The following is a 144179-nucleotide window of genomic DNA, read 5'->3' on the forward strand; positions in this document are numbered from 1 at the left end:
CGTTTGTTTTTATCTCTTATTTGGTTGTATCTTTGATGACTGAGGAAATAATCACTATAGTAAGAAAGCCCAAAAATTAGAATATTAATAATTTAAACTCCAAAAACGCAAAATATAAAATTAAATATCTCCTGAACGGCAGCAAATATTAGAATTCCGCAAAAACAGGAAAATCCGGAGTTAAAAGCTGGATAGCTCTGTATTTTTTAGAATTTTATATCCCATAGCGAAATCAGAAAAAATGAATGCCCATGAATTCGGTGAGGTTGATTGGTGGATTGCATGTTAAAAGTGAGGGGAGCTTGAAGCATATAATACTTGGTGATTGGTTTGAAATGGCTGAAAATATCAAAGTTCCAGTGGTCGTGAAGGTGGATTTAATTTTCTTTATTCGGGCTTCACTTTAACTTTTTCAACTTTAACTTTTCCGATAATCTCATATTAGTCGTCTTAAACCATTTTGAACGACAGAGTCAACGTTCTCCAAGCCCTGCCGAGTCACGACACAGCATCCGCAAGAGTCACGAGTCGCCCCATAGTAGGCCATCTTCTCGTCTGTTTGAAAAATCTAAGCATCGTTCAAAATTCCGACGTCGAGACTACGCCTCGGAAGAACTGAATGAGGCGGAGCAGTTGCTTAAGAAGCTCATTTGTTTCTTAGGAAGGCATTTGGAAAAGAGAACGATCGTCAGCAGAGGACGACCAACGGGCAGATATTCATCGGTGGTGCCAGGAGCAACAAAAGTAACGCGATGGCGAGTATAAAAACGAACTGGCCACGCTGGAAAACCGGTGGCAAGCGATTAACTATCAAGGTTAGCAGGGGTACTTCAGAGGACAAGCGCTGCATTGCTTCACAAGGTCCGACCTTTTCAGGGATTTAGTTCACGACACTGGAAGAGCTGCAGCAGAGAAGCTTGCCATCCTGCGGCACAAGCGTGGGAACGGAAAGAAGACCCGGACCTACCTTTTTTACCTCAATCGGATTGGTGAAGCAGCTTCCACGGATGTCATTGATCTCTGTGTTTTAAAATTCCACTTCCAGGCCGTATCGATCAGGAATGAAGGTCGTGGCATGTGGGATACAGATGAGAATCCTTCTCACGTTCAGGCAGTGGCTTTGCCACCGTGCCAACGCCAATTATGTTTTTGGTCAGACTAGTTTTTCGTTCGTACTCTGCCTTTCTTATCTTATTTCTTGTTTTTTCTGTTTTGGCGAAGACAAAAAAATTATGCCCCCCTCCCCTGATCTTATTACATCTACCTTTTTCGTAGGATGGTGAAGTCGTTATCTGTGATTATCTGCAAGAGAGCTTCTTCAAAGGTATTTTGCAACTTTTCAAGTTGGAGGCAAGTGTCTTTCATTTCTTGCTCGATGCTAACTTTTTCACTGCATAAATTGCTAAGCTTAGTTGAATCAGCCTCCTCTGTTTGAAACATCTCGTTCTCAGTTTGGGTCCAGAAGTTTACAAACCTTCTGTTGCACACAAAACTTGGCACCTAAAAGGTACCTTGAGATTTGAGAGACTTAACTTAGTTTTAGTGCTCGACTTATGAGTTTTCAAGTCCAAGTTTCTTACTTGACTTGAAATATTTTGGTTCGGAATTCAGTTTCGGTTAAAGTCTGAAAAAATGTTCAAGTCAAGTAGGAAAAACGTCTAAGTCAAGTCCAAGTCAAGTCTAAGTCGACGTTACGAATTCGACACGAGCTGAAGAATGACGAGCTGAGAAGATGAGCTAGAAGAAAACATCGCAACTTGATGCCCACAAGGAAGCGTACTATCAGTATTTCTTTGGATCAGCACACTCATCGATGTTAGAGTTGATTATGTATATAGCAAAAGATGTAAAAAGTATACACCACAAGTGTATACACGCTGCGAGTCTTTATCACATTTTCCTATCTATTGTCAGTGCTTAGGCACTGCACACGCTTACCTTTCACCCGTTACGCCCACCAGACAGTAAGAGCTCGCACACGACACCTGACTGCTGTAAGAGACTACACGGCGCGTGCATCTTGTCTCTTACGGGAACGAATGTATAAAATATGAGGCGTGACTCAACAATGAGAATGTTTATTAATATCAGTCCAGAAAGTACAATTGATAGAAAATATATAACTAAATAGGAGAGGAAGAATAGGGAATGAGAGACAGTATCTTTACTCGGTTGTAGATGACGAGTTGCACAACACAATTAACACACACAATTGAAAGAGGGTTGTATTACTTGAACGGAATCGGAAACACCCGATCTGTCAAACTACAGAAAGGATCTGCCTTATGGAGAGAAGAATATCGCACCCTTTTATATGAGAAGAGTGGGGTTGCAATATAGTGTAAGGAAAACGATAGAAAAAGGTATCCCATAGAAAACCCACCCCTGAGTGAATTGACAGTTCTGTCAACTCACTTAATTGAGGTTTAAAGAGTATTTAAATCGGGTAAAAGGGGCTTGAAATATGCGTGTAGGACGCGTTATTTATGCATGGAGATGCAATCTAAGAAGGGTAAAGAACCGCGGCGTCGGCAGCAAGGGAAAAGGGGTTGCACCGGAAGCTGTACAGGTGTGATGCGTCATCATAGCCGTAGGCCAAATGACGCACACGCCGTTCTATTACACTGCATTTTAACTTGGGAGGGGAGAAACATTGCCACCTTAATATAAGAGATACTCAGTTTCCTTATCACCAACAATGGATGCGGTTTTCGATCTCAAGTTCCCTTTTCTAATACTGATTATCGGATACGCTGACGACCTGACTGTAAGCAGTACTAATACGGACGCAATCCAAGCAGCATTAAACGTGCAAACAGCCTGCAACCAGATTGTTGTAGACTAAACAAGAAGCGCTTAAAAGCGCTCTATTATTGCATAATCGAACCTACAGTAACTTTCTGCTGCTCAGCATGGGCTGCTGCAGCCTTCAAGAAAGCTAACTAAAAAAAAAATAAAAAACGTTGAATCCTCATGCCAGAGCTTTTCGCACAACCCCGAGAGCCGTCATACTCTTCTTCTCTGGCTTGACGCCAGCGGAACACATGTTCTCAGAAATCACAACCATGAGGTTTATGATGAAGGCAGTAGCACAACCTTTCACACCATCTTCAAGGAAACTTGTAAACAAGATAATCAAAGCGGGAAGTATCATCTGCCTGTCAAGAAACCCATTCACACCAACAGAGAAGATACAAGACAAAATCTCGTTAGGAGTATAACAAAAAAGAGATGGGATGAAGAATGGTATCCCCTGGTCCTTCTTCCCAACCATCGACGGAGCAAAACGTATACAGATGACATCATCCTACTGACGCAGCTCCTCTCCGGACACTTCTGTCTGAACAGATACCTCTACCTTTTCACACAAGCAAAATCACCCCTTTGCGATTGTGACCGATGAGTCGGTCATCCATTTCATTTTCAGATGCTCAACCTATAATGCTTTACGTCTTCCCTTCAAAAATGTTTCCCACCGTCTTATCCATCTCCACAATTTCCACAATTTTGTAGCGCATTGTAAATGTGATCTTCTCATCATCACCAGTCATCTTTCATCTATTAGCATGAACCACACGAATCACTGTCTATTCTGAGTAAAATACTATAATCCAGTGTAAATATAATTGAAACCACAAAATATATTGTAATAACATTGTAAATACAATTAAAACGAATAAAAAAATTAGTACATGATAATTCCCGTTATTTTATTACGAATACAACAAAAAAGATTTTTTTTATGAAACCATTTCGAAATCTCGTTACTTTTTTTGAATTGCTAAATTATAAATTTAACTATTTACACAAATATTGATCCAGTTATTAGTCAAGTACGCCTTAAGCTATCTGAATTACCATTAAAGAAGTATCCAATACCACAGTATCCAGATAACTATCTACCGATGACGTGCATTCAGCATCACCCAATACAATTCCAAGCACAAGTCTGCAGGTACACATGACTTATTGGTATTTTGAACTGGAAGTTGTACTGATTCTTGGGTATACTAACGGATACATGGACTCAACTGTCCCGCCTATGCTCTAAAAAACTTGGCTACGAGCGTCAGAATTACCTTCAATTCTTAATATCACATTATGTAGATCCATTTATAGACTCCGGGAAAAACTTAATAAACAAACGGGTCTATTGTGAATGTCAAGAGGCGATATGCAATCAAGATTAGGTGGCCCCTCTTCTCGGCAGGAGCCAGACAAGCCGGATGAAAAATCACGTCTCCCTGGTAAAGGGAGCGAGCAGCCAAAAACGAATTCATAATATGAATTATATAAATCATCAGAAAGAGTGATTCTCTGGCGCGTACAATTCAAATTAAAGGTTTGTTTTGTGAAGATCTTTAAATTTTGCACCCTGTAGAAGTTTAAGTTTATTTTTTTTTCCAGCTCAGATTTCGAAGTTGCAAGAACATCATCACCACTTTGACAAGCCCTTAATGGCGCATGACAAAATCCTAGTAGAATCTGAAGTTGCCTCTTGGTTGGGTGATAATGTCCTTCGCCCCTTGGCTTCGGTAGCTTCCCAGAATTTGCCATTGCCAAAATATGACCACGACAAATTGATCGAGGAAACTTCGCATTTTAACGTAATTATACTTTGCTTCAGTTTCTTCCAGCAAAAATTATGGTGTCGTTTTTTTTATTTGAAACTTATTTAGGATGGAGCGGTCGATAGTGGTCCATTTAATAGTCAGCATCGTGGATTTTCGGACTCGTCTAACGGGGGGGACTCTTTCATGGATCAAAACTGTATCAAAATGGCGGCTCAGAAAATCACGCCCGTCGATCTTTCTAGCGTCAAACGCCCATTCACCTCAGCCTTTAGTGTAAGTAACTAAAATTTAGAGTGATTGCGGGGGAACTCAAGCGATAATTGCTAACCAATTTTAAGTTATTCTAGGCAAACGTTGAAGAATCATTTAAGGGACGTACCGGTAGAGTAGGAAACCCGATTCCGGCCTTGCCTCCTGTGAAGTCCAAACAACCCCGTCCTGTTTCATCAAAAGCTGTGACTGCTACTAAAGTCCGTAAGCATCAGGCTCTTCCCACCGGCTCCACAATTTCACCAGCTCCATTAACTTTTGCTAATGCATCTTATGGTTGATCGGGTTTTGCTGATTTTGCATGGCTTGCACCTAATCGTGGTATATTTATTAGTTTTGAGTTTAGCATAGCCGGAGGCATGCAAATTACGGAAGTAGTACCTTATATATACCATTCAATTTTTACATTCAGGGATAGGACGATGTCCAGGTCCTAAGAAGTACAATATGCATTCCGGAAACTTTCGCTCTCAGCCTTTTGCAAATCCTGGTCCGATGCCTGAGAGGTTTGCTAGTTTGCATATCTTTTTATTATGAAATTCCTTTATTTCTATTGAATATTTGCACTTGACTTGTATGTAGATGGGAAAGTTATGCCACTATTGGAAAACAGATTGATGGATTACACATTGTGGCTCGCAGAGTTCCTTTAAAGAGGTTTGATGAGAGTTATAATTTATTATTGTGTCAAAAACCTAATTTTCTTTTTCATTTCGCAGGACTTATTTAACTATCATAATATTGATGCTGAAAAAAGGTTCACTCCCAAGGATCTCATGGCAAAGGTCTCGACGCTTGCTTGCGTTATTGATCTTACAGCAATGGTCTTACAGCTTCCTTAGTCGCGGCGAGATATTTTATCGTCCGAAGGGGTTACGAACCTGAGGATGCAATTGCAGGTATAGCTGCTTAGCAAGTGTTATCCCTTAATTTCATAACTTTCAATCATTTTTCCCCTGTTGTAGCATTTAACAAAACGTGTGGTTGCCTGATGGAAAGGGCAAACTATCTGGCTGATTTCAACGCAAGGATTCGAGAGGTTTGCCCCAATCCTTTCCCTCTGTTTAAAAAAAGGTGTATATTAAATGTAACATGTTGGCCTTCAGGGTGAATCATTTTAATATTAATGCTCTATCAGGGATGGTAAAGTAAAAGAAACCAATAAGAGTCAATCCACGCCATCCGTTTTTGCAGCAATTCCGCCGAACAACACTTAATGTAGTGGTAGTGGCAAAGCTTTTAAAAAAGTACGTCGGTAGTTTTTTTCTTCTTCGAGATGGATATCTTTCTTTTGGTCATTCAGAAATTGATGTAAAGTTTCTCGGTACTCGCTTAGTATTTTAGAACTTATCAGGCCGTTTTGATTCGCATCATCGCATGTAAATTTTGTTGGTGCTTTAATAGAAGGGTAAAAACCTTACAACACTGCTTTAAAAAAAGTGATTTCACTACTCAGTTGAATCGAGTTCTACCAGTTGGCGTTTAATCTGGTGGGACTGCCAGTTGTTACCAAAGAAACCCTGAAGCAACTTCGTCAAGGCCAATTTTCTGTAAATTTGCAGACTTTAGCTAAATCTCCATTCCCACTAAAACATAACATGTATATTACCATATTATATTCAAAAATATATATGAAGTTACTATTACCCTGCACTTTTCTCTTTGCTGCTCTTATCTGCCCTGTACTTCCCACTGTTATGATACACCATTTTCACAACTAAGCGAAGCCATCTACCAACAGCTCTTTTTTTTTTAGTTGACTTTAGTCTTTAGGTGCACTGGCCAAGTTCGTAAACTAGAAAATATTTCTAAAAGCAAAACAATAACCAATACCATTGATTGGATCCATGGACTACTTTAACTAAAGGACGAGACTCTTCGCCTATCTCGCCGTGTTAAAGCTAGTCGGTGTTGAAATAAAGTATACATACAAGAGTTTAACAGCTTACTTGTGCTATATTTGTGTAGAGAATGAACATACCAAAATTGACACATAGATCCAGCTAGGCTTTCCAACACTTACATGTGACAGAACGAGTAAAGGAATAAGGGCAACATGGTTGTATCAAGTCGAAGCCTCTTCTCACCACATGAGATGGAAATTGCTATTTCAACACACCCACTCAATTTTACATCACATGATTAATATCAACAATGTTGCTTTCTTCCCGGAGTCGACTGAAGAGCTGTCCATCCAGGGGCTTAGTTAAAATATCTGCTAGTTGTTGTGAAGTGTGAATGTACTGGATATGAATGACTCCTTCCTTGACCATATTGCGGATGTGGTGGTACTTGACATCTATGTGCTTAGTTCTCGCTTGATGTCCTGAATTTTTCACCAAGCTGATGGCACCTTGATTATCACACAATAAGGTAGTAGGTGACTTCTGCTCCCATCCGATGTCATCCAGTAGTTGCCGGAACCATATGACTGTTTTCGTGGCTGCACTGGCAGCAACATACTCTGCTTCAGTAGATGAAAGAGATACGCAATCCTGACGATGACTGGACCAAGACACTGGGGCGCCATTAAGGAAACAGAAAACGCCAGTGGTTGATTTCCTAGTGACGAGATCGCCAGCGTAGTCCGAATCCGAATACGTTAGCAGCATATTTCTCTCCTGTACTCCTCCATAGCAGATTCCAGAAGTGATGGTGCCTCGAAGATACGAAAGAATTCTCTTCACTGCCTCCCAATGTGCCTTTGCTGGATTGGTTGAGAACTGCGCAACTTGATTCACCGCAAAGGCAATATCAGGTCTTGTGCAAGTAGCCGCAAACATCAAAGATCCAACTGCTTCTCTAAACGGGAAGGAATCCTTTGGGTCTCTTTCTGCATTGTTGGACAATCTTGCATGCGGGTCCGCCGGTACTGTTTTGGGATAGCAGTTCTCCATTTGAAATTTCTTGAGGATCTTTTCGATGTATTTCTCTTGACTGATGTGAATTAGGTTCCTTTCTGGATTTCTTCTTATTTGGATCCCTACGAAGCACTCCACGTCACCATGAGTCATCTCAAACACATTTTCCAGGTAGCGGACGATATCTTCCAATCTTGATTGTAGAGAGCTGCACACAATACCGTCATCAACCCATATGGCCATTATGGTTAGTTCGGTTTCTGTCTTGATTGTGTAAACACACGGATCTGCCTTACTTTGTGAGAAACCATACTGCACCAAAAAATTGTTGAATTTCTCGTTCCAGGAACGCGAGGCTTGTTTTAAACCATACAATGATTTGTTCAGTCGGCACACCAGGTCTTCTTGTCCTTCGATTTCAAATCCTGTTGGTTGGAACATGTAAAGTTCTTCATGAAGGTCCCCGTTCAGAAAAGCTGTTTTCACATCCAATTGCACCATCTCAAGATTTTCAGCAGCTGTGATTGCAAGTACGGCACGCAGAGAGTCATGTCTCACTACTGGAGAATAGGTTTCTTCATAATCAATGCCAGGTCTTTGCGTGAACCCCTTTGCTACAAGCCTAGCCTTGTATCTAACTTCGGTACCAGATTTAATTGTATACACCCACTTGTTCCTGATTGCATTTCTTCCAACTGGTAACCTGCAGAGTGTCCAAGTGTTGTTCTTCATAAGCGACTGATACTCTTCATCCATGGCTAACATCCACTTCTCTGATTCAGCTGAGTTGAGAGCTTCTTCTACCGTTTCCGGTTCTTCAACATCCAGTAACGCCATTCCCGCATATTTTTCAGTTTGCGATTCTTCTATCCACCGGCTGGGTTTGTTTCGGATCCTTGCTCCAAGCGGATTTTCTTCTCTGGGAGTGATGATGGTAACTTGCTTCTTTTTCCTTGGATTCATTGCAGCTGGATCGATGGTAACAGTCGGTGCTTCTTGGGCTTCAGATGATTGATCTGGATTCAAAGGCAATTGATTTTCAGACGGCAATGTCTCAGGCGGATCCTCCGATGGACTCAATATCGAGTTCTCTGGAACCAATTCTTCTGGGTACACCAATGGCGGATTACTGAAACAGGATTCTCTTGAAATAGAACAGAATCTTTCTTCGTTAAAAAGGACATCTCTACTGATCCTCACTTTTCTAGTGGCTGGATCCCATAGTCTAAAGGCCTTCTGGGTTTCACAATACCCAACATGGATACACTGAATTGCCTTTGGATCAAATTTTGTCCGTTCATCCTTCGGCACATGAACATAGGCATCTGCTCCAAACACCCGAAGATGAGAAAAATTAGGCTTGATACCTTTCCATAACTCGTAAGGCGTTTTCCCTTCTCGACTCCTTGACACTACTCGATTTTTGATGTAGACGGCTGTGTTGGAGGCCTCCGCCCATAGCTCAATTGGAAGCCCTGCGGCATGCAGCATGCTCCTGGCTGGTTCAACTATTGTCCGGTTGGATCTCTCCGACACTCCGTTTTGTTCTGGGGTCTTCGGGGCGCTTGATTCATGCTTGATTCCATTCTCCTTCAACCATTCTTCAAATTTGTTGCTGAAATATTCACCACCGTTGTCTGAGCGAAGAGTGGCAACGTGCTGGCCAGTTTCTACCAAGATGCGTTGGACTAGTTGTCTAAAAAGTGCTTCCACCTCAGATTTTAGCTTGATAAAATAAATGAAGACATAGCCACTAAAATCGTCCTTGAAAATAACGAAGTACTTGGCTCCTTTAGGTGAAGGTCTTGACATTGGTCCACACACGTCGGAATGAATGAGTTCTCCTATCCTGTTGGCTCGTTTTCTTCCTCCAGTTGGAAAAGGCAGCCTATGATGTTTACCTAGGGCACAACCTTCACAGAATGGCCCAGCAGATGTGTCGCTACGTTTGATGACAAGTCCATCCACCAACTTCTCTGACTCCATCTTACGGATGGTTTCTGTGCTTGTGTGTCCAAGACGATGATGCCACAGGTGAAGAGGTTGAGCTTCCGGTCTGGATAGTGCATGGAATGCAGTTTGTTGACCATCTGAATTCTGTCCAACCTTCGAATGATGATTCTTGACACTTCGTATATTCAGACGATATAGATGATTAGAGAAACTTTCGCCGACCGCCACAATCTTCTCCCCTTTAGAGATGGTAACCCGGTCATTGTTGAACAAGACACGCAGGCCTGCTTTTGTTGCAGATCGAACGGAGAAAAGATTGACGCCTAAATCAGGAACGAAGAGCACATTCTTTAGAATACCTGAATGCCATTCTTCGTTGACATTGGTTTGGATTGTGATGTCTCCCATTCCTTTGGCTTGAAGAAGATTGTTACTACATCCAACTCCTTTGACTGGCCAACTTCCATTCTTAACCGCTTGATAGTTTGAAAATAGATGGAACTGATCCGACATATGAATAGTGCAGCCAGAGTCCACGTACCAGTTGTCTCTAAAATTTCCTTCAAATTGAATATCACCTGGAAGAGTTGTGAAAGCGTAGTCTCCAGGCCAATCGGGTTGTCTTTGAGGCTTGAACTGTGCAAACTGAGCTTGTAGTGGCTGGAATCCGTTAGGGACTCCTCTTTCCATGTGATCTTTCTTTGTCCAACATGTGCTTTCCCAGTGGTTCGACCCACCACAGTAGTTGCATCTTCTTTTCCTGAATCCTCGTCCACGACCGGATGAATGTTGAGCTGGTGGCTGTGATGGGATGTGGGCAGCAGCAGGTTGTGTAGACTGTTGATTTGACATTTCTTGTTTCTTGGCAAAGAATGCAGCGTTGGCACCATCTTCTTCTTGACAACCTTTATTACGAGCTTCTTCCTTAAAAAGGCGTGATCTTAAAGACTGCAACGTTTTCTTACTGTCGTCCATGTTGTCCCATACTGACACAATGTGCTTGTAGCTGGGGGGTAGGGTGACAATAATCTTAGTAACGATGTCAATTTCGTCAACACTCACCCCCATATCATTCAATTGATTGGCCATCGACTCGATCATGGTGATGTGTGCAGCAATATCATGCTCCTTGTTGAACTCGTACTGGTAGAATCTCTGTCGAAGGAAGTGCTTGTTCTCTGAAGCCACTTGTTCATATTGATCTGTCAGGCGTGTCCACATCTCCTTTGCTGATTTACATGTCATCATGGAACGAGCCTGTTGAGATTCCATTGTAAAGACTATGAAGTTTCTTGCAGTGCTGTCTCGTTGGTTCCAGGTTTTGATGGCAGCAGAGTTTTTGACGGCTTGAGTTGATGCATCAATGTCTGGAATAGGCGCAGTGGATACACCAGTGACAATTTCAATCAGATCATGCTGTTCTAGCAGGAGGGTGATCTGAAACTTCCAAAATTGAAAATTCGTGCCGTCGAATTTAGCGGCATGACTCATTTCCTTGGTTGGATTTGACGTCATGCTAAACAACAGGCAAAGATTTATACTCGAATGTAGTTTACTTTAAATAGCAGTATGCGTTCAAATAACTGGGCCCATAACCTGTTGAAATAAAGTATACATACAAGAGTTTAACAGCTTACTTGTGCTATATTTGTGTAGAGAATGAACATACCAAAATTGACACATAGATCCAGCTAGGCTTTCCAACACTTACATGTGACAGAACGAGTAAAGGAATAAGGGCAACATGGTTGTATCAAGTCGAAGCCTCTTCTCACCACATGAGATGGAAATTGCTATTTCAACAGTCGGGTGGGGTTTGTTCAGGAGATAATTAATTGAAAACATCAATAAATGCAGTTTTTTTCGCTGATTCCAACTGTGTTTATAAATCTTAGTAAAAAAACTAATTAATAAGGTATTCTAATTTTACTTTCAGGAATAGGGGTAAAAAGACAAAACACCGGTGCCATCTAGCAGCCAAGCACCCTAAGCTCTCAAGAATATATGCCACAAGGTAAAAGAGAGTTAGGCAGCTATGTGAAAGCAATAGAGATAAGAGAGTGGTGTCTCTTTCTCTTGGTATGCACGAATGAGCAGACTTCCAAAAGCTCTGGAGGTTTGGTTCCTAGATGGCACCGGTGTTTTGTCTTTTTTCAAATTTTCCGTAAAGTAATTTGCAATATCTCTATAACCGTACATTTTAGGTATAGGGACATTAGGTAACACAATACATATTTTTAAATTTTGATTCCGATTCTCCCGGAAAATTTTTTACATGGCCGACATAGGAAAGGCCGAAGAGTCCCGTCCTTTAGTTAAAGTAGTCCATGATTGATCAAGCTGTCTAGCAGAAGAAAGAGAAGGATTTGCCGCCTTTTCTGAACCCCAAAGCTTTTGCCAAATAGTAATAATTGCAGTGAGGATAAAAATTCGAAAAAGCGCAAAAAGTGGAGACGTGAAAAAAAATAAAGAAACTAGATTGCTATAGATAAATTATTCACTAAAATTGGAGTTAAACTATTTTTATGAAAAGTTAAACGATATATTATCAGTAGCCTAGTGTTTTCTCTTTTTCTTTCTGAAACATTGCCTCTTGGAGCAATCTTACATGGTGTCCCTCCAGTCAACATGTCTGTAGCTGCTCCAAACATGTCAAATCAGTCTTCTCATTGTAAAGAGGAAATTGGTAAAAAAATTTTGTGCATGCAATTTAAAAGACAAATAGACTTACAGGTTCAGAAACACACAAAATCAGTTATCTTTCCATGCGCCAGTAGAGCATGGAATTGCACATCGTGTTTGTCGATTTCCTCAGCATTAGATACTCAGCTTTTGCGGGCTAAAGCACACGCTACTCATAGAATTGTCCTATTGAAGCGACACGCTAAATGCAGCTGACTAAAAAAAAAGAAGAAGAAACACGATTAGTATTCCGATTAATCCTTTGACGTGTTCGTGCTTTTAAATTAGCCAGGTTTGACCTTCTTTCCCTCCTCAACAACACAGACACAATTAAATAATTGTACGCAAGATCCTTTCCTCTATGGTGTTCAAAAGTCTTAAACTGTGTATCAGTGTTAGCCGTTTTGACAAGTTCTGTACTCGTAATTACATTCACTCACCTTTAAACGAAAGAAAACAAAGAAATCACTCAATTCCCTGTATGAGATCAGAAGGATCAAGTTCCGTGGCTGTAGAATTGCATTAAATTAATTTCTTATATTTCCCTTCATTGAAACATTCATCCTCCTACAAAAACATTTTTCAATTAGCAAACCCAAGAGCAAACAAAATTTCATTGGAGACTACTTCCTTTTTTTAAGAAGCCTACTACCTTTTACCTGGAATGATGGTCTGTTAGGCCTCTTGCATTTTGAACACATTAGAAGAGGGGTTTTTATTTGATGCAGATGTTGGTATGGTTTTGTTTCTGTTAGCATGGTGCTGTTAGGTATGAGGAATTCCTGCTAAAAAATTTTTTTCATTCTTATCTAATTTCATCATAAACTTATTAAGTAAAAAAAATGAAAAAGTTTAGTAGAATAAACGTGACCGACTTGGCTTATGAGAAAAGATAAGTGGTAAAATTGCCTAAATTTCAAAATTTTCTACACCTTACACTGCTCTCCAGCAATGTTAGGGGATTTTGGTGCATTTTTTAGCAGCTCATCTTAACATACTTTAACCACCTTTCCCATTGATGCAAATCTTACAAGTAATTCTGACAGGTCTATTGTTAATTATTACCTAAAGGCAAAAAAACTGAACCTTTTTTTTAAAGTAGAAAGGAAAAAGTTGCTATTGTTAATTGTTGTTCACCATAACAAAACGTTAGTGCTGCCATCATGGGGGCAAAAAAAACTTTGACTATTTTTTACTTGTCATTTATTTAAAAAAAAAATCTATTTATAATCTTAACATAAATCATTTATAAGACACTTGAATTGGAGTCGATACATGGATTGAATCTAAATACTAAAAATATTTTTTACAGTAGGGGAGAGTGGGGTCACGTTGGACACGTACCAGGTGCGACAAGCTCAATAACTGACGGTGGGGATGAGGAAAAAAATACTGTGAAATGAATAATTTCATTACAACTACAGGGTATAAGTTTAAGTAAAATCCTGATAATAGTTTTTGAGTTAGAGCAAAAATAAAAAAATATCGGTCAAACTTTATATTTTTCATTTCCATATTTTTAAGTATCACTAAACAACTTTAACGGTTAAAAAAATTATAATGGTTGAATAACATACTTTATTCATTCTGTTTTCATGTTGCGTTAAAATTTGTTTGTTACGGTCAACCGTTTAAGAATTTAAATGATTTTAAAAAATGTCTTTGCTGCGGGTAATACTGGACATCTTTTTGGGGTAATAATGGACTGCAAGAGCAGTAGGCTATAAAAATATAAATTTTTTTGTAAAAAAAACAACATAATTTTGTAAAAAAAACACCATCTTTACTTTTATTTGTGATTCAATACTTGAAACTTTCTAAACCCCTCCCTTTTTTACATTTTCAGTGCTGCGTTGTCCATTCCAACCCCAAGCATTAATTACCAAAGTTTGATAACATATTATCATTATTATTATTATTCTTTTACATATTATATTACTTTAATGACCAATTTAGTTATTAAGAATTTCATTTTCAATAGTTTTTCAATAGCATTAGAGTTATAACCATGTCTTTTATCACCCCCTCTCTGTCCAGTTTTCCCTCCTGAAATTTTTTTTCCCATTTTTTTTTAAAGCTTGATTGCAGCTTAACTAATGATCCGATCTTTATGAAAAAATTAGGGGGCCTAGATATTGAAACGTTAAACAATGCTATGTTTTTGTTTTCAAAAATTATGTATAGTTCAAGAGATATTGGGAAAATAATTTTTTTTGTCCTGAGTAACCCCGCTCTCACCTCTATCGCTATCACCGCGCTCGTAGCCAAATGGTTAGAGCGTCGGAGATTGATGAGTCCTTATGTTCAGATATACTTTCATGATGGTCTAGTTCCGTACAACTTCCAATACAAAACAATAAGTCACTTGTTCCTGCAGGCATGTGTATGAGTATTGGGCGATAATGAGTTCGGCTTTATCGGTAGATAGCTATGTGTGTACCTAAGTATTATATATTCCAAGACCTGGTACCATTCACATAACTTAATGCGTACTGTACAAGACTTGTATCTGGATCATCGTTTCGTTTAAGTAGTCAACAGTTACAATTTATTGAAAAAGTAACGAGGTTTCGACGTTATTTTCTAAAATTTTTATTATTATTTTTTATTTGTAACATAGAAATAACCCTGGGAACTTATCAATTAATCTTCATCGTTCAAAACCCGAATCAAAACCTTTTTCTCCCAAAACTTGTTTCCGCCTCGATTTCATTTATTATTTTGTACTATTGCAGTTGGAAGGTTTTTTAGTCTGAAAAATGAAGTTTTCATAATTTCTTGCTGATACACTCATTTAAAAAATTCACTATTAGTATGCTTTTATATCTAAGGCATGTGCATTTGCCATCTGTGTGATATTTTATTAAACTATTTCTGTTTTTTTTTTAGTCTTTCCTGCATGATGTGTTATCTTTCATTGGGTATAAATTTTTACACTTCGGCCGCGACTACCACTTAATAAACCTTCCCACAATTACCACAGAATACAATTAAGCTACGGTACCGTTATGTTCTTATTATGGTTGAGAATGGTAAGCGACCATTTCCGTATTATTTTCCGTTAGTAACATTTAAATATGACCATGTATATGTTAAGTTTTATTTCACATATCGACTTCAACACGTTTTATTAAGTGGAACTTGTTGAGTAGTATAGGTAGTGCGATTGATTTTCCTGACTGTTGGGGCTTAGTTAAGATTGAGGTGGTTCGGGAAACGAGGACGTGGGCAATTACAACTTATTCATACTCCCGAGAATCGGGGAAATCGAAAAATTTAAGTAAAGCTTGTACAGGCAATCAAATCCCCCAACGGAAGAACTGGCAAAAATTTTCCTGTTTTTCCATGTTATCCAACGGTTTCCATTATTCTTTCTCCAATGTGCCGCAAATACCACACAACCAAATAAGAAAAAAAATACAGCCACGAAATATTATTTGTGAAAAGACTACACTGCGTGTTATTTGTCAAGTCATTAAACTTGCAGTGTGTCTCTTTTGACGCACCTCCCGTTCGCCTATTCCTGCGTGTGTACGAAAAATGTGTAGGTCATACACGAAATATATCAACCATCAACGAAACCATTGTCGGATCTTTTCTTTAATGAGTACTTTTAAGTGAAAGCAGGTTTGAAGTCTAACGGGGTTCGTAGGCTAGTTGTTTGTTTGTGTTTGAAATTGAGGAAGTATCTGCAGATAAAATTCACGACTTTAGTCTGCACCGGAATACACACGTAACGATTTGACTACAGAGATTATTCACAGAACGGATGAAGGCATAAATCAATTGTCAAACGAACAATCGTCCCAGGGAAACGCAGTAAAAAATTCGCCAGTTTCATTTCTTTTTCGTGGCTCAGTGGAATTCCGTCGACAGCTGCTTTTTTTATCTGCCCATCCGTCACGTTTGCAGTGCGGGCGAAGCTTCCAATCCAACTGTAGCGTAAAGGAGATAACGGCCGTGTTGTCTTTGTCCTCTAACATCTTAACGTACAAAAACAAACCAAACAAGGCAAATTTTATAAGGCTTTATTTGGCATCTATTCCTTACTCAATAATAGCACTTGCTGATTACTAATCGCAAAAGGGACAGAATTTTCGATAATATCATTATTTTAAAACGACTAGTGGTATGCCTTAAGATGTTAAACAATCTGTTGTAAAACTTATTCGTGTGACACTGAACTGTTTAAACAAGTACTTGTGACATTTCTTTCCTTTCGATGCACTTACACTAAAGTAATTAACGATTTTCTTGACATTTTTGCAACAAATTATTGTTAAATAGTGAAGAATGCATCATGCCTAAATGATTTATTTCATTTCAAATTGGCATTGCTGAATGTGTATTTTTGGTAAAATAATTGACCATTGTTCTTGATATCTCCCATATCAAATTTTGATTAATGATTTCATTCCCCGAGGTAAACAAGACATTAAATTCGTGATGGCAGCCATGGTATTGAAGGGAAAATTCTTAAGTTAGTCTTTCTTTAAACTTGGTCACCCTTTCCCCATTGAAAGTGAATTTAAAGTCGTCAAATATTTTTTTACTGCAATGATTTATTTAAAGATGATTCAGCGTTGCGTTTAGTTTTGCAATAATTTGGATTCTCTGCTACTCTTCCGATTGGAGATTCTGTGCTACTTAAGGTGTTTCATTTTTCATTTTTTAAGATTTAATGCCACCTTCTGGTGTGAGTTGATAAATGTAATTTAAAAAAGCGTGCCAAAAACTGAGGTAACTAGAACAACATTTTACCCTCCTTCCCTAAAAAAAACCTTTAAGAATCGTGTTTTTTACTTAAAAATTTGTATCAGGAATCTTAAATTTTATTTTGCTATTAGCCCATGGTATTATTCTTAACCCCACTGTTCTTTATCCGTCTACTAAGTTTCATTAGTTTTTTTTTTTCAAAATTAACCCTCCCATCATAAGAAAATGTGTCAGACTAAAATTGATTGTTATATTTCATCGTTCTATTATACGTGTTCTGCTACATCTGTTATTTGTTCAATACTGTTTCTTTAAGGTTTGGAAACGGTTTATATAGTCTTCGATCACCTAGAAAAAATATCGCTGTTCTTTTTCATCTTTTGACTTGTCCTTAAAGTCAGTCACTAACTTAATACCTCTTTCTGCAAAATCTTTGACGACCATTGAGATTATATGTTTTTCAACATTGTGATACCCAATAATTTTATCCCAATAAATGACTGGGGAACTTCTCTTCGCGAACTTGAAGCAAATAAAATAATAGCAAACTTCTTGAGCCAATACATAACAGCAACTTCCGAGAAGTCAACTTCATTTGATGGATCAATTCGCGGGAAAATTGGTTTTTGCGGGACGAACCGCTGTGGTTGGGGAAACGGTAACAGTGTCTTAATCATTTCTTGTCTTAATTTCACCGGAAGTTTCTTGTCAAATAAAGCAAAAACCACGGCCTCTTCGGTAAAAAGAAAGACTTATATCGTTTGCCACGAAAATGAAGAAGCTGTCGTCAAGACCACCAACAAGCCACCTGTTGTTGAAGAGGGTGATGTTGTTGTTGCTGAGGTTGATGTTGTACTTGTTGCTGAGGATGAGTCCGTTGTTGTTAAGGCCTACGATATTATTGTTGAAGCTGGCATTGTATTTGTTGCTGAGGAAGGTTTTCACTATGCTGAGGCTGATTCCGTTGTTGTCTTTTTAGATTTCGTTTGTTGTTTGCGGCAATTATACAATTGCTCGAGGTCGCGCTAGCGCCAGAAGGGCATTTGGGATTTTATGTTAATAAAATAAGACCTAACTTTGTGTCTGTTGTGTCACCCATTGTTTCCTCAGACGTTTTTCAGCTTTTGAGAACGCAGGTTAGACTTTGTAAGCACTTAAAAAATGTCTAGGTTGTGAGACTCATCTGATTCAACAATTTCGTCTAGTTCATCTTGTTCGTCGTCGGAAAATTCAAGGAGATTGGTCCGAGACTACAGGAGATCTGTCGCCAGGAACTTTAGCCAGGCCAGAGAGGGAGGCAACGACCGTAGGCGCAGCAGGATCCCCACGCCTTAGTCTCAGCTTCTACAGAATGTGGAATTTTTTTTATTTTGTTGTCTGTTTTCCCTTGAAGCTCTTGGTAAGGAATGAAAAAGCATCAAAGTAACTTTTCTGCCGGCTCATCAAGAACCAGGAATTGAAATTCCTATGAAGGTAAGTGAATGTAATGAAAGTAAGAGGTAATTAAGTAAACAAAAATTACTGATACGAATACCCAAGAATTATGCACCATGGCGTTATTGCATTTTTACTGCAACCCGGTACGATAACTGGGGTAAATGAATTTTAAATTCTGCTGATTTTCTCTGTGGGAGTTCTGTAGATATTATTTAGAAAACATCGAATTCGTGTTTAAAAGTTTAAGAAGACGCGAATCTGATTTTGGACGACTGGTCACGTTGATAGCGTTGTTAATTTCTTCTAAGGTTATAACCATTGTGGACAAGTTCTCTGTTAAATATTAGACAATAAATTAAAATAGAAACTATAATTAACAATTAAAAGAAACATTACTATGACAAGGCTTGTGTAATGTGTGTTTTGGCACGTAGGGTGTTCCATAAAAATCAATATTTTTTTCTAAAGGGGTTTCAGTATTGTTTACATTTTTATATTTAATATAATGGGCCAATTTTCAAATTTTTCAAATTTTATGAACCTTCCCCATCGACTAATCAAAGTTTTATTTTTATATATGGGATTATCGTGATGTAAAAGACATTGATGAATCGGTGGGGAAGGTAAATAACATTCAAAAAATTTTATTTTGACTGGCCAATGGCATACAAAATTGAAAAATAAGCTTGAAATTCTACAAAGAGCGTGCATCGATCGTTATATTAAGAAAACGTAACTGGGTGATTTTAAAAGAATACCAACAGCAATTTAGCACATTAAGAAATGAAAGGCAGTTGAACTGCGATCATTGCTTCTTTATTCTCGCCCAGAAATTTTATAAGGCATTTTTATCCTAGTATCATCGACTTTATGCAGCAAGTATCAAACTCTGGCCGGCAAATTCTTAAATAACTTTGTATTCTCATTTGGGAAATAATGGTGTTTATCATTTGACCTAAAATGCTCATTCATTGATACATTTGAGCAATGAGTGCGTGAATCATGGTCCCTCTGATCGATTGTCTACCTTCCTGTTTTAAAACTTCATTTGAAAGTATAAAATCCAAAAAAACCTTTGGGGCAAATTTTTAAAGGAATTTCTGAGATGGATTACACATCTAAATCCATTCATTCATATCATTCGACAAAGAAGTTTCATCGTAAATTTCAAACACTGTATCTGAAAGGGCTGTGGGCGAAAACAAGATTGGATTCTTTTTATATGCAAAAACGGCTTAGTTATTGAATTGAATGGGATTAACTAAACGCATATCACTGGTAGAATATTCCTGGATCTCAAAAGTTTTTTTAAGATATAAAGAAAGTAATTTAATAAGTTGAAATCACAATATCGATGTGATAAGAAAAAATAAGCCTATGCCACAATCAGAACGCTATTTTGGAAAAATATTGGTTTCTTTACATGAGCCCAAGTAAGAAAGGCCCTTTTCAACCTGAGCCGTCGACAAATGTTGGACAGTGGATTTTCAATATCGGACCAGCTTTGTAACAGTATCTTTTTTGCTACCTGCTATTTAAACATTGTAACAATGCAAAATTTCTAACGACTTATTACTCATTTTCGTTTCAAAGTTGGCTTGGACGCGTCCCGCGTACGCTTTCATTATTGGGATAATATCGGACTGGAACTGACCAACCAATATCAAATTTTGCTTATACGGCATAGGCACAACATTAAAAAGAGTTACAAATTCTACCCGGGCGTCGAAGATTTATTCTAGACCCATCATACATGCCTTTAAAAAAATGACGAATCTTAATCATAATTAAAGAATTAGGTTGTAAATTTAATTTCCGAAGCGATGAATAACTTGTAACATAGAATTGATTCACATTTTTCTGTGTCCATTTCCACCCCACTAGGAAGCAGGTAATGTTTATAAGCAGCAGAATATGAGTTATCAGGTAAATACAGGGTTTGTTCAACTCCCGTTTAATAGTGGATCCTTAGGAATTTCTATGAGGAAATGTGATTTGCAAGAAAGTGTGATCCACTTTTACTTCAGTCTAAATTTTTATAACAGTTAGAACTGCCTTCTTTAAGCCTTACTATTATCGTCCCATATACCTTTCCCACAGATTTCTGAAAATGCATTTAGTTGCCCGTTTTCTGGGATAAAATTTATTTTTTGAATGTTTAGTAACTAACACGTTCAATAAATAGTAGAAATTACAAAAAATGGCATTATCAGGGCAAATATTACTGATTAATTATAAATGTAACGTCTGACGAAGACGGAAAAAATACGTCTGAACAAGTAAATGCAATGTCTGACGAAGTTTGGGGGGGGGGGATATTTTGCAAACTGAAGCTGTTCATTTCGTGGAAATTATTGGATACAGAGGCCTGAATGTATACCGGGCCTGAACGTCGTACACCCGAAAATATTCATAACGAAGCGAGGGAAGAAAATTCTGACGATCAATCTATTTAGTCAAATTGTGTAGATCTAGATCTAGATGATCAAGATATTATTTAGATAACCATCTTCTCTAGACTCTTCCGGCGTCACTCAGTAACCGGGTACCAATCTCCTTTAAATACCCCGAGTAAAAGTAAATTCGAGTCTTTCTTACGCGTTTGCTTAGATTGTTTATCTGAACACACCAAGTTCCCCAAAAACCTCTATTACATATTCACTTTACTCCGTTCCTCGATTTTTTCTTACGCAATCTCCGTCCCAATATTTTAGTGATGTTGATTGGACTTCTAATGCATCTAACGTGGATAACGACAGCATTTGGGATGTAGATCCAGTAGAGGAAGCTGGCGAGGAACCAGGTAATTGAGACACGTACGACTGGGAAGATTTAACTCATTGAGATTTTAACCAGTATTAAAGAAAGGCAACGAATTTTCCGAAAAATATTGCTCATTGTGCCATTGAATTCAACGTTTCAAGAATAAGTGAAATTTTTGTTTTCGCCCCAAGACTTACAAAACACTGTTGGTTACAACCCGTGAAGTTAACACAATTTAAGTTAATTCAGGCGGTATTTTGAGTTTAAAATCTACTGGAAGTTAACAGCTTCTTTAGAGTATTTTTTAAAGATTCTTTTGAATCTTGCGAAAATGCTGTAACATTTTTGTTGGGTGTGATGGAATGTCTGCTAGCAAAAGTACCAATTGTCAATTTTGGCCAATCCTTGGTCTCCCTTAAATAGAAGGTGCCATTACATTTGAGATTGGATTTTATCATGGACAAACTAAGCCTGATCAGCCAAATTACTATCTTAACCACTTTTACACTAAAATTACTAACTTGATTGAAAATGGTTTTGGTTAAAGCAATGGCAGTCACGTCAAAATTGAGATTGTTGGATTCTGTTGGAATGCGGCCGCTCTCAGTTTCAAAAAAGGGTAAAACCTTTTGGGTCGTACTATTCACCTACGTTAAATGTGAAACTGAAGGAGAGCATTTCTTTAACGAAAGAGGGAAAGGATAGGGAGGGTAACACATCCAGAAGTAGACGCAGTGCTCAACTAATGATGGTGCTCCTACCTGCTTGTAGTGGATTTAGAGTAACGTGCTCGTGTTAACTGTATTTTAGTATCAGGGTAGACACAACTGTACAGTGATGTCAAATTGTTTATATGAATTGGAATAAAAACCATACGCGACAATAGCTACTGTATTTGAAAGTCGTTCATTTGCCATCTCTTTAGACAAATAAGAGTCTAAAGATAGGATAGGATAGATAGGAGTATTTTTGTCAATTGATAGATGGCCGTATGTGTGATGACATACAAGATGACCTTCAGAAAAGCAACGCTCACACGGCGTGCTTGAAGCTGGCTTACTCAAATATTGTTTTGCCATTGCTCATAAACTTGGTTAATCTTGGGATTTATCTTGCCAATATTTCAAGGGGTCTATGCTTTGGGTAGAGGGTGCCTCAGAAAAAATCTGTAGTTCTTCTTTAATTTATGACATTCTGGCAACTATAAACATTCGATTTGTCCGTATAGAATGATTATCTTCCTTATGGAAATCTGGGATTGAATAACGCTTCGTTATTTATTTATTTTCTTTAGCATTTCGAAATTTGTCAGAATCCTCAAAATTTTTTTTTATTGTGGTGAAATCTTTCTCCGTAATAGTACGCAAGCTTGAATCTGGTGTCCAATATTGTTGCGTTAGCATATTTATAAGTGTGGCAGAGAATATTTCTCTAGTTTTAAAAGAATTGCGTCCTTCGCCAGGTCTAGAGAATGGTTTTATGAGGCAACAAGTTCGATTCCCTCCATGCAACTGATGTATGCTGGAATGACGGTACTGATTAAACGATACTTGGACTTGTACATGAATTTAGTCAGTTCTATCTAGATCAAGGTCTATGATGTTGTCAAGTTCATACCAACCATCTGGAACTAGCATAAACCCCTACATAGCTTTTTCTTTGGCAAAGAACATTTCGACGGAAAGCCTAATCATTTTGAACCTAACGATCATGTCTTACGTTTTTAAAATGTTCAAATTCTTTTAGGGGAGCCTCTTATGGGCAGACAAAACATTTTTGTACTGAAGAAACAACTACTCCAGGGATGGAATATTATTGCTGTTTGAAGTTTCAATATTCTCCTAACAATGAAAATATAAATGAATAAATTTGACATATTAATTAACAAATAAATTATTATCTAAACTCGCCGAGGCCTTCATCTCTAAAAATAATTTGACAATATCTAAAAACTTTCACTTACTATATGAAAAAACGGCAAGTTGTTGAAAATAATATGATTTGCCAAAGTATTTTTTAAAGTTGACAAACCTCGTAAGGCTTTTGAAATTTGAATTATCAACAACATTTTTTCAATTTTTTTATATATAAAAACTAAACTGCCAAACTTGACTTTCATTTTTATCACTACTATCTGAGGACACCATCGAGAAACACAAATGATAATCGTTAAACAACTAGAACTATTAATTCCTAGTAGAGCTATCATTTGAGACATTTATTTTTTGAGTGATTAAAAACCAAAATTTCATTCCCGCAATCTTCACCAACAAAATACTCAACAGAATCCCATCCAGTAGTAAACTGGCAATGGGACATTCCACGCCAAAAAAACCAATCGATGGCACGACAAAATTTAGATCTTGATAAAAATTGGAGTGTGTTTTGAAAAAATTCTTTCAACTTCAAAATTCTGTATCACAGAATGCTTGCCGATTGCGAAAGTTTAATTTTTACCACATTAAAGAAGAACTTTTATTCTTCAAAATATAAAAAATGAATGTGATCTTTTTTCTTTATAATTGAGAATTAATTCAATCTATAAAGGTCTCTTTTTGCATTTCAAGCCGCTTCTTTAGCCCTGAAGCATTCCTCCCCCCCCCCAATCGAAGTCAGCCATTTTGGCAGGGGGTAACCGACGATGACGGGGGGAAGAATGCTTGGGGGCTAAAGAAACGACCCATCGTCGTATTGCCCCCAAGATAAAATTTCAGTTTAGGAAAGTCAATTTTTTAGCCGAGGTTGGGGCACTAAAAGAGAAATCCTTTCGAAATCGTGATCACGGTAAGCATCACGATGGATTATCCATTTTGGAAATTTAGTTATTGCTATGATTGATTCTTTTTTCATTGATCCCATGCATCTTGTCTGTTTAAGGTGCATGAAAAAAAACTTAATATCTGGGTCAATGAAAGAAAAAGCATGGAAATCAAAATGGCTTCGCATTTAATTACCGAAATATCACGCTTGCTTGTCGCAATTGAAGAACTAATGCAAATAGAATTTAGTAGGAATCCTAATAAATTCTATTTGCATTAGTGAATTGACATCAGCACTTCAGTTGATCTGCGATGCGTTCGTGGTCTTCGTTGTCGTTCAGAACAATGGAATGGTGGGTAACTTCTGTGCTTTAGACGAGACCTCTTCCCACGTTTATGTTTTCTTCGATGTGATGTGTGATGTATCCAGGAGCGTTTTTGACGATATATCTTGTCAGGCTGTCGTCGTGAAGGTAGAGCGCATTTATTTTACTTGGTTTTACTCCTGTTTTTGAGATGTTGTGACCGTATATTGTCTCAGGCCAAGAAAAATGAAGCGTGTTGTTTTTGAGAGCAAAAGTATGTGATTTTTATTTGTTAATGTTTGTGCGTTCATTGTTGCTGGTAACGATGATTAGACACGAAGCAAATAATGGATCTGATTCCACGAGTTTTGTTAAAGTTAATCATTTTCATATAAGATTTTCTGCATGGGTGGATTTTCTAGGTGGAACTTGCTTTTAAAGTCATGTGTTTTTCGTCGTCTTTGAATCTCATCTGTTGCTTTAGTGCTATTCTGCGGAAAGTGACAAAGTATTAAACACCGGTGGTTGTTGCAGAGCCGAGTTGTTTTTGTTTCTAAGGTAAAAATCTGTGATGGAGGTGTAGAGGGCTGTTCCATTTACTGGTGGGTATTGGTACATGTCTCCCACGGTGATTACTGCCAAACCACGGAATTGCATGTTCTTTTAGCCATTATTTCTCGAAGACATTTTTCTATTCGACAGAAGAATTTTTTACTGAAGTAGGAGATTTCTTCGATGATCAGCATTCAACCACAATGTCTCCAAAATGATGTTTTTTCGCAATTTGACTAGTGTTCTGTGTTTGGTCCATTCGATATAGTAGCTGGTCGCGTGTGGGTCTGCAACTTGGAAACAAACGTGCTGTGAATCTAGCGAAAGGTTGTCCACCCCACTGCCAGTATAGACGCATGTCATGACGGATAGACCCAGGTTTTTGGCGTACTGTTTGCTGCAATTGATGATATATGTTTTCCCTGTTGCAGAGCCACCGTCGACGAACAGACGAAGAAAAGTTCTGGTTTTGTTTCCTGCTAGCGACCTCTGCGTATAAGTAATCATCAATGACTTGATAACTTTTTTGTTTGCCATTCATGGTTTTGAGAATGGGGTCTTTCATTGCAGATTTCAATTGGCTGTTATTGATTTTCGTACTGTTATCAGGAACAGGAACAGTTTATCCGTTGTCGGTTTGGTGTGTGATGTTCACTGGTGAAGATGGTTGATGAAGAGCCAAACAAAAAAATTAATGAAAATAACAGAAGACGTGTGAAAAATATGAAAAGTCTGCTATGTTACACTGATGTCAAAATTATTTATTTCAATATGAAATGGGAAAATATTTGCCGAAAATAGCTACAGGGGACCACCGTTTTACCAAATTCAACTTTTTCAGTTGAACTGCAAAATCATGTTGTTGACAAAAACAAAAACATAGTAAAACCATAAGACGACTTTTTTTGTAAAAGACATCTAGTAGCAGAATAAATGTTAACTTCGTGTAATCTACAATTTGGAGGGGTTATTTATTTAACATAACAAAACAAAATTTAAATGGATGATTAGTAAAATTTAAAAAAAAACCATTAGTTGCTGTAAAGACTATAAATTTAATGAATTTTACGTGAAAAATAATGAAAGACAAGAAAAAATGTTTGAGTGCAGCGAAGATCGAACTTAAGGAATCCGATCAGATATTTTATGCTATACCACTAGCCTATCTATAATTGAAAAAATTGTTTACTATTACAATTTTGATGTTGAAACATCTGATTACTTGACTTAATTTGCCGTAAAATAGATTAACTTACAAGGAATGTCACAGGAAATCAATGCCAAAAAATAACCACCGAAATAAATACCAAAATGAAAACCAAGAAATAATGTATCGGAACGATTTTCGTGATTAAAGAATTTTTCCTCGAACTAAGAATTAAACTGCAATATCTCGCGTTCGAAGCGCGCCCTATACACATCAGCCAACTATACATGTAGTCATTGAATGAAAGAAGGAATCTTGTGAAGCATTGTATTCGTCTGCTATTTTTGTCAGCTTAAGCCATAATTAGTAGCCAGTGTAAGCCGATACAGAAGAATAATTTTGAATAAAGGGATACCAAACATTTTGCATTTCCCCCAACAATTTATTTGAATTACCTAAATCTTGGTTGGACATGTTAAATTCCGTGACAAATGCCCCCCAAAATGGAAGTCTTGGGCATGATATATGTCGGAACTTTCCACGGGCCACAGTATGTTGAACATGTGCCAAGCTGCTATCACACGCTTAACGGTCCGCAAAGAGCGGACGGGATTCCGACTTTTTAAGATGGTTCTTCCAACCTGGGCGACACTCTCCAGCAAATTCAAATATTGTGCAATATTTTCGCGCCCTGCAACACGGACGATCTCCATTAAACAAGTATATGGACTTTCGACAGGACCTTTGCAACGAGAAGGTAAATAACCCCCCATCAGGATTCAATCGAAAATAAAATTGCAATACATGAGATAAATAAAAACAATTAACGAAATAAAGCCGTAATTTAACTTGCCCAAATCTGCCAAATCAAAGTCGATAAAAATATAATTTCGCCAAAAAGAGAATGAAGCGAGTCTAAACGTGACTGCAAAAATCCTTTTTGTGACATTTTCGAAGGCGTGAGAAAGTGGATTGATAAAACTAAAGTGAGCATGCACCCTTACATAGCCGATTTCTCTTCCCATTAACTTCCCCCCCCCCATTCTTATTATTTTTAAGCTAAGCAAGGTGATATGAACAAGGCCACGCTAAAATCATAGTTTATATGGACTTTCCCTATAGATGCCACTTCATGTTATTAATTTAATACCACAAAATAACCCCAACAGCGGATGAGAGCGATAAAGAAGTCTGGCTATGTCCAGTCTGTAGCTGAAAAATTGCAACTAGAAAAGTTAATGCCCCGAGCTATACACCTACCCTATATCAACTAATTTTAAATTTAAGTGTCTTATTATTTAATATGTTAACCATAACTCCAGGGGAAAATCCTTTTTTTACCTTAGGACGAAATTTTTAGTCTCTTTTGAATGAAACAAGTGATCAGACATTTTTTGTGAACACTGGGACGTAAATATCTTAATACCCAAGAAAGCGCACCTATTATTCTTCACATGGATTAGTGCGAAAATGGGCGTTTCGTTATCAACAGTGTCATACTGGAAAAAAAGACACAAAGAAACTTTTAATGTTAGACGAAAAGATGGATCGGAAAAAAACAAAACAAAAAAGAGGAAGAGTTCGTTCAGAAGTTCTTTAGATTTATCACTATCGGGATGTTAACGAGCTTATTTCCGTTTGAGAATGAATGTTTTATCAGCAATCCAGCTAGCAAATTTGGCAAGGTAAACGAGGTCTGTTTTGCTTTGACCGTTTTTGCTGTCACGTGTCTTTTCATTTGGTCAATTATCAAAAAGATCTGACGAAACTTGCTCTGTATTTTTTATAGTAGTATGTGTCGAATTGCTTGCTTTAGGATACTGCCTTGCCTTTTCCGCCTTTTCCGAGTAGGGGCACATATGTGGGAAGGATGCATAAAAAGTACCGGATTTTTTTTCAAATTCGTTGAACGGTTATTTTTCAACTGGAATTTCCATCTATTCTCTTTTCCATGTTTCCTGCAGCTTTTCGCAGAAGCTGATGCGGAATTTTGTTCAGTTTTTGGTGTACATTGTGTGGCTGTCGTCGATGGCGATGGTACAGTAGGCTGGATGAAGCCTTTCTAGTTTTCTTTTTGCTACAGGTATTTGTATACTTTGTGCGTGTTGACTTGTATCCCAGTCATCCACCTAGGATAAGTAGCATTTTTTGAGTTTTCGTGAATTCTTCTCATTTCGTTGAGGAGTACGTCGTCCAGTTGAGAAAAAGTAATAATATTGTCACGTTATTAAAACACAACTAGTATGTTTCAATGTGAAATGCAAACGCAGGTTTATCGTATTTGTGTGAATGTGTGTTCGTAAGTGTAGGTCGTCGTAAGTGTGATGTCACCTTGTCTAGGAATGTCACCTTGGTTTACCCCTAAATGCAGTAAATCAGACCCGCACTAGTTAAGCCACTTCTATCCTGACCTTCATGTGCCTCATTTTTCTTTTTGTCTTAAAGCATAGCCTACTGTATCTAAGAACCCAAAAGGTTTGGGATTTTTTTGGAATATCATTTGCCTAACCTTCCTCTATGTTACCTAACCTTCAAGTAGAGCCGTGGAGCCGTCGATACATTAAAACTTAACTTTTTTATCGATATGATAACGGTTTAGAAGGAAAAGAGATTTCAAGATGGTGGTCTTTGTTTTTGTGTGAGTTGTGTTGTTTTTGAATTGTGTTTGTTTGTTTTGAATAAATTTCACGTACTGAAATAAGTGCTATTGGTAATATTGTAAGGATTGGCTGTCAGCGTTCTGCTTATCGGCAAAATAGTTCATTCCCCTCGTTTGTTTATTGCTCTCTCGCTGACCTCGATACAAGTCATTCCCCCCTTCTGTTTTATGACCCACGCTAACCTTGACTCTACTGTCAATGACCGCGTTTGACCCTGTTCTGACTTGTATAAAACCCCACCCAACGCAGTTCTTCTTCAGTCAATGCTAGGCTGTTCAATCGGTCTGGTGTTGGCTCACCCCTTCTCGAGTCAATGCTAGGCTGTTCAATCGGTCTGGTGTTGGCTCACCCCTTCTCGAGTCAATGCTAGGCTGTTCAGTCGGTCTAGTGTTGGCTCACTCCTTCTGGCTCGTAGGATGTCACATTCTGTCGGGTTATTGTTTCTTCTTTTTCCATTGTAGTTATGTTTTTGTATTTGCCCGCCTCATGCTAGAGAAGTCTCGCACTTCGCATGTAGGACCGTAAAGCCATGTATGTTCTACAATAAATTCTTTACCCCGTCTATCACCGTGTTGGAGTGAGTAACTTTTCAGTTCTCACAATATAGTTATGTTAGAAGGTACAAAAATTTAGTTTCCAGTAGTGAATATTACTTTAAATTCCAATAAATACTTCTGTAACAGAGTGACTTTTGGGTTATGTAGAACAAATTGACATTGACATTTCATTTCAGACTGGCCAATAGGGTCTTTGCATGAATAAGGGATCAGGTGGAAATAAATACGATTCGAATAAGTTATTAACGACGATTCTCACAGTTTTTTAATTTTATTTTTAAAATTATTATTTCTCCCTCCCGTAATCTCACACAAAGTTGAGATAAGCTCCCCCCACTTTAAAACGGACCCCACGCCATTTTTGGTGGGCGGTCCTTTAAATGTGATGAATTTTCAGACGACCTTCTTCCAAATCAACCTTTTCGTGATACCTACGGCTGACTAAAACCCTCTTTTGTTCTTAGGGCATAAAGGCGAAAGACCTCTCATAACCTCAATCGTCCATTCTCTGAAGCCCATATTGGTTAGCGATGCAAAATATTGTTGTATCAAATTAAGGAAATCTCCACCTTTCCCACCTAAGCTATCGTAGAACTTCTGTAGTTTTTCATTGCAGCACAAAGTGGCCAGTGTCTAGTGTACGTTGTTGATATTCACTGAAATCAGTATGAGATTCATCTCCAAAACGTTGATTTTTTGTGTAGCCTTCAAAACCTGGATCCAGTTTCCGGGTTCTGGCGCTCTCAATAGTGACGACACAAAAAAACAGCTTAGATCTACATTTCAGGAAACTTGTTCCATATTTGACGATTCGGTGATCAATTTAAAGTAATCATCAATAGCCTGATAACAGAATGGAAAAAATAATTTTAATAAAAAAATATTTGAAACGGTTAACCAACTTTGTCATCCAGCCAGTTTGTTCCTTCTAAAGTTTCGATTCCTGCACCTTGTTCATTTCCTTTATTTGCATAATTTAATCCGTTAGGTTGTTCTTCACTCTCATAAGGCCTATTTAAATTTTCAGTTCCATTCAGCGTTTCTCTACAACTGCTGTAACTGTGATTACTTCAGTTTCCTAATAAAAGAATGTTTTTTATTTTATCATTGGTCTTAATTATCAATTAATTTCATAGTTACCTTGCCATTTGTAACTGTGGAGAATGGGACGGCAAATTTAGAATTCAAACGCTTTATTCCCGTGAAACCCAAGATGTAATCACTTTCGCGAAAATGTTCACTACACACACAGGAGTGATCACAAATCGCCTTCAAATTGTTCTTTAACCCACAGGAACTGTTCACTATATATTCTAAAAACATTTTTCTCTTGGGTTCATCCGCAGGTAACTAATGAAACAAAATTTGTTTTCCTTCTTCGGGTCTCTCTTTGCGATTACCGTTTCCCTCAACTATACATGAAATGCACATTCTCGCCGAGCCAAAATTACTTCTATTTTACGGTAGCACGTGTTAAATGGCTGCGAATGAACATATTCCACAAACAACAGTACATGCAGCATACCGTCCCGTGTATCTTCGTCATTAAAAGCCCTTATGGCAAAATATTAATAAGGCGGTCATAAATTACCGCTCATAAATTCGGGCGATTCCCCGAACTCAACCCATACCTCTGACATCATTTTGAACACCAGGTGGCTCCCATGGCTCTACTTCGAGGAAGAGATATTGGAGGAAAGGTGAGCAAAATGTGTTTCACTTTTTCCACACGGGAGGGATAGCATTCCTTTCGGCTTCTTAAATACAGTAGGCTATGATTAAAGTAGCGTGGTGGAGGGCATTGTCGTTAAGTGTAGTAAAAGTGGCGACAGTGAAGTCATTTTTTCCGGTCCTGAGCGTACCTTCGTCGGCTCACGTCTTGAGCGTTTATTTCTGTCCGAACACTGCGGCGTGATCTCGTTCAAACTCCACGTGACAATATGCCTAGTAAAAGTGGCTTGCTTTTCTTCATTTTGGTTTCCGTTCAATTTCAACAAAGTTCCATACACATTTCCTACTTGCTATGAGGTACTGTTCCTGAATGATCAATTCTTCCAAATCTAAATCAAGCGTAACGCCGTAGTCGACTCCCTTTGCAAGCGAATATATCGGACTACGTTTGGTTGAATATTTTAAGAAATGTAATATCTTTCAGTAAAAAAAAACGCCTCTGATGGCCCCCATGTCAAATGCTTGAATGCCACGCCTCTCACACGCCATCAATGTAGTATTCTTGTTTATGTCGATGTTATGTTGACGAACAATTCTTATTCTGTGTCAGCCAGGACTGTTTCTGATTCCATTTCAGCTACAAGTTTTTTAGAATTTTCTCAGGTACGAAAGTACTGTCGTAGTTTGGATCTTTCATGGAATCGAAAACTATGTGAAGTTCTTTGGCGTCAGAGAAGCGTGAGAGTTCACTGCAAAGGATAACGGCACCATGATTGGATACACACAGTATCTGTGTGTTGCGAAAGTTCTTTCGCTTCGCTGGCACACTCTCGTGTCAGTTGTTCCTGTTTGTTTATGACATAGATAATTTGATTTTTTCTGGGCTTACGTGACGGAAACCATAAAAATTTGGCTGAACATTGTCTGGCTGAAATACAAACGCCTTCCAAAGGGAACTTTTCTTTTGTTTCCTTTATGCTGGTTTATGTGCTTCATTCGTTTCCTGCATTTCAAAATTTAAAAAATATTTTTTCTGTTATCTTTGTAAAATTGTGTTTGATGTTTAACGTTCATTATATGGTTGCTGTAACGTAAGTTTAATTACTGTTTTGATTTTTGGGGTGTTTTGAGTTTGGCGTTATCAGGTTTATCTTAAGTTTGTATTCTTCGGTTATTTTACGTACCGGCAAGCTGTTTTTTTTGTACAGGTCAGTTGCAATATTTCCAATTGTTTTTTGGGTTTGCATAGTTAGTTTTTGCTTCGTCATTTTGGTTTAGTCTGCTAGCAAAGCGTTTTTTTTTTTTCGTTTCCCTGTTATGTCTGCCAAGTAACTAATACTATGATGGGTATAACGTCGTTATACCCACCTATCATCTCTTCCAAAGTGATTGGCAGCCAAATGGGTTGGTAAGCAATCAATGCTTATGGTTGCCGTTGCTGCACTTGGTTTTCCTTTGATACAAACAGTAATTTGTAGTTGCATGTTCCTAAACTTTAATTCGTGACATGAGCAAATTAACCAACAAAATGAGGCTGGCAAACGTAAGAATGGTCTGCTGTAGTTTCCACACATCCTATGGCTTTTAGTCATAGTTGTCTTCTTTCCTCAATCCTCTCACGGGTGCTAATTAAATAAAGTTATTCTTATAAATGTGTCACGAAAATATGGAATTAAGTACATTCTTGCGTTGTTTGGCTTGAGGTTAGTAAAAAATTTGACAACTTTGCATTTCTTCCTGCTGTGGTTTGTTGTTATTTTCACTAAAATAGAATCAAAAAGGAAATTGCTGCAATTTTCTTACCATTTTCATTTTGTTTCCATCACCGTTTCCGTTTTCTTTTTGTTTGTTCAATGCATGTGTTTTTTGGCAGCAATAAGGTTGGATCCCAATCTACATTGATGAAGTCATTAGCTGTACTTGGCTTTCCCACAAATTTTAGTGGATTTTTTCCCCAAGATTTCATGTTACGATGAAATGTTAAATGTAATGAAATGACGTTCACAAACATATATTTTTTTAGGAACCGTTTCTTGACATTCAAGACTGCTGCGCTAAATTTCTTTTACAAGTTTGTTTGTCTTACGGTGTTTTTAATTACTTTTCGATTAACTAAATTTTTGTGGAATGCAATACAACTGGGTGGTTTTTCTCGCATCCTGCAATGTAACATTTCCTTGCCATTGTTTTTTGTTTTTAATCTTGTTTCAGGAGCTTATTAACATTCTATTAATTGTTATAGTCACCTAAACAGAAAATAAATGTAATGGGTTTGCAATAAGGTTTACATGAATTGCAACACTTCTGATTGAAGTGTGTTTTATGTGTTGGTTGTAGCATAACGGTTCGAAAACATTGAGTGCAAATAAAAATCAGTTTTATGTCTATTTCACAATTTATCACTTGTTCTTAATTATCTTGACTTGTTGTCCTAAGTTTTATAAATGGTCGGTGTCTTCAAATTATGGTTATTATTTGTGGATTAATGTTCATTTGTTTAATGTGACGCCATGTGTTATAAGATTTACAAAATTTAGTGAAAAACATCTGTCATGAAGTGCTACATAATTGCCACTGCTTTGTTTTAGAATTGCCTGAAAAGGTTGAAGGAGGAACCTAGTTTCATGTTTAAGTTCATGCATTGTCAAGTAAGCTTAATTTTAACTTTTTCATATCTTATACTTTTATCGTCAAAATACATATGTTCGGGTTTTTTCCCATTTCCTCGATTTTGACTGGTGGGAACATTCCCTTGATCATGATTGGTAGAAAATATCCCAACAAAGTTTTCGCAGTGACTCTCACTTCTACTGCCATAAAGGCCCTTAAATCTTCGGGATAAGACTGCATCAAATTTTCGAACGTACGACTCAAAGGTTAGGACGTTGCTGATAGAACCAGAATCTAACTTAAAACGTATGGGTAGGCCGTTGTCTATTTAAAATTTCTCGTACCATTCTTCTCTTTTGTAAGGTTTATACATAAGTCAATATAAAAGATAATAGAATAACTTACCATTTTTGTAGAAACTCCCGTCAATGGACCCGGATTGTCTGGTTGACAATAACGCTTTCTTGCCCTTGCAAATGTGATCCCAAGACCTCAAAAAGGTGGCAATTGCAACGGAGTTCAGACAAAAATTCTTTGCAGAGAAAATGCCGAAAGAAACCGAGAGAGGAGGGCAGAAAGACGTCAATAGAGAATGGCGGAAAGACGTCACCACAAGATTTCATGCAGAAATAGGTCAAGAGCAAAAACTAGCGTGTAAACGCAGAACCAATCGTCTCTAATATGCAGATATTTGAGTTTTCGAGTCAAATTGAACAATCCCGGATTTTTTCATCGGTGAGCTAAGTGTTTGATCGTTCGCACTACTGTCTATTTGGGATGATTCATCTAAGTTTTATACTTTTACTTAAAATGATATTTTTTGTGTTTGTTGGCACTTCTGCCCCTTTTTGGATCCACCAAATCCAGATTGCATCAAACAATTTGAAAACAACTTCAAATCGACTTCACTCAAATTGGTATTATTGATTTTCATCATCTTCCTTTTTAGGTGACAGAATTCAGACACCTCAGAATTCAGGCTCCCTCAGACTAACAATTTCTAACCTAACTGATTGATGTTTGTAATTTTGGGATTTTCCACTCATGTAAGTTATACAAAAAACATTTAAGTTAATGAAGAAGTGAGTTAATGAAGAAGTTTGAAGAGCTGTTCGAGACGGAAAATTGGCATTTTCTTTTAACCCAAATCCAGTAGCACAATCCGTCAAATACCAAAGAACATTGGCTTTGGCCATATTTCAATCACCGAGATTTGGAAAGGCACCAATCGTTTGGTTTTTGTCAGATTTATCGAAAAGTGAATCAGAATTGTGTGTAAAAGGAATCTTTCGGATATATTGGTGTTTTTCCTATGTGAACAGTGATTTAAAATTGTTGTCAGGCAAGCTAAATTTGTGTGTAAAAATTGGGATCTCACAAAGAGTTATGGCCCAAGTTTCGAGAGGTATTTGATGGAGCTCCCCCCCCCCCCTGAAGACTCCAGATCCAATCAGAGTAACAGCAGTTATTATACCTAAGTGAGTGCTTTTCAAATTTCTGTTCATTAAGGTTAAACTTCCTATATTTTTAAAGAAGGTGTTTCAATCCGGTAGCAGATTCCACAATTGTATTAATTTTAAAACCGCTAATATTTCCCCCCAAAAAAAGAATTACTAGCCCGTAAACTCTACACGTAAGAGAAGTACACGACGTAAGTGTTAAAGGCAAAAGAAAGAATAAAGTAATAATGTAAGAATAAGTAATAATGTAAAATATCATTTTTCATTATTTCTTAAGCGAAAACTGCTTAAATTAAGAGCACCAAAGAGCACGAATAATACAAGAGTTGATCACCGAGCTGATAATTTATGAAAAGATATGACAAAAAATTTTAAAATGTAGATAACTTGTTTCTATAACAGTGATCCACGCAATATTCTCAGTAGCTGAATTATTAATCAGATCCACTAAATGAACGACGCTCACCAAATTTGTCTAAAAACCATTAAACTAAAAAATAATAAACATTCTCTCGATAGGAAAACTGGAGTAGCCACAGTTAAAGTGGTCGATAGAGAAACGCTGTCTCAAACTGAAGATTTCAATTACGAGAGTGAAGAACCACTTAACGAACTAAATTATTCAAATAAATAAAATGGCCAAACTATGGGAAACGAAACTATGAAAAAAGCAAACTGGTTGGATTTTAGGTTACCGTTTCAAAAATTTGTTATCAAGTTTTGGTAATTATTTAAAATTAATCTCTGAATCGTCAAATATTCAACCAATGTCGCGAAAATGTGTAAATCTTGTCTTAATCTTGTAAACGAACTGGAAACTGGTTCGAGGTTATGAAGGCAACACGAAAATCTACATTTTGGAGACGGATCTTATACTGATTCCAGTGAATCAACAACATCTCTGGCCATTTTTTCGTGCAATGAAAAACCACTTAACTTCTACAATAGCTTTTCCAGGTGGGGAAGTTGGAGATTTTATTACATTAATACAACGAAATTTTAAATATGGGCTTCAACAAATGGACAATTGATGTTGTGCGAGACATTCCGATAAAAGAAAACTCCTACGACTTCGGCGTATTTGTTTGTCAGTATTCGTCTGCTTCAGCAAAGGAACGAAATTAAATTTTAACCAAAACAATATGGAAAAAATATGTGAAATAACGATTGACGAACTTACCACACGGAAACTTTGAGGCAGAACCTTTTTAGCTCCTTCACCGATTCAAGATGGTGCAAAATCGAACAATCATGATATGCCAATTGATAAATGTTGTAGAGCCCCTTCGGCATCCGAGCTAGACATATCTTATTTGTCTGCTTCATCTATTCTAACAGTTTACAATCCACCGATTTCTATTGCGGCTCCATTGGCGGTTCCGTCACAAATTCCGGCTTTCCCAGAACACGATCCACTAATCTTTTGCTTGAATACTATGGCGGCTCTGCTTCAAAATCTGGCTGTAGCATTGAACGGTCTAGTTACAATACCGGATGGAAACTTAAGCTTCTGAATATCACGAATCTTATATTCTACCTTAAAAAAGAAGAATTGTCTACGAAAATGCATGTTAAGAAAAACTTCCAAACGACCTTCCGAATCATTGATACAGCTAAACAAAAGAAGACTCGAAGAAAGTGAATTAGTGAATAAAAGTGAAAAAATATGAACACATGGCAGCGGATTAAAAAATCAATCAGTGGTGGAGAAATTAGCCAAACGACGAGCCAATAAAGAGATTATGGCAATGTGTTAACTTAAAAAGTTAAATTACTTTTCACCACTCCAATTACTCCTATGTTGAAAATTTATGTTCTGATTTGCACAGGCGGAAAATTTGATGACAAATAAGTATTCCTGGATGCTGAACCAGAAATTATAGGATGCTGCATAATTATCAATGCTCAATCGCCTCGAACATATAAATTTATCCGCTGGAGTAAACTTCTGTTGCTCGCTAGTGTTTGTACTTCAAGGAAATACATTAGGAAATTTACGGGAGATGTTGGCTTCACTGCAAGTGCCGAGAAAAGGTTGACATCGTTTACAGCTACTCTAACTAAACAAAAAAATGTGGTAAGCCTAGAAATAGACAAAATGGCAATAGATCCAAAGATTTAAAAAAAAAACAATGAGATAGAATTGTTGGGCAAGTAAATAAGGGTAGTGTGCTACTCATCCAAGATGAAAAACCCATCTTATCAAACCGTCTCTTGGCATTTCATATGGCTGGTCTGTCAACGGCGGTTAAATTTCCTGTTGCATATTTTTTTTCGTACGGCGGTTAATGGCAACGGATTTTTCAAGCAGCTAACGCAATTTGTCCTCAAAGACCTTAAAAACATAGGATTTAGAGTAGCAAGAATAGTCGGTGGCTACGCTTCCACCAATGTTTAAATGTTTAAAATGTGGAGTACCGATAATAAGTTGGAGCCTTTTTTGTACAAACTAACGATGAGAACTACATATACTGTTCTTTAGCTTCAATTAAATTCGTATTCTTAAAAATATTCGAAATCTTTAAGCTAATAGAGAATTAGATACATGTTGCATGCCTTCCTGTGTCTATCGATTGACTAAGTCATTGCTGTCCATACTTGATGAGCTTACAGAAATCCCAGGTGAAAAGTCATGAAAAACTTACCATTTACCATCACTTACCATTCTACCCGCGAAAAGGAACAGCAGCTATTTCTCCTGTTGGCGAATTTGGTGAAAGATATCTCAATGAACAAAGAGCTATGCACAAAGTGCAGAACAACTGGAAACAGTCGATGAAAGGAGCCAGCAAAAGGCCGATTTTTTACTTTTGGAACGGGTAACATTTCCAGGCTGGTCGCAGACTATCTCGTCGATCCTTAGCGACGAATCGCACAGTCACTTTTCTTACTTCTCTTTAAGAGCACCCAGTGTAATATGTAATGAGAGGAACGAAGAAAGGCTGATTATTGATGAAGGAATCATCTATTATCAGATTGAAAACAGGAAAGCGAATGGCAAGAAGTAAAAAAATCAGAGGGACAAGATAGTATTGTCAAACAGTTTTAATGTATCCTATCATTTATTTCTCTTTGTTCGACAATCATTGAAAGAAATAATTTCTGGAAATATCCAGAAATGGATATTTAAACAAAAAGATTTTTCCATTTCTATCTGCGCCAGAACGATCCTTTTACGTTATTAGATTTTTCTCAACAATCCCGGAAATTGATGAGGCGATATTGTTCAAATGGCAAATAACGTTGTAAATTTAGGTGTAGATTAAATTTAAATTTCTGCTTTTCACGAAATTAATTTAAGAATTTCGAGGAAGAATTAAGTACGGCGGTGTGGCAGCTAAGTTTGATTCGATTTTTTTTAAATTCTCAATTCACATTGCTAATTAGAACTTGGTTCTTACTAGTCAGTTCATTGATCAGCTCAACTGTTAAAATTTTCCTATTATCGTCGTTACAACCTTTTACCAAGTAATTCTATCGTAATTATTGTCAATTCCACTATTTACTATTCTTATTATAGTGATTTTAACACCCGAAGAGATTAATGTAACTTCACAGTTAACCGGGACAACCAAATTAGATCTGATTGTTCAATATTATCGTTTGGAGGCAAAATCACCAACGAGTTTATGAGACAGGTTGCCTGCTGCAGGTTAATTATTAATATTCTGCAATGGAATTTCGAAAATTTCATCAGTGAAATTCAATTACAAACAAACAATTTTATGTGTTTCCTTTTTTCAAGGAAATATTATTTTAATGGATTGGCCACCCCAAAGTCCAGTCCTTAATCAAATAGAGAAACTCTGAGATCATTTGGATCGGATGTTGAGAAAAACACCCCAGTTAGTGTAACTCATGCATATGGAAAAAAAATTGCAAAGTTCTGGAGAGAAATGTACAAAAGTTTCCTTTAACAGTATGTCCATTCAATGCAGCGTAGGTGTCACGCTGTGATCAATGCAAAAGGAGAACAAATCAATAAAAAACTAATGTATTCATTCTTATGACATCAGTTTAGCACAATGATGATTCGCACACAAACAATTAACCAAGCTTAAGTCTTGTTTTTGTTATGTAAATACAATGTTTGGTTCTGTTTCTAAAAAAAATCATTATCGATAATTGATTATCAATTATAATAGTGAAAAGTAATTAGAGAATTAATCTTGACGTGTTGAAAGAGAAGTTGTTATGAAGTGATCAGATAATGATATGTCTTTTCTAGAATTGTTTTCTGCCCTAAGAAGGGCAATTTTCTTTCAGGTTTTCTCTATCGAACATGAATATTGTTGTCTTTAAATATGGCAAAAACTCTAATACGTAATTAAGGGAAAACAAAATATATTGAATTTATGTCACTTTAATTCTCCAGTTAAGTTTAAGTGATTTCAAACGATACTCTGCATTCTTCCTTTAAAAATATTCAAAGATAAATTTTCAAAACTTAAACAATAAGATTACTCTGAAAGGCAGCAGCATATATTCTCTCTATAAGATTGAAATGACCAGCTGCAGGAGTAGTGATTGGTGGGACATGCTACGTGCATCCCCAGTGGTAGGAAAATGCAGCTGTAGTCTTTCAACTATGAAAAGTTTTCCATAAAATTTAAAAAAATTGGGTCGCAGAAATCAACTTAATTCAGGTACACGTAGGGTAAAAAATTATTCGACATTCGAATTATACACGTACGTGGATACAATAAACCGAAACGTAACCTAACGCTTCTGAAACTAGTCCAGATAAACCCTTTGTCGAATTCAAAAACTCGTTGAGCAAAATGTCATAAAATCGTCTCTGTTACTCGTCCAGATTATCGCCAACCCGAAGCATTGTAATAGCCGACTGAGAAAATGGGGTCTGCAAGCAATAGCGAAGAGGAAGTCGACGCAAAAACAATCTTGGCAATCCGCACCAGCGCTAAACGTCGCCACACCCGACAAGCAAACTATCTCAAGGCGTTGATCGATGGAGGGGGAAAAGCAGATGACGTGAACGTAGCTTTAGCGGTACTCGAAGAAGCTTACACTGAGGTGGTGCGAGTGAATGCCAAATACAAGCAAGCGGACAATAAGCAGGAGCAAGACGTAATATAATGGAAAGCTGAAATCAACACCTTTTATACAGGATGTCGAAAGGCGGTAGAAGAATATTTGAATAAGGAAAAGGATAAGATGAACGCGGCCCCCAACGCAAAGAAGAGAAGGCTAGAATTGGAGTTCGAGCGAGAACAAGCAAAGCTCGATGAGCAACGTAAACTGGAGGACATCCGACAACAGAGTCAACGAGAGCAAGAGGACCTCACTTTACAGATCGAATATCAGCGTCAATTGGAAGGTCTAAAATCACCGGGAATTTCGAATTTCAAGCCAAGATTGTCTTCCACGATAAACGACTCGGATGACGAAAACAGACCAAGAGGACCATGGCCGAAAATATCCATTACACCTTTTATCGAAGATTCCCGAACATGGCCTGATTTCGAACTTTCATTCGGCGCTCTCATCCACAATACCCGAATGCCAGAAGATATGAAGTTACTAGCCTTTCGTGACAACTTGGAACCGGACGTTCGAAGGAGAGTAGCAAACTTATTCGTTGTCTCGGCTAGTTACCAGACTTTGTGGAAGGCGCTAACTGAGCGATATGGTAATCTCCAAGCCATCATGCATGCACACGTTCAAGAATTAATAGCACTTCAGCCATTCTCGTCGGGGGACATAAAATCACTGGTCAACATGGGTGAAAGATGCAGTAACTAGTGTGAATCCAGAAGAAGGCCAATCATACTCCAATATCGTGAGCCAATTGATTAGAGCCCTTCCAGGTGAGCTTCAAAGAGAGTGGGGAAGGTTCGCGTACCCATTACGACCAAGACTGTCAGGCCTGACCAATTTTGACAAATGGATAGAAGGTATTGTAGGAGCAGAAGAATTTCTGAGCGCATCAGCATCGCGCAACGCGCAAAAATCGCCGCAACCCCCAGCCAAGATGGTAAATTTGGCCCAACGGTGAGAATGGTGGCTATTCCAAATCCAACTAATGAAGACAACACTTGCATGGTGTGCCATACCAATCCAGGGCACCCTCTAGTATTCTGCCAGACTTTCATTGACTTCTCACCCACCCAAAGAGCGGAAGCAGTCACGAAGGGAAAGCATTGCTTTAGATGCCTTGGATGAAAACACTTCTCATCCGCGTGTAAAAAGACGACAAAATACACCGTAACGAACTGCTCCCAGTGGCATCATCCGCTCCTCCATGGATCGGGACGAGTGTTCCCGCGTCGGTCAGAAGGATCAGAAGACGCCTGATTGCAGCTGTCGGTGGCCTCGGGACTGTTGCGGACCAGATGCGCGTCCGCAAGTATTCATTTGGCAACCCAGACACCAACAAAGGACAAAGAAGAAAAGGTGGAGAAAAGCGCAAGATCCCGAGGTGGGCGGAAAAATAATCATTCGAGTTTGACGCGGACGGCAAGCCTCAGTCCAGCTTTGTATGTTGTACTGACCGTTTTTGCTCGAAAAATAAACTGTGTTTAGCCCGCTCTCGAGTTTCGATTATATGCAAGCAGTTCGTGACAGGCGCCGAGACCCGCGTATTCGAAGAATTGAGCTTGGGAAGCAAAAAACACCAATAAACAGACAGACGATCTGCGATGAGAAAACCAAAATGCAAATAATTAGCTCCAAAATTATTTTTAGGAAAAACAAACAAAATATTCTTTTACCGTAGATTTCATTTGATAGTTTTCGTGAAAATTGCTTAACAGTATACGTTACGGGTGAATACTATCTATATGCGCATTAGATATGCAATGCATCACCTTCGTAGGAAGTACTCTATTAATGTCAAAAGCTTGGGTGCTTATATTCTATTATACGACATTTAAACTTATTTTTGTTCCTGCATGCTCAAGCAGATGCACGACATTAAAGTATGATTCAATATACTGCAAACTGCATGCTTCAGCCAGAGGTGTGATCTGCCATTGTTCCATTTGCTACGATGACAGCATTGACCTGCAGCTAATTTGAATATATTGAATCTGCCTTATTTTTCAAAGGCTGTCATAATTATATTAGCTTTTTCATGAGTCGAACCCGAAACCTCAGAATTACAAGCCAATATTTATCCGCTGTGCCATCACCTATTGATATGTATTAGGGAAGCTTATAATACTAATTAATTCTTAGGGCAAAGAAAGAAACTTAAAATTTCAAGATTGCTATTGATTGCAATCATTGTTGAATTAAAGAGCTTGCTAACAATATATTAAGTCAACAACTTATCGAGTGTTATCTAGCCCCATTGAATTTCGGTGATGGGACTTGGAAATTTTTTTCGTTTTTAACCGCCATTATGGATTTCCATCGCGCGGGTTTTAAAGAAAGAACTCGAGATTAGAGCGGTTTAGGGATGAGAGAGAAACGCGGTCGAAAAAAAAGATTTTTGTGTCTCTTCCTTTCACTAAAAGAGTGAAAAACTCGAAAAAACCTAATTTGCCTACTTGTAAAGGAGGCACTACTCGTTTTTTCCTAAACAGGATATACATACGTGTACAAAAGTTGTACAAAGACGAATTTGTACACCAGCTACAAATATGTAGCCCGAAAAAGGACGAGAGGGTGGACTGCGAGTCAATTTTTTTATATTTGGCCTTCGTCCGATTCAAAATTCACCAGATTCACGAGTCACACATAAGGTAATAAAGAAATCCAGGTAAGTTCACAATAAATGCACAGTCCTTATTGGGGCCTTGATCACACTCCAAAACATGGAACCTGAGCAACTTTTTTAGAATTGTAAAAACTCGTTTATTTTTTTCCAAATAAAGTCCATGACTTCATGCCGATTGGTAAATCCTGACCGGAGTGACAGTTTGCTGGCCAAGTTTTTCGTTCGCACAATAGAATGTCGGAGAATGTATTTATTTTTATCTTGTTGCATGACTTGCATCGTGAAACAAGTTGGCCATCGTTCGATGGACCAATATGTGTCCTGATCGATTCGTTTGGAAAATCACGAAAGGGTGATACAGTAAATTATCCATTATTTGCCACGAGTTTATCGGTGCCTTCTATCTAGTTAAATTTTCAATTTTAACTAGATCATCATCAGAAGTGCTCAAATCAGGGAGAGTTAGCTTATCCAATGGGGGTATAGCTCAGTGGTAGAGCTTCCGACTGCAGATCGGGTTCTCCCCGATTCAAATCTGGGGGCCCCCTATCTAATACCACAAAAATGTTATCGTAAAACTCGTATTAAGATTATAATTCTCACTTGTAATAGGAATTATATAATAAGGAGCGCAAAGGGTGGTAATTCTTCACTAAATATTTTTCACGCAATACGTGTTGCAATGCTCCGTCATGATATAAAAGTATACTGTATGTGGAGGATGAAAAGAAAATTTAATAACAGCCAAGGGTCATTTTATTTATAGTCAAGTAAACGTTTAAGTAGATAATGAGCAAACACACCCGTCGTTTTCCCGGTCAGCAACGCTGGAAGTAAGATATAGGCTAGTACAATATAGACTTTAGTTCAACTGATATACCGCTTCACAACTGTCGTATATAATACATGCTAGATCAAACTCCAAAGTTGAGCGAGTAAAGGAGCTAATCAAACAGAAATTCTTTGCGATTCAGTGCGTGTATCCATTTTTAGTTTTTCGTCAACAAAATCTGAGGTCTCCCGCCTTATTTATAAGAGCGCAAGAAAGCGAGAACCAGGCTCACATTGTACATGCGTGATTCTTGTTGTTGTTGAAAGAGTTACAGCAGTTATAGTTGTTTAGATTTAGGCTATCGTGATGAACAGCGACGCTTTTTCCTCCATCCTCTCTACGCTATTTGTCGCCTCGTTGGTTTTGTTTCTTCTCTATAGGTATATTTCATCTTCTAACCTATCCTGTATGGCCATAGCCCTTATTTTTTATAATAATTGTTACGTTTTTTTATTTAAATCTATGTAATGTGTGCAGATACATGACCTCAACGTTCACTTATTTCTCTGAACGTGGTATTCCCGGCCCCAAACCTATTCCGATTTTTGGAAATCTCTGGGGCATTTGGAGAGTGGTAAGAAATATCTCATTCTCAAATTAAACTGTAATCTTTATCATTAATGACTCTTAGAACAAAAAATTCGAATGAATTTTAGAGTTTACCTGATCACGATCGAAATTTGGTGAAAAAATACGGCAAGATTTTTGGATATTTCGACGGCAGCAATCCCAGTCTGTGGGTCACCGATCCCGAGTTCATCAAGGCCATCTTCGTCAAAGACTTTGATCATTTCACCAATCGTCGGGTATAGTATTTTAAAAAAATTCATGGTCTCACTTTGCCAAATGTCTTACATCACATTTGATTTACCTTTCAGAATATTACGTTCGAAAGTAAAGTGGTTCGTCGGATGGTTAGCAGCGCTCGCGGTCAGGAGTGGAAGGATATCCGTTCATCCATCACACCGGCATTCACCACGGGAAAAATTAAGCGGGTTAGTCCATTTGAATCTCAAACATTTTCGCGCATTTTCGTATATTATCACGGATTTTTGAACATTATAGATGTCCGTCTTGATAAAAAACTGTGCCGATCGAATGGCCATCAAGTTCGATAACATCGCAACAAGTCAAGGAAAATTGGAAGCTAAAATGTATGCTGTTATTATAATAATATAGTTTAGCATAAACATGAATTAGAGATGTTTTTTGCTAATTGAATTGACAGTCAATTTAGTGCGTTCACTATGGACGTGATCGCTCGATGCGCTTTTGGGATGACGATCGACAGTTTAGGTGAGAAGGACGATCCTTTTATGACAAAAGCCAAAGCCATCTTTAACCCTCCGGTCAACAAAACTCCACTAGCTGTTATTCCATGTGAGCTATTTTTTTCTTGTCAAATTAAAATTGGATTTACCATAAGCAGAGTTGACTTTACTCATAACGTTTGTTTTGAATAATGCAGTTATTTATCCGAAGTTGATTCCATTATTGGGCGAGCGCGTCTTCCTCACAGAGGGATTCCAATTCTTCATTAGACTACTAGAGAACTTGATCAAAGAGCGTAAGGAGTCGGAACAGGTAATTAACATTTTTCATTCCAACATGTATAGAAATAAAACGAGAAGTAAGAGTCAATAAATCTATTTCATTTGTCTGCCGTTGAGTGTAGAAATATCAGGATTTTGTCGAAGCAGCCACGGAAACTATCACCGACTACACGAAAGAGGTTGACGGCAAGTCTGTACCAAAGTGGAGTAGCGAAGAAATCAACGAGATTGTTATCGCTCAGGTAGTACATTATTTTTTTTTTCACGAATAATGTTACCAACGAACGCATAGCGACCACTGATCTCTATGTCTAGTTGAGATAGGAGTTAAGTTGCACAAACTCAAAGTGCCGGTTAATTAGAGGCGTTATTGGTTAAAATAACAGGGAATTCAGGGTTATTAACAAGGTTATTAATTAATAAGCTGTTCTTATGGTAACCTACCCAATGGAAATTGACGCTTAATTTAAAAATGTTATAATTCATATTATAGTCGGTTCTCTTCTTGCTGGCCGGCTTCGACACGACAGCCACTACGTTGACCAACATCATTTTTCTTCTCGCTTTAAATCCGGAAATTCAAAACAGATTACACCAAGAAATCAAGAACAAATTGAAAATTTCTGTAATTATGCCAAGCACTATTTGTTTCAAAGATAAACCTAAAATAATACAGGTTATTTCACTAAAGGGAGAAGTCAATCACGACATACTGATTGACTTTCCGTACATCGACCAGGTCATAAACGAAGTGCTCCGGGTCTACCCACCAGTTCCAAGGTAATAAAAGACAAATTATACAATTTTCAATTTTTCAATTTTACTTATTTCCAGTTTAATAAAACAGAGTTGAGAGGGAATGTAACAAAGACGTCACTTACAACGGTATCGAAATCAAGAAAGGAACCATGATTACCGTGCCGTCGTTTGCTCTCCATTACGACCCGGACAGTTATCCGGATCCCGAAACATTTAATCCCGATAGGTACTATATCAACAAAGAAACGTGTTATTTTTTTTTTTTTACCATTATTGTTACCATGTGTACTATCTCTGACACAGGTGGAGCGCCGATAACAAAGCTGAACGTGACCCGTACACTTTTCTTCCGTTTGGAATGGGGCCTCGTAACTGTGTCGGCATGCGATTTGCCATGGAAGAAATCAAAATAGCTTTGTGCACAATCGTCAGTCAGTTCCGCTTCTTCCGTGTCCGTGAAACACCGGTACATTAATTTCACCAAATGGCGCTAAATGGCAAAAGAAATTCAGTAGCCTATTGATGGCAAAAATGTCTTTCTATAAATTAGGAAAAGATGCAATTCGACAAAGGATTCATTCAAGTGACGCAGCCCGTCAACGCTATTGTTGGAATTGAGCGTCGCCCAACTTTAGCGGAACCCCAGCAAACCGAAACTGAAAAAAAAAAAAAAAATTCATATTTTTAATTTGATCTCGTACGATTTTCGCATGGTCTCAAGTAAAGATGTTAATAGGGTTATAATAAAGTGACGACGAATCATTAGGGGTATTTTTCTCGGCAGTTCTTCTATGCATAAAGAACTAGCCCTAATATGAAAAAGGTTTTTTTCAATTATTATATTATCATTACTGATAGACATTGGCTCTATACAGAAGGACAATTAACTCGCAATGAAAAAAACCAAAAACATAATGAAAAATTATACTATCTTGCGTGAGACTCTCTTTTTAAAATACCTTGGAATACAAATCTCTGGAAAATCTTGGTCTAACCTTCATTCGTGTCACGAACCACTCCTTAAACCATTTCTTTACCACAACTACGCACAGCACTGATAAACTAATAGCGCGCTCTTTCAATGGGCTGCCAATGCCTAGCGGCATCCAAGGGTCCGCCCATTAATTATCGAAAAATAAAAACCAGCACATCAGCTATATTACGGAAGTGATAGTCCATGTTTAGTAAGGCTATACTCGATGTCTTTATGCAATTGGTTAAATAATTTCAACAATAACAGGATATGATTATGTTGGGTTATTACAAGGTGATTCACACATGCAGCAATACAGTATTAGGCCTAGAAAATTCCGAAAATTCGACGGCAAATAATATTTCCGAATGTTAAACAGACACACACACCCGCACACACCCGATACAAAACGAAAGATTTTTATGCCGAGCCCTTGTAATCAAACTGTCCTGTTTTCATCGTTATCATCTCTTGAATGAGATAAACTCAGTGCTCTCTCTGGGGCGATTTTCCCACCCAGCCATTATATAGGTGATTGATACTTTCAAAGTGGGAAAATCCAATAAAATGGTGAAGAAATACAACTGCACGCTATATACACATCCGGTTTTCCCCATGTAACCTTGGGACGGATGATGACGTTATATTAATATACAAATGCGTATATCGAGACAAATAGCGCGATTTGCTTGCTCTCCAATAGTGACCCTAATTGTGGAAATAAAGAAATTATCAGCACTCGAACGGGATATCGCACTACCTAACCTTGAGTATAGCTATAATATAAAATGGTGACGAACGTAGGCTATAACATTCTCGGAGAAAAAATTTAAGTGAATATTGAGAAACGCACGTAATACATTTCAGTTTTCGTTCATTATGAACTGTCGTTCAATTTTTTAAGACCTTCTTTTTTGTTGTTTGATGAAGAGCTGACTGAATTGATTATAAATATTTGTTCTTATTGCTAAATATCTCTGTGCCATGTTCAAACTCAGTTATTTGGTTTAGAATATGAAAGTATTATCAATTATCACCAACTTTACAAAAGGCAAAGTGAACATTGTACAGCTAGTAATGTTGACACAGTGCCACTCAGACGACCTCCAAATTATATATCAATTCAAACAACGGACTTCTTGCAAGAGAAATTAATCAAACAAATATATTACCTACGTACGGATTGCTCCCGTCACTATCAGTGGCAGCTCGTGTTTAGGATTTATAGGCCCCAAAAAACTTGGGAAAACCGAAAAAGTGTGAATGTAGCTTCATGTATAATATCTATACTATGTCAACATAAGTCAAATATTCTCCTGCGTCAGCAGAGTCAGTGTTTTATCGCTTAAACGATTCCCTATATAAACAGGCACAGGCTGTATCGAACTTTTAATACATAGTTTGTCTAAACCGCTTAGTAAACCAGAAAAAAAAAATTTCTAAATAGTAAAAACCACTTGCAGAAAATTTCGAAGACAAAATGGCATCGCACCTGAGATCTTCCCTCCAGAGAGCTACCTTGTTTGCCAACAAACGAGCATGCATTACGGCCAGCATCAACAGCCAGCCAATGGCTCTGAGTCATCAGCTAGCTCCGGCGTACAATCAGCAGACATCAGCGACCAACCTGGCCGGCAAAATGGACAAAAACATCGTCACTTCACCTCACAGCGATTGCGAACTACACGGCTTGACTTTGGTGCAGAGATATTTCCAAAACGCAAGCAAATACAGCAACAAAATCGCTTTGGTATGTATACAATTCATTCCCAATCTATAATTCTGTTTCGAAATTGCCGGCGAGTATTTTATTATTTGACTGGATTTGACTTTGCATTTGATTCGCAGGAATGCGGAGTGACCGGACGCAAATACACATACGAGATGCTGGGCCACCTCATCCGAAAATGCGGGAGCGCTTTGACACGAGCCGGATACAAAAAAGGCGACGTGATGGCGATCATTTCGCCCAACGTTCCCGAATTCCCCGTCGCTCTCCTAGGAGCTGCCAGTGTCGGAATGCCCGTCGCCCTTGTAAATCCTACTTTTACTCCAGGTATGTGCCAAAAAATATCGTAGGAAAAAATGCCAATCACATTTATTTTACCTTCTAATTTCTGTTTTAATTATTTCAGAGGAAATCGCACGCCAGTTGACATCTGTTGGAGCCAGTGTTATATTTGGTGTCGCCCCAATGGCCGAGATGCTCCAAAAAATGGCTCAGATGTGCCCTTCAGTTCGCCAAGTGATCTTACTCGGTCCTCCGCAGGAAGGATTCGTCTGCTTTCAACAAATGCTTCAGGATTCCGGCGATCTGTTCAACGATAACGTAGATGTAAGTTTGACAATATTTACTGTGGAAGATCGAAAATCACTTTTCGGAACGTTGAATTTAACAAGCTATAGTGACGAACATTTTTTCAGATCAACGTTCAAGAGGATACGTTCATACTTCCACATTCCAGTGGTACCACTGGTAAGTTCGACTGAGAAAACAACACTTTCACATTTACTTCAACTTTTCCTTACTGATTAAAAAGGACTGCCTAAAAGCGTGATGCTCACTCACGCCAATGTAGGTGTCAACGTTTCACAAAATATTCATCCAGGGACCTCCAAAAATCAAATGGCTACAGGTAATAAATCGTGTTTAATTTCAAGCGATTGGCTTATAAAATTACAATAAAAAATTGAATGTCATGTTCAAGACCAATACCAAGAAATCCACATTTGCCTATTGCCATTCTTCCACTCTTACGGCATCACTGGAATATTGAACATCGGCTTCGATTTGGGAGCAAAATTGGTGACTCTGCCCCACTTGGATGTGCCGAGCTACCTGAAAGCCATTGAAGATCACAAGGTATGTATCCTGCTGCTGCCTAATATTAATCTTGCGCAATCGTTTCATTATTATCATTATTTGTTTTTTTAAAATCCGCTTATAGCCAACGCTGTTGCATATCGTGCCGACTCTGGCCCAGCTGTTCATCAAACATCCGGCCCTCAAAATGGAAAATTTTGAACGGGTTCACACCCTTTTCAGCTCGGCAGCCCCGCTTGGAGCGCAAACAGCCAACAACCTTCTGGGGAAATTCAACAAGCCCGACCTACTCGTTCAAGAAGGTTACGGACTTACGGAGATGTCACCCGGGGCGATGCAGACTCCGTTAAACAACGACCATTTGGGTTCTTGCGGACGTCTCATTTCGAGGACAAAAGCCAAAATCGTCGACTTGGAGAGCGGCAAAACGCTCGGCCCTAATCAACAAGGTGAACTTTACATGACTGGTCCGCAAGTCATGAAAGGATATTGGAACAACCCGCAAGCCACCAAGGAAATGATTGGCGAAGACGGATGGCTCCGCTCTGGCGATGTCGCCTACTACGACAAAGGCGGCAACTTCTACATCGTCGATCGCCTCAAGGAACTCATCAAAGTCAAAGGATTCCAGGTCAATTTTTAATTTTTCTCTTGGAAAAGATTTAAAAAAAGAATTGAAATAACGGAAATATTCCTCTCTTATTAGGTTGCTCCAGCTGAGCTTGAAGATATCCTTTCCGGGCATCCGGCTGTAATGGAAGCCGCCGTGATTGGAATCCCCGATGAACACGCCGGAGAACTTCCTCGAGCCTACGTCGTCAGGAAACCAGGAATGGAGTCGGTCAGCGACGCTGAAATTCGGACATACGTCGACTCCAAGGTCTCGTCCCACAAACAAATTAAAGGCGGAATCGAGTTCTGCGATGCTCTGCCGAAAAACAACCTGGGCAAGGTTCTCCGACGTGAATTGAGGAGTCAATATGCTCAAGCCAAGTAAAAAAATGTTTTTTTTGTAATAATTCAAGTCAAGAGAAAAATATCTGATTAATTTGTCATGCGCGCGTAATATTTTGTGGCTCATTCTCCATCTATACATTGTTATTTCATTTATGTACTATAGATGTCACTATAATACCAATGTCTGTAATTTTATTTTCAATAATTATTTCTAATCTGCTAGAGATTTAATGCTTGTGAATGTTTTGATTTAAAAAATGCTTACGATCATTTTACGACCGCGTATCCTTTTATTCGCTTCCCATACCTTGAGCCATGCTTTCTTATTTTATTTTTCTTCTTTTTCTTTTATTTGGGACTTGTATCTTATCCGGCTTGTATCATTGGATTTGAGTATTTCAGTGGACACCATGAATCAATATACAAGCAACAACCGTCAAACCAAACTGAGCATGTAAGCATATTCGATATTGCTGACCTCGAAGAGCCCAAACGTGAACAACGTGATCAAGTTTCACTCTGACATAAAAATGAAAGTAGAGTCAAGAGTACCGGCATATTTGACATTGGTTGGCTTGTTAGTTAAATTTTTGTGCATGCGCTAAAGTTAGCGGGTTGTTATTGATAAGAAATGTTATGATTGACTTAACCGGTAGTATTTTCCTGGTTGGACTTTAACACAATTAGTTAACGGCACATTTTTTCTCATTTCTTGCGATCCCCAAAAATAACACGCATGACGTGTGAAATTCAATGTGAATTATCTTGTCAATTGTGGCGTCGAGTTTTACCATTTACGATGGTCATAACATTTTGGAAGCACTAAATCGAAAGAAAATCCTAGTCTGATTTAAGAGAAAAGGAAAACAGATTTTACAGTCATTTGGCCATGGTTTAAATACTCGCTATTAATTTTCTTTAATACTAATCAGTAAGATCGTGTGGCCTAATGGATAAGGCGTCGGACTTCTATCAGATTACAGGCATCCGAAAATTGCGGGTTCGAGTCCCGCCTCGATTAATTAAATTTTCAATAATCAATTCCACTAAGGAGTTGATATAACATTTATTTGCATTATATTTAAGTAATATGAGATTTTTCGTTGTTGGAACATGATAATATCTATAACAGTCCCATTTTGTAATACATCAAAATAAGAAAACTGTCGATCGACCTCGCCCTGACTCTCATCCTCTCAAGGACTTTCATTGCTTTATCTGACTAAAAATGATAAAATTGTGGATCGCATCCAACTTTTTGTGTCTGGTGTCTGAGACTCAAAGTTGATTCAGTGCTGATTGACTGATAATCATCAATCAAAAATTAAAATAGATCAAAAGCATATGATAACATGTGGTCGCATGTGGTCTAACTAGGCAGCCCAGCCGAGAGCCCAGCCCAGTACGAAACTGAAAGATTTTCAATTAGAGATTCAAGAACTTCAGAACCCGAACTAGCATAACTCTCATTTACACGGAACGAGGAAATGATTCCAGAAAGCAAAAAGGTGAATCTTTTTCTGTCATATATCCACTTATGGCCGTGGTAAAAAAATGCCACTGCGTGTCGGCCTTCGAGATTTTATTGTTGTGAGGGTCGTTCGTATTTAAAAAATTACTATTCACTGATGATTCTATAGACTTGAAAAAGATTCTTTTACTATATACCTCCGATTGTCCAAAATGAAATAAATCCAAATCATCTATGGATTTTTCCATAATACTAATAGCGATAATAACACCGGCTATTCGGCTAAATGATTCGTAGGTACTGCGAAACTAGCAGGCGTAATTAATTGTCCTGTTCTTTTTTTGTGATGTAATATCCTGCATTGCCAGATCACGAAATAGTCCGTATCACACTCTGTGAATGAAACTCCTCCCATTTCACGAAACTCCTCCCATTTCACACATATAAATATTCTTGTAAAATCAACCAAATCAGATGTTGAGATAAAATCTAGCACATTATTTGAAGAATTTGATGGGGAATCGGTAGGAATTCACGCAACAACAAACAAACTTTGAATATGAGTCGCAGCTTTAAAAAACGTTTTTTCCCGCCCCTTTTGCACCTTCAACAATTCGTCACTAATTAACAACTTGTCTTATCGTTATAAACTTTTGCGCGTTAGTTGGACAAACGTCTAAGGAATCGAATAAAGTTAACGCCAAGGGCTCACGTCAATTCATGCGAGCCACACCTGTGCCACAGTTTGTAAACTGTTATTCAGCCAATCACAGAGCGCCATTGATTCCCTTGGGTTTAAATAATAGTTTTTGGCCCTGTGTTCCTCCCCGCCCATTTATGCCGCTAAAAGCCTTCTAGATTTTCAATCAAGTTGAAAATCTCTCAGGGATAAATTACTGTACATAATGACGGGTTCTTCGAATGGAATGGAATTGAATGGAATCGCAACGCTTCGAATTCTTCGGTTGCATGTTCGGTATAGACGTGGAAAATTTAAAGTAATTAGCAGTTAAGCTGAGGCTAGCCCAGCACTGACATAATAATAACATTACAAGACCGTAATTGTAAGTAATTTGACGATATGGATTGCTAGTAGGATCGAGTTCTATCCCTAAAACGCGCATCCACATAAACAGCAGAGGTTTCAAACACCAAGAAATGTTATGGGGAGGGACGACTGGAACGACAGTAGGGACCACTTTTGTTACGACCATCCTGGGCTTCCTCTATAATAACAAGCTATATAACGTTTATATTTTGCTTATAGCTGAGCAGCAGTTATATGCGAAGTCAATAGTCACGCTATACATTGCATGAGGTATGAAAACTGAAAAAGTGTGGCAATTGACAAACCGACATACCCCGGTTGGATCGGTTGGATCACAAAGTTTATTATTAATATCATGCTGCATGCATGTGTTGCGCTACTTGAGAAATTGGTTTCCACGGTAACTGCGTAGATATATTTGCATGGTAATTCACTGGGACTGACGGTCAAAGCACTTAAAACATATTGCTCAGATAAAACATATTGCCGCATATTGCGCACTGACCCAATATCATGTCACGATTAAATTGATACAGCAGTAATTTACCTACGCCAATTTTATTTGTACTTTTCTGACCTTCTTTTGTAACGAGAATGTAAACAAATATACGCTAGATAGTAATATTTATTGATCTCTGATCTCAAATGGAGTTTGTGGTGGCGTGTTATAGGGCAAGCCAGGTGTGGTGTTATAAAAATTTAATCAGCAAGCAGTGAACATCTTAACAATCTAGATGGGTCCAACAAGTTATTTTCTCCAATACAGTACATTCTTGAAAAATAGTCGCATAAAAAAGGAAGTGGCCAAAGGACGCTCGCCAAATACCGTATACGGTATTTATATTTATATTATATACGATATTTATATGCCCTAGATGAAGGCCGTTTTGCGGTAAATCTGTAACGGCGTGTCGACTAATTTGAGTTTCTTGACAATCTGAGTCGACTTGTCCAAATCGAAATCCAGCCTAAATCCAGACTATGCCAAGGCAAGAAACAAATCATAATATAAATTACTTTGAAGACAAATTTCAATCAAACATTTAGGGAATTGTACCTGAACTTGAGAGACGGACTGAATGGCCAGCAGACCTTTGCCTTGAGGTGTCAGTGGATTCCAAAACAAAGATGTACAGTGCATATGCTCTGGCGTGTATTTGAGCTGTCTGTTACGGGCCCTGAAAAAAAAAAAAAAAAAGAATAAGAAATTGCTAACCAACGTGGGAAATGAATTTTGGTCAGCTATGAAAGACATTTCATGCAAGATTTGATCAATCTGGGCTGAACCAAACCGATTTACTCTGTGAAAACGTTTCTGAGCCTTGGCTACTGACTGGATAGCAAAAGCTTTTCTCATCCATTTCTTGGACGTGTGGATCATTGAATTTTTCTTGTCCGCTTTGCGCCCTAATAATTTTTCAATAATTTAATTTAATTGCCCTAATAATTCTCAACTCGTCAACGTGTTTTCGGATCAGTTGCAGACTTTCTTCAATCGTTCGCTCACCGTCGGACGTCGTTTGGTGTTCAGACGACGACGGCGCCCCCGCCTCCCGCCAATGACCGTTGATCTTCTTGACCGGTTTGTGGTTCTCCAGGATCGTAGCGTCGTCCCGCTCCGAAGAGTTGGTGCTGGTCGAAAGCGAACTCAACGTCGATATGGTGCTGACCGAATCCTGTTCGACGGCCATATCAGACTGTTGAGACTGCAATCTGTCTTCCATGTCCGGCTCTCCGTTTTCGACCGGCGTCGGCAGTTGAATTAATGAAACGGCGTGGCGAGTCAGCGTTCCGGTTCGGCGGCCGTTTTTAGTGTGTCCGTATTGCGACTCCTCCGACTGGCTGCTGCTGCCGTTGACCGGCTCGAAAGTGACGTAGGCGTCTTCGCAATAGGAATCTTGGACAAGTTGATCGCTGAGCTCTTCAGGAAACGATTTAGAGTTCTTCAACAAAGACTTGGCCTTAAGAATGTCGGCGCAAAAGCTCTGCGACTTGGGCAAACTTGCTCGATTGCCTTCCGACTTTCGCCCTTCGACTTCGACCCGTTGTGGCTGCCTGGGCGGATTCGTTTGTTTGATTTCAATCGGCTGAGATTGCGGTTTGATTTCAATCAGGAGCTTCGTACGACGAGGTTCGTTGTCGGCCGCCGTGCTGTGGGCAACCATCATCCGCGATGCTTTGCCTGCTGCCAGACCATTCTGGGCAGCTTCTTCTTCGCTGTCATAGTCCGGATCGGGTATCAGCGGAGTAGAATTGACAGTCACGCTGACGCGCGGCTCTTCGTTTTTCGCCGATTTGACCTGGACATTGGGACGGGAACTGCGTGGCGGTAAACTCTTGGATCGTGAAGCTGCCGAAGATGGAGGTGATCCAGTCATGGAAGACTGGACGTTCGTCATTTTCTTGGATGCGGTCGGGCGGAGTGTCATGTAGCCGACGTTTTTCATATCTTCCGGCAGGGCGTAGAGCTTGGCATTGTCACTGGGTCGGAAGCTGGACATGACTGGAGTCTTAGGACGGTCGCCACCGGCCGCAGCGACGGCGGCATATTCGCTGTGAGCTTTGGTAACGTCAACTCGGACAACCTGAGACGGCGGAGGTGGAGGTGGCGGCGGATGATTTGGCGGAGGAGCCGTACAATGCGGACTGCCTGCTATTTTTGGAAGAGTATTGCAATTGCCGGTCGAGTAAATCGGACGGCACGGCTTAACGGCGCGGTAGTCGCGATTCCCCAACAAATTCAACTGATCGGCGATCGGAGTAGTTGCGTCTTCTCCGTCGTCATCGCCATCCTCCTCCTCTTCTTTCGTCTCATCTCCATCGTCGTCGTCTTTTGACTGCTGGTAGGAATCCTCAATGTTCTGCCAAGAGCCGTGATAACGGACGCCGGAATGGCGTGGCCCTCCCGGTTTGGAGGCAGCATTTCCAGGAGCCCAGGAGCGACGCGAATTGCGTTGATTGTGAGCCTGCAGCTCCATGCCGTAGACGTTCTCCTGGCTCTGACTCTTTCGCCAATCTTTCGCCGATGGAACATCCGGTGGAATTTCGACTTCTGCTGTCCAAGAAGAAGTCATCACCTTGTCATTTTGCTGCTGTTCCCAACACAATTCCAGTGTGCTGTGGAATTCCTTGTGTAGTTTCAACAGCTCTGCCGACGTCTTCTGCTTCTGGACAAACCCAAATGCAATAATTTCATCATTTCAGTGTAATAAAAGAAGAAAAGCTTTACTCTCATGCGCTTCATTTCAGCCACACTGGCGTAAACACGGGGTGACCGGTTGTTCTCCGCTGGTGGCGCTGGAGGGCTGACAGCAGTCGGGATAGATAATCTTTCCAGATCGGTGGTTGAAACACGCCCAGATCCTGAACGCGAGCGAATCGAAGCTGTCCTTGACGAAGACGAATTGGAATAGATATCTTCCGCCGTCTCCGTACTCGATCGAGAAGATTCTATCACACACACGATAAAAAGGAGAACGTTAACCGATTTGTTGGTATTGATTTCAAGCATCTTGGTCGTCGTGTATACCCATATCGTTGAGTGCTACAACCATCGAGCGAGCACGGGCGCGACTGACACTTAGCGTCGTCCGGGGATCTCGTTTCGGTGGTTGTGGGGGCCGCCTTGCAAACGAGAAGAAAATCGATAAAGACGTCGTCGTCCAAGAGACTTGCAATTTCCGATTACAAAGTAGTGGCAGTACGTTACCGGGTAACTTTCGAGGAAGTGTTGAATACTGTCGACTACTGTTGGGGACTGTTAAAGCATATTCGCTGACTGATTGGCTGACTGATTGGTTGACAGGTTGGACGGTGGCGGAGCAGATAGTCAGCTGAACCAAATTACCCGAACGACGGATACAATCGACCACAGTCTCGTGCGAAGCCTTGGCCAGATCTTCTCCATTGATCTGATGTAAAAAAAAAAAAGGAAAAAAAAAAAAAAAAATCGAACTCGATGGAGCAATTCAAAGAAACTCACAGCCAGAATGAAATCGCCAGGCTGAAGTCCGGCTCGGTCGGCTACACTGCCAGCTTCGACACTATCCAAATACTGTAAAGCCGGAACTCGATTCTGAATAGGGTTGAAATCCTTCATGCCCGTCATTGTCTTTGCACCGCGCAGCACGAAACCAAATCCTCTCTGGCCCTTAAGCAGGATGACAGTCCGCGTTTCGCTGTACCTAAAACCAAACAAGTCGTCAGTTTTAAGTTTGACTGGTATAAAACTTATCAACCGATACTTACAGAGACTTCATCCGTGGAGTCGTTCCGTAATTTTGTGCAGTCATTTCTCGGCGACCGGCAACTCTGGCTTCCATGGTCTTTCCCAGTTGCAAAACGGGAACCGGCACAGGCAGGGTCATGCCCATATTTGGCACACCCGTAGCTTTGGAGATGACAGCCGGGCTGGGATGATGTCGAGCCGCTGCGATAGCGGCCGGATTGCGCAACCTGACTTCTTGCACGCAACTGGGAGGAAAATAGCCACTGTCTCCCCTTAACCAGCCCTCCAACAGCCCACAGTCTGTTGATCCCGTCACTAAATAATGATGATATTTAAAAAATTGGTTCGTCATTGTCGAGTTTCTCGAATTTCCAGCCCATTGAACTGCTACTAATAAGCAGGTAGTACGTTACCTTCAATAATATCCCCCGGTTGCAAGTTGAGATGGTTGGCTTCCTTGCAACTGTACGCCTCCGTGCAGACGACTGTCATGCCTGGTAGGACCAGCGAGTGCTCAGACGGGGTATTTGCATCGTAGCTTCCGCCGCTTCCACTGTTGGACGTGCCAACGCCCGAGCTATCACTGACAATGTCGCATTGGTCCACGCTGATTTTGTCTGCACGAGGTCATAGGAAAAACGAGAGAGAGAGATTTGAGTCATGCAAAGATAAATAATCAAAACAATAAGGCCCAGCAGGCCGGTCATTACCAGTCAAACTGCTTCCATTATCTTCGCTTTCAGCCGTACAAGAAGAGGAGCTGCCCGTATCGCTGCGCACAGACACGGTGCTCATGCACATGGGATTCGATTTCAGCCAGCGGTCAGTGCTGGAAGGCGACGGAGAGGGCTGCTGCTGCTGGCGGCGATTCATCGACCTGCTAGTCAGCGAGCTGTACACCAACGTCGGGCTGGGCGTGCTGCTCGATCCGGTCGTCGACGACGAAGCGATGGAAGACGCGTCCAGCATCATGGCATTCGACGACATCGAATGCCTCATCGACAGTAGTACGCCAGACTTTCGCCGACGGGGATTGAACGATGGAGTTTCCTTGAATGCCACTACAGTCAGTCGTAAACAAGAGCAAAACATTTTTTTAAAGTTAAGTATGACGTTTTTTACGAGCGGAAAGTGTCGGACGGGTTTATATTGCCGATGACGACTTACCGACATCCTCGCCTCTAAACCGATGGATAAGAGCGGCTAACTCCAGGTTGCCGGCAATTACCGCCACCTGGTAGGGTGTCTGATTGGCGTAGTTAAGGGCTTCGCGATCGGCCCCCCGGAAGAGCAGCAGTCGTGCGCACGCTTCCTGATTGTCCACAGCACAGACGTGGAGGGGCGTGTTGCCCGACGCATTCTTGGCGTTCATGTCGGCTCCGTAAAACAGCAGGTTCTCCAAATGCTGGACGAGTCCATTACGGCAGGCCTGAAATTCAAAAAAGAATGTTGAGATTCTCCTTTTGGTTGAGAGTTGAGTTATTACGGCGCATTCCGTGAAATTCCTCGTTTCGTCATTTTCCGGATAACTAACCAGAAACGAACCCCTTTAAAAATGTACGACTATCTTTATTACAAATGGCGTTTTGTCGCAATCACAAGTTGATGCATGTGAACATGCCAGTTCTACATCTGCTTTTTTATTGTGAGAAAGTTTGCAACTGCTCAGCCAAGTCTGCAACTCCACAACTATCAAGAATGTGAGAGCACATAAATATCACATGAAACCTTAATGCAATGGTATGTGGTGGAAAATGTCAATAATTGTCATGCTGCCACCCATTCAGAGCTCGAGGATGTTACAGACGTAATATGCAAAGACAAACCTGGTGGACTTCATGCCATCCCTGAGCATCTTGCACACCGTGGATGGAGTAATCATGAAGGAGTGCCTGGCATAACATTGGAGAGGCTTTGGCTGACACTGCGGTCCACAGAGGAGTCAGACCTTTGGCATCACAAACATTAGGGGAGGCCCCCAGGTCCAGAAGAGTTCTCACAGCTTCTATGCTGCTCTTCTCAGAGGCCCTGTGCAAGGCGGTCGATCCGCATCTCGTTCGGTAATCGATCAATGCACCGCCACCAACCAGGGCCAGAAGTAGTGGCCCGGGGCGAGATGAAACTGCAGCCAACGTCAGTGGGGTCTCTGTACACGAAAATCATTGAATAAGTATGACGAAAATAAAAATAGATTTGATGCAAATTGTGACGAGACTATCAAATGGAAATCGTCAGTCGAGAAAAACCCAGGGCATGTCACTCAAAACAGGTTTTTACCAGGAAAAATGTGGGCGTTTGAAATTTCTGCGTAAACGTCAGGGGGAAAATATGACTGATCGCAGCGCCATCAACAGCCAAATAACTCTTGGCCATTTCACAACCCAGGAATGCATAGTTTTATTACATTTTATATACATCTCTCTTGCTGTGCACACACTCTCCAAGGAATAGATCGACACATATTTTTTTTTTTCAATTCACGTGAGGATTTCCAAATGGCCTACCAGCTCTCCCATTCATTCTTCCCAGAAATTCGATTTTCTACGCCATTTTATTCAGTTCGACAGGTATAGAAAAAAGAAAGAAAAGAAATAGTTATATAAATATCCCCTTAACGACAGAACCAATTTCTAGTCCACGAAAAGCGACGGGGGGAATGTCAAATGCGCGTTCTTTTTGAACACACACAATTCGTGATAGGATCACGAGGGAATAGAGAAGAAGACATGGCCCCTAAAGAGTCACGGGACTTATAAAATCACGTGTACTACCAACCACACAACTATTTTTCTCCTCCCAATTCGTTGCTCCAACGCCATCGGATGGAAAAAAGTGAATGACAGTTAAATGGGAAATTTTCTACCTCATCCGAATGATATACGGAGAAAAACAGAAGAAGAAGAAAAAACTTACCGCTCGTCTCCTGACAGTGAATGTTGGGATCCAGCCCTTTGGCACACATTTTGGTAATCTTCTCCGTTTGGCCGCTGGTCATCGTATAGTCGAAGCATCGAAGAAGCGACGCAAGTTGACGCGTGTGTGCAGCGAACGCAGTTGCTTCTCGTCCAGATGCAGCATCTTGTACACACGCCTCTTGTACTTCAACTGTACATCGAAATAATGTTTTTTTTGTTATTTTAAGTTGATCTCCTTTGATGTGATTATTATCAAGTTGAGATGGCGAAAGAGAGAACCGTTACAAGTGCGTCCGGCGAACGCGTTTCTTAATGACTAACATTAAGGGTGTATGTACTAGGTATCCATTATTAACAACTGTTTCTCTCGCTCGCTCGTATACACTGTCCGGTTTTTTCTCGAAAACTCATTAGACGTTTTTGAACCGTCTGCTGCTGCTGTGATTCGGGAGAAAAAAGACGATCCCTGGCCGTTAGGAGTCAACCGTCTAATCACGGCAACGGCGCAATAAATTTTGGAAAATGGTTCAGCATTTTTCTCTTTTTCGATCGTAATGGTCGTCATAAACTAAAAAAAACAACAAAATGAGCGCTCAGCTCATTAACGGGGCTGATGTCATTCTCGTTTTCCGCGAACGTTTTTACTGCCCAGCAGCAGCGAGAGCAGAGAGGATCTCGCTGGACGGACAAGTAGTATACCTAACCGCACTTAATGCATTTCGCCTATTAATGAATGTTTATCTACCTCAAGGTAGCCGCCAGGTCCGTTAAAAGGATAATCCGACAGGGGGCGTTCTTCGTCGATAAATTTGCCGGCCCGGCCGTTTGACGGCGGATAAAACAGTCCATAGTTGAAACTTTCCTTCAGCTCCTTTAAAAAAATTAAAATTACAAAATAAAATATAATTTTATTAAAAAACAAAAAATAAGATAAGTGGAAAACAGTCAAATAAAAATAAAAAATAAACTTGATTCGTGTGGTTGTGGGTTGTTGTTGCATGGGTGATTTTTTTGTTTCCAAAAAAAGATCTACCTACGGTAACAACAACAACAACAACAACAAGTGAGCCATCAAAATCCCACACGCGGATCCACAAGAGAGATCCGCCGGCACAATGCTCTCGCCGCATTCTTCGATCAAACAAGGACGAAACAAGGAAGAAGAAGACGAAGAAGAAATATTTGGAAGTTGTACACAAGTATGTATATAAAGCTTCGTCATGGTTTACGGGAAAAGGTTCACGTCGAGCGCACACGTAACACAAGCGTGCTGCCCTTGCGCCACAGTATTATATCATGCGGTGAACAAGCTCATTATTCTGATTTCATTTTTCATTTTCTGGTTGGAAAATAAAAATAAACAAAATTCTCCGCTTCGTCGATTTGGTGACCATTTTTCTTTTCTTTTTCTCGAGAAAAAATAAAAGAGGCGTGGCCGCCTGGGCACGGCAATAAATTGGCAACTCGGGGAGGATCTCATTTCATTAGCATCCGCATCGATAAATCCTAGCGCAGTACGTAAGAGAGTTGGATTGCAATCAGAACTAGAGAAGAGAGTATAAGATCATGGCCAATGCTGAGGTAAAAAATAAACAACATGCAACCGACCACCTTGGCTAAATACAATATGGCGGGATGCCGTGCATTTCTCATTATAATGCAAGACTGGGGCGGTGTCATGGCAACAGCGTGTGTGTAGCGTGATTCGATTTCATCCCCACCCAAGGAAAGTGAAAAATAAAGACAGAAGAAGAAAAACAATCAAAGTTGAAACAAAACAAAAATAAAAATAACAAAGTTAGTAGAACACCTCTTACCCGATACCAAGAGGCCACCTGTTAGTTTGTTAACATTTTTTGAGAGGTATATAGGGACCGGGAGTGTTTTTTTTTAATAATCCCGGTAGCACACAACAACGGACAGACATCACCAGCAGGTCGAAGACGAAAAAATTTCAAACAACCAACCAAAACATAAAAACAAAAAATAGAAGAAAAAACACATATTAAATTAATAATAAGAAAAAGAATATCAGTATATACTATACACACGAGTAATAATATTCAAATAGATGGGCTGATAAGAAGTAAAAAGAAAAAAGTCTATATGGCCGAAAAGATAATAAACGGTTATAATAATAATAGGTGAAGAGCCAAAAATGGTTGGAAGTGAAACCGGGAATTCGGTTCAGACCGAAAATCATCGACGCATATCGCCTTTTTGCTGTGCACAACAATCTGTGTGAACCTTTCTAGAAGATTCCGTGACCTTCTTTCTTCTTCTTCTTCTTCTTCTTCTTGTTCCATCTGCTGGCCATCTCCCCCCGTAGAGCATTAAAACAAAAAAAAAAAGGCTATCGTGAGTCGGAGTGAGCTGCTGGAGAGCTGCGTGAATCGGGTGAGAGAGAAAAGCTAGCGCTTCTTTTTTTTGGCTTTAGCTCTTTCTCAGCGGGGTTTATTGTTTCAATAAACGAGTCCCGTCTCGCTCGATTTCCAGGGCCAGCTAATTAAAGAAATTGATGGGCGGCACATCGTCGTACGAATATATAGACTCTCCCTCCATTTCCCCCTGGTATCGCGTTATATCACACAGGGATCCCCCCCTCCTCACCCATAAACCAAACCAGTCAAACACAACAAACAAACAACAAAGCTGATGATATTAACGGCCCCCGTGCGAAAGTAAAAAAAAAAAACACACAAATAGCCAATTGGATTGGACAATAACTGCCCGGCGACGCAAATGAAACAATAAGAAAACTAAAACACTAAATAATTGACGACACACGACGACACATATATAACATCCTGGTTTGAAATAGGTCGAATGAAAAATCATTAAAAAAAAAAAACCGACGTCACAATTTGACGGGCGTCAAAGAAAAGTGACGAAACCTGGTGGCCGCCAACCAGTTCAAACGAGTCAACTGGACGAAATGAGCCCAAAAGTTTCTAACACACAACTGAGTAAGTAGTAAGAGATGTCGACAAACAAGTCATTTGTGATGGGGGCTAATTAATAGTTATAGCCAAAGTTGGCTGGGCACTCACTTTAGGCAGGCTGGCCAACATTGTTGTTTGACATTCCAGACGAGCTCTTCGCGATGAAAGTGGATCACCTTCTGGACATTGAGTTCCGGCACGTAAATGCGGACGGAGCCGGTCGTCGCATTGACAGCAGGATGATGTTGCAGCTGCTGATGATGCGGAATTATTTCAGAGCCAGCGGCCGATTCGCCTCCAGCCGCGATGCCGCCGCCGCTGCTGCTGCCCAGCACCATCGACGACACGGCCGATTTGATGCTGCTATTCTCCTCCATCATCATCATTCTCCTAATTTTTCTATTGGCGATGATTGTTGCTCGTCTTCTTCTTCTTCTTCGATTTCCACCAGAGTCGTGCGGGTTGTTTGGGCAGCCTGGACTTCACTGGACGGTGGTGGCGACAGCTCTCTCCGGATTCATTTCACTTGTTTGCCTGGAGAACGAGAAGAAGAGAGAAAATGTCAAGACATGCCGAGTGCGGGCCCTCATCCGTAAGTGTACAACGACAACTTGGCTCAAAAAATGGGAGCTGTCACAGCTTTCTTTTGCTCTCATTTTCCCCTCTATTTCGTTAACTAAATAAGAATCATGTGACACACATCAAAATCCTCCCGCTGGGTAACGTGAAAAGAGGAAAAAAGGATGAAAATAAAACACGCTCGGCGTTCGGTTGCCGGCTGGTTGGGTACACACCGTCCGTCACACAATTTGACATTTCCTTTTTGACGAAGAAATACTTACGCATCAAAGCCTCGGCGTCTGTCTTTATCTGCACAACACGCACAAGGAAAGACAAGAAGAAAAAGGGAAATAAAATTCCAGAATAAAAACAAAAGACGACGACGGAAGACGAGCAACACAACAAGGTTCACGACCGCCCGAACGAAAGGGAAGTTGATTGCCATTTTCCTGTGTGTGTGTGTGTGTTTCTGCTGCGCTAAATCCCGGCGGAGAGAACGCCCTTCTATCCTCCCCATTCCTTTTTTTTTTTCACCCGACCAACGAACGAACGAACGAACGAACGAACGAATTCAATACTTTTGAAGAGAAAATCAAACTTAGTGGCAAATGCCGAAATGTTGTACATATTTTGAAGTTGATGGCGTTCCGCCTGATGCCGATTGTGTGTGACTACTTGTATCTTCAATCGATGAGACTTAACATGGACAAGTGACAAACGGAATGACTATTTGTCGTCGTATCTTTATCTTCAATCTGATGTGCAATTTACCATTTGAAATACGTTCCCATGTTAATAGGTCACACGTTGGGTATGCTCGTTTCGAACTGGCTGGCGAATTAGAACTCGTAATTTTACGACGGTAAATGAAATCAAAGTTTGAAGGACTTGTTCGATTTGTGCTCCTGCGACATTCCGCAGAATAGTGAACAATACCTAAATACAGCTATTGCCCGTTTGAGTATGTATATTCACTGATAGGTGGCGTAATTAAGCATTTACTTTGATATTTAAATAAGTATTCTTTAAATTTTTAAAATTTAAGCTTACATTTGAAGCGTATAAATAAGTAAACAGATTGTCCCCACGGCATGCCATACATAGGCTACGCCACGTTTTCAAAATGAATTGAATTACATTTATTAAGTACTTATAATTGAATCTAGTAAGTAGGAGTGTAGGATGTAAAAATATTAGGAGAATATAGCAAGAATAATGTGAAAAAGTAATAATGAAAAGGAGTAGACTTAGGCCCACAGCCCACAGTAAAAGAGTGCACTTTTAGTCTTTTACCATGCAGATTTGAGATTTGCTTAGTAACTTTGTGGTAATTCATGAAAATATGAAAACATTATTATTTAAGACAATTTTGTATTTCAGATTCTCATCGAATGATAAATGTAACACTTTTGAACTGACATGTCCTGTCTATAAGCTACGTGTCTCAATTAAGGCCAGACCATGCCCACAATGTTGATGTTCAGTTGGCTATTTAGGTAATTAAAGAACCATGTTTGGAAGTTGGTATCGTGATGCAATCTTTCGTGGGTTAACGGTGGCATCAGTAGCACAATCATCCTATTGGGAGTTCGAACAACCCACGTTTGAAGCTCCCCTCCGTCCAGGAAAGTTATGTTGAGAACCTCTGGCGTTGGCTGTTGGTCGGCAGGAACGAGAGGAGGATCGGGGGTGTAGATCTGTTCGCAAGTCGGTCGAATCTGGATGTCGTGACGAAAGTTCTGGAAAGGTTGCTTGCAAGTTGGACATTCTAGCTTTATCTGGCACCAGTCAATCAAGCATCGGAAACAAAAGACATGACCGCAGTCAGGGGTCGCTTTGTTGACATGCGAACTCAGACAAATAGCACAAGTGCCGTCATCGTACTTCCGAACGTCGCTGGGACTGGCAGTACCGGTTTCTTCTTTATTAGTAGACATTGCTTTATTTGATTTATCGTTTGTGGAATTTCAGGAATCCGTGTAAACTAATCTGTGAAACTTCATGACTAACCGAGATCTTATGTAGACAAGGACGATCCTGGAGGCTCCTGCAAGTGAATTCCCAGGACATTTTTGTCGATTAACGTTAGAGTTTTTACTCATTTTCTGGTTAGTTTAACTGAATCAGCTTTAACTCATTAAAACCGACAAATTTCAATTTATTTTACGTAGTTTACGATTAACGTAGTAATTTTAAATTCGGAAAACCGCCATCGTTAGGACTGCATGTCTGGATAATTGAGTAGACATAACTGGGTATTTCGTCTGATCAGTAAAGGGAGCTATTTTGAAATATTATTGTCTTCATCCGATTACGTGTGCGTTAATTTTGTGTTTATCAGACCTTATTCTGCGCTTCTAAATAACAAGGCAATGCGTGACAAAATGCACAAAATTTTCGGCTGAAATTTAATTCACTTCAAAAAAGATCAAAGACATAACTTAGTCTAAGTGTAGTATGTAGTTGTGCGCAATGGGGCACGTTTTAAGTTTACTCATTAGAAAACGTAATAAACGATAAATGAAAATAATTAATTCTTTTTAATTTGCCAATAGCAAATGATTTAGTTTTTTAACGCATTTTTAACTTTTTAAACATGAAGCATGTCAGGATGGCCGAGCGGTCTAAGGCGCCAGACTCAAGCTCACAGCTTGCCGGGTATCCCGGTTGAACAGATTTCTGGTCTTCGGTAGAAGGCGTGGGTTCAAATCCCACTTCTGACAATTCCTTTTTATCATTTTAAAAGTTTTTTGGTATTCCTTCATGGAACACATAATTTTTTAAAACATTGTCCTCGCATGCTAATACATTTTGGTAGGAGTATTTCATATCAACAACTTCGCAGGAGATGTTTTTACGTGGGATATTAAATTAAATTAAACAAAAAAAATTAATCCAACCCATTTGTCAAAGTTGTTATCGTAATGTTGTAATATTAACCTTAAAAAAATGTCGAATTATATAGGAAAATTGTAAATGTGAGACCTTATCATCATAACACGAATAAATGTATAAAACTCTATTTATGAAAAAGAAGCGTACGGTTTATTTTTTCCAATTGTAAAATTCATAATCATGAGGGATAATTCAAAGTTTTCAGGTGGCTTTCGAGTAGCTAAGACAATCTACAGACTTTGCTCTCCGTGATTTTTCAAAGATAACCGTATATTAACCTCGGGCAGCGGCCAAAGCATGAGCGGCCATATGAGCGCGACGAGCTGCGGCCACTTCGGGGGTCTCCTGAACTTGCTGAGGCATAGCCCAAGGCATGTTGGTGAATCTGGCGGGCAGGTAGGCCACGATTCCATTGGCAGCAGCGGCGGCGTTGTATGCCCGGTAATGCTCGATGGTGGCGGCCATCACTTCAGGGGTGTCTTGAACCGATCGTTTGCCACGAGCGGCGGCCAAAGCGTGAGCGGCTAAGTGAGCTCGACGGGCAGCGGCAACTTCAGGAGTCTCCTGGACTGGCTGAGGCATAGCAAACGGCATATTTGCATAACGGGCAGGCAAGAAGGCCATCGGCATTCCGTTGGCGGTAGCAGCGGCGTTGTAGGCCCGGTAATGTTCGATGGTGGCGGCCTTCACTTCAGGGGTGTCTTCGACGGATCTTTTACCGCGGGCGGCGGCGTGGGCTGCCAAGTGAGCGGCCCGAGCAGCTGCTACTTCGGCGGTCTCTTGTGCCGGAGGCTGGAGAGCGGAGTAAGGGAAGTAAAGGTACGGGTTGTAGTTCCAACCGGCCGGGATCTGGGCAGAGACGGCGCAGGCCAAGGCAAGAAAAACGGCGAGGATCTAAATTGAATAAGGAATGAAATGTATATAAAACCACTCATAGTTGAACTTGACATATAAATTGAATCAAAGGGAAATAATGAACTTACATAGATTTTCATGTCGATTCGCTTGTGATTGTTAGCCGGAGTAATTTGGAGCTGAATTAACGAAAATTAAAGAGGCAAAGGGGCTTTATATACTTGGTGGTTATTTGCGTTGTTGCTTCCCGCGAGCAAGGTTCTTATTGGAAACGCATCACTTCTTCCGCATACTGGCATTCTTTTTTTGGCCAATAATCCCGCCTCCCTCTCTTTTTTTTCGATGGCTGTTTCATCCGATTTCTCAATAATTTTTTTTAAATACTACATAGACGATATTCTATACTGTTTTGATGTTTTAGTTTTCTATTTTTGGGTGGAGTTCGTCTGGTATCTTTTAGTTGACATCACTAAAACGTCAAAAAACACCTGTCCAACCAAAATGAGGTGACCTCGAACAACCCAAATGTGACCAGGTAACAAAAGTTTTTTGCTGACATCAATCCGAAACGACGAAAAGTGTTTGACATTTGTACGTGATATTAAAAGAATTTTTGGCATGCGCGAACGATAACGCGTTGTTAGTATGGAGACGAAATATTTACGTTCATTTGGATAACTCAAAACTGGCTGAATTTTCCTGATTTACTTTAGCCAAATCTAGCAACTGGTAAATATATGGATTCATTTTTTTGTTGATCACAGATGGCGATCAACAGTCCAGAAAAATCATATTTGCATATATTAATTTTTTTATCACATCAAATGGGAATACTCCATTCGAGAGCAATAATTTTAATTCAATACTTTTATTTCAAAAGAAAAATATTTTACATTTGACAGATCGTGTGTCCTAATGGATAAGGCGTCGGACTTCTATAATAGTTAAAGTCATCCGAAAATTGCGGGTACGAGTCTCGCCTTGATTAAACTCATTTTAAACATCTACATTACTACGATTGATTTTATGGGAAACATTCGTATGATATTTCGGTATTAGTCTACTGTGACGTTACAAAGTTATTTGGTTGCTATACTGACAAAGAAGGCAATAATAAATTTTTATTTCGCGTTAATCTGACGATTCTTTATACAACCAACACGCAGTGAAAATCCTAGTATGTATGTACAATCATGACCCCACCCTATCCGCATTCGTTAGTTTTCGTAGCTTTTTGGCTTTAATCATTTTTTGTTTTCCTTGGGAAAGTTGGAAGATGAATATCGTATAAATGATATGATAGTTCCATTTTCTATCAGATCAAAATGAGAATGAAAGGTTTCCTAGAACCTCGCCCAGACTCTATCGATTTTCAAGGACTATCTTTCATTTACCTGGAAAAATAGTGGCGTAATTCGTCGCATCGAAAAAGGTTGAGCCTGGCGATGACAAGATTTATTACAATCTATCTTGATTTGATGATTGCCAATCTATAAATTGAAAAATTGATCGCAGCACGATAATATTATGTGTAGTATCTCGCCGAAACGCACAATGGCTTTCAATGATAGAACCGAGAATTCCGTATAATCCCAAAATTGTACAATTCCGATTTGCATAGAACAAGGCAATTCCAACAGCATTATATCTTATTTGGTTATATGTACTTAGTATCTCTGTGAAAACGACGGAGCTGGGGGACCAAATGAATTCCCAGAACGCCATTCATTTTTCATTTCAAGATTTGCGGTGTCCCCATTTATTCTCGATTGTTTCCTGGAGGAGCCAGAGCCCCAACAAATAAAAAAATTAAAAAAAATAAAACTGAAATATTAAGAAATAATTTAGTGCCAGAGATTATATATGCGCATCCAACCGGTTTTCCATGTAAAGGTATGCAACACGATAGTTGTTCAGCATTATGAGATCAGCTCAGGTAGATGTAAATAAAATGACCTTGCGTTCTTTGGAGGGAATGCCTGTCACTTGATTTTTTAAACAATCAATTATCGGAATGTATTTCTTGAATGTGACCCAAGTTGCCAGGCGAATATCCGCGAATATCATCCCATCGAACCGAAGAATAAAATCTACCAGAGAAAACGGCAGTATCATGAAAGAATAATGCAAACTTATGTTATCAATTTATCTTTTTATCGGAATTTTCGAAACGCCCTGTATATGACGGTCAAAGTGAGTGACAGCTTCCAAATGGAAACTACCTGGGCCATAATTACTCGGATTGTGCCAGTAAAATCAGGATTCCTACTTAATGGTTGCTGGTTACTGCCACACAGAGCGCTTGAATTAAGCTACTTCTCAAATCTCAACTTAGGCGGTGGCACGAACGCCAGTTGAGCACGAATATACGATGAGCTTCCTGGGTTTATATACGTAAGGCGTCTTCAACCTATATAATATTATATAAAACATAACAACAGAAAAGATTCATCATTCGATATGATTTATTGTGCTACAACCATAGAAGGATGCAAGCAACAGCATTTAAAAAATAACAGACAATTGTTTTATGCCTTCACAGTCGACATTCTGACTCCTGAACAATCACAATTTGAAAATGACCTAATTTACAATTTAATATATCTAGGCGTACAGTTTAACCAGATCGAACGGCAGCTTCGTGAAAGGCGCGGAAAAAGGTCATTTTAGCCAGGGTTGTGACCGATCTTCTTTTTTTTTATCGCAATCACGGTCGCGGTCAAAACAAAAAAAAAGAAAGCGATCGCTGTCGCGATCGCAATTTCAGCTTAAGATCGCGGTCACGGTCGCGATCTTTTTTGCGATCGCCACTAGATGGCATTGACCTTTTCAAAATGGAAATACATGCAAAAATTTATTTCATATCTGATTAATTACACATTTACAAGAAATTAGAATCCCCATTCACTTTAAGAAAAAGTAGCATTTCAAAGTTTTTGTCCTTCAGCCTTGATCGAGTTGGCTTAAAAATACTTCCAGCAACACTAAACAGTCTTTCGACGGATGCTGATGAAGGAAGAGCAGTGTTGTATCGTAAGAACAACCGACTTAAAATTGGAAAATTTAAAATAGATTCAGATGCCGCCGATCCATCACTTAAAAATCTATCAAGCTCTTCTGTTTCAAGGGCCTTTCTGGGATTTAAAGACTTAAAAAAATCTTTCTTTGCCTTCTTTCTTGGTGGTTGGGCATCATCACTTTCCTCACTTTCACTTTCTGGTGTAGTTGCTTTTGAACTTAAAAAAAGAAAAAATCAAAACAAAAATCAGAAATCTAACCTCTAATGATATTAAATTGCACTTATAAAATAATATACTTTAAAAGAGGCGGTCCGCTACGTTCACACTCATCTTGAAATTCTTCTTTAAGCATTTCGATTGCATCGTCTTTATCTTCTTGGATCCAAAATAATTTAAAGCGGGGATGCAACATAGCTGCTAAACGCAGTTCACGATCTAGGAACATATGACTAAACCGTTTTGTGAGTCCATTACAAAGAGCATTAATTAATGCTTTAGTGGTTGATGAATCATTTTCCCTACATAGCAATATATTACGTTTAAGAACTTCGAACAACTAATTATACCATATAATTGAAAAAAACACACATAACTGTGGACGAATCATTTGAACTTGATTCTTCATCAGATTGCACGGTAGCAGGTGTTTTAGGCACACCTCTGAAATGCCTTTTAATTCTACACACAAAAACTTAGATTTTAGAAAATAAAAAAACCAAAGGAAATAAACATATTACCCATTTCCATTCGACATTGCAGTAGATTGAAGTAAAATTAAAGCTATCGTGCTATCGTGCCGATTGAACAAACAGTTACTCTTACTATTAGCTGTCAAACTGTCAGTCATTACAGTTAAGTAATTTGCAGTTGCACTAATAATTTGTAAGTTTTTAAAAATCAACATAAGATGGCGCTAATTGATCGCAAATTTGATCGCAAGATTTTTATCATGCGATCCCGATCCCGGTCGCGTTTTTGTAAAATCATCGCGATCGCTGTCGCGATCGCGGAAAAGTGACCGCGGTCGTGATCGCGCGATCAAACAATCGCGATCGTCACAACCCTGCTACTAGCACAGAGATATCCATAGGATATACCATGAATGTCAGTTCCTATCCAGTTGGATATCCAAGTTGGACGTCCTATGGATGTTTACAGGTTATACTAATGTCCTCTCCTATGGACGTTAAACTTGGATATCCATGGACGTCCAAAAACGGACGTCTATCAAACATTTTAAATTTAACTTCATCGGGGATCGAACCCGGGACTCCTGAGTAACATGATAGTGATATGCATCCATGCTAAAATTGTTCTTAATAATTTGAGAAAAAGGGGATATTAACATCCCCTACTAGCACACAATGTCCAAAGGGGGTTCTATGGATATCCTGGGAACAAAAACCCGTCCGTCCGTTTAGCGTCAGCTACGGATATCTTATTGATGGAATATTTTGATAAAAAAAAACGGGTTCATACTGGGATGTCCTATGGGTGTCCATTGGTAGGCCTACCAATCTGGGATTTTATTCTGAACAATTATTTTTGTATCTTTTCTCAATTCCTTATCGTTGTGTTTCGACCATAAAATAAAATTCAGGCAAGAGTACATACAAACACTGTCATTGATTTAGAGTCTGATCCACTTTTTTGGTCCACCTTTTAGTTATCACTTGGATGTGAACCGAAAAACTTGAGTCCACTCATTCAAAGTCCACTATCTAGCCGTCCACGGTCCACGGTCCACGTCCGCATTTTATTCACACCCTGGTGGGGACAATCGGGAATCGGCCAAAATGCTTGGTCCGCTTGCAAATCAATGGTGTCTGCATGTCTCGCTGATTGGCTGCCGACATCCTTTTGCTACGAAGAACCCGGAAAATATTCAAGAACGGGTGAAGACAAAACTTGCTGTTGCCAAAAATCTGAAAAGACTTGCATGTGCTAAAGCAGCAAATGTCCCTGATTCTCTAAAACCGTTGGGTGTGGCTGATGAGAAGAACAAAAAGAAAATCGGCGTAAAAAAACAACCGTAACACCATGCAAGGAGACAAGGGATTCGACAAAATTGTAGTGGTGTTAATTTTGTATGTTTCTCATTTTCTCATCGTTTCGCTCACGATTTCTGATTTAATTATTATTTCATTCATTCAATACAAATAGGCTTATTCAGACAAGAGTTCACATGCAGCATGATGTCGAATATAATTATATCGTTATATTTTATACAAATGTCTGCATTTTCTGTTGAGTCCAAGTTATTCAAGGTCGTCCATCATTAAGTTTATCAGACATAATACGGTATTTTATTGAATTTTGATTATCCGTATGAGAAGAAGGAATAAGAATTTTTTCCACCAGTTTTCTTAACATTAAGACTAACTATACATTGAGACGGTATCTCTCCCAAGTAGAGAAAGAAGGAAAAAAACTATACTGGAATCGGTTTGTAAACTCAGTGACTGGCTCGAAGCAAGGTCGTTCACAATTTCACGACACGCCCTGAGTCAGGGTGTGGTAACAATGAGGAATCGGCAAGAAAATGTTGTTCTCGGCTACCTTGGGTGATCACAAGGGTGTTAGGTGGACGAGTATAAAAGAGCCTGGTGGCAGTCCATCAACAGCATCCTCCTCGAGCTCTTCCTTTAGTCTTTACGAGAACGACAATGAAGTCCACGGTAACATTTATTTTCAATTTAAGCATAACCAAAATTTTTTAATTAATATTTGGTTTTTCCCATAAACGCAGATTGCTTGTCTGTTGGTGTTGGCTGTTGCCACCCAAGCTCAATTCTTCGGATACGGTGGATATGGTGGATACTACGGAAATTACGGTGCCTATCCGTTCGCCGGCGTCCGCGCCATCACGGCCTACACTGGAATCCCCGCAACTGCCGCCGTCCCCGCCGCCTTACCCGTCGCTTACGGCTACCCTTCTATCTCCGCCACCCAGTACCACGCTCAGGACGAGCTCGGTCAGGCCAGCTTTGGCTATGCTCACCCCGGACAGGCCGCCACTAACCTCCGTGACGGTTTCGGCAACCAGATCGGCAGCTACGCTTACGTCAACCCGGAAGGCAAGGAAGTCCGTGTCTCCTACACTGCCGACTCCCGAGGCTTTCGCGTCCAATCCAACGACTTGCCCGTCGCTCCCGTCGACAATTCGGTAGCACCCCTCCCGGTCCAGGACACTCCCGAAGTGGCCAAGGCCAAGGCCGATCACGCTGCCCTTGTCACCGCTGCCAAGACCGCCGCTACCCCGGCCGTCCGTGCTAAGCGCCAAGCAGTCTTTGGCTACGGAGCTGCTCCTTTCGCTTACCCCGGCTATGCCGTCGTCGCTGCCCCAGCCATGCCCGTCCGTGAGGCCACTTTGACCAAGGTCATCCACACCCCTGGCCACGCAGTCTCTTACCGCGTCGACTAAATTTTTGTTAAATAGCAGATCAAATATTTTTATATTCTTTGTCTTTTCCTTTATTTCTGCGAAATACAATTTCTACGGAAAATCGAAATCAATTTCACAACAATTTTCATTTTACAGACAAAAACGCGTGTAATCAATTTTCTCTTTTTTACAACATCAAACGACAATTTTTTTTAAATCTTTGTAGGGTATGTTTCATTATTTTTATCTGGCTCACCAGAAAGGCATGGGGTTGAGCTTCTCGCCCTTCAATCTCCTCTCAACCCGACGACCAGCCCACATTTCTCCTGCGGTACTGATAAAGAAATTTCTCGTGTCCTGTAGAAAAATTGTATGTCAAATTTCACGTAGGCTAATTCTTTTGCATTCGAACTATACACCCTAACCATATAGGATACAGATGTAGAGCTAAACGGTTGAGTAGGCTACAAAGCTAAGTTAAGATACCATCACAAGTTGTCACCGCAACGCCCATATTCCCGTCCTTTGAGCGAATATTGACCAAAGTCGAAGTTAACCTAAAATTAATATCAGTCGGAGAATATGGTGTATATAAAGACGATATTTAGCTGAGGAAATAATTAATTGCTGTGGACTAATATTTCTTTCCCGTGGTTATATTTAACTAAGCTAATGTAGAATTGTGCAAGCGACATTTTGCAAGCATCAAAAGTCACATTGGCGTACATAATAAATATATACCGTACGTGTGTGCATGTGTGTATTAAAAAGAGCCCAACCATATCACACCAAAGGCCAATTCTCTCTGTATAGCGTTAAAACATTCACAAATTTCTGAATGACTAGAATACCGTACCAACGATTTTATGTTGTCCTCTGATAATGTCTATAGATCAATATTATTTTCTTTTCTTTTTATGAACATGTTCCCTTCAGTTGATTTGAGATTTTATAACACTTAATAGGAATCGAACACCGAACCATTTGGTGGAATAATTGAATGCTTCTAAAAAAATAGCTTAAGATATTTACCATCAAACTTTTTATCAAGCTTAAACTGTTGAAAACGATATCGCCGAGTGACGATGCAGGCCAAGGGACTGAGGAACATCGCTGAGGGTGAGGGAGTTTAGCTGATCAAAAGAGCCCAAAAGGTAGTAATACGTAGAACGTAGTTCAACTGCCGGCCGCAAAGAGACTGTTGATATAAAATGCTGTCTTCCATCATCGTAAGTTGACGACTTTTGTTTATGGCACATAAAGTTACCTGCTCTGGAATCCCGAAGGGCAAAAACCTGCCGTTATGTAATAGATTTTTTATGACAGCAAAGCACATTCCTTCGTAGCTAACATGGAATTATAATTTTCACTGTCCTACTATATAACAGCGTGGTAATCATTTCTTTATAAAAGATAATTTATTTTGAAACGTATTTTTTTTTCATTTACCGACCGAGGCGGGACTCGAGCCCGCAATTTTTGGACATCATCGTCAACCAATTTAATAGTCCAACTTCATATCCATTAGCCCACTTCTTATTTATTTTAATGTAGTGCGTGTCTACATTATAAAAATAATTCAATTTTCCAAAGGAAAAATATTGACGAACCAAATAAAAATCTTCTGCAGAACTCTAAATGCAAGTTTTCAGAATAGTTATTCCCTTGTTGAGCACTGGTATTGACCTAGAAATGAAGGTCACAAGTCACAACCATCACTATTGGTCACTTAGCCCCTTCTACTTTCCTGTGGAGGCATCTAGAGCACAGCCACACCTTAACTGGAAAGGAAAAGTAAAATGAGGAAGACGTGCGTGTGTGCACTGGTGTATCATTTCCTCTGTCTAAAAAGCGGAAGAAGAACAAAATGTAAGGGTTTACAACCTTGCTGGAAGGCACAGAACCGCACCATAAGCAACGAAACTGTTTCGTATAAAAGCTCCGACATGTTGGGAACAAAATCAATTCACTCTCCTCCCTCTTCCGCGCTCCAACAATTTTTAAGCGAATCGACATGAAGACCTCAGTAAGTTTTAAACAACTAAACAATTTAATCTCAGAACTAGCTATAATAGCAGATGGAATTATTTGCAACATTTCCCAAAGGTTGTCGTCGTCGTCTTGATGGCCTGTGCCGCCGTCTCTGCCCAGATCCCGGCCGGTTGGAACTACAATCCATTCCTTTACTACCCGTTCACCGCACAACCAGCGCCCGTCCAGGAAACGGCCGAAGTTGCCGCCGCCCGTGCCGCTCACTTGGCAGCCCACACTTCCGCCGGAGGATCCAACAACAGGGTGGTCGCCGTACAACCTGTACCCGTTTGGGAACAACCGGCAGGTGCCGTTTTGGACACTCCCGAAGTTTGGGCCGCCAAAGTTGAACATTACCGCGCCCACTCGGCCGCCGCCGCTGCCAACGGAGTCGTCTCGACTCTTGCGCCTCTTCCGGTGGTCAGTTGGGGAGTCCCTCAGCCCGTCCAAGACACTCCCGAAGTAGCAGCTGCTCGTGCCGCCCACTTGGCAGCCCACGCCGCCGCCCGCGGTAAAAGATCCATCCAGCAGCAGGACACACCCGAAGTGATGGCCGCCACCCTCGAGCATTACCACTTCCATCAGCGGTGGTCGTTGATGCTCCCCCTCAACCCGTCCAGGATACCCCTGAAGTTCACGCCGCTAAAATCAGGGTTGTGACGATCGCGATTGTTTGATCGCGCGATCACGACCGCGGTCACTTTTCCGCGATCGCGACAGCGATCGCGATGATTTTACAAAAACGCGACCGGGATCGGGATCGCATGATAAAAATCTTGCGATCAAATTTGCGATCAATTAGCGCCATCTTATGTTGATTTTTAAAGATTCCGTTAGCTGCAGCGGCGGCGTTGTAGGCCCGGTAATGCTCGAGGGTGGCGGCCATCACTTCGGGTGTGTCCTGCTGCTGGATGGATCTTTTACCGCGGGCGGCGGCGTGGGCTGCCAAGTGGGCGGCACGAGCAGCTGCTACTTCGGGAGTGTCTTGGACGGGCTGAGGGACTCCCCAACTGACCACCGGAAGAGGCGCAAGAGTCGAGACGACTCCGTTGGCAGCGGCGGCGGCCGAGTGGGCGCGGTAATGTTCAACTTTGGCGGCCCAAACTTCGGGAGTGTCCAAAACGGCACCTGCCGGTTGTTCCCAAACGGGTACAGGTTGTACGGCGACCACCCTGTTGTTGGATCCTCCGGCGGAAGTGTGGGCTGCCAAGTGAGCGGCACGGGCGGCGGCAACTTCGGCCGTTTCCTGGACGGGCGCTGGTTGTGCGGTGAACGGGTAGTAAAGGAATGGATTGTAGTTCCAACCGGCCGGGATCTGGGCAGAGACGGCGGCACAGGCCATCAAGACGACGACGACAACCTTTGGGAAATGTTGCAAATAATTCCATCTGCTATTATAGCTAGTTCTGAGATTAAATTGTTTAGTTGTTTAAAACTTACTGAGGTCTTCATGTCGATTCGCTTAAAAATTGTTGGAGCGCGGAAGAGGGAGGAGAGTGAATTGATTTTGTTCCCAACATGTCGGAGCTTTTATACGAAACAGTTTCGTTGCTTATGGTGCGGTTCTGTGCCTTCCAGCAAGGTTGTAAACCCTTACATTTTGTTCTTCTTCCGCTTTTTAGACAGAGGAAATGATACACCAGTGCACACACGCACGTCTTCCTCATTTTACTTTTCCTTTCCAGTTAAGGTGTGGCTGTGCTCTAGATGCCTCCACAGGAAAGTAGAAGGGGCTAAGTGACCAATAGTGATGGTTGTGACTTGTGACCTTCATTTCTAGGTCAATACCAGTGCTCAACAAGGGAATAACTATTCTGAAAACTTGCATTTAGAGTTCTGCAGAAGATTTTTATTTGGTTCGTCAATATTTTTCCTTTGGAAAATTGAATTATTTTTATAATGTAGACACGCACTACATTAAAATAAATAAGAAGTGGGCTAATGGATATGAAGTTGGACTATTAAATTGGTTGACGATGATGTCCAAAAATTGCGGGCTCGAGTCCCGCCTCGGTCGGTAAATGAAAAAAAAATACGTTTCAAAATAAATTATCTTTTATAAAGAAATGATTACCACGCTGTTATATAGTAGGACAGTGAAAATTATAATTCCATGTTAGCTACGAAGGAATGTGCTTTGCTGTCATAAAAAATCTATTACATAACGGCAGGTTTTTGCCCTTCGGGATTCCAGAGCAGGTAACTTTATGTGCCATAAACAAAAGTCGTCAACTTACGATGATGGAAGACAGCATTTTATATCAACAGTCTCTTTGCGGCCGGCAGTTGAACTACGTTCTACGTATTACTACCTTTTGGGCTCTTTTGATCAGCTAAACTCCCTCACCCTCAGCGATGTTCCTCAGTCCCTTGGCCTGCATCGTCACTCGGCGATATCGTTTTCAACAGTTTAAGCTTGATAAAAAGTTTGATGGTAAATATCTTAAGCTATTTTTTTAGAAGCATTCAATTATTCCACCAAATGGTTCGGTGTTCGATTCCTATTAAGTGTTATAAAATCTCAAATCAACTGAAGGGAACATGTTCATAAAAAGAAAAGAAAATAATATTGATCTATAGACATTATCAGAGGACAACATAAAATCGTTGGTACGGTATTCTAGTCATTCAGAAATTTGTGAATGTTTTAACGCTATACAGAGAGAATTGGCCTTTGGTGTGATATGGTTGGGCTCTTTTTAATACACACATGCACACACGTACGGTATATATTTATTATGTACGCCAATGTGACTTTTGATGCTTGCAAAATGTCGCTTGCACAATTCTACATTAGCTTAGTTAAATATAACCACGGGAAAGAAATATTAGTCCACAGCAATTAATTATTTCCTCAGCTAAATATCGTCTTTATATACACCATATTCTCCGACTGATATTAATTTTAGGTTAACTTCGACTTTGGTCAATATTCGCTCAAAGGACGGGAATATGGGCGTTGCGGTGACAACTTGTGATGGTATCTTAACTTAGCTTTGTAGCCTACTCAACCGTTTAGCTCTACATCTGTATCCTATATGGTTAGGGTGTATAGTTCGAATGCAAAAGAATTAGCCTACGTGAAATTTGACATACAATTTTTCTACAGGACACGAGAAATTTCTTTATCAGTACCGCAGGAGAAATGTGGGCTGGTCGTCGGGTTGAGAGGAGATTGAAGGGCGAGAAGCTCAACCCCATGCCTTTCTGGTGAGCCAGATAAAAATAATGAAACATACCCTACAAAGATTTAAAAAAAATTGTCGTTTGATGTTGTAAAAAAGAGAAAATTGATTACACGCGTTTTTGTCTGTAAAATGAAAATTGTTGTGAAATTGATTTCGATTTTCCGTAGAAATTGTATTTCGCAGAAATAAAGGAAAAGACAAAGAATATAAAAATATTTGATCTGCTATTTAACAAAAATTTAGTCGACGCGGTAAGAGACTGCGTGGCCAGGGGTGTGGATGACCTTGGTCAAAGTGGCCTCACGGACGGGCATGGCTGGGGCAGCGACGACGGCATAGCCGGGGTAAGCGAAAGGAGCAGCTCCGTAGCCAAAGACTGCTTGGCGCTTAGCACGGACGGCCGGGGTAGCGGCGGTCTTGGCAGCGGTGACAAGGGCAGCGTGATCGGCCTTGGCCTTGGCCACTTCGGGAGTGTCCTGGACCGGGAGGGGTGCTACCGAATTGTCGACGGGAGCGACGGGCAAGTCGTTGGATTGGACGCGAAAGCCTCGGGAGTCGGCAGTGTAGGAGACACGGACTTCCTTGCCTTCCGGGTTGACGTAAGCGTAGCTGCCGATCTGGTTGCCGAAACCGTCACGGAGGTTAGTGGCGGCCTGTCCGGGGTGAGCATAGCCAAAGCTGGCCTGACCGAGCTCGTCCTGAGCGTGGTACTGGGTGGCGGAGATAGAAGGGTAGCCGTAAGCGACGGGTAAGGCGGCGGGGACGGCGGCAGTTGCGGGGATTCCAGTGTAGGCCGTGATGGCGCGGACGCCGGCGAACGGATAGGCACCGTAATTTCCGTAGTATCCACCATATCCACCGTATCCGAAGAATTGAGCTTGGGTGGCAACAGCCAACACCAACAGACAAGCAATCTGCGTTTATGGGAAAAACCAAATATTAATTAAAAAATTTTGGTTATGCTTAAATTGAAAATAAATGTTACCGTGGACTTCATTGTCGTTCTCGTAAAGACTAAAGGAAGAGCTCGAGGAGGATGCTGTTGATGGACTGCCACCAGGCTCTTTTATACTCGTCCACCTAACACCCTTGTGATCACCCAAGGTAGCCGAGAACAACATTTTCTTGCCGATTCCTCATTGTTACCACACCCTGACTCAGGGCGTGTCGTGAAATTGTGAACGACCTTGCTTCGAGCCAGTCACTGAGTTTACAAACCGATTCCAGTATAGTTTTTTTCCTTCTTTCTCTACTTGGGAGAGATACCGTCTCAATGTATAGTTAGTCTTAATGTTAAGAAAACTGGTGGAAAAAATTCTTATTCCTTCTTCTCATACGGATAATCAAAATTCAATAAAATACCGTATTATGTCTGATAAACTTAATGATGGACGACCTTGAATAACTTGGACTCAACAGAAAATGCAGACATTTGTATAAAATATAACGATATAATTATATTCGACATCATGCTGCATGTGAACTCTTGTCTGAATAAGCCTATTTGTATTGAATGAATGAAATAATAATTAAATCAGAAATCGTGAGCGAAACGATGAGAAAATGAGAAACATACAAAATTAACACCACTACAATTTTGTCGAATCCCTTGTCTCCTTGCATGGTGTTACGGTTGTTTTTTTACGCCGATTTTCTTTTTGTTCTTCTCATCAGCCACACCCAACGGTTTTAGAGAATCAGGGACATTTGCTGCTTTAGCACATGCAAGTCTTTTCAGATTTTTGGCAACAGCAAGTTTTGTCTTCACCCGTTCTTGAATATTTTCCGGGTTCTTCGTAGCAAAAGGATGTCGGCAGCCAATCAGCGAGACATGCAGACACCATTGATTTGCAAGCGGACCAAGCATTTTGGCCGATTCCCGATTGTCCCCACCAGGGTGTGAATAAAATGCGGACGTGGACCGTGGACCGTGGACGGCTAGATAGTGGACTTTGAATGAGTGGACTCAAGTTTTTCGGTTCACATCCAAGTGATAACTAAAAGGTGGACCAAAAAAGTGGATCAGACTCTAAATCAATGACAGTGTTTGTATGTACTCTTGCCTGAATTTTATTTTATGGTCGAAACACAACGATAAGGAATTGAGAAAAGATACAAAAATAATTGTTCAGAATAAAATCCCAGATTGGTAGGCCTACCAATGGACACCCATAGGACATCCCAGTATGAACCCGTTTTTTTTTATCAAAATATTCCATCAATAAGATATCCGTAGCTGACGCTAAACGGACGGACGGGTTTTTGTTCCCAGGATATCCATAGAACCCCCTTTGGACATTGTGTGCTAGTAGGGGATGTTAATATCCCCTTTTTCTCAAATTATTAAGAACAATTTTAGCATGGATGCATATCACTATCATGTTACTCAGGAGTCCCGGGTTCGATCCCCGATGAAGTTAAATTTAAAATGTTTGATAGACGTCCGTTTTTGGACGTCCATGGATATCCAAGTTTAACGTCCATAGGAGAGGACATTAGTATAACCTGTAAACATCCATAGGACGTCCAACTTGGATATCCAACTGGATAGGAACTGACATTCATGGTATATCCTATGGATATCTCTGTGCTAGTAGCAGGGTTGTGACGATCGCGATTGTTTGATCGCGCGATCACGACCGCGGTCACTTTTCCGCGATCGCGACAGCGATCGCGATGATTTTACAAAAACGCGACCGGGATCGGGATCGCATGATAAAAATCTTGCGATCAAATTTGCGATCAATTAGCGCCATCTTATGTTGATTTTTAAAAACTTACAAATTATTAGTGCAACTGCAAATTACTTAACTGTAATGACTGACAGTTTGACAGCTAATAGTAAGAGTAACTGTTTGTTCAATCGTGCACGATAGCTTTAATTTTACTTCAATCTACTGCAATGTCGAATGGAAATGGGTAATATGTTTATTTCCTTTGGTTTTTTTATTTTCTAAAATCTAAGTTTTTGTGTGTAGAATTAAAAGGCATTTCAGAGGTGTGCCTAAAACACCTGCTACCGTGCAATCTGATGAAGAATCAAGTTCAAATGATTCGTCCACAGTTATGTGTGTTTTTTTCAATTATATGGTATAATTAGTTGTTCGAAGTTCTTAAACGTAATATATTGCTATGTAGGGAAAATGATTCATCAACCACTAAAGCATTAATTAATGCTCTTTGTAATGGACTCACAAAACGGTTTAGTCATATGTTCCTAGATCGTGAACTGCGTTTAGCAGCTATGTTGCATCCCCGCTTTAAATTATTTTGGATCCAAGAAGATAAAGACGATGCAATCGAAATGCTTAAAGAAGAATTTCAAGATGAGTGTGAACGTAGCGGACCGCCTCTTTTAAAGTATATTATTTTATAAGTGCAATTTAATATCATTAGAGGTTAGATTTCTGATTTTTGTTTTGATTTTTTCTTTTTTTAAGTTCAAAAGCAACTACACCAGAAAGTGAAAGTGAGGAAAGTGATGATGCCCAACCACCAAGAAAGAAGGCAAAGAAAGATTTTTTTAAGTCTTTAAATCCCAGAAAGGCCCTTGAAACAGAAGAGCTTGATAGATTTTTAAGTGATGGATCGGCGGCATCTGAATCTATTTTAAATTTTCCAATTTTAAGTCGGTTGTTCTTACGATACAACACTGCTCTTCCTTCATCAGCATCCGTCGAAAGACTGTTTAGTGTTGCTGGAAGTATTTTTAAGCCAACTCGATCAAGGCTGAAGGACAAAAACTTTGAAATGCTACTTTTTCTTAAAGTGAATGGGGATTCTAATTTCTTGTAAATGTGTAATTAATCAGATATGAAATAAATTTTTGCATGTATTTCCATTTTGAAAAGGTCAATGCCATCTAGTGGCGATCGCAAAAAAGATCGCGACCGTGACCGCGATCTTAAGCTGAAATTGCGATCGCGACAGCGATCGCTTTCTTTTTTTTTGTTTTGACCGCGACCGTGATTGCGATAAAAAAAAAGAAGATCGGTCACAACCCTGGCTAGTAGGGTACTGAAAGCAACTGAACTTCAATTGAAATTACGCCCATAAATCTTTTCCTCAAATATCGATCTTAAATATCGAAAAAGGGGCTTATCGTTTCCCCGCGTTTCCCTTACCTATGTCTGGCGTATGTCCCATTAATTCCCAAACCCATTATTCTTTACCTCAAAAATCTAATGAACAAAGTTCTCCACAGTTACGTGGCGGGATAAAACTAAGAAATTTGTTATTTTATAAGTATGGGTAAGAAAAAGAGGCTCTCTGTTTCCCCGCGTTTCTCTTACCTATGGCTGGCATCAAAATGGTTAAGATTTAAAACGATTCCATTTAAAATTAGGAGACCACGCTTTACTCGCTTTAGTATGTATAGTGGACATTCTAGGTTACTAATAAGTGGACTCCGGTGAGCCAAGTCCACTCTTTAAAAGTCCACTATTTAGCCGTCCACGGTCCACGGTCCACGTCCGCATTTTTATCAATACGATCGACAGCCCTTTCCTATGATTTGAGTTTCGGCTTTTATTTTTATTCGCTTTTCTTTTCTTTTCCGGTTTCCACTGGATCTCTCCGGTATCTGTGGAATTTCACCATCAACGTCTGGTTTCAAGAGCGACGACTCTGCAAGTGCTTCTGGCATCAAACGAACAAATTCTTATATGGGGCAATATAAGCAGCGCAGCAGTCATGGGGGTCCTCAAATGTGTCCGGAACTGACATCTCAATTATAAGTCAGTTGACTCGGTGTTGGTCTTATCCGTTCCTTTACCCTCAGAAGAGTCGGATGCAAGCGAAGGAGACTCTTTGTTCGAAAAGATCGAACCAATACCTCACTATTCGGATTAGACTGACATCAGATCGGGTCGACAATGGGATTCAACAAATTGCTTGGGAATCTGCGAGATTCACCCACAACTTCCTCATCGGCGACTGTTTCTCCTTAAAAAAAATACTAGTTTCTGAGAAACGTCACCTTCATCTACTGATTTCTGGTCATTTCTATTCTTTTCTACATAGCAGTTTGAGTGAGTCCAGAATGCAGCTCGGTGTCTCCGGAAGGGCGGATGTCTCTTCGGTTTCAACGGATTCTGGTCTTGTCAAACTGATTGGGCATCTTTCGACGAACAGATAAACCAGTTTCCCGTTTTCTATCTCAAGTGAATGAATGAAGGATTTCAAATTTTTGTTTTCGTCTTGAAGTTTAGCTACTTTCTGATCGCAATCGCTGATTAAATCAATCAATTCTTTATTGTTGCATTGCTCGGGATTGCTCGATAAGAATAATATTTCGGTTGGCTTGCTCAGAGACCGTTTCTGCCAGAGTTTCCAACTCCTTCAAGAGCCTTTTGTTTTCAGATTCTAACTCGTCGTGGCGTTTCAGCAATTGTTGAATTTTTTGCTGGGAAAGAGTCAGTTTCCGTCCCCATAGGTGAGTGCAAGTTGACAGACTTTTTTTTGCAGTTTTTCTCGATTTCACAATTTCGTGTAAATGAATATTGTAAACAAATACGATCAATTCATAGAGAATTTAAATATGAATCGGATTCATTCATTCATTTTACCAGTAGTGTACTCAAAAAATTCATAAAAATTCAGGAAAAAGCACCTGCCAACTAGCCCCCTTCTCCCCTAACTCGTCATTTTGAAAAAAAAATTGGATGAAATTTGATAGGAAAAAGTTATGTAAAACTGATCGTAAACAAAGTTTTTGTAAACATAAAATACATTTTACATGTTTATTAAACTGTCCATTAACTAGATATCTGGATGACATAAAATTGATGTAAATATTTATAAAAGATATTTATAAGTTTCAAATCTATGACTAAATGATATGTCTATAAAGTCTATTCTAAATAAAGAATATCAAAATGATATCAGTTTCATGTCATCCCAATAAGATTTGTTTTAATGTTATAGTATAATAATTTGCCTTAGTGTTAAAATATAGTATCGAATTGTTCTGGGAGATTTATTTCAATTATTTTATTTTCAGGGGAAGTTGAAGCCTATGGGTAATCGTGCGCGTGGATTCTCTGAAAAGTAAAATTTTGGCGCTAGAACAGAAACGAGCTATGGCCCTGGAAAGTATCGCCAAATCGCAAGTAGGAAAAAATTAAGTTATGAATAAAATTGTAATGGCAATCCAAGCTTTGGCTGATCGAAAATAAATGTCGTATTTCGAACATTTTCTTTGTTTCCAGCTTATACAGTTTTCCTATAAACGAGATTTCCGATTCCGCGAGGCCTTTGGCCGTTGGGTTTGGTGACAGAAGTATTCACGGGAGCCGATGGAGTGGTCCGCTCCGCCAGCGTGCGTTACAACGGAACCGAGCTACACCACCCAGCCGTCAAACTTTGCCTCCTGGAACCCGAACCCGAAAAGGAAGAAGATGCGTTCGCTGCCGGACGCAGGGCCGGCGATGTTCCAAACGATCCAGATGGGGCTTCCCCAGCCGCAGATGCCGTGCGCCCACCTTGCGCGTAGTAGCAGAGTCGGAGAGCAGTCAGTCGAGAGTAAAGAGTCGAGTCAAGTCACGTCACGTTTTTGTTGAGTCTAAAGGGCAAACTAGGTCGCGCCTGCCAGCAGGCAGCCGTGGCACTCATTCTAGTTTCCCCCTTGTATTGCAACTTTGCCAGTAATTCTTATTTCTTGAAATACAAGTAACTGAATCCCACACCCACGCGTTATTGAACATCAACGGAATACAGAACTGGAAAATTAGAAATTGTAGTAACACAACCAAATATACAAAAACTTTGTAAAGAAAAGAATAGGGATTTTTTTAGTTAATCAAGGATAGTTTGGTATAAAAAGTGAGCATTTTCCAGATAATCTATTTTTTTGGCCCATTTGATGTGACAGTTATTGTTCAAATAAACTGCCAATGGGCGCTCAGGACAATGGCACCTGATTTCTCCCTCAGTGTCGACCAAGTAATACGGGAACTCTTTTTGTTCCGGATGATCGCGTAAATAATGGTTATATTTTGCGTTTTCACCAATGAATAACTTGTTTGGAAAGCGATTGAACCTTGTAGCAGCTTCCATTTTCAACTGCTGATTCCTCTCGTTAGCAGCAATTTGAATTGGATTTTGATTCCGATAGCGATTGGTATTGACGTAATGCGATGTAGATTGCTTTGGTGTTGCAATTAGATTGCTTGTGTGCTTTGCACGTTCCAATTCGAATTCCTGCTTTCGCTTCTGTAGATCTTCTTCTTCTTTTTCCAATCTTCTTCTTTCCTTTCGTTGATAGTGTAAAATCATTTCTTCACGTTTAAGTAGTTATGTCCTATAGTATCCCTCTATTTATTTGCTCGACATTGTTGGACTGAAATCCCCTTTACGGAAAGTTTGATGATTGCTTTGCGGAAGGGATGTGATTTGGGTTGAATGAGACGTAAATGGTGCAGCAGACGACGAAGTCGATGTTGTTGCGCTACTACTTGATCCAGGTGTCTTAGTAAGTTGTCTTGGAGATCCAATTCCGCCAAAAGGTGCAGCAGACGACGAAGTCGATATTGTTGCGCTACTAGATGATCTTGATTTTTTTCGACTATCTTCACCTCTTAAAAAATTTTCATCCATCAATGGCACTTTGGGCGGATCAATGTCGCTAACTTTGGAATCAGACTTCCTTTTAGATGTAACAGTTTTAGTTGTTTCAATCTCTTTAATGAAATTGTCAAGCATTTCCTAAATAAATTGAAAAAGATAATAATTATCACACCAACAAATTAAAGTAAATTTTTGTATTACCTTTAACACTGGAATAAAAAAAACAACAAAAGTTTCTTGTCCAAGTAGTAGGTTTTTCATTTTCTCGAGTGCTTGTTGAATTTTTTGCTCTGACAACATGTCAGCATTTTGGTAGAACTCTTCAACACATTTTCCAAAGTGACTTGAATGTTCTTTCTTCACATGGTTTGCGAGTTCGGCTTAACTTTTCATAATGTTGATTCCCGAACAGAATTCGCACATGCGACCCTCACATTGTTTCTGCTCTTTATGAGTAAACTTTTCAAATTATGAATAATAGTTCTCATTTCTGGAATTTTGAGATTTGGATCTTGTTTGTTGATTCATCCTAAAGAGTAATAATAGATGAAATGAAACGTTTATCATTATTAAATGTGTGATTTTGTAATCAAGTTAACTTACTTATAAGGTCGTCTACTGTTTTCATGTGTTTCTGTATGACAACATTTTCACGTTGTTTTCTAACACTGGCGTACATTGCTGTTGCTATTGAGAGTTGTTCTCATATCCCTTTCGATTCATCTTTTAATGCCTTAAAAAAGTATCTCTTGTTTTAAAAAAAAGTTAAGAGTTAAAATTATAATACAATTAGCATACTTTGAATTTAATTCTGTAATATCCAATCATCCTTTTTTGTTGTGTTGAATTTTTTGAGATAATGAACTTCATTGATCTTTGCAAAGCTCCCAATCTCCTAATGTTGTGTAGTGAGTAATCATTGCTTGTTTGATTAAAGACAGTTCAATTTTCCTCTTTACGTCAGCTATTTTTTCCAAATATTAGATATCTGGTAATATAAACAACAACATTCATTCATGGATTTAAATATTTACATTTGTATGAGCTCATTAACGTCCAGGAATGCGATTTCATGCAAGTGTAGTTTTCAATCAGTTGTTTTCAATCAAAAATGAAAAATGGTTTACATACCTCATCTTTTACTAAATGATGAATATGTCTTGTTGCTAAGTATTCCTCGTATGAAATGGTTGAAGAATCTGAATTCTCTTCTTCGTCGCTACACAGATCAATAACCAACTGTGAAAGCGCCATCGTTTACGAGAATCAAAAGTTTATGTCTAGACTTCACTAGTTTCCCATTTCTTTGTCGATTGAAATGTAAAAATGAAATGAAAATTTCTGTAGGTTCTCTCGGCTGCCAGGAACAATCCTTTTTTTTAGAATTTTAAAATAATAGGAAGGGTAGGTTATTGTCCGAGGCAAAAGTATCCGGACCGGCGAGAGGCCCATATGTAAATGGGCATACTTTAGGTTCAAATTGTGACTCACGGGGAAATGCTAGAGAAACGCTATCGGTCTTAAAAAAAGATTTGCGTTTCTTCTATGGCACCTGAGTTTGAGAACGGTAAAAGCAGGGCCTATGGTGATGGGGCGTCTCCGCCGGCATGTGAAAGCAGCATTAAGTAGTAAAATATTTTATGCTCAAATTACTCATTGTCGCAAAATTTTTTATACTCTTCGAGAGACCTGCAAAAACTATAAGAAAGGCGAAACTTGGCACTTGAATTGTGTGATTATTCACAATACTGATTACTTTAAAAACGTAAGCACAATTCAATGAAAAAACTAAGCTAACTGAAATATATTGTTATTTTCTCAGTGGAAGCCTCTATTTCTTGGTGAGTGGAATAAAAAGAGGGATAGATTCTTAATGGAAGCAGCACCGGTAATTACTCATGAAGACGATTTGGGAATGGATTAGTCGCATAAAATTTCGAAAGAGCGGAATTGCAAGATGCGGTGAGGGAAAGACTAAAAGAATCGACGGGAAAAATTCCAAAAGATTTAACAAGGAAAAGTCCAAAAGAATCGACTCTTCTTATGGTTAATGAGGTACGATGCTTTTTATCATATAATTGGAATGGTCCATGTAAGACAAAAGTGGAGTCAACTTTGACCGTAGTGAAAATGTATTTTTAAATAATAACAGTAAATACAAATTTTTACATATTTCAAACCTCTAGAGCCACAACATGACTGAAGATCAATCGAACTCTAACAGAGATGTAAATATATACTACACCCACATTACCCAGATGGAACACATCCCTGTAACAGAATCTGTTTCAGCTGTCTCCCAGAAAATGGGAATATACTGAAACATACCGAAAACAGATCTGTAACAGCTTCGAATTTGATATAATTTTCAATTTTTGTAATCTGCTTGAAAATGAAATAACCGCCTTAAGCTCATTTCCGAAGTGACTTAAGACGATTCCTTTGAATTTTTACCTTTTTATGATGCAAGATTCAAAAACTTTTGTTTTTTCGTCACTTGTCCAAAAATTGACAGTGCGCTCAAGGCTATTCCAGACGTCTGTCTGGTTTCATCCATATTTTTTTATTTTGGAGGGAGGGGTGTTTCTTTCTTCCTACCTTTTGCTTTGTTTCTAGCCCCCGTATTTGGCTCAAAAACCAAACACAGTTTCCCGCAATATCGATAGGTGGCTTCAAAATAAAAAAATTGCTGTTCGGATTTTTTGGAAGGATACTCATACTTCCATTTGATCTTGAAAATGGAATGACTCGTACGCTGCTAATTTACGCTACTGCCACTTGGAAGGGATTCGCGATTTGACTCATCTTCTACAGGCGCTATTCATGAAAACAGATGTGAATAATACTTAAATAAATAACAAAAAAATAATAACTTACCTTAGTCCAAATTTGAGGTGCCAAAGTCTCGTAAGATATTTCGCAAACTCTCTCCATTTATTGCTTTGACAAGCAGTCAAATTTGAGAAAAATCATCTTCTCTTTGCACTACTTGTGCTTGAAGATCCTTGAATACGTCCACCAAGGAAGAAAACAGTTATCAAAACCGTCGACTTCGGCCACATTATCTGCATAAAAAAACACGCGGTAGCAAAACACCGGGGTGCCGCAAGATCATCTGAGATGCGAAATAGCTGGGTTTGCATTAACAGTTGCTTAATTTCGTTGTCGACGAGAACAACAAAATACATGGATGAACCTGACTTCATTTTTTGAACAGCGGTTATCATCCCACCATAAAATAAATTATCCTTAGCAGAAAAGGTGATGCACAAAGATCCTGGCAGAGGTACTCAATCGAAGGGATTCAATTCTCGCAAGATCACACTATCGCGCAAAGCACAAAACACACTAACTTATTTTTCAGTTGGGTGTAAAATTCTAGGGGGTCTTTAGCATTGTGGAAGATGTCCACGTCGTAGAGTTCACCACAAGGCATTCCTTTATGCACAAAAGAAAGGTTGACACCAGAACAGTAGTCGAACGTGTAGTCTGGATCCTGCAATTTCACTTCATGTTTGACAGAGACAACCTTCCAAGTTTAGTTAACGATAGCCTTTAGCGTCCAGCAAGCCCCTGAATTCTCGTCCTCAGCAACGATGTATTTTTGGGTTAACTCTGGCCATTAAGTTACATCTTCAATGGCAGTTCTAAAGCCACCAAGTGATCGGACACTACTAAATGTTGAAAATTTCTCGTCAACACAAATCACCTCGACTGTCCACTGTGGACTCACTTCAGAATTGATAACTCTGGCACCATGACAAATTCTTATTCAAGTAGACACAGTAAAGCAGATGTGTGGAAACTTCAATGAAAGTTTTGCCATTTTTTTTAAATCAGCACCTGTGGTTCTTTATCTTTGAAGTACGCTGAGAGACTGACCAAATGTGATTCATTTAGTACCGATGCATCCCAGTTACTTCCAGGAATCCCCTAAAAATATGAAAATCTTGAGAATCACTTACGGTAAAAAACAAATGCTCCATTGTAACTAATGAGTGAGAATAAATTTCATCTGAATGGACTTAATAGTAACTAGAATAATTTACCTCTTACTGAAGAGTTTAATGGGAGATTTACTACTCATGAAAATTGAAGACATTGCTTTTTTCACCGGATATTAAATCTATTAAGGCATTCTTTTTATTTTAATTTTTTTGACAAAGACGATGACATTTCGAACGTCACGTCAAAATTTTTCAACCCCTTCATTCCCCCATGGTACATCCCATAACATTTTTGCAACCCCTTCCCTCTCGCGTTTTACGTAATTTATGAACGGCCCCCTCATTAATACCCATTTGTTCTACTGCATTAGCAAATAATCCACTTGTTACAGTACTAAATGTAGTATAAACTGGTGTTTCTTGTGCACTATTTTTAACACTTGATCATCCACATTCATTTAAAGTCATAGCTGTATTTGTATCCCACACGGCACACCTCCCTCCTAAAAGGCTCTTAGCCTCCCAAAGATTACGGTAGTAGAGGCAGGAGGTACTGAGGAAGGTTTCGGGAATTTCAGTATATTACTTCTGCGTATGTGTTTTTACTGTACACTTGTCAAAAGAAGTTATACATGAGGTCTTCAGAACCCTGGTGATCTATTTTTAAGAAACTCTTTTTATGAATGGCGGATCATAATGACCTAGCTTTAGAATATTTCCAGATACATTAAAACAAGTTAGCGAGATGCAAAACCTTGACCATCTACAATAAAATGAGATGTATAAATAGATGCAGGATAATTAGCAGTTTGATTTTGCCAAACATAATTAGCATAAGAACCAGCATAAGAACCTACATTACCAGTATTTGCTGAACCATTCACATGTAAAAGATATAAATAGAATTGTACCAATACCAATATTACCACCCGGAGATTGTCATACGATTGGTTGTGAAACAAAAATTGTTCCACTAACATCTAATGTAAAACTTGAATTATTAATATTTACATACCTTACTGAAGCATCAGGATTTGTAAATAAAAATGATGCTATAGCGCCACGATTTGCACAAAAACCATTGGAAAATTTTCATTAGCACTAATTGTTTGATGCCCACGCACCTGGAGTACTTATAGCTATTGTTATACCTCCTGTGAATCTACCAGCACCAGAAACATCAAGTGTATAACTTGGACTAGTTGTTCCAATACCTACTTTACCACCTATACTATTTAATATTAATGGATAAGTCGTCGTACCAGCTTTTACCACTTGAATTTGACCAACAATTCTGGTTGTATCTTTTTGAAATCAAAATTTTTTTGTAGAATCTGTAGCACCTGAAATTACTAATTCACCAGTTGTATTATCTCCAGGATAAGCCCCCGTATTATCTTGTAATATCTGCAAGGAATAAGTAGGTCAAGTGATGGCAACCTAGTTATTACCTAGTTACCTAGTTTTGACAAATACAGATAGGAGTGGCTCTTTTCTATTAAAAAAACACCCCCTTTTACTCCTCTTTTGTTATGTTTGACCAAATTGAAGTATACTTTTAAAATAAAAGTACTTTTAAGGGGGAGGCTACTCAAAAGAAAAATGCCGCTGCTACCTTAATTTGTCGAAAACTAGGTAACTAGGTTGCCATCACTAAGTAGGTGCTGTTGTACCTATACCAACATTACCAGAAGATGTTATAAGCATTATTTCTGTTGTTTGTGCTAAAAAATTAATGGATGCAGCTCCGCCTGTTAACAAAGAAATACCAGATGTATTTCCCGAATATGAACGTATAGTAGCTAAATGTAGGGTCCGATGTATGCCTTTCCACTTGATATAAATTCAACATTCATATTAAAATTTATTCTAGAATTTCCACCTGTATTGTCCTTATTTAATCCCATACCAAGAGATGTTTGTTGCATACCCATGCATCAGTGTTTGTTACAATATGTAATATATTACTAGGAGCTGTTGTTCCGAATCAAACATTCCCTGTATTCAAATAAATATTTGCTCCAGTTAAGCCCCATTGTGTACTTCCACTACAAACTGATCCATTTTGAAATAAATTTCCCGTAAAATCAAGATTACCATTAACACTTAAAGCTTGTGTAGGAGCAGTTGTTCCTATACCAATATTACCACCGGTTGTGAATAATAAACACCGCCAGAAGTTAAATCCTAAACCTTCCTCTATGAGGGTTTAATCCATGTTCAAAGTATCGGGACGGATATCAATAAAAAAGAACAGCACCCCTCAAAACAAATGAATTAGCTGAGAAGACAAAGGTATAAGAAGGCATAATCACCTCGTCTTCGGGTTTGAGATTTAAAAAAAGAGCTGCCATTTCCAAAGCGGCCGTTGCTGAATGGGTTAGAAGCGCTTTGTGGCAGTGAATCTGTTGTTCAAGCCATGTATAACAACGCTTTGTAAAAGGCCCATCCCCCGACAGTTGAGCATTCGAACACGCTTCAGCGATATAGACCAACTCTTGGCCTGCCACATAAGGACGATGAAAGGGGATGAGAGAAGACAAGGTCAAGAAATCCTCAGTTTTTTGGGACGAAAATCATGAAGAGAAAATTGAATCAAAAGAGCCAAAATCACAAGTGCCCAAAAAACATGCCCAATCCACATAAAACGGACCCAAGGAAAAAATTTCAAAACAACTTTTTCTGTGCCCTTTGGAAGGAAACCACCTTGAAAAAATCCATTGACGGAAACCGTTTGAGCTTTCTGCCAACCTGTAGTGGTGCGTAACTTGGCCTTCCAATCGGCATGAAATGTTTGGCTGAGCAAAAGCAAAGACGGTTGGGGATTTTTGATCTCATATGCCACTAAATCCCCCTGATCGAAGATTTGATGAGGCTTGAAAGTTTCCATTTGCCGGGGATCGTCAATTTGGAGATCTCCGTTTGTCGCAAGGGGGAAAGAAGAATCGATTTGAAGGGCTTTTCCCATCCAAGAGTCAACCCGATAAATAAAAATCCCACTGACCTTTGGCTTAAATTGCAGATGCGGATGCGTTAAAGGATGGGGGAAAGCATCAGGCCAATATTGGTCATCCAAAAAACAGCGCTGTCGTAATCAGGATTGATGTGGTCGTTATATCTCCCCCAAAAAGTGCTTCCCCTCCCAATTGATTCAATAAGTGATGATACCTTTTTGGAGGAAGGCTGTTGTAGCTGTGAACAGAAAATAAATAAAAAAAAGATTTGTATTATAAGGAATGAGGCGATTTTTTTGAGAGGCTGCGCTTTTTTAAAAATAAAGTGAAAGTCCATAAGGAACAACTGCATATCTCGTCCCCAAAGGAAGAAAACGTCGAATGTTTTCTATTAAAGGCGATATAACTGCAATATACGCTGGGTTCTGAAGCAGAATGAGGGGAAATGAGAAAAAGCCAACACTGACGGCTGAGCAGAAAGCATCACAACAGTACGGAATTTGGAATCTTGAGTGGCAAAGCATCCCAAAGAAAAAAAAAGGGCTGAGATGCGCATTTTAATGTTGTAAACCCAACAATAAATACCCTCTATTGAGGGAATCAATAAAAGCCCTATGAAAATCAAACGAAAAGTATTTTTGAACTGGGGCGTACGAACATGAGTTGCTAAATCATGCGCTTCATAAGCAGATAAGATAATGAGAGGCAAAATGATAAAAACAAGAGGGAAAGATTACGATAAATGAAACCCTAAATAGTCTGTGCAAAAAAAGAGCCTTTGAAAAAGTCATCAGTAAAAATATAACAACAGCAAGCCACCATCCCCAAATCCCCAAGTCAGGTGAAAGTAATTCTTGAGGCTACAAAGAGCTAAAAAACAAATCATTGGTGTCAAAAGGGGTCTCAAAAGATACCAGTTAAAAGTGGGGAAAAAGGAGAAATAGGATTTCCCCACATTTCAGGAAAAAGAAACATCACAAAAGTGCAAGAAATATTTGTGAGGCCACCCAGGGGAGGAAAATAACACCTAAGAAACACAACATCTGGTTTCAATCGTGTAGACTCAGAAACAATTTCCAAAAACTTAAGGTGTAATGGAAGAGAAAGTAATGCTCCTAAAATAATACGCCTGTAACCGAGTGGCTGGTTCTTGTTTCGGTACTACGGATTTAGTATGCGAAAGAAATGTTATGTGGCACAAGAACAGGGGAAATGCATTTAAATATTTGAACTTCATTACCGTGATGTTTTTTCTGATGGGTATAGGCCTAGTTCATATTCATAAACTTAAGGTCACTTTAGTGGCTGTTGAAAACGAAAATTGGCGAAAATTGTTGTTAATTGGTGCTAAAAGATAATTAGCGTGGTTTTTATTGGTGCTATAGCGTGTCCATATAATAGTACTGGTATTTTGTATTTAGCTTTGGCAAATTTATAATGATAAGGTTGTTGGAGTTTGTTAGGCATATTTCATAAAATCTAAATGTTCCTTATTATAATTCACAAAAAATTCTTATGTCGGGTTGTGGATTATTCCATTATGCTACAATATTTTATACCTTTGGAAATACCCCATTTCACTATTCTTTTAGCTATTTCTAGTACAGAACTAGCTAAAAGTTTCGTACGGTGAAAATACGAAGCCATTTTCTTACTAAAAGTGTGGGAAAGTAGGAAAATTGGGGTTTTTCGTTTAATTGAAATTAACTTACATATGCATAGGCAACAACGTGGATTTAAAAAGCTGCGCAAAAAGAAATGGAAGAGTAGCAAAATTTGCGTCGCAGGCTATCTCTTCCGAAGATCGCAAAATCGGTAAAATGTCTATGCATATTAAAACCAATGTTGTTCCTGTTCCAGTATAAACTCTCCCATGATAAAAGAGGGAATTTACATCTTTTGTCCTACTATTGGGATAAAAACGCCATAACGTAATAGTATCCAACAAAAATTTACTCTCACTTTTTCATACATTTGACATCGCACAAAAAAATAGGAAAAAGTTCGGGGTTTTCTTAATAAATGTAATGAAATAAACGAATTGCAGAAACATTAAATACTTGTAAGTGTGGATTATTAATTAAAGCTTCCCCTGCTTCGTCTATAGATTCTGGAGGCATTTAACTCTTCTTTCGCGCTGCATTGACCGTTGAAGTTTGCTGTAAAATGCAATGGATACATTAGTATGTTTATGTTATGATAAGAGGACTTATTTGAGGTGTAACGCTGCAATCGTTCCTACAGTTTCCTAACTTCTTCAAAAATCGCCCGCATCGGTTGTCTTGTTTCCCGAGCTCTGATCCACATTTCGTTTTTCACAAAATTTTTTCTGAATAAAATCCAGTTTGTTGGAGTGCCTGTTATGCGCATGCGTCAAGCAATAAGTCCCGTCTTCTAATACGGTTATTGGCAAGGAAACTATTTTTTTCTGGACATCTATACAAACTACAATATCACAATTCATAAGTAATTCAGTAAATGCGTGTATGCATCATACAGAAAAAGATAATATCTTTTTCATTAATATTAATTGAGACAACTGCACAACTCCTCTTTTTAAAAATGGCATTGCATAATGACGCCTAGAATAATGAATCAATTTTTTTGACAATATTATTAGTGAAATGGGATGAAGTGGGGCGCAAATGTTTCTTTTTCTTAAGGTAATTGTATAAACTATTCAAAGTAATGGTCTGACGTAACTTTTTCTATCTTGTTAGCAGCCTTATTTTTATGCCTTACCAGTAGTTTACAGTATGTTAGTGTTTATTGTGAAATGCTAAATGTTTTTAGTGTGTATTTTCTGGATCTAATATCTATTTTACTATATATTTTTTTGTTTTGTTCTTGTGGACAATAAAAAAGATAATTGTCCATGTAAATGGAAAATTTATTATTTTTTTTTATTCGGAATATTTTTTTTTAACTTTTAGGTTAGACAACCTGACATTGGTCAATTTCTATTCACATCTTTTCAACAGCTTCATCAACAATTTCCCTCAAATATGTATCATCATCAATACTTTATTTAATGTTTCCAACTTAAGTGCCCGTTGCAGAACCCAATTTCCCGGTTGCCAAAACCAACCTCCACTCAAAACTATGACAGATAGGAAGACGCCGATTGCGCCATTAGCTATTCCGCAAAATTTCGCATTGGATGCTCTACATTCCCCTGCCCTCCGACGCCAACTCGTGATTTCGACAACGAGTCGTGGACTCGTTTTTAACAATACTGTTCGCTTTAATATCATGATTGAAACTCGGAAGAATTAATTTTTCCTGCGTTTTGTTCTATTTGCTTGGCAATACTGTAAACTTCGTCTGCAATTTTTACCATTTGTATTTCAGAAATCAGAGAGAAGGAAAATTTTCAACATCAAGAGAGATTCAAAATTTTCACATCACTGAATAAATCACTCAGATCCAAGGTCTCTAAAATGTAGAACAGTCAGTAAACATAGGAATTGTTTCAAACGTAATTTGAATCGGAGAGCAGTGATGATATCCGGCAAGTAACTATACGACGCGTAGCTACTATGCAATCCTGTAATCGTGAATGACTCAGGTTAAGATAAATACATCATCAATTCGAACATAATTTTCAGACATTTCGAAATCAATCTGTGTTTAATACTTTCTTTACGTTGGCGAACACAGTTTCTTTCTAAATAATTTACATAATCCATCAATGTGTGTAACACCGACAATGTCTCCATAAATTTTTTATCAGGTTAAACAAGCCAAATATAGCATAATTTACTATACGAAGGGGAACAATTATATTTTCAACATAATATTAAGGTGTAACGGGTGTAACCATGGCAGATGGCACAGCTACATTGAAGGCAAGAGAACACAACAAATGATTAACTTTTTTCTTTTCTCTCAAGATGAACGGAATTGAACATTTAGTGTTTGGTAGAAATAAATAAGTGTGGGATAGAGAAATCATTGACAATTTTTACATAGAAACAAAGTAATGGCGGCACGAAACGGGGAATGGGAAAATTGTGTACGCACCTGTCTCTCTTCGATTATCCCAAAATCTATCCAAACTATGATGGAACCTTTTTGTTGTTGTTTTTTCCACGAATTATTTCTGGGATTCTGGTTCTGATTCTAAACGTCTGAACTTACTGTGCTATCCGAAAGAGACCGATTGTCTTATTTTTACTGATTGTTTTGTGGGGTCCGATTTGTCTTTTTTTGTCGTGTTGTGCGAGCGGAGATCACTGTGTTCAATAAAATATATAAGGGTCAAAAGTTATGTGATTCGTTGGTTCTGTTTTCTGTGTGCCTGTGTTTATGCGAGGGGAATCGAGGAGAATTTGTGCTTTGAGTCATAACAAAATGTAAAGAAATTTGGAACATTAATTTTTAATACTTAGGCATCTAAGATCTTAACTGTACTTAACCAAAGTAAGTTTATTTCTAGAACAATAGACACAATTGCCTTGTGGAATTCCTCCCTATCAGTTTTGTGGGCTTTCTGGGCTCTTTTTCTTCAGATGCACTCTTATCGGGGATCTTACACTCGGTATCACTGGTATCACATCAGCCTGAATAGGCCTATAACAGGTAAAAGTTATAAATAGCATAAATACTCTTTGTAGTTGAAAAAATCAATAAATATTTTAATATCTCGAGTCATTTGTTTCTCATATGATCAGAATATGATTCGTAAGGAACTTTCAAGTTGTCCTTTAATTTGAAAATTATGGATTGTATCTTGGCAAGAAAGGTGATCAGCCATAAAGAAATAAAAGGAATAGCACGTTAGATCTATTTCCATTGTGTAGGTTTATAGTTGTCCACTTTCACATGTTGAATAAATTCCTTCATCTATTAATTAATAGTGCCTACAATTTTTTATTACACGTTTCTTTCAATTACACGTTTGAAGACGATTCATTAACTTCATAAAAGTGGGTTCGGCTGTATCAAGCTCAGTGTGTGTTTCTGGATAGAGAATCTTACGAAATTTTTCTGGGATCTCGTGTTTTTTTCTTTGGCGAAAACTTCTCAATCCTTTAATATGTTCAGCCAAGCGTCACGGCCTTCATAACATGTAACTGTCATTGAATGTTCTTCCAGGGAATGCGTTGCTAATGCTGCTTTTCGGAACAATCTTTATCTGTCATTTTTTACTTTCGTAACGCAAACATCATTATTCTGAAATTTGTAACAAGTCCTTTAATGATATTTTCCAAATTATTTTTAATGCTTTTTACATCCGGATAAATCTTTTAATATTCACTTATCGCAAATGTTGTTTCCTCTTCCGTGGAATATAACGTTACGGGTTGACCGACCCCATTCCAAAAGTGATTGACTGAAAATCCAATTTTCGCTCTCTTATAAGTCCTGTCCACTCACTACAATGCCGTATTTGTGGTACAGGTTCCGTTGCTTTTTTAGCCATCATACGGAACTTTTACACTGTTTTGCTTTTTCTTTGATCAATGTAAATAATGAAAGTTCACTGTATCTTTCCACTCATCTCTAGTTTTTCCTATTAGAACAGGGTCCAAATGACTTGAGGCGTCAACATTTCTATCTACAATTATTCAAATCTACAACCCTGTATTAATAATTTTCGGAATCTTAGTCGATTCGGCCAAAAATGATTTTACCAAATTGTTATTTCCCGAATCGGCTGTATTCCGAACCGACTGTTCAAATTCGGCAACCATGCCTAATCGACATTACCATTCGGCATTCCAATTCGGAATTCATTTATGGGTATGCATATTCTCTTTCAAATTTCAAATTTTATTAACTCAAGTCGTCTTTATCATCATCCTTATATTGTGCATCAGGTTCATTTGTTTCAGAATATATATTGGCAACCTTTTTAAGGGAAATTTGGGGGGGATAAGAATTCCATCGATCGGATAGTTTGTCATTAAATGAGATAGAGAATTCGAACCAATCTGACCGAATATAAAAGACCGTTGACGACCAAAACTAAGATTTATTTCTGTTGGACTTTCTTTCAACTCGATCCGTCAACTGATCAATCTGCGCCTTCTCTCTAATAGCCCAGTAAGAAAATCGTCTAAGCACTTTTCTCCCACAAAATGCGTCTCACACTTTCTTGCCTGTTAGTCGTGGGAGTTTCCGCCGTCGCTTAAGCCCAGGACAAGTTTCATGAATCCTCTATTGATCAAGCAGGAGAATTTTCACCTTTTTTTACACCTTGACTTTCACCTTCTCGACTTTGACGTCCTTCAACTACCACGACTAAGACAATGACGTACACCTCTTCCACTGCTGGTCTTTTCTTCTCCACTGCTTCCAGCCGACGTCGTCGTTGGATCCATTTGAGCGGAAAATAGGAAGGTGGTGGGCTCTTTTACAACGACCATGAATACAGTACCCTGCCATGTGAGCAGCAACACTAAGCAACACAGCAAACTGTTAAAACGAATCGAGAAACAAAAATTGTAATTAAGTCAAGCCCACACTTAAGACAACTGCAAGATGTCAAATGAGAGAGGCATATGTTCATACAAATTCCATCCTGGATGTTGTGTAGAGCCTTAAATGCCAGTTACTAATGGGTCTTCATTTACCATGATTTTTCTTATTCTTCTGAACTTGTGGACAAGGTGGTTCCACTGTACACTGACATCATCTATATTGCAACCTTTAAATTGGTTGTAAATTTCTACTTTCACATTAGTCTTCACTGTTATATCCTTATATACTCCTTACATGCTGTGTCAAACAGACACGAATAACTTCTGACGATTTCCATCAAACTTCTAAGTTTGATTTAAGCCAGTTGTAAACGGCCTTTGTACTGCAAGGCAAACAACACCTGACTGAAATATTGAATGGTAAACCGAATGTGAAGTATTTACAGGAACATGTTGAAATTGTTTTTTATTAATATAGTGTTTACTGTCACAGCCAACGAAGAACCAAATTACCCTGGAAAGTTGATGCCATAGTCCACACTAGCTTCTTTTCGTCTTCGTAGTTACAAAAGGACCTGTTGAGTGTTTTGAAGCACAAAATCAGCAATCCAGTCGCTCATGTTTTCCTCGTTAGCGAAGTCTGGAAAAACTTATGGCGGCGGCTCATTTAAGTTTTTTCGGATAATGCTCAAGGAAGTTCATGCCTGCATTTTCTCCCATTGAAGTATGCATTTTTATTCGATTGCTGTTATCTAGAGCGATTCAAGCAAGAAAATCCGTGAATCCAGATTCGCCATAAGGCCCCGTGTTAACTGTAGTTCTTGTTGCTGTTAGAGGCACTGTACTGAATCCAAGAAATCTGTGTTCAGACGACACAGCGTCTGAGCGTCATAACAAAAAACAAACTGTCATCACGCAGTGCATTGGTAATCGTTTGGCTTTGGTTTATGCCGACTAATTAGTAGTTACGTAACGTTAATCATCACGTTGGTAAGCAATGCAATTTACATTGTATTTATATCAAACAATTGTGTTATCCAGTCAACATCACATGCATTATTGGATGTGTTTTGCATTTCAGCTTCGTCACTGCCCACTTTGAATACCAGAAGATTTTCAACAGGTTTGTCTCTCTTGACCTCTTATTTTCCCAGGCTTACACCATCTTGGTCTGTTTGAATGTCGTCGTCCATCCAAGAATTTTTGGCTAGCCAATTAAACACTCTCTGTGGTGCTCATTAAGCCTACTGAGCTATTCCCATGAAGTTAGAGGTACTTTTTGGTAAAAATATCGAAGATATTTCTCATTAATCCAATAAACTGTAACTACTTTTGTAAATGTACCAACTCGATGAAGTCTTGACTTGAGTCTTTACTGAAGAGCTCAAAATGTTGGAATCATTGGTAGTGCACCCCCTTGAATGCAGCACTACAGTCAAAGAGCTTGCAACACGCTTACAACAGCTCTAGGATAATTCAGGTTGAAAAAGTTTATTGTAATGTAAAATTTTCCATGGTCATTAATTTTATTTTATAGGAAACCCCTGGACTCTATGGAAATTTACAGAGTTATGGAAGCATGTGACACTGCTTTCGAATTCGCGAAATGTAAATGCAGAATCTATTCGTACGTGGAAAGCCACGTGACCTTCATTACACCCAATTCGTCCGTCCTAGTTGGGGCTCTAATTGCTGCGAAGTTAATGGGTAAGCAGCCAGTGTTTGTTTATACCTCAAATAAATATGTGACTTAAAGGACTTTCTTAATTTCAGGTGTTTCTATCAGTATGCATCTTTAGCCTGTCATCGAGCAAAGTTCTGTATTGGTTTAAGTCTGTAGCAATTCTCGTTTATTGGAAAACTGTATAAGCTGAAAACAAAGGAAATGTTCGAAATACGACATTTATTTTCGATCAGCCAAAGCTTGGATTGCCATTACAATTTTATTCATAACTTAATTTGTTCCTACTTGCGATTTGGCGATACTTTCCAGGGCCTTAGCTCGTTTCTGTTCTATCGCCAAAATTTTACTTTTCAGAGAATCCACGACGATTACCCATAGGCTTCAACTTCCCCTGAAAATTGAAGTAGAAGTAGGATAGGAATGTATACATTTTCCAATCTAGAGTTTACCTTTCTTTAAAGTTAATCTACAACATCTGTGACATATGACCCAATGTGTAAAGTCACGGTGGAATTGTTTTTCAGCAGTATTTCCATACTTTGCATGAATGGCCAGAGAGGCCGCTCCTTATGGCCTTTTCCGGATTTTTTAATTTTTGTTTTGTTTTTCTAAGCACGCTTAACTTTAGGTAGTGTCGCTTTAGATTTTTAAATTTCACATTACAATCCATTTCGGATTGATTGCGGTGTCCCTCGATTTTCATGAGCTTTTCCACCTATTTTATAATGAAATTGTCAATTGTCAATTGTCAATTAGTCAGATATTTTATGTTAATAAAGCAGCTGGTTACCTTTTCGCACATTTTTTTGTCATCGTGTTGCATTGTTCAAGCATTTCTTCCATAATGTTCATAATGCACTCAATCTTGTCCATGGTCCACGGGTGCTTTTCTTCAATGAACTCTGTAGGCTTTGCATTCTTAGTTCCTTTTTTCTTTCCAGCTTGAACTTCCACCTCTCCACTGTCTGTTCCACATTCCGACTCACTTGTCGTAGTGTGTTTTGGCCATTTTACATCCATTGTTCTCTTCTGCATAGATGGGGCAACTCGATCACCTTTCTTCCGTTTCAACCCTTTACTTGGTAAAGGTTTTGGCAAAACTGCAATAGTTGCTTCGGAAACTAATACTCGAGAAGCAGATCCGGTGCCGGAACTGGCCGGTGCTCCAGATGACTCGCTATCGATTTAAATAGTTTCGGACAGAATCAGTTCGTCTCCTTTTTCACATTCTTCCGTGGCTACATCGTTTTCGTCTCATTCGCGCTGGGCCCTCATGCTCCTGCTCCTCTCATTCACGATCACCAACTTCTCTCTCGGCCCTCTCTCTCTCGGCTTGGTTTTTCGAGAGCCCGTTTGTTCTCGATCCTCTCTCTCTCGTGTTCTTTTTCAGTCCTTTCTATGTCGACCTGCTCCAACTCTTAACCGTTTTCCTTTTCGGTCCGCTCAATTCCCTCTTTTCCACTACAAGCATTTTGTGCTTTTTTATTTTTTTCTTGGCGTTGGTGTGTCTCTTTTGCTATGCAATATTGCTCCCACGCATGCGCTGTTACCTGAGCCCTATACTCCGGATCTGCTAGCAAGAAACACGTTTTGTTTTTGAGTTTACGGAAAAATGTAGAAATTTATGATCTCATCAGTGTCAAACTGCAATTTGAAAGATTCTGGACGTATCCCGGTGGAAGGGTGTAGTTCTTGGACGTATACATGGCTGCTGTATAACCTGCTCCGACAAAGTATTCCTTACAACTGACCTTTTTTCACTGACCAGCGCGTCGATATTTTTTCTTCCAGACACAAGCACCAAACCAAAATTTTTTGTACCATTTTGCTGTGACCCATCCTCCTGTTTTTCTATTTCGTTCTACCTGATTGTTTCGGGTGTAAACTATGTTCATGTTTCGTTACCATTACTTCATTTTATTTTTTGTATCTTCTTATAGGCTCAGATATTTTTATCGCCTTCATCCTGCCTTTTTGGTAGTCCTCTTTGTCATTGTCTTCCAGAATTTTCTTAAATTGGCGACGATTTGGTATTCAAATGAGGGTAAATTTTTGCTGTATTCGGCGTCTTTTATGAAACTATTTTCTATATAATTTTCACAGACATCTTGACGGCCATGAACGGGACGGATTACCACGTTTACTTTACATACTATCCCCGAGAAGCTTATTATTTACGCTCTCGTTTGGTAATTGGTTTACCTAAATTATGTATTATAATGGATTTTTAAAAATGTATTTTCCCATAATACTAGTGCTCTTGCTGGACTACGTGAAGTAACCAATTCTTAATATCCACCCACGAAATAATTGAAGTTCGAAAGCAGTATTTATACAAACTGAATAGTACCGTAAGATAATGTTGAAGTCAACAGTTGGTGGATCATGGTAGCTTATTTTGTTATTTAATAACAAGCAGAGCTTACTTCAATACTGCTCATATTTTTTTTTACATTCAGTATTTGGAGTATGCCAATTAGTTGTCAAGAATAAGTTTCTCATACAAGCTACTGTTAATTAAGAAGTGCTTTCAAGGCTGTTTATATTTCACAGTTATTCTTAAAGGTACTGGCTGATAAAGTCCATCTTACATATCCCCTTTGCTCCAGGTTCATGCATAGGTCCAAGAAACTGGTTTTCTTCACCTTTAGGCCACTAAACCCGATACTGTTGGTAAGTTAATATCTTATTTGACTTTAATTTTTTTTAAATTCCTGTTGAACATATCTAGAAGATCTAAAGGAATGGCCAATCTAAGCTAAATCCAATCAATCCAATCTAAGTGCCTCATGTAAAGATATTTTAACCGTCAAAATTTTCATTTTCAGCGAGCAAATGCTCGCTCAATGGAAGATCTTTCACAGTTCAGGATACGGTTGAATAGTTTTTGTTCTTATCGGAAAATGAAACAGTGTTTTCATTACGTATGCCAAAGTTGGTGCCATCAATAACATTATTTTTTTTTGTTTATCATACATACCTCAATTGCACCTACTCTTCGATATGATTTTAATAAACGTTCAGACAGGGAATAGGCAAGATCATCAATTATGTGGTAATCAGTGCCCGCCAGTTTTTCATGTAGGGTTTGTCCTCTCGCTGTTTTCAAAGACACGTGCATCATTCATTGACCCTGACCAGCCACTGCTTACGGAAGTGAACTTGAGGCTTTTGGTGCAGGTTGCTTGAAGGTTGACAGCGCAAAACTTATTGCGACATGTATTGGCTGCAAAAGGTTTCAGTGGTTGCACTATTCTTATTATGTGCCGTCAACCAGACCTGCAGTGTAAATATGGCATAGAATTTTTATCTGCAAACATTACTTGATTCCATCATTAAACGTACCTATGGTATACGGAAGATTGGAAAGTTTCACTGATACCATTGTATTCATCGCGTTGTGGCAAACGAATGAAATCAGTAGCTTAATCCATATTTTACAATATTTTACAAGTAGTAAGACAAATGTAACGGGCGTTGCCTGTTTGAAGATGTTATGCTTCATTAGGAAAATTGTGATGATCCTCACAATAAGTATATAATACTAAGAATGACTTTGTAAGCTTGTATTTTACCTCGTGTTTTGGGTTACAGTTGCCGGTGTAGACTCTACCGGGAACAGGCAGGCGTCGGACTTATATACTCGGGGGAACTTAGTCGCACCACCACTAGTAGTGATGGTGCAAGAGAGAGAGAGAGAAAGGAACAGGAAGGAAGTGTTGTGGTCTATTAAGCAACAGTACTGGAAGATCTCAAGAGTCCCGATCCAGTAACTTTAGGAGGATGAAGTGGGAGGTCGTGGCTAACGAGCCATGAAATGTATCGGGTATGGGGAGATAAAGAGTGGGAGGGGCGAATCGTCACAATTACATGTAAAAAGTTATGAGTTGCAAAAGCCTTGCATGTATGTGTGGCAAACAAAATATATTTTTTAAAATAAAATTCTTTATATATGATGCTATACGAATACGAATACGATCGAATAATAACAACAATTTAAATTCGAGGAAAAAAAGTATTTTCCTCTAAAAGCTAAGTTTCGTGAAAACAAAAATAACGTTGCATCTAAAATGCAACGATATATTTCACGCCATTTGGATTCTTCGGCGCCGAGTGCCTTTTGAATCGCAGAGTCAACCCCACTATGTTCAGTGAGATTTAACTGAGCTGTTTTCCAACTGAGGTAATAATTTAGATGAACTGGGTTGCTGTGGTGCACTTCAATGCGATCGTTCAACTTTCTCCAACCATCCTTGATGCCTCTGTTCCAGCATAGAAAAAGAGATTTATCGCTAGAACCACAATTGCCATTTCCAAAAACGGAACAAGAAAAACAAATAACTAAGCTTGATGATGGGCTCCAGACCAAATAGTCCTTTCGAAATTTTTCCCCGTTGGGTAAACCTTGACTAAAATATCCTTTGGAAAGGTTCTTTTATCCTTGCTATCTCATAGAAAACTATCAAGTAAAGTTAAAGAAGGACCTTTCTTGATAGTCTTATTCCCTTTCCTTTTCCCGCAACATCGGTGACCAGAGCACTGAATCATTTTCTACTCCGTCAACCAAGAAGAGGGGAAATATGGTTAAGCTAATACAATTTTGATTTTCAATTTCAATTGATGTTTGCCCTAATTATAAATTGTTATCTATGGATTCATTAAGTGTAACTGATGAATCATCATCACTTTCGATTTCATGAGTTTCATTGGATTTGGACAAAAGTATAGACTCATCCACATTTCCACCTTTTTAAGGTTAAACTTTTCACTTTCCTGGTTAGATGTTCCAGATTCTTCTCTTGACTAGAGTTATACACATAGGAAAAGGATTTCACCTACTCAAATTCAACAATACAATATCATACAAGCCTAACTCTATTTCATTTTGTTTAGAAGTGGGAGTAGTAAACCAACCTAAATATTTCAAGGTATTTTTGTTTTCTCGCTCACTTTCACTTTTTTTTATGTCTGCGCCCTATTTTGGGATCCGGAAAGCTTTTTACGATTATTCATTGGTTAATGGTAAACTCAGTTTTTCTAATGCTGTGTAGTTTTTTTTTAAAATTTATCCTCTATTTGCACTAGTTATTTGAAAATGAAAACAAACACCATACACGTTGCCTAGCAGAAAAAATTCAATTAACCAAATGTCTATGGTCAATTTAATAGAAACAATAGATGCCACCTAGTGGATTAAAGAAAAACTTGTGTATTCAAGATTTTAAATTGCATGTAAAGGAGAGGCAAAAAAGAGACTGAAATCTCAACTAAATCTCCAGACCATTCCTAGATGGCGCTTTTTCGAAGAGAATAAAAAATCGCTAGAAAAAAAGTAGCTTCCCGTCGAATACTTGAATCCCCTTATGGAAAATTTAACATGGAGAGTGGAAACTATCCCTCCATACCCATGGTTAAATTAATTTCTCGAAAAGCAGAAATCCAAAAATGTTTTCTATACCCCTAATTGACAACGTTGTTTGCCATTAATTGCCTAATGAATCAAGTACTCAAGGCTGCCAGAATTTGTGTATTTTACCCTTGTTACATGAGGGAGGAATGGAGGAGACGCTACTTGGGCTAAAAAGTGTAGAGATGCTTTAATTGCCGTTTGTCGTTGAAATATCTGAAAATCATGTGTAAACGTAATCTTCTTCATCTAGTGCTGGAAAAAGGAACCATTCTATTGCCAACGGCAATTACAGCATCTCGAAACTTTTGTCTGCAGGGACATTATGAGTTATGAGAGTAGCACTTCCTCCTTTCCTCCTTCCTGCTTTTTAGGGTTTTTTGGTCAAAAAATTTGAACATAGGGTATTCTTTAGGTTTTAAACTATTTTAGGGTTTTCTTGAACTTTTTGGCTAGTTCTGAAATTTTTGTGGCATCCGCCTATGTGCGGTCAAAGAAGCGCATAAATTATTGCACTCTTTTGAATGATGGTCGTTTTTTTTTCTTAGAAAAAACTTTATTTTCATTGAAGGAGCGAAAAAAAATTTCCAGGTATTAATCTTTCATGGGCCAGGAATTTAAAAGTACTTATTCTCCCGTCTTACTGGGCAAAGAATTCGATTGTTCACTTGATCAGACCACAAGATTGACAGGATTGGGTGACTTTGAAGCCATATTGCCGTATCAAATAGTAAGAAAATGTGTAGTAATATAGCATATAATTCTTTGGTTTCTTCCTTTATTGTTACGGCCCTAACAAATACCTTAGAAACTGATTAATAAAATGGCAAAATATATTTATTAAACTTGAATGCTTTTGTTTTTAGGGTTTAAGATCGTTATTATGGGGCGTGAAGATAGGGAAAGTATAGGTAATAACGCTGTTATAAAGAAATCTGAAATAAACTTAGGATAATGCGTACTAAGCTTGTAAATAACAACATGTTGTACGTTCGTATTTTACGTATATACCCATGTTTACTAGTAATAAGCTAGTTCTTGTTGGCAAAAAATCCCCTTTATTTAAGTAAGTATAGCGCTTATCATTTTATAAAACCTAACGAGTTTGAATCTTGTAGTTAATACAAAACTAACTATTTACAGCTATACCGCAAACCTGTTTTTTGCAAGTATGAGAATTCCCAGTGAGTTCGCTAGCTAGATCTATAGTACATATGTATGCGAATGAGAAAGCATTTATTAATCGCTTTCATCTGATGATGAAGCATAAACAACATCCCTAGCCAAAGGATAATGGGGGTTAGTTTTATAGGCTGAGGATATTAATTAATTATTAACACTAACAAACAAGTCTTCCTTTTGAAACTAAACACAAATTTTGGCTGCAACACACTTATAGATACATGATGGGAGAGTAAATTTCAATCTTGTGGCATAAATTATCTTGTACAGATTAGCAATGTCTGTCACGACACAGAATGTATTTTTCCTGTAGTAATAAGTACGCTTTGATATTTTGGAAAGAGAGTCACATTCGATGGACAGTGTTTCTATCAAGTTATTTTCCAACCCCCTTATGTTGTACGATGATCAAGTAATGGACAACGCCAAAACGATAACACTTATTATTACATTCCAACTCGACTTTTTTCGTCTCGGAAAAGAAATATACATTTATGATGTTTTCACATTGTGTTCCTGCTCCTTATGCATCAATATATCCCGCATATCCCTTGGGGCCCCCTCCCTCTTCTAAAACCCACTTTATATGGTTATCGCGGCTCTATCTTGTAAAACTAAATAAATCCCAACTAATAAGAATATATATTTTTTTTCTTCGACGGAAAAATTTGAGTTGAAATGGAATTCCTCAGTGCTTCTTAAATTTTATTGTATTCATTTTATTTCTTGTTATTAACTTAAAGTATCAGAGCAGTATAGATTGAACAATCCTGTTTTCGTTGCTATAACAGATGATGAAGGTGAGGAGAAACTTGAAAAACGCAGAACTATAATGTATATAGAGTAACTACCAGAAGTTTGGAAACGCGCGAGAAGCTTATGTAAAATGCCGATTTTCGCCGCGTTCCAAAAAATCGGGTTTTTGACGGAGGGTATTGCAATTTTTTTAAGTAGCCATAATGGTTAGCTACTTCTTGTATTTTTTTCAGACATTTATAACTAAATGGAGGGCAGCTACAAATAGATGTAGAAGTTTGGAAACATGCTGTAGAAGCGTAGTAGGTGATATTTACCCTTCCTTGCAAGGGCAAGTAAGCGTTGATGCCAACCAGACCAGCCAGGTCCATCGACGGGACGTTCCTAAAAAATGATAAGTTATTCTATTGTTGTTGTATGGACTTAATATGACCTTACAAAAAAGAAGAATGAACCGAAGAATTGTCGATAGACGACGGCCATGCTCTTCTCGTATTTTTATTTTTTAGTTTAATGTTACCACACATTTCTGGAGAGTGATAGGGTAAACTGGACATTAGCGCCACATTGTTCCACTGAACGGATAGTAATTATTTTCGTGTCAGATTGTTTGTCTGATCAAATTTGACTAAGCCCTTCCACCACAGACAAGATCAAAAGTAAAAATTTGCAAGAAACCCAAAAGCATGGAAACGCAAACGCATAAGTTGGAAAAAGTGGTCTCGTGTTTTGCAACACATTGTTATATTCATCTCGAACGTCATCATTCACACCGAAACTAGATGTTGGTAGTATAGCATGTTGGTTCCATGCTTTTTTGGCCTTTTCCTTTTTTATTTCGCGCTTTTTCCAGATGTAACATAATAATAACCACCTCATAAACAGTGGACCAGTAAAATCAAAACGAGAAATGTCATATCGGAGATGGCACAATGTTAACTTTCTTAAATAAATGTAAAAGGAATTCTAATTTTCTTGGGATACACCCACTGACAAGTCAGAGAAGCTACATGCCTGTGGTGTCTCTATCTGACCATTACTACTGTTAGCTACAACAAAACTCTGCCCATTACCGACTTCCTGCAAACCTGAAATAGCGGCGAAGGATAATATAACTACACCCTCAATTCTTTGGGTTTATTAAGAGACTGAATTGTCTAAAGCAGATGGATCTTTATCAAATAAAGACGCTGACAATTTTGTATTGCAAATAGTTTAAACAACAAGCAACCTTGGTCATTCTTCCAAATGGGAAGTTAGATAATTAGATAAATTCTTGTTTAATAGAATTTCGAAGTCTGGTTTTGATTATCTTTAACTTGCTAAATTATCTTTCACAACTGAACTGACTAAAAGAGAGTGTTAATAATTACTCACATAAACAAGAAACCATCCCACCCCACCCGACCCGACTCCACCCACCTCCCACTCCAACTGTGCGAAGACGTTCTTTTTCTACGGCTTGATGGCTGTTTTCGGGTTTTTTTACTCGAATTTTCTCCTGGTGGTGACGCTGTTCCTCTCAGAGAGATAGGGAAACAATTTTCGTTTGGGGGGTTCCATTGTTCTTTTAAGCGATTTGCGGGGGTTTTCGTCACGGTATGCAAATTGCGACCGTCTTGTAGAGGGGATGCTTTTACATTTAAATCACATATACCATAATTTTCATGTTTTTTTCTCATTTTAATCTTTTTTTAAATATGTTCTATGTTTGCTGATCTTGTCAGCACTAATTCCTTTTTCATTAGGATTGCTTGCGACTGCTTGTCTATATGTTTTTCGTTAGCAAGTCTTGAAGTTAAAATGTTGTAATTTTCCGCTTTTACCGTGTATTTTCTCGTAGTGCCGGTTCCGATGTGACAGTGATTTCAGAAGCAGTTTACACCCGGTGGTGTGGAACGACAGATGACCGCTAGTAGTTTCGGTTGCTGTGGAATTGGCTGATGCGGATTCAGCTGCTGCTGACTTGATTGCCGGGAAATCGTTTCCTTTGAAAACGGCCTCAATTTCCATCTTTCGATCACTTTCTATTAAGCTATTTTTTGTGTCAGTATTTTGGCAATCATTCTTGTTGTGTGTGTTTTTACTAAACTGCCGTTCATCAGTAATGTTTTAATTAAAGATTGGATGCCATGCAGCAGAGTGATTTTTGATTATTCTATATTTGTTTTTGGTATGGTTAGTTGTCAACAGTGGTTTATCATGTGTTTAGACAGATTTTCCCTGGATGCATAGAAAGTTGAATTTTAATTGGAGTTTTGTTCTTGTGTTAGATGTTGATCGTCGATATAGTAAGAGTGAATGATACAATTGATAATGTAATGGCTTGGTGAAGAATGTTATCAATTGCAATAATTATATTTTGATTTTATGAAGAAATCACGTTTTTTTGTAATATGAGTTTTCTTTATCTTTTGGTTTGTGGTGGAACAAGTGTTCAGGTGGGTTTTTGTTAATTATTACAAATTATCTTTCCATTTTGTGTGTTTTCGTATTTTTTCAATGGTTTTTATTATGGGGAAAAATAGCAACGATGTTTTGTAGAGAAAAGGAATTGGACGTGATTGGTAGTTGGATGCGAAATGACTTGGTGGTGGTCTCGTACCACCATAATCCTCGTGGGTTCTGTCGCAATGACCGTGAGGGTCACGTTCTCCTATAGGTGTTGGGATCAGGATAACAGCAACCTCACGTCTGAAGATTGAGAGCAGAGACGAGAGGAATACGCCAAAGGAGTATTGATCATGTTCGTACCTTTTCGCGAGAAAACGGACCTGGTCGTTGGTAAAAACTGGTGGGACGCCTAAAAACGACAAAAACAAAAACTGTACAGCAACCAAGACACCAAAACCACCATCGACAGCATCCAAAATTTCTACGAAAACTTCTACCAACCCAGCCCAGAATCCTTAGCTTTGGATATCACTGACACGGATCCCCAGCAAATGGCTGAGAAAGAAAACGAAACCATCGACACCAACGAAGAGGAAATGGATATCAACGACGTCGACCAGGAATTAGAAACGACAGCGAATGAACCAATGGAAGAACTCACCAAGGATCCCTTCATTGCTAAACTGCCTTCCTTTCCTGAAAACCCTATGGATATCGCAACGAGACCATTGGCGTAAACCATCAACCACGATGACGCCTTACTGGCTATTCTCCAACCAAAGCCGAGGAATAAGAAGAAATCATCGTAATTTCAACGAAACCATCATTGACATACCAACAACTGACTTTGCTAGAAATAACCCTCAGTTCTATCGACGCAGCACACAGTTCGTAAAAATGATTCGATAAGGTGACAGCGAATCGAGCGGCGAAGAAAAAAGAACCAACCTACCGCCGGAACAAGCGAAAAAAAAACATCGGCTTAATCACAGGAATCCTACAACAAAGTCACCGAAATCACTCCTCAACTCCAAACGTAATATCGATTGATCACTAATTTTATTTTTAAATAAGTCTAGAGTACTAACCAATATTTCAAATTTCAGATGGAAAATAGAAGGAAGAGTAGACCAGATTTCAAGACTGGTTCCTATTAAAAACAACAATAAAATTTTTTTCTTCGGTCTACGAGATCAGTCAGGAATGATAAGGATCGAAGCATTCGGAAAAAAAGCACAGAACTACTTCAACGTTATCGAGAAAGGACAGTTTCACAACCTACAATATGCCCGAGTAGAGAAAGTCGTCATTACCGATCAGATTTACCCATTGATTCACGAAATCATACTAGCAGAAAAAACGCAGGTAACTGAAAATTTTTTTTTAACAAACTTAACAAAAAGGCCCAACCAAATCATACAAAACTTCTCCCAGATAAAAAAAAGTGGACACAGAACCTGATTTTCCAGAAACGAACATGGTTAAAATAACTCTGCTCAAAGAAACTTAAGGTCTTCCCAATGGAACTGCAATAGGTACAAAAATTTCACAAACCCTCCGATCTAATAAAAAACATTAGTACAAACTTCCATTAAGTGTTGAGGCCATCACCTGAAAAGAGTGGGAACCAAATGTAGTCAAGGGTGGATACACCGAAATGGAACTTGATGTCTATGATGAATCCTTAACACCTGGAGAAACGGTAAAAAACTTGAAATCCAAGTTTCAAACAACAGTATAAATTAAAAAATCATGTTCAGATGAAACTTGCCCTCTGGAATGATGACACAGAACTCACCAAAAACCTGGATCTCAAAGGCTGCTTGATTTCGATTCAACATGGTACAACCAACATCTACATTCATCAAACCTCAACTAACACAACCAAGGGTGGCATAATCGAAGAAAAACACACAAAAAAATTTAGTTGAAGACTACAGAAAAAAATTGATGTTACTAAAAAGTCTGGCTAATCTGTCTGTTAACGTTTTTTGCCTACCTATTCAAATATAACAAGGAAATATAGAGTTTTGGCTCGGCGCGCATATATAATTTGTTCTGATCTTGATGAAATTCGGTGTGCAGGTCTATAATAAGATAAGAAACTTATGTGCAAGCGTCGTGAAAAAAAAACCGAAAAAAAAATGCGAAAAATGTCAATTTTTGGAGAAAATCGACAGGCGCGCATATAAAATTTTATTTTTTTAGCTCAAACTTGGTGGATAGTCTCATTATATCAAAAGAACATATAATCCGAGCGTCCCCCCAAAATTTCAAAAAAAGTCAAAAATGAAACAGCCTAAGGGAACCCACGCAACTGACCAATGAAAAAGAAGAAAATCGCAGATCCACTGTCCCAGCCCTCTCACCAGGAAACTTTCCCACAGCATTGCAAGACATTAAAAAAATCCAGAAAAAAATTAGAAACCCTTCACTTTTCTACCACCCACAAAACAAAACAAAATAAAAAAAACACCCAAGAAACAAATAAGAACATTCAATTCACAAACCGATGCTGCTTCTTTTAGAAGACCCGAAGTCTACTAAATCAGGCTAAGTCGGATCTATGCAGACGCACTTCCCAAGATTAGGAAAATTACGAATAGTACAGCACTAACCACTTGAACTACGACTGAAAAAGTTGGGCAAGTTGAAACCCCTTCCTTGCTTCGTCAACTTATCTTTGCAAGAAAAACCCCAAGGCGATCAGAGGCTTTAGACTCACTAAGAAAGAATAAAGCGTATTCGCACAAAAAATATAAAACTTAAAATTATAAACAAAACACCAAGATTATATTTTTCTGTGCAGTTACGTATTTATTTTTTATTATTTTTTAAATGGGCGTACTCGGCACGAGCGCTGCCCAGTTGTATTTCCAGCATATAAGTTCATAATATTTACAATGCATGGTTAGACCTTCAAGGCCGCCTCGGTGGCGGCCGCCGGTATAGCCGAGAGAGAGAGAGGCACCCTGAAGCCCCCAATCCCTCACACTCCGATCTGGGGAATCTGACATTGAATGAGGAGTGTAAATAAAATAGGAGAAAGAAGAAAGAAAGAAAGCATTGTGAATTATTGACATGGAGGGCATAATAACTTTCGTGTAAAATATAAGAAGCAGTATTTCTAGTTTATGAAATCAGCTCAAAGATTCAAGTGGCCTAACGCGAGCACGGATAAAAAGAAGCCTTTTGCTACGAGAAATACCGTGCCCAAGAAATAAAACGCGTGAATTCAGCCCAATAAATAATAAAAATAATAAAAACCAATGTAAATGTACATTTTCATATGGAATAATAAAATCGAAGTCAAAATTACCTTAGTTCAACATAACAGATAACATCAAATGAAACAGGAAGGTCGAAGGGCACGTCATCACGGCTTAATAGCTGAAACTCGAGATTAATGGTGACCAAGCGTTGCCAGATATAATACAGAATTTTTTGGAACCCCTAGATTTTATCTTATTCTTATTAACTTTTCAGGATATATGTATTTAAACTAGTTCTATCACAACACAAAAGGCCGATGATGAAAACAAAAAATTTTTTGAAAAAAAATTAAAAAAAATTGACGAAAATTTTCATTTTTTCCAGTTTTTGAGGTTTTGGCAACCCTAGGCTTTATTTTAAAAATCTAAAACATAGCCCAATCAATTTTTCAACCTTTTTTACATGGGAAATATTTCGGCCGTTGAAAAATTCAAAAAATTCAAAAAAACGGAACACCCTAGCGTTACCAGCCAACTCGAGGACCTCAGCGGCCAAGTATTCCATGACGGCAGCCAAGTAGATGGGAGCTCCTGCACCGACGCGTTCAACGTACGATCTCTTGTGGGGCATTTGGTGGATACGACCGACGGGGATTTGAAGTCCAGCCGGTGGAGGGGTTCTTTAACTTTACCTTTACGCTGCCTCCTTTACCACGACGAGACATATTGAGCTTGGGAGTTTAAAGTTTAACGCGGTTCCTATAATCAAGGATCAAGTGATACATAAAATTTGAAAAATCGGCGTTTATTCAGGAGTTTGAAGTTGGATTCAGAACATGATTTTGGTAGCCAATTTGTTAATCGACACTTACCACACCTTTCGTTCTCTCTCCCTGATTGCTCTACTAGCTCCGTCCCCTAGTGAAGACCCACCACCGGCACATAATTCTCTGGAGACGCGAGTTTTGGCTACCATCAAGTAGTGGAGGGAAGATACATAAGAAATTCCGAGGTGGGATGATGATTATTCTGCGGTTATCTTTCACAGTCTCACCTTCACTCTTCTTCCACTTCCGTCCGGTCAGGTGCTGTTTCCGTTCTCAAGCTACGTTCCTAAGTATATCTTGCGTCCCAGTTATTCATTTTTATTGTTTTGGAATTTTACGGTCTTGGGAATTGTTTTTTTTTTTAAATCTTTGATTGGGATTTCATTTAAAATGACCGACAAAAAAGTTAAATTTGATTTTGGGTCATGCGGGATTTGCCTCGAAACACCAGTTGAAAATTCTACGCCCCCGTGCATGCATGCTTTCTGTTTTCTGTGTTTGCTAAGTTGGTGCGAGGTGAAATGGTCGTGCCCATTCTGCCGCGTTCAGTTTGATCGCGTCTTTCACAACTTTTCGGGTGATAAATTTGATGTGTACCTAAATCCCCAAGCAACTCCACCCATTGTTCAACCCCCAAACCCCCCCGTTGTCGAGCCTCTAGAGGCTCTGCTTCAAAATCGGGTTGCAGTTGAAGAGCTGAGGCGCCAGTGGAGGCGCGAGCAGAGGCGCCAGTCGAGGCGTGAGCAGAGGCGCCAGTCGAGGCGCACGCGGGCCTCGCGTCGACGTGAGTCAAGGAACAGGGCCATTTGAAAGACTATTTGTTTTACTTAAAAATTTAATTCACTAAAAAAAATTCTTGTTTGTTTTGTTCCTGAATTTTGTTGAAATTTCTGACTTACTTCTCTCACTTTCGGCTGTTCTTAATCCCTACCTTTCTAAGGATCCTTCTGAGGACCGCCAAAATCTTAGGAAAAGAGATGGCAACCCCCAAAAAACTTTCAATTTATTATCAAGTACCTTGTGTCTATGTTCTCATTTGTTTTTTATTCATGCAGCTTAAGCCTGATTGCGGATTAAGTCTAGAGTCCAACCAATATTTCAAATTTCAGATGGAAAATAAAAGGAAGAGTAAAACGGATTTCAAGACTGGTTCTTTTTAAAAACAACAACCAAATTTTTTTCTTCGGTCTACGAAATCAATCAGGAATGATGAGGATCAAAGCATTCGGAAAACAAGCACAGAACTACTTCAACGTTATCAAAAAAGGACAGTTTTACACCCTACACCCCCGCACGAGTAGCCCGAGTAGAGAAAGCCATCAGTACCGACCCGATTTACCCATTGATTCACGAAATAATACTAGCAGAAAAAAAACGCTGGTAACTTAAAAAAAAATTAAGACAAACTTTACAAAAAGGCCCAACCAAATCATACAAAACTTCTCACAGATAAAAAAAGTGGACACAAAACCTGATTTTCCAGAAACGAACATGGTTAAAATAACTCTGCTCAAAGAAACTCAAGGTCTTCCCAATGGAACTGCAATAGGTACAAAAATTTCACAAACCCTCCAATCTAATAAAAAATATTAGTACAAACTTCCATTAAGTGTTGTGGCCATCACATGAAAAGAGTGGAAACCAAATGTAGTCAAGGGTGGATACACCAAAATGGAACTTGATGTCTATGATGAATACTTAACACCTGAAGAAACGGTAAAAAAAATGAAATCCAAGTTTCAAACAACAGTATAAATTAAAAAATCATGTTCAGATGAAACTTGCCCTCTGGAATGAAAACACAGAACTCACCAAAAACCTGGCTCTCAAAGGCTGCTAAGATTTCGATTCAACATGCAACAACCAACATCTACATTCAACAAACCTCAATTAACACAACTAAGGGTGGCATAATCGAAGTAAAATAAAAAAAAATTACAAAACTAAAATCTGATGTGTCTAACTTTACTTACTTAAAGATAAAAAAGGGGGAACCAGGCACCCACGAATCAGGAGTAATCACAAACTGGAAAGAAAGAAAGAAAAAATTTCAGATGACAGCAAGAAGAGGAAACACAGCGAAAGCAGCTCCGACAACGAGAGCGGCAAATCAACACGAAATCAATAATACCACGTTATTACCGTTGCTGAACAGAAAATCAAACAAAGATAAAATCTTAGTTTGTGAAACCTCTAACCTACTAAATCTTCATCTTAACGAATCATATCTAGACTGTAGAGCGTTAAACTAATAAATCTAGAACTGAAATACTAAATTTAAAAAAAAAATTTAAATTACGAAATCCTAACACGCCAAAACATGGCACGCCAAACTTCCAAAATTCCACTGCTGACCAAAAAAACCCACAAAAATCCAAGTATCTCAAAAATGAATCACATGCAAAAAAAAATACATTCAGCGTCCACTTATATAATGATCCAAGACAAAAATCCAGCCAGGCAAATACTTCGCCAAAAAAAATCATAACACAAACATGGCAGCAAAATGCGTAAGCCCACTCTCTCGACGAGGGAACCCACGCAGCTGAACGAAAAAGAAGAAAATCGCAGATCCACTGTCCCAGCCCTCTCACCAGGAAACTTTCCCACAGCATTGCAAGACATAAAAAAATCCAGAAAAAATTTAAAAAACCCTTCTCTTTTCCACCACCCAAGAAAAAAATTAGAAACAAATAAAAAAAAACACCCAAGAAACAAATAAGAACATTCAATTCACAAACCGGTGCTGCTTCTTTGAGAAGACCTGAAGTCTACTAAATCAGGCTACGTTGGATCTATGCAGACGCACTTCCCAAGATTACGAAGATTACGAATAGTACAGCACTAACCACTTGAACAAGTTTGGACAAGTTGAAACCCCATCCTTGCTTCGTCAACTTATCTTTGCAAGAAAAACTCCAAGGTGATCAGAGGCTTTAGACCCCCTAAGAAAGAATAAAGCGTATTCGCACAGAAAATATAAAACTTAAAATTATAAACAAAACACCAAGATTATATTTTTCTGTGCAGTTACGTATTTATATAACTTTTTATTGTTAAAAGTTTGTGACGAGGTTCTGGTGCTGCCTGCCAGCATGAGTTGCCCTTCTACCAATAACAGTATGACCAGTCCGCCACTTTAGTAATAATCACATTGTCCAAAGACTTATTACTTTTGCTCGTGTCTTCACTCTTGAAATGAACGAAATAAAGGCGAAGGGCATCCAGCTGACCCAATATGCGTTTAACACTCCCTTACACCGTCAACCATCGAGTGTCTGAAGGTAAAAAAGTTTTAACAACTCGGTCTTGGCATATTCCTGAAAATAAAAAAAAGCTGTCCTTCGTTTGGGGCTCCTTTTGAAGTGGTTGTAGAAGTAGTGCAGTAGTTCTTCAAGGCAATTCGATTGAAGGTTAGCTGCTTTACATGCAGACAGATAAGCCTAAATTCTATGGCAAGAACATTTTACCACCAAAATGCCTGGTAAACGTTTCCTCAGATGTTCAGCACCAGAATTTTGCTTACCAAACATGGTATTGCACGTGTTCGCAAAAAATTCTATTAGACTTTTTAAATGTTTTCTGAAGCAAATCCAGTAGAACACTGAAAATCTATTAAGCGGTTTTGTCTGCATATTCGACCAAATCAAGAATATAGAAAACAAACTTTTATGCTCTACAAAATCATAAAACTGCACCACGAAGGCCAACTTTTTCAGTTGATAGATCCGTTGTTTGATCAGCAGAGCGAAAAGAGCGTCGTTCGTAATTTATCAATCAGCGACGTCGATAAATACTTTCCAAAAGCCGGAAAAAGGAATTCAATGTTAAAAAAAAACATGGCAAATACATTACCTCCGCCAGGTATTAGATCACCCCGGTCAAAAGAGGGCGTTTTAACCCGCGCAAGATAGGTCTAACGGTGCTTCGCACGGGATTTTTTTAGAAGACTTAGGTTTCTCGTACAAGGTTAATTTTTTTTTCTCAGAAAGATGAGTGACTACTCTTCATTTTTCTGATTTTTAATTTTCAAAAAGTGTGAGTCAGATGCAGAGTCTATTTCTCTATGCGTTACTTCTTTCTCAACCTCGCCCTGATGTCACTCCATCGGCCATAGATATCATTCCTGATGTCAAACAGCGCGTTACTTAGTGTTACTTCAGTCCTACCCTCAACAAGAGATCTCATTCCTGATGTTGAACAAAACCAGAAAGAGTTGTCTCGAGGCTTTTGAACTCAGACAGCAACAAAGAAACTTGATTGGTGGCTTGGAACATCTCAGCCATGAGAAATTTGATGATCCCAACAAAATGTTACTTGATGGTGACTGGGTCAACAGTGACATTAGCTACGGACAAGGCTACTTTTCCGGTATGTATCAACAGTTGATTAGAAGTCTATTCTGAAGAATGCAAAATTTGATTATTTAATTTGTTTTTCAGCTTTAAACTAAGAGACATCTATCAAGTGAAGTCAAACCTAAGGGCAAAAGTTTTTTTACGTCTTCGTCTTCGTCTTCGTCTTTGTCTTTGTTTTCGTCTTTGTTTTCGTCTTTGTTTTCGTCTTTGTTTTCGTCTTTGTTTTCGTCTTTGTTTTAATCTTTGTTTTCGTCTTTGTTTTCGTCTTTGTTTTCGTCTTCGTCTTCGTCTTCGTCTTCGTCTTCGTACCAACGTAGATTATATGATTCGACACCGGATTTGTTTTTTCCTTTCTTCCAACCGTTTTTGTCTGGTGAGAAAATATGAAGCTTAGGATCCGTAGCAAAATTCTATTCCAAGCAAATTGAATTTGCCCTGAGAATTTGTTGAACAAGACCTTTTTCGAAGGGAGGAAGTGAGCTTCCATCCAACCCTTTCACTTTCGATATTGGATTGGTTGATCCAGACTGATACATTTTTGAAAAAATTTTAAGCTTTGCGTCATCGACATCAAGTTGATCTGCATTTCCAGTATGTTTCTTGAATCCATTCATTACGCACACGTACAACTCTATTGTAGAGATTTTTTCTCGTCAATTGTTTCTGATGTACCAAGAGATGAGAAAGCATCTGGATATAGTAATGATTTTTCGAGAATCGCTAGTGGCCTGATTTTTCCTTTTTCCTGGATTTTGATCACAACTGGTGAACGAATTAAGGACAGCGAGAGATTTTACAAATCGAGGTCCAAGCTTTCCGTTCAGGAAACAAATACCAATAAAACGGGGGAGGGGGGGGGGTTCTTGCTTGCGATTCCGACATTCATGCATACAGAAATGTCGTTACTAATCATAAGGCAGTTAGCTAGCGCGATGACCAATACGTCTGTGTCCCAAGATCAGATAACCATATGCGCTGGCCCTTTGACGGAGGCGAGATGAGTTATAATCTAAAAGTAAAAAATAAATTTAGGTGAATAAAGATATTGTGTGAGTAAGCATTAACCTTTGAATCTGCTTCCTCGTGTGAATTTTCCATATCTATTTCTTTGGATTTCATCATGCGATCTTCTAAAATTTTATAGGAGTTGCGGTTCGTGTCTTCAGTTATACACACTGTTTTTTCAAGTATATTAATGTAAGAGGCGTCATCGAATGCGTCCGCAAGGAACTTTACAAGCTGTATTTTGAAAGAATCATTTCTTAAGGCCTTTAAAAAATTTGCGGGTCTATTTTGTTTGTTTGTTTTTCCAAAGGAACCGTTATTGGTTGAGCGATCACAGTCACGTCGAATATCACGTTCCAAATCTTTGATGGAAGGGGATAGGGTGCGATCGAAGACAAGATGAATAGTCTTTGCCTTTAATTTGCAAAGTTTACCAGGATAAACCTAGCGATATCTTCATAAGTCAGTGGTATGTTGGAATCCAAAAGGTGTAAGAAGAAAAATCCGTCCACTATGTACACATCGATAAGTTCCGGTCCAACACTGTCAACTCTTTTCTCCTGATTTTTGTAGAGCACCGCTTTGTCGGCACTGTTAACCGTCCCATCAAGATGGCTGATTACTAGTGGGACGGGAGTGAGTTGGTATTGTAAGACGAGTCCGATATCTAGTTTTTGATTGAGTGAAATCATCAGCAGCTTTCCCAACATATCACGTTCCATTCTGGTTTCTTTTATGGTTCCCTTACAACTTCGTTTAATCTTTATTCCGTCGTTGGCGAAAGTCAATATTTTCTGTCTTGTTATGGGGAGTTCGAATGAAAGGGGATCTTCATGGCAACATTTGATGTAATCATTCATTGCTTTTTTGTCAGTTTCCCTGACGTTAAGCAAAAATGTTTTCGTCTCATTAGAGGCATAGGCAAGGATTTTTTCAAGAAATAAGGAAGTCCGTTAATTCTTTGAGTTGTTTAATATCCTTTCGGATACGGCTAGGGTGTGCTTTGGCAATGTCTTCCTTCCTGTGAAATCCCAAATCATTCAACATATTTGACGCAACTTGCGTGCGGATAAAGTGAGTAACGCACCAACGCTGTATTGCGGAACTCAAAAAACTCGAATTAGTAAAGGTAATAATCCCTATTAAAAAAAATGAATTACGTTTTAGTAATGGCGTTTTTTCAGAAACCGAAAGAATACATGTTAACACGTGAACGAATTGTCGCTTCAGCATTTATGGTTTGCTCTACTACGAGATCAATTGGTGTCCATGAAAAGGAATTGTTGGTTCTTCAAATCGAAATCATCCCACTTTCAAATTGTTCTGTGATGCCGAGATGAAAGTCTTCCATTCGTAACATATTATCATGAAACCTGGTAAAAAAGAAGAAGAAGGATTAATAAGAAACTAGCTAATTTATTGTGCAATATACCTGACGCCGCCTGACGTAATTTTGATGGTTAAACGCAAAAAAGCTTAGACATTTCAGGTTGAAGGTGAACATAAAGACGGTAGTCTCCCGTCCTTATCGATCGAGAAAAACGATGATATAATCCTATCAGCTCTATGTGGATCATTTAATATTTTGCAGTTGCAACGTGCCCACCATTTAAGGTAATTTCCTTGTATGATTTGTATCTGAAAAAAGACAACACATTAAAGGAACTAGAAGTAACAATATTAAGATTAAATATACTTTTCGTGAATTTCTAGTAGCTCAATTGGAATTGACCGATGACCGATGAGACATCGTCTCCACAGGGATCTTTTTCTCAGATTTTAAGAGATCACAAAAAACGCTGGATTGTCTTCCTTTTTTAAAAATGAACGAAAGTGAAGAATCTCTAGTGAAACCGCGAGGAGTGGATGGATGCGGTTACACCGACTATAATTTGTGCCAAGTAGGGAAACGTTGAGCGATCCCGCAGCCAGTACTCCGCTTTCTGTTAGTGGATATGGAGTCCCAGACTCGGCGATGAATTTGCCTGCTGCTTGCTGCTTGCTGAAAAACGAGAGAAAGATGTGGAAAAATCCGAGTTGGATAAAGAGGTTATTGAATCTAGGTTTCTTTATTGACTGGATACTGAGTGCTTTGTTTTGCTATTGCGAGGTCGTAAGTAACGGAGATGTATCTCTGATTACACTTCTTTAAGATTCGAAGATTGATCTTCCATTGTCTATTTTACCACGTCCACTCGAGTTGCTGATGCGTCTATTTGCGAAAATAACGCACTCTTTGAAGAGGGAGGACATCTTTTACAATGCAAAAATTCCAGCCGGTCCATATAGGGGTATTTGGCACCCAGTGGCATAGTGATAACATCCATAGAAAGTCAAGGTTAAACGCATTTTTCAAAGTGCTAGGTGGTGGAAGTGATCTCCTACTGTCTGTTTAAGCCAGCATGGGCTCAGACAGCATTCTAGGTTTTTTGTAATAAGGTTCAATTATTATATCTCTTGATATGAATTACCGTCGTCACTTCCCAGTTTGTAGTATGATATCACATTCGTTATCTTCGGATTTAGCCAATTGAAGAAAGTTGTCACCATCAGGGGGAATATCTTGTGTCGCGATTCCCACCGTTTCATGTAACGTATCTTTTCCCGTAACGAATTTATCAAAGACAACTCCAGTGTTTAGATCCAGTCTGCGATGCAAACTTTCAGGCAATAACTTAGATTCCTCAACAGCACCAAAGCTAGCTCTGTTTCTAAATCTTCTACAAAATTGTAGCTCACGCAATGTCCAAAATGATTCATTACGTCAATCACCTCGCGTTTTCCTATATTGCCAATATATTGTACTAAAACTTTCAACGTCCATGAGAATAGCAATAACATTGATTACCTGTTGCAAATTTAAGGTAAATCTCGAGCATCAATTGCTTTGATGGCTTTTAGAGTCCATTAGTAAGGGAAAAATGGTGTCATCCATCAAAGTATCTATTCTAATCATCTTTCTGTTTGAGATATCACTTTTGTCTTTATGAGCCTTGAGACCTGAATTGGAATGTCAAGATGACAATACACTGAGATACAAAAATTACATTCATATCTCTCTTATAAAACAAAGTTTACCTGCTACCAGACTTTCAAAAAAGGTTCGAAGCAAATTTGGTGGTTTACTTTCTCCGGCAGTGAGATCCTCAATGTTAAGGTTTTTCGGCAGAATATTGCGGGGCCTTTCCAATATCAAATTGCGAAGCATGAAGGCGACTTCTTCTTTCACCTTTAAATTAATTATATTATATTACTAAACTAAAAATCAACTTACTTTTAGAAGTGTTTTTACCTTGCAATAAAAACTGATGTTCGTATCAAAAGTTGTCAGTAAAGCCTTGTCAACGCTCAAGTCGGATTTGAAAATAATTTGCCCAACACCTTCGACAGTGTGATTTATGACTGTTACTTTGTCACCAAAATAGCTGATCAATTTCTCATATAGCTGAAACTTACGCACTCTACAAATGCTATTATAATCCAAACAAAGGTCGGATAGAAGCAATCGATAGTGTTTTGTGATATCTTTCACACGAGGAACCTCTTCTTCCTTCATGATTTTTTCTTCCAAAAAAGCTATAATTTTTTTGCGTAGATTTTTCCCTAATGCTCTTGTTTAAAACCCACTTGAATTGCTGTTCCTCTTCTCGTTTCTTTACTGCACTTTTGGCTGCATGAGCAAACTTTTCCAGCACGAATTATAATATTTTATTTCTTTAGATACGAATTGCAAGTTCGATTCAAGATTACCTATCTTTCTTACTATGGCTTCCTCCTCCAGGACTGCGGTGTCATTCATAATACTAATCTGAAAACATAAAAAAATTATTTATTATTATTATTGTTATTAATAATATAAAGGCAATTTATTGATTCTGTTATTTGAATATTTTCTGTCGAGCAACTTGTAAGACCTTAATTTTTCCCATAATGTTCCTTTCAAACTTTATCCAGTTCTTGGAATGCTCACATTAGCCTGTTTCCCAGAAGTTAAATTACGTGCAGGAGTGTTAGAATTGCTTTATGTTGCAGAAACTCTTTCTGCATCTACAAAACGTAGGATAATTCTTAATGGGATAACCTTTACAAAAATGTTTATGAAAATTACCTGGAACGCTTGAAGAATTTGAAACTGCACTTGCACTTTCACTGTTTTTATTGCACTGTTTTTCCTTGGCTAATTTTATCTGACTGCTGGAAACAGAAGTGAATTTACTATAACAGGAAGAGTGATAGCCCTGGTTGTCATTAGGAGTTTCAGGTAGGATAAATGCATCACTGAATTTGTTGAACTGAATTGTTCGAAACTGTAAGCAAGTAGCGCATTTTTTCATTTCAAAAGTTTTTTGGCGTAAAATATTTTCATGTTCTCCGTACTCGCAGTATTAACTATGTGAATCACACATATCTTTTCTTTATTTGAGGAAGTCATTTTAAAAACGAAATGGACTTGTAAACACAGTGTAAATATTACATTCTTTGTATTCGCTTTGGTTTCGCCAGTTCCCGCAGCAGCCCTTTCGTATGGTCAGCCTTGTCGTTCGTCCTTTATTCGTGCTGCCTCGTGTGAAAGTGATTGTGTGTTTATGGCTTCGCTAATCCGAAGCCATCGACTGTAAGTGTTCGTGATGGAACGACCAACAAGAAATAAACAGGTTTTTACGTCTTATTCAGTTAACTCTGAGTCTTGCTTCCAGCTTTCTTTAGTGTCAGTGGACTTAGTTTTCTTTTGTAGGTACCAAAGCGTTTTGGAGATTTCGTTTTGGACAGTGAAGGACGAGTCCGTGATGGTAGACGTGGCCAAAGTGGACGTGGTAAACGTGGACGTGGCCGTGGTGGAAGTGAGGATGCTGCAGGTATTTTTACTAACTTAATATCTTAAATGTGCACAAACTCTTTACACAATTTTTATTTTTGGATATGGTACATTGTGCCCGTGGTGGACGTGGCCGTGCTAGTGGACAAAGCGAGCATGCTGCAGCCCATGTATCCGTGCGAGGCCAAGGTGGGCGTGGTGGACGTGGCCGTGCTTAGGGACAAAGTTAGCATGCTGTCCCCCCTGCAATGGTTCGTCCAACTAACTTGGGAACTGCAGGTTACTTTAAACAAACATATTTAAATGTGCATGAATACTTTACATCATTTTCATTTATGGACATTGTATTATTATTATACCAAATACCGTTGCAAGAATGGCCTCTGCCTAATCAGAATACCGCAGTAGCCGCGGGATCAATGCCAGATGTAATAGAAGAACACAGTCTTGTACCTACTCCAGATATGGATGGCCTCCTTCCCTCCGATCAAACTTAAATAAACGGAAGAGCCGAAACTGATTCTTATTCTGCTGCATTAGGGAAGGACGAAGAAAATAACAGTCTTTCGACAAATAATCAAGTATCGAGCGTCGAAGACAATGAGTCGTGTGAATGTGAAGAAAGGATGAGAAGAAGAGGAGGAGGAAAAAAATGAAAGTGAAGAGGAGAACTACGGAAGTTAAAGTGAAGAAGAGGACGAAGGAAGTGAAAGTGAAGAAGAGGACGAAAGAAGTGAAAGTGAAGAAGAGGAAACGCGTGGTCAGAAACGACGTAGGTCAACAAATTCATCTACTACATCGAATTCTTCGTGACGAAGGGCCCATCGACAATCCGCTGAACGCCAGACGCTGTCTCGGGACGCCAGTTTAGTTGAACATTTTTGAAAGCGTCGAAGAAATAGTAATGAATAGCACGAAAGATGATTTGTCTCTGGGAAATGAAACATTTGATGTACAGTACCCACCAAGCTATTAGGTACAGCCCCCCCCCCTTTTCAGTGCATTCTTATGGCACTACGTGTCTTAGAAAAAGTCAAATACTACCCGAACGGCTTGGGCTAGATTTTTTTTCCTTTTTTTCCTGAGTAAATCTAATGATGATATATATTTTTTACACAAGCAAAGTTGATGTAGGATTAACCTCCATGGCGCTACGGTACCGTTCACTTTATTAGGTACACCCCATTTTCCCTCATATGCGCCGTGAAATTTAATCCGTAAATTCTATTGAGGAAAGATACGGCTATGTATCGTCAATGCGACTTCCCCACAAGCAATAACTGATTGAAACATTCGGTGGAAAATCAAGTTTTCTGGAGCTGGTTGATCCGTTCAAGGTAATAGTAACGGAGTTAATTATTTCAATTTCGCAAAGGACCGAGACAACGCATATGATTGAGACGTATTAGAGATACACCGTTGCAGACGTCGATATAGGCGAATCTTTCTCCATCGTATTGCCTTGAATAAATAGATCAAGGAAAACGCAAAAAAATTATATAACCCAAAACAAATGTAATATTTACTCTGGGAACTCTTGGCACCTAAGAATCAGCGGATGGTCCATGTTGATATTTTCAAAACAATAAACAGGCTCACACAGAATACCAAACCTCAAAGCCACTTCTCGATAAACTATGCAGAACATCGGTGCACAGGTTTCCTTACTTTCAATTACCTTAAACCCAATTGAAGAAGTTAGACTGACAAGAAAATGTGTACATCAATCATGGAGAGATTATAGCTCCGTTCTTGAAAAGAAATTTTGGGACGAACCAAGGCGCATCAATTATACGGATTCCATTTCGCAACACTCGACTGATAGTTTAAAAAATTTATTCGTATTTAGTTTCTGGATCAGCAGTAAGTCTCGAGTCAGCTACTTTGCTCGAAACTTTTTCAACCATGTTTCTCAAGTAGGCTTAAATGTCTTGTAACATCAACCTGAGACTTCGTTGATCCGATGCGTGTCGACTTTCATTTTTCATGAACTTCTTTTTTTGTTTCGTTGGTTCAGTCATTCTTCGTTGCAAGTTCGTCGAGTCAATGCACAAATATATGCACTATATATACTATTTAAATGACGTTTTGTTTGGACTCGGTCATCTTTCGATATTTTTCATATGCCAAATTAATCAAATAAAATAATGACTTACAGCTAAGTCAATATCCTAAAAAATCAAGATAAATACTGACAGCAATGTTTTTGTCTGTCACAAGATGGCAACAAAGAACTTTAAGCAGTTCACAAGTAGGAAGATGTGAAAAAAGGGGAGCTCGGAAAAACTGGTCAGCAGCCAAAGGGAAACTCTGTTCTGTAGTTGACAGACCTTCCCCTTAATGGCTCTAGCAAAGCCATTGGTATGGACTATGGAGAGATGGTTCCCGCGTCCATGTTAAATCTCCGCTCATTTTACTAAAATGTTGAGTTTATTGTCGCGCCACCAAACGGGTGTGTCATTGAACTACATGCTATTTCCTTTGAAAATACATGAACACATATTAATTTTTGCTCCAATTTTTATTATTTAAGTAAATCTTTGAACTCGATAGTGTTTATTGTGAATAGTTTACAAAATTTTTTTAAGTTTCTGTGATTGTAGCGTTACGAAGAGGCAAAAAAGCGACTGAAAACTGAACTAAATCTCCTTACCACTCCTAAATGGAGCAATTTAATAAAACATCGCTAGTAAAATAGCAGTTTCCCTTCGAATCCCCTTATTAGAATTTTAACATGGACAGAGAGCATTTTAAAGTCCAAACTCTAAAGGTATCCGAAGCAAAAGTCGTGCAACAACGCACCGTAGTGGTGGTTAGTGGGACTGCTGATTCAGGTTTTTCTTGATTGATACTCTGATTGGTTTGTTGTCGTGGACTGACCTTTTTGATTGCTATGCTAGTCACGTAATATGTCAAGTTTCCGGATGTGGTCGAATTTGTCAGCAATTTCATTTCCTTGAATTCATGCATGGAAAGGAATTCAAGTTAAGAATATTCTGGTACTTGATGAGTTTAAATTCGTAATCTGTTCTATTCGTACTTCTATTCGTACCATTTTAAGTTGGTTATCGCTTGGATGGAGAACTTTGAGTCAGCGAAAATGGTGGCCGTGTTCATCTCGTATTTGTTCATGTGATATAGGGCTTGCCTGATGGCATACAGCTCTCCGTTGAAACTTTTTGCGAAATTTTTTGTAGCCATGCTTCTTGTTCTTTCTTTTTAGATATGTGGAATGAATAGCTGGCATTTTTTGTTGTCTCGCACAATGATCCATCAATGTAAACTTCTAGGTGTTTGGGTTTTGGATTCCGAGTAAGGAAGTTAAATACTTTATTTGTTTGTTATTTATCAGATATATATTCTAACAGAAAGGCATAGTTTTTACTATAAAAACGCTTTCTTTTTTGTTTTTTATTGAAAGCAAATAGCAATATGACCTTTGCTATAAAACTTGCGTGTTTTTGTCTTCCAGTGATTCGATGTGTCCCTCCCACGAGCTGTTCGTTGCTTCCAGGGTGGTTCTCTTCTTGATTGCTTCCATTTTATTGAGATGGATTTTCTCGTTTTGGAGCTGGGTAACACGCCAGACTTGGTATGCTTTTCTGGCGTGTTAAGCTGTGGTTTTGAAAATTTGGTTCACCATGGTTTGTGGGACTCTCGTGGAAATTTTCTGTTCTTGGGGGCAAGGAATTGGTTGTTGGCGTTCATCATTGCAGAGTATAGGGTGTACGTTGTAGCTAGCCTCAGCGTTTTGGTTTTGTTGGGTTGTTTCTAGTTGGATCTCGATTATTTCTACGTTCCACTCATACCACTTTTTTTCTTCGAATCTCAAGATTGGTCTGTGTGTGTGTGTTGTGGACTTGACTTTTATCTCGATGACAAAAGGAAGATGGTTAATTCCTCAGTATGGTATGGTCACTGTAGTTGATAAGTATGCCAGGTTGGGTGTGCACAGCGTAAGGTCTATCGTTGCATTTCGGTTGTCGTTAAGAGATGGTCTTGTTCTGAGATTCTTTGGTGTTAATAGCGTGAATTTGTCGTCTTTTTTTAGGAATTGCTTCACTTTCCTTCAGGAATTATTTGTTTGGTAACCGTCTTTCCATAGGTCTGAGTTAGCGTTTAGATCGCCTCCAACGATGGCATTATTTCCAATTTTTTTCAGTAGTTTTTCTAGCTCTTCGTACGTACACCGATTGCCATTTGGGAAATACGCTGAGATGACTCCGATTTCGTGTGATGGGACTTCTAAGATGGTGGTTTGAAAAATTATTTTTTTATCAGTATCGCAACTCCTCCTCCTTGGCTCACGCGATTTTTCGTAAACGAGTTTTGCTGAGAAGATTTTTTTTCGTCTTTCCAATGCGTTTCGCTAAGGAGGACAATATGTGGGTGGTGGTGTCGGAGAATCCTCTTGCATTCAATTTTATGGCTTTGATGGGGGAGGGAAGCATGGCGTCATTGTTTTCTTTAGAGGTAAGATTTCGTTTTTTCTTTTTTTGTTATGTTGGTTGGGTTCCACTTCACTGATTTCTAGGTTTTGAATACGGCAGTTGGTTTCTTTTGTCTTTTTTCTTTTGTTGGGGAAGCCTGTCTTCTCTGTATCTGTTGATCATGTCGCACATCATTGGCAGGCGTCTGTCTAGGCTGGAGAACCCGGCTGTTATTTGGGATTGTAGTTCCAGTATCGGTTCCATTTGTGTCTTAATAATGGTGATCTTGTTGGATATGTCATTGAAACATATTGCAACCTTTTTTTTTATATCACTCCCTCCCCGTAACATTCTTTCATATGTATTATATATTCGTCTGCTTATAGCTATCTGGCGTGAGCGTGCTCGTCTTCAATATATGTGTTTGAGACCTGAATATCTAAATATTATCAAGTGTATAATTAGACGCCAGAGTAAAGTGATATTAGACAGGTATTTTAGTATAATTTTGTTTATGTTATTGCACAGATAAAACACACTATCTAACAGGTTATGGGCCCAGACTACGCAACATTAAGAAATAAATGCAAAATGGCAGCCATCTCAAGTCAAATTTCACATATTTCCAAATATGATGGACACAACTATTCTCTACGGAAATTAGGACTATGGGTCCTACTCATAGAACTTAATCTGATTCAGATTGTTACAGGAGAAGAAACTCTACCTGATGTAGGTTTATTAGTTGCAATCAACAATTACGTAATTCATTAGTTGCAATCAAGAATTACGTAATTCGTTAGTTGCAATCAAGAATTACGTAATTCATTAGTTGCAATCAAGAAATACGTAATTCATTAGTTGCAATCACGTATTGCGACAAGATTAGAATTAATAATTCATTATCTAGTTGAAATTACGTATTTCACTTCTGTCAAAATTTTGTAACTCATTGTCATTTTGCACAGACAGGACTTTAATGATGATGAAGAACTTGAGAACGAGGAAGAAATTAGATGGAAATAAGCAAAGCATTGTCGAGGCAGAGGCTACATTACAGCTACTACTGAGGTTATTACATTTACCCACATTTGACATTCATAGTCAATGTAGATCTAAAAAGATATCATTTGTTATGTATGCAGATTGCACAGCAGAGAATACTTGTCGACTGCACAAATGCCCACCCAATGTGATTAGCTCTTTCAGCACAACATTTAGAGCAGGTACAAGACAATTTGTATGACTTACAGGTTCGTTTTTATGAATACAAAAACCAGGTTAGATTACAAACAGCTTTGATGCCTAAATTTTTCCTTCACGATAATTTTTTTATATGTAAGCTGACAATGATATAGAACTCCATATTGCCGAGATTAAATCTCTTGCCCATCACTTGGGCGAGGTTGGCCGACCTGTTGATGAGAGAGAGCTAATCACTAAGATTGTTTGTACACTTCCTTAGGCCTACCTGTTAAAGCAATTAAAGCTATAGGTTTCCGCAACTCAATGGTGACGGTTGCCAAAGCCAATTGTGAATCTTTTTATTATTGTCGGCTAGAGATTCTTGAAGCCTTTTAACAGATCTCTCTTTGAAACTATCTCTGGTACGGTAACTATTATCTCCCGTCTTATATTCTATTGTCTCTTCTATAATATTATATTACTGTCTATGTATTTTAACTCTAGTTACTCAAAGTAATCCCTGTGATTCATTATGCCTTTGAATAATAGGTTTCAACACTACCGACCTTTTGTATTCTCATGGCAACATTCCCCAATTGAATGGCAAAATTTGGTTGCACTAACATCCCTCCTTCTACAGGAAGAGAGAGAGATGGCTCCAAAAGTGGAAAATTACAAAGAAAAAGCTTTGAATTCTGCAACACAAAGATACGCCATGAAAAAACTGACCATAGAGACCATAAAGAGCCGATTTGGCGAAGAAAAAGAAAGTAGACGAAGGGAACGTTGCTATTTATCTCTCCACTACCGATATGCCACTGAAGATCAAGATTTCAGCCTCATATCTACCAGTCGATACTAGTCGATACTAGAAGCACCGAAGACTAGTTCGCTGATAGTGGAGCTACACAACACATGACTGGCCAGAGGGAAGCACTTGTTGACTACGTTGCAGTCCCTGAAGGTTCCTGGACCTGAAGGTGTGGACAATCATTAATGGTCTAATGAAACCGGCTCAAAAATCGTATCAAGAAAGTTATTTTCATACCAGAACTCGGGACGAACCTCTTTTCTATTTCGGTTGCTACCCGCCTCGGATGGAGTGTGATTTTCTCCGGCACCAAAGTCTGCATTTCATTAACCAAAAAGGAAGTGCTCATGGAGAGCGGGCCGGGAGGGTCCTCTACTTTTTTAAGATTCATCCCCGCTCCGTTAGAAACGACTCATGAAAAACAATTAAACTTAATAAATACAACCGAAGCGGGCCAGGATTGTGCCTATGGAAAACACCAACGGTCTCCATTCCCGACTGACCGCATCAGAGCAAAGTATAATGGCCGGCTGATTCATTTTGATCTTTGCGGTCCCATGTAAAAGTCGACACCAAACGGTTGCCTGTATTTCGATCTTTTCATCGACGATTACAGTGGCTTTCGCTTCATATGTTTCTTGAAAACAAAGAGTCAAACTGCTGACCAATTCAAGGACCTCATCAACATCATCAGGGGAGAGACTGGGAATCTCGTCCGCACTTTCCGGACAGATGGTGGAGGTGTATGGTCTATCAATGAATTCGAAGCCTGGCTTACCTGAAAAGGCATTCGTCAGGAGAAAAGTGTTCCTCATACCCCACAGAAAGATGGAGTGTCATAGAGGGCCATTAGGACCACAACAGAAGGTGACTTGCAGTTGTCTTCACGATTTTTTTTTCTCCGTTTGAGCCTTTTGAGGGAGAGCTCGTCAGTGGCCTTTCCTATGTGGCTCTCTTCAAGAAGAAATATATATGATACAGCAGGAGGGTTTTCTCATCTCAGGGAAAGAGACCGAAGTTTGTCAACTGCATGAATGTATTTATGGCTTGAAGCAGTCCTTTTATGTGTGGGGAAAGCGTTTTATTGATTTCAATAAGAAGCACCGATTAAAACAAAGTGAAGAGGATCCTTGTCTTTTCTTGCGAATCAATGGAACGGAGATGACTATTCTGGTGATTTATGTCGACGACGGAATAATAACAAGCAATCAACAGATCTTCAACGATGAGTTCCTAGCTGTTCGTGGTGCTGATTTTCAAATCAGATCTCACGTGGAGAGTTTTGTGTGCATCAGCATTAATTTGACCGGAAGAAAAAGAAGATCCACCTTTCTCAGCCTGATGACACAGCGGGGGTTGTGGAAAAATTCCGGATGAGATGAATTGTTTTAAAAAGAAGATTCCGGACGACTCAGGCACTCGTCTTAAGAAGAAAGAACCAGCGGAAGCCATATTATTTCCATGACGGGAAGCAGTAGGAATTCTCCTCTATTTGGCTCTCGTCACCCGTCCAGACCTTGCTTTTGCGGTAGGACAGGTTGCCCGTTTTGTTGAGTTTCTCAATTCATCTCATGCCAATGCGGTCCACCAAATTATTTCGTATCTAAAAGGAACAACCAGTCATGGAATTTGTTTCGAGTTATGCTACTCTTTCTTATCCAATTAGATATTGTGATGCTGATTGGATTGGATGCCTTGATTCACAATGCTCAAAGAACGATTTTCATACTGTTGGGGGCTCCATTGCTTAGTCTAGCTACTACCAGAAATGTGTCTCTACGTCAACGATTGAGGTGGAGCGAGACCACCAAGGAGATGGTGTGAATTCACCGAATTCTACAAGACTTTCGACTTCACATCGGAGGACCTATTATTATTAAAAGTGATAACCAGGGGGGGGGGCATCCAGTTGACACGCCATTTGGCCCAAGGCCAAAGGAAGAAGCGAATTAATATAATCATTTCATTCGTTCAAAGCAGGCAAACAGAGAGATCGACATCCATTTCATCAATTCAGAGTACCAGTTGGCTGACTTCTTAACTAAGCCTCTACCGAGACCAAGATTCACCGTTATCAGGGAAGCAGCTGGAATTGAACCGGCTTTAGTTTTGTGTGACTTACTGGTTGTCTCTATGTTCATCTTAGAGGACACGTTGGATATGTCATTCGAACATATTTCAACCTTGTTTTGATATCACTTCCTCCCCGTAACTCTCTCTCATGTGTTTTATATATTCTCCTGCTATAGCTATCTGGCGTGAGCGTGCTCGTCTTCAATAATGTGTTTGAGACCTGAATATTTAGTTATTATCAAGTGTATAATTAGACGCCCGAATAAAGTGATATTAGACAGGTATTTTAGTATAAGTTTATTCTTATGTTATTCTACAGAAAAACGCACTCTCTGATACCTCTGATTCAACATTCAATGATTCAACATTTTTTAGTCTAGTTCCGACTTTCGTATATCCGGGATTTCTTGGCTGGCTGCAGCTCGTCGGAGTTCTTCAATTTGGGACTTCAAGTCATCAAATTCCCGTCTGGTTAGAGTGTCTTGTTTTATGTAGAGCATCAAGTGTTGCTGTTTTTCAGCTGTTGTAGGTGAGTGAGTGTGAAGTATACCGGCTTTTCGGTACTCGACATATTGTTATATTGTTTACATATGCAATTTTTTAATTTTTTTCTCTCCTAGTAGTGAAGATAGGGCATGCTGACGTTTCCACTTTATGGTTCTTTCTCAATCACGTCGGACACTTTGGAGGGCTTGTGCACGAAGTTGTTCGTACATATATACATTTATCTTCAGGCTGACCGAATAAACAACACTTCTGGTACAAGGATGGTCTTTATGGATTATTTTTTAACTATGAACACTTTGTGGGCGATGACTACTTCGCGTGGGGGAGTTGTTGTGCTGAAGTAGAGATGGCCATGGGGAAGTTGGTCGTAGTATTGTTTGGTACTTCTTTGGAGAATCTCACTCTTTTTCCCAACTTTTTTTTACCCCTTGGCTTGATAGGAGGCTCAGGAGTTCTTCTTCGTTGTTGTTCGGTGGTACGTTGAATATGACGCCTCTCACTTCTTGTTCTGATTTTGCATAATGAGCATGATAACTGGTATTACTTTACCTTTTTCTGTTGGAGTAGGAGATTCTTTTGCTTACTGGTGGTTTGGTAAACGTAGAGTTCATCTTGTTGTGTCCACTTCGTTCCAGGCATCACTTGGCACATTATATCGATGATTTCGGCGGTAAACATTTTCTTCTCATTCGGAATGAGATTCTCTCTTCTCGGAATGAGCATAGTTCGCTTACTAGCTGGATAATAATTGGGGTACCGCTGGCTGGGCTACTGAAGAGGTCTGAAAATCTGGGAATCAATCGAATTATACGGAGGTTTGTTACTTTCCTTTTTATAAGTGTCGTTGTTTCTGCTGAGTATTCTATGTTCGCGGATTCACGAAGGGGGGTGATTGTAATCAAAGCCTTCTTTTCGACAGCTCGATAGGTAGAGAAAGTGGGCTGTAAAAGATCACTCTTTACAACAAAATGGCCGGCTTGGATGCGAAATTAGGCAACTTGGTCACTCAGAGTGACCGATCAAACTCGAAACAAAATGCAGGGGTCAATACAAAGCCAAGATAATAATGGAAATTAATATTACTTCTCAATAAGCCCAAGATACAATTTCATACACATAAGTGGTCGTCAGATAAATCATGCAAGATATAAAATGCTCATAAGAATGTCACGTAGACAAATAAATCCAATCAGAACTAAAAGAACCCATTCTTTTGACAATCAAGAAGATTATTTTATACAGGGAAGGAGAATATTGCTTGATATTGCAAATAAAATCAGTTTTGTTTATACATTGGTAACTGAGCCAAATACGATGTGGGTCTTTTGTATTTTCTAAAATATTTTTAAATGTTTTCTTCTATTTAAAACTGAATTGAAATCCAAAATTTATTTTTGACTAAAAGATATTGGCTTTATTTTGTTTATCATATTTGATTTTGGCAAAACCAGGCTTTTCTGTAGATGTTATTTTAAAAACTGAATCATTATCGGACTTTAGTGGAGCGACAATTGGCTTCAATAACTGTTACAAAATCTACAAATTGATTGTTGAATACAAGTTCAATGTTGGCTGCATATATATTTTTAATCCAAAATCATCTTTACAAGATATAAATTGGTTTCTATGTTGTTTTCAATACTGGTCTATTATTGACAGTGTATTGGGATTTCGTACTTTTTAAATCTTAAAATCAAATCCACGTAAAAAAATCATTTCGTATCAATTCCAAATCAAATAATGTGTAAAAACTCGTTAAAATCAAATATTTGAAAATATTACTTTAAAATTCAAATCATTAAATATTTTTCAAAATCAAAATCAAATCAAAATCAAATTCAAATTTATTTCTATTTGCTGTTCTTGTCGTTGACAGTTTCCGAAAGCTGAGCATTACATTTGATGAACAGAAGCATGTCAAATAATTTTGGCTTAGTCTTCTTTCTACTTGCCGACAAAATGTCAACAGTAGTGCTAAACGTACATTCTATGTTCACACTGAGCAAAAACTTTTCCGTTGGATTATGTGTCAGTTATTTCAAATATGAATTCTTCATCATTTAACAGCGTCTTTGGGTAGCTCTACTCGATATATCTCTTCTATACATCTCTCTTCCTCATTAGGGACAACATCTTCCTCGTCGGAAATTGCGTTAGATTAGGATTATTTGCTTGCTCTTTTTTATGTGATTCCATAATATGTTCTTCTTCCTCTTCTTCACACAGTAATTGTTCTTGAAAGGTTGTGGCAGTTACACGACCACGTCCTCTGACTTGTGATCCACCTTTTGACCAACCTCGTGATTCACCTCGTCATCCATATAGTGAAGCACTCTTGCCGCTACCTGGTCCTCCCATTGTTATCACCTAAGAGTTAGACGGAAAGAGTATAGTTGATGAATTATATTCAAACAATAGCAGGTAACTAAATAGCCAAAAAGCCAAGTAGCAAAATAGTAAAGTTGGCATCGGTAGCAAGTCAGCATCAGGGGTTTGAATGAAAATAGAAATTATTTGAACAGTTATTCCAATCAATATAAATAAACTTATAGACTAACAATAATAAAGATCATAATTTCTCAAGCAATAAGGCGTGATAACGTCACTTTCTTGACAGCAACCACTGTTAACAGTTAAGGTAGACCATACCCATCTTAGACAGTTCCGATTATTTTCCTTTATATCTCCCACCCCCTTTATTTTTTATTTTTTTAAATCAATCTGTAATATTTCTCGTATCCCGTTATCCCGTTATTCAAAAAAGTTCTTGATGATGAAAATTGTGTTGGTGACTAAGGAAAAGGTAGGTAGAGGCGTAACCTATGGATGGATGAACGGATGGAACCTATGATGACGTGGATTTGTCATCCTAACATTACATGGATTTGTTATGATCGTTAATTAGGTATAGATTGGAAACTAACTTTTTCGTTTCTGTTTTCTTGGCGTGATTGTGACGTCATGGCTGCTATTGATAAAGAAAATCTTTATGTGATTTCTGGTGACATTTATTTGGTTTCATTCGTTGCTTTAGAGGTATTTACCAAAATAGGTTATCTGTATAATTCATGTTGAAAATTCATGTTTTTCTTAACACAAAAATCTTTTTTTATTGACCTTCCCTTGGGCATGGACAATTCAGTTTAATTTATGAAAATTTACTTGTTTTGTAGTCACCTTTATTTTGTTTTGCCAATTCAGTAACTGGGCGATATTATAGAACAGAAACTGCCAAAACCATTAGAAGAGAATGGTCAAGATGTAACATTCCAGTTTCCTCCGATAAAGAATATAGTGATATTCTCCAGGTCAATGCTAATCATCACTAATCAATGTAAGTTTTTGGTTGTTATCTAAAAATTTCTTAAGTGTTAAGTTAATTTTAACTGTTTTTATAAAAAGTATGCCAAGGAACACCCCATCATGTGAAAAATAATTCATCGAGCTTTTACGTTTTATCTTGAAGATCTTCTATGAGGAAAGATGCTGAAAAATTCAACTTAAGTCCGTCTAGTGTAGGATTCTACAGTAAAAGATACTCTACATGCGCGCTTTTACCTCCAGCCAAAATCAAACGTCTTCAACATTCCGCGCAAATTTTTTCACATAAAATGGAATGAGATTTAGCTGACTATTTGAAGACCTATACTATTTTCAACCACGGACTCTCACCAGCTGAAAATTGTGTACTTGCACTTTCATTGTGCAAATGTGAATTTCAAAGAATTCCACCATACTTGACACAACATGTAAATGCATCTGAGGATAGGTTTTGGTGCTTCCTTAAACGAAAAATAGTCTTTATTAATCCAAAAGTCAGAGCAAACTAGTCAAGCTCAAGCCGCAGGCTTCATTGAGCCAAAATCCATTTTTGTATTAATTCTACGACAAGCTGCAAAGCTTGATGAATAAACTAATTCACAGCCAACAAAGTATTTTATGTGGATGAAGCTAACAACCCAACAGTTATGGCGCTTTCTAATGTTATCACAGCCAAAGGAACAGAATAAGAATTTTTATTTTATTTTATATTACTTTTAAAGTGGACCAATTGTTGTTTTTTTGAAATTCTTCATTAAGGTTCAACAAACGGTTTAAGCCGAAAGGGGTACGAATGTGACTATAAAGGCTTTCATTAATGCTGCAGGTGGAACTGCCCCACCAGTTTCTGTATATTCAAGAAAAAATTGCTACCTTCCATGTTTGAAAATGGCTGTCCACGTTTCATAGGCCTGGCACACAAACCAGGATGGATGACTGGAAAAATTTTTGTTTTCAAATCCCTCCAACATTTTCACAGCTTTCTGAAATGCTAGAAAAGCAAACAAGTGTTTTTCATTTTAGATAACCACTCGAGCCATCTTGATATCAGGCTATATCTTTCGCAATAGAACACGGAATAGTAAAGCTTACCTGGCCTTCCCACTGCTCTCACGCTTTCTAGCATTGCGATGTCAGTTTATTTGGTCCGTTCAAAAGGATATGTGGGAAAAGCCAAAATGATTGGGTACAACCTCATCCTAGAGAACGCATATCAATCAAACATATTGCGGAACGTTCTACTGAACCTTATCTGGAAACCGCCACACCTAAGAATACCTACTGTGGGCTGAAAGCAACAGGAATCTTCTCATTAAATCAATTTAAGATCGGTTTTTCAAGATATTTACCGTCATTTGTAACAGATAGATAGATAGACATTTATGCACAATTATTTTTAGGATAAACTAATATGATTATTATCTCTGAAAAATAGCCTCGGAAGAAGTAAAATATTCGTTATTGCTCTGCATACTTCATCAAGCAATGCAATCATCTTCAACGGATGCCGCTTCTACAGCACTATCATCGTCATCATAAACCGATGTCGCTTCTAAAACACTATCGTCTTCGTCATCAGCAGATGCCGCTTCTATAGCACTATCGTCTTCATCGTCAACGGTTTTTGCTACCAAACCATATATTAGCATGTAACAGTTAATTTCGCTTACACAAGTCTGCTAAAATACTCCAGTTGCTCTACGGCCTAGGAAGAAAAACTGGCAGGACCAGAATTTTAACTGATAACCCAGAAAAACTTAAGATCGACGAAGACTATATTAGAAGAGAAGAAAAAGAAGGAAGAAATATAAATGAAAAACTTGACACCAAGGAATGTTTTAAAGCCCACTACTAAAAAATTGGTTAAATCTGTTGAACCATGAAAAGGGTGTCGTGGCGCGACGGTCAAAACTGTCTATTGCCATGACATCTTTGGTGGCAATAACGAAAACATGTCTATTGCCTTGAAAGGTTGTTGGTTCTTTCTTGTCGTGGAAATAAATTAAAATAAGACTATTACCACGATATATTTCGTGGCAGTAAGGTAGAAAATGTATATTCCCACAAAATGTTACAAATTCAGTCCTGTCATGGAGTGAAGTGTTTCTATCTATATATATAAATTATTTTCTAGTCATCATTAAACATGTAATGCTGAGTCTTATTGTAGGACTCCTATCATTTATTACGTAATTTAAGAGGAGGGGGTTACACATGGTCTGAAAGGGTTTGAAGGAGATATTCTTGATATTCTGGCAAGCTTTACCAAAGGCAAAGTAAAGGGAACTCATCTGGTTACAATGAGGAAAATGTGGTACGGCGAATGGAGTCACCGAGAAGGACTTAATCAAATCCGTTATCAAGCACTTTCATAAAAGAGAAGAGTTGATGAAGAGATCAACGAGAGAGTAGACGATTTGATCGTCGAGAGAGTAACAGTGCTTTCACTTTTAGGGTTTTTACATGTTTTAGGGTTTTGTGACTCATTTATGTAAAACTAGGGTTTAAAAATTTTTTAAGCGTTTTCCAATAAATCCATTTAGAAAAAATTCCGCTTCAACGCTCCTAATGGTGACACTTTGTATTTTGCTATGCATATGCCAACCACTAGATTCCGCAGTTAAGTATTTCATAATTCGTCTGACTCTGGCACTCTGCTCATCTCCCTTATTCCATTGAATCATTGACAAATTGCAATATTAAGTTTTTTTATTTCAATTGCTTCTCTGCTCGTGACGGATTGAGAAACAAGCAATTAAGAAATTAGAATTGATTGTTTACTGTTGGCTTTTTTTATTTAAAAAAAAATTGAAATATAATTCTTCGTTTTTTTAATGGTATTGTTTTTTTTGTGTTTTTGCATTTTAAAAAACATGGTTTTAGAATAAGTTTTCTGGCAACGTCCTGGGGTATCCCAGAAAAAAAGTAAAAGCACTGGAGGGTAGACGATACAATCATCGAGAGAACAGGAAGCGCGATCCTTGGCGTGAGAGAATGGTGACGCGATCGTAACGGGAATGGACGATGCGAACTTCGTGGGATCAGGCGATGCGATCGTGTAGGAATCGTTGGTGCGGTCTTTGGGTGTGGACAAGGCGATGGTTGAGGAAGGGCAATACGATTGCGAATACGAGAGTGAGACGCAACCGCTGAGTACGTACGTACCTCTCTCGGACAAGAAGAGCCCCCCCCCCCCCCCGGCCACCGCCACCCAGCAGAAGCAGATTCACTGTTTCAAAGATTGTTTACTCAATTTCTATCCTGTAACTTTGTATGATGGGGTAATTTTAAATCTTTGTCTGTATTGCTTTGTCTGTTTGTCTCCTCCTCGCTTGCCCCTTTTTATAATAACTTTCCGTAAAAAAATAAGTGTCGTGAACGGTAATGGTCTTCTTTTGCATTTCCTTCCTGCATTTTTCTTGCATGATCGAGGGCGTTCATCGTAGTAGAGAGGTAGAGTATGTTATACGTTGTTAATCGTCTTATTCTTAGTATAAGGTTGAAGGTTAGAGTCGAAGAGAGACGGCAGGCTGGTCTGTGTGTGCGTTTGTGTCGAGCGTGAGTGGTGTATTGGTGATTTAAGCCCTATCCCTTGTCTGGTTCAAGTTGAGCAGAGCTGGACATGGCCTCAATTCTTAAAATTGTTCGCCGGATTGCGCTTATCAGGCCATCACCGTTTTACTCATGAAATATATTATATGAGAATTATATAAAACATACATCTTTCATTCTATCCCTCCATATAGAACGTTTCATATAATAATTTCATTCCATTAAAATTTAAAAAATAATTGAAATCAACTTTACATTCGAGAGTTCTGAATTGTTATGTTTTAAATAAATGCTGCTATTGATTATACATAACAAATTATCAAGAGGGAAATCTAATTTTTCAATCAATTTGTGGAATTTAATTAGCCAATATTTGGTTTCTTTGGAGCAACGGTTGAATTTTTTGGTTATTGTTGCCTCAACTGACGGGGAAACCGTCGCCACATTTCATCAACGGTTACAATTTTTTTATTGCGTATAAATTATATAATTTTATATGAAATGTGCAAGCCACTCAATTGCGAATAAATTTGTATTTACCTCTGATTTATTTTAACTCTTCTGGATCCTTATATCTCCCCTTCAATTTCCTTCTTCGAGGGTTTTTTCCAGTCGTTGGCAAAGGCACTTTCATTGACGTCTTTTTCCCTCTTCAATCACGAAGTTTTTTTCCTGTTGTTAAGTTATTTCTTTCCTTAAGCATTACGTCGTTACTTGTCTGTTTAAAGCCAGTGATAAAAAGGCAAAAACATTCAATATTGTACAGTTAAAAAACAGTGTATTTACTGTTGATGACTTGCGATATTGCAACAACCTATTGCCCGTCGGCTACTTGACAGACTACCATCCTCCCTTGATATTACTCTTTGTCTGATGGACACACATCACACAGTAGTTGCACGATGACTGAGGCCTAGTACACACCCGTTAATTAGCCCCTCCATACTTGACACGACTCTAGTACATCCAGTTAAATCATTCATCGACGTCTAGCTTATTCTGCTAAGTGACGTCATTACACACGGCATTTTAAATGTACGTATTTGTTCAAAATTTTGAAGAGAAAATCGTCGGCTACTTGATCTAGAAGACATGGGCAGGCAAACAATTAACTTTTTATGATGTAAAAATCCTGCCACAATTGTGTAAAAGAAAGGGTTTACACAGAGGGTTTAAACATGATGTGACTTAAAAACCGAACAAATTTCACAAGAAACAAACGAAATAAACTATTTAAGACAGCAATTGCCCAATAAGCCCGAGAGGAATCGTCAGAACACGGAATCGATGTTCCTCCTTTCCATTAGGCGTCAGGTCGGGTAAATAAACTAAAGCCATCTAGAGTAACAATAAACGAAACCACCATGTGTTACAATCGCCAACACTGAACCAACCGCTGTGTAGGTTATAGAAAAAAAAATTTTAAAAAATTGTTGTTTGATTTTCCCCTTTCGAAGTCTTATATTAAAAAATAGACAAGAAAAACAAACAAAGGGGAATGTAGCGAGGACAAGAGAAGGGCTGGAGCGGCAATAAGATTTAAAAAATAAACGAGAAAATTGTGCATACAGAGTAATAGGAAAAACTGAAAGTTCAATCCAATTAGATAAAGAAAGAAAAAATTGGCGGTTATAACGGCAGTTTTACAACGGGGCAGGATAAATTTGAGACTTCTTTTCGGTCGAAGACGATTAAGGATTGGCTTTGGAGGAATCAGTTTTAGCTTTTTTCGCACTTACCATTTTCTTCCCTTTCACTGATGGAAGTGGGGAGACAGCATCTTTCGTTTTTTTTTTAACTTTTCTTTCTTTACCTCTGTGTCATGTCGTCATCTGCATCGGAATCTAGGCGAGACATTTTGGTTAAAGACATTTCAGGCTTGACTTTTGAGGCAGCAGGTTTAGCTGCACCGATAGCTTTACTTGTTCCGGTATAAGCCGGGGCAACGGTTTTTCAGCTGTTTTGGACAACTTCACATGGATGGCGGGATTGATTCGCCGACCTGTTAGAGCAGGAGCAATTTCGGCAATTTTTGGCAACTCATTCTTTTCAGTATATTCAATCTTTATCAATAAAAACGAAAGATTATCACGCCACAATCCTCAGTGATTTTTTAAAGACAGTTTAAAGTGCCTTCATCTTAATTTTTTCAATCTCCTAAAGTTCATGCAATCCTTCCAGGGTAAGGGAGGAAGGTTGAAGTTGTCATCATATCTCCAACCTTTTATTCCCAAGAACCCCGTTTTTTACCAAAAAAAAAGACGGAAGCTACTCAACAAACAACATATCTCACTGGAAAACTTAACTTTTACTCATTCACTGGTGATGTTCATTTGTGTTTGCTTTAAGTTCTTAATGCTTCAATTTGGTGACATTTTATAGTTTAATTATTTTGTTTGGAAAAATCCAATGACGATAAACGAATTTCTCAAAGAGAAACGGAAGAAAAAAATAGTTAGACGTTCGAAGAATCCCGTTTGATACACTTGGAATTCGCATCACCATCACCGTCAGGTTCGGAGCTAAAAACGCTCAAAGATCCCAATCCCACCATCATCAAAATAAAATGGAAGAAAATGGGTAAAAACGTTTCATTTGTCATCCTCAATGAGTGTAACTTCAAATGGAACGTAGGCTTGGGTTTCATTATTCGATTTGTTAATTTGTTTATG

The 144179-nt window shown here is 38.8% G+C and overlaps 10 protein-coding genes, 2 long non-coding RNA genes and 2 other non-coding genes across 19 annotated transcripts; 7 read left to right on the forward strand and 7 right to left on the reverse strand.

The window, feature by feature from the left end:
- Positions 1 to 43544: 43544 nt before the first annotated feature.
- Positions 43545 to 46567, forward strand: LOC124312359 (cytochrome P450 3A16-like). The gene is made up of 13 exons (XM_046776857.1): positions 43545 to 43870; positions 43968 to 44064; positions 44147 to 44296; positions 44369 to 44485; positions 44556 to 44644; positions 44719 to 44870; positions 44959 to 45074; positions 45166 to 45285; positions 45537 to 45668; positions 45735 to 45823; positions 45891 to 46028; positions 46106 to 46268; positions 46353 to 46567. Exons 1-13 carry the CDS (start codon positions 43797 to 43799, stop codon positions 46488 to 46490), a joined length of 1575 nt encoding a protein of 524 aa, XP_046632813.1. The 5' UTR covers positions 43545 to 43796; the 3' UTR covers positions 46491 to 46567.
- A 1590-nt stretch (positions 46568 to 48157) lies between these two features.
- On the forward strand, positions 48158 to 51002 carry LOC124312336 (4-coumarate--CoA ligase 3-like). The gene is made up of 8 exons (XM_046776821.1): positions 48158 to 48525; positions 48624 to 48831; positions 48911 to 49110; positions 49200 to 49251; positions 49316 to 49411; positions 49484 to 49638; positions 49724 to 50230; positions 50306 to 51002. The coding sequence occupies exons 1-8, from the start codon at positions 48256 to 48258 to the stop codon at positions 50594 to 50596; spliced, it is 1779 nt and encodes a 592-aa protein (XP_046632777.1). The 5' UTR covers positions 48158 to 48255; the 3' UTR covers positions 50597 to 51002.
- A 489-nt stretch (positions 51003 to 51491) lies between these two features.
- Positions 51492 to 51577, forward strand: Trnar-ucu. Its single transcript is given in 2 exon segments — positions 51492 to 51528; positions 51542 to 51577. It is a non-coding gene; the product is annotated as a tRNA-Arg (tRNA).
- A 2105-nt stretch (positions 51578 to 53682) lies between these two features.
- On the reverse strand, positions 53683 to 54365 carry LOC124312534. Its single transcript, XR_006910524.1, has 2 exons — positions 54133 to 54365; positions 53683 to 54054 (listed from the first exon to the last, which is right to left on the reverse strand). It is a non-coding gene; the product is annotated as an uncharacterized LOC124312534 (long non-coding RNA).
- Positions 54366 to 54378: 13 nt separating this feature from the next.
- Positions 54379 to 61218, reverse strand: LOC124310764 (protein shank-like; the record flags this gene model as incomplete). Its single annotated transcript, XM_046774735.1, is given in 14 exon segments — positions 54379 to 54482; positions 54583 to 56242; positions 56305 to 56525; positions 56605 to 56700; positions 56785 to 56986; positions 57058 to 57259; positions 57324 to 57618; positions 57717 to 57920; positions 58014 to 58364; positions 58471 to 58732; positions 59130 to 59449; positions 60217 to 60301; positions 60304 to 60408; positions 60964 to 61218. Coding segments are annotated over 14 exon segments (4362 nt in total), but the record flags the coding sequence as incomplete, so codon positions are not given.
- A 5108-nt stretch (positions 61219 to 66326) lies between these two features.
- On the forward strand, positions 66327 to 66444 carry Trnal-caa. Its single transcript has 2 exons — positions 66327 to 66364; positions 66399 to 66444. It is a non-coding gene; the product is annotated as a tRNA-Leu (tRNA).
- A 299-nt stretch (positions 66445 to 66743) lies between these two features.
- On the reverse strand, positions 66744 to 67710 carry LOC124312468 (cuticle protein 18.7-like). Its single transcript, XM_046776992.1, has 2 exons — positions 67600 to 67710; positions 66744 to 67510 (listed from the first exon to the last, which is right to left on the reverse strand). Exons 1-2 carry the CDS (start codon positions 67609 to 67611, stop codon positions 66890 to 66892), a joined length of 633 nt encoding a protein of 210 aa, XP_046632948.1. The 5' UTR covers positions 67612 to 67710; the 3' UTR covers positions 66744 to 66889.
- Positions 67711 to 70312: 2602 nt separating this feature from the next.
- Positions 70313 to 71280, reverse strand: LOC124312489. Of its 3 annotated transcripts, none has more exons than XM_046777019.1 (3): positions 71229 to 71280; positions 71058 to 71169; positions 70313 to 70707 (listed from the first exon to the last, which is right to left on the reverse strand). In XM_046777019.1, exons 1-3 carry the CDS (start codon positions 71236 to 71238, stop codon positions 70353 to 70355), a joined length of 477 nt encoding a protein of 158 aa, XP_046632975.1. In that variant the 5' UTR covers positions 71239 to 71280; the 3' UTR covers positions 70313 to 70352. The 3 variants fall into 3 exon arrangements, 2 of the variants coding, with proteins under 2 accessions (XP_046632975.1, XP_046632974.1); XR_006910508.1 differs by lacking the exon at positions 70313 to 70707 and adding an exon at positions 70988 to 71009 and having other exon boundaries at positions 71080 to 71169; XM_046777018.1 differs by lacking the exons at positions 71058 to 71169; positions 71229 to 71280 and adding an exon at positions 70788 to 70991.
- A 1780-nt stretch (positions 71281 to 73060) lies between these two features.
- On the forward strand, positions 73061 to 74007 carry LOC124312458 (cuticle protein 7-like). The gene is made up of 2 exons (XM_046776974.1): positions 73061 to 73169; positions 73241 to 74007. The coding sequence occupies exons 1-2, from the start codon at positions 73158 to 73160 to the stop codon at positions 73913 to 73915; spliced, it is 687 nt and encodes a 228-aa protein (XP_046632930.1). The 5' UTR covers positions 73061 to 73157; the 3' UTR covers positions 73916 to 74007.
- Positions 74008 to 75845: 1838 nt separating this feature from the next.
- On the forward strand, positions 75846 to 76567 carry LOC124310765 (cuticle protein 18.7-like). Its single transcript, XM_046774736.1, has 2 exons — positions 75846 to 75902; positions 75983 to 76567. Exons 1-2 carry the CDS (start codon positions 75891 to 75893, stop codon positions 76565 to 76567), a joined length of 597 nt encoding a protein of 198 aa, XP_046630692.1. The 5' UTR covers positions 75846 to 75890.
- A 37-nt stretch (positions 76568 to 76604) lies between these two features.
- Positions 76605 to 77404, reverse strand: LOC124310766 (cuticle protein 7-like). Its single transcript, XM_046774737.1, has 2 exons — positions 77348 to 77404; positions 76605 to 77267 (listed from the first exon to the last, which is right to left on the reverse strand). Exons 1-2 carry the CDS (start codon positions 77357 to 77359, stop codon positions 76605 to 76607), a joined length of 675 nt encoding a protein of 224 aa, XP_046630693.1. The 5' UTR covers positions 77360 to 77404.
- A 1838-nt stretch (positions 77405 to 79242) lies between these two features.
- On the reverse strand, positions 79243 to 80189 carry LOC124312459 (cuticle protein 7-like). Its single transcript, XM_046776976.1, has 2 exons — positions 80081 to 80189; positions 79243 to 80009 (listed from the first exon to the last, which is right to left on the reverse strand). Exons 1-2 carry the CDS (start codon positions 80090 to 80092, stop codon positions 79335 to 79337), a joined length of 687 nt encoding a protein of 228 aa, XP_046632932.1. The 5' UTR covers positions 80093 to 80189; the 3' UTR covers positions 79243 to 79334.
- Positions 80190 to 81698: 1509 nt separating this feature from the next.
- On the forward strand, positions 81699 to 82930 carry LOC124312488. 3 transcript variants are annotated; one of them, XR_006910507.1, is made up of 3 exons: positions 81699 to 82014; positions 82074 to 82163; positions 82234 to 82255. XR_006910507.1 is itself a non-coding variant. In XM_046777017.1 (3 exons), exons 1-3 carry the CDS (start codon positions 82005 to 82007, stop codon positions 82888 to 82890), a joined length of 477 nt encoding a protein of 158 aa, XP_046632973.1. In that variant the 5' UTR covers positions 81699 to 82004; the 3' UTR covers positions 82891 to 82930. The 3 variants fall into 3 exon arrangements, 2 of the variants coding, with proteins under 2 accessions (XP_046632973.1, XP_046632971.1); XM_046777017.1 differs by lacking the exon at positions 82234 to 82255 and adding an exon at positions 82536 to 82930 and having other exon boundaries at positions 82074 to 82185; XM_046777015.1 differs by lacking the exons at positions 81699 to 82014; positions 82074 to 82163 and adding an exon at positions 82536 to 82930 and having other exon boundaries at positions 82252 to 82455.
- A 20961-nt stretch (positions 82931 to 103891) lies between these two features.
- Positions 103892 to 105343, reverse strand: LOC124312577. Of its 2 annotated transcripts, none has more exons than XR_006910570.1 (3): positions 105247 to 105343; positions 105017 to 105170; positions 103892 to 104950 (listed from the first exon to the last, which is right to left on the reverse strand). It is a non-coding gene; the product is annotated as an uncharacterized LOC124312577 (long non-coding RNA). The 2 variants fall into 2 exon arrangements; XR_006910571.1 differs by having other exon boundaries at positions 105017 to 105152; positions 105247 to 105265.
- Between the last annotated feature and the right edge of the window lie 38836 nt (positions 105344 to 144179).

Source organism: Daphnia pulicaria, chromosome 8 (genome assembly GCF_021234035.1).
Source record: "Daphnia pulicaria isolate SC F1-1A chromosome 8, SC_F0-13Bv2, whole genome shotgun sequence".
NCBI classification, from domain to species: Eukaryota; Metazoa; Arthropoda; class Branchiopoda; order Diplostraca; family Daphniidae; genus Daphnia; species Daphnia pulicaria.

Excerpts from the sequence above, each read along its gene's own strand:
- LOC124312359 (XM_046776857.1), top strand. The coding sequence starts at position 43,797 with ATGAACAGCGACGCTTTTTCCTCCATCCTCTCTACGCTATTTGTCGCC. Across the intron at positions 44,065-44,146 it reads TCTGGGGCATTTGGAGAGTG|AGTTTACCTGATCACGATCG; the intron begins GTAAGAAATATC and ends AATGAATTTTAG. Across the intron at positions 44,486-44,555 it reads CCACGGGAAAAATTAAGCGG|ATGTCCGTCTTGATAAAAAA; the intron begins GTTAGTCCATTT and ends TGAACATTATAG.
- LOC124312336 (XM_046776821.1), top strand. The coding sequence starts at position 48,256 with ATGGCATCGCACCTGAGATCTTCCCTCCAGAGAGCTACCTTGTTTGCC. Across the intron at positions 49,252-49,315 it reads ACATTCCAGTGGTACCACTG|GACTGCCTAAAAGCGTGATG; the intron begins GTAAGTTCGACT and ends CTGATTAAAAAG. Across the intron at positions 49,412-49,483 it reads CAAAAATCAAATGGCTACAG|ACCAATACCAAGAAATCCAC; the intron begins GTAATAAATCGT and ends GTCATGTTCAAG.
- LOC124312489 (XM_046777018.1), bottom strand. The coding sequence starts at position 70,936 with ATGTTCCTAGATCGTGAACTGCGTTTAGCAGCTATGTTGCATCCCCGC. Across the intron at positions 70,708-70,787 it reads AGCGGACCGCCTCTTTTAAA|TTCAAAAGCAACTACACCAG; the intron begins GTATATTATTTT and ends TCTTTTTTTAAG.
- LOC124312488 (XM_046777015.1), top strand. The coding sequence starts at position 82,307 with ATGTTCCTAGATCGTGAACTGCGTTTAGCAGCTATGTTGCATCCCCGC. Across the intron at positions 82,456-82,535 it reads AGCGGACCGCCTCTTTTAAA|TTCAAAAGCAACTACACCAG; the intron begins GTATATTATTTT and ends TCTTTTTTTAAG.